The sequence below is a fragment of the Antechinus flavipes genome, chromosome X (assembly GCF_016432865.1).
Source record: "Antechinus flavipes isolate AdamAnt ecotype Samford, QLD, Australia chromosome X, AdamAnt_v2, whole genome shotgun sequence".
Lineage (NCBI taxonomy): Eukaryota > Metazoa > Chordata > Mammalia > Dasyuromorphia > Dasyuridae > Antechinus > Antechinus flavipes.
In genome coordinates this window covers 41,729,855-41,874,033 of record NC_067404.1, presented here as the reverse complement: position 1 = coordinate 41,874,033, position 144,179 = coordinate 41,729,855, and the positions used below count along the sequence as shown (strand labels likewise).

The window sequence follows — 144,179 nt, the reverse complement described above, 5'->3', positions numbered from 1 at the left end:
CTCAAAGATTCTAAGGCATTGAAAAGCTATTGACCTGGCCAAGAGTGGAATGGTCTGCCTTCTGTGGGCATATCCAGCACTTTACAGTAGAAAAAAATCACTTCGTTTCCCACAGAGCCTCCCAACAACTCTCTGGAGTGAGTGCCACTGGTGCTGTTAACCTCATTTTACAATTGAGGAAACTGAGGCACAGGTGACCCACAAGGTCATAAAGCTAGTGGTTTTCCTGCTGGGATTTGAACTCTCATTAGCACTCTTTTTACTCTACCTCACTGGTTCAAAGTAATAGCTTCTCCCTCCTTAGAACCCTTACAACCAAAAGGGAATGACTAATAGTTGGCATGTGGGAGGATTCCACTCACACAAACACAGGGCTTGGAGGGAGCAATTTCAATGAAGGAGTGATTGGTCAGCAGCCCAGATGGGTAGGGGCTGAGAAGTGAGTGAATGGTGAGGGAGATGAATGTAGGTATTTCCTCCCCACAGTTTGTAAGTGAAAGTGAGAAAGACATGTTTGTAACCTCAGGGCTTGGCAGAGTCTGGTGAAAGGTTTAAGGATGGGGGAACCCTAGAAGCTGTTCTTCAGGAAGGATCTAGGAGAGAGACAGAGACAGAGACAGAGAAGAGAAGGGGAGAGAAGAGCTAACTGATGCAAAGTTCAAAGCCCCAGAACACTTGGAACATCAAGGGGACAAACAGAGAGGTGTTAGCCTTGGCAAGAAGAGTCCCTTGGTTGCTCTTAAACAGCTCAAAGAAAGCACCCTTCTACCCCTCTGCTGTGGATATCCCTCTATTAACCTTTAGATTGACCTGTTTAAAATTTATACATCAGTGACCAACCATAGCTGGGGCTAGTCTGCTTTTAACCAGGGCTTGTTGTATCTCCCCAGTTGGCCAGCAGGGGGAAGTATTTCCATAGTTCTACCACTTCATTCCAGGATGCTTATTTACACCTTACTGACGATGCCGGCCTGGGGGAATGGTTGTACCAAAGGTCCCTTTACGTGTTTCAGATTTTTCCACACGTCTTTGTTGGGTACCACAGCGGTGTCCCAGCGAGGCAGAAAGAACTTTAGGAAAAATCTAGTTTGACATCCACTCCCACCCCAAGCCCAGCATAGTGTCCTTAATAAATAGAGGTTGAAATGATTTAAATTTTCCCGAGGAAGAAAATGAGACCCAGATGGCTAATAAACTAGTGAGATGGTTCTTTCATTTGTTAGCGAGTTCCATTTGTACACTCGGTAAAGCCTTGGTCAACAACTAAATTCAATAAGCACCTACTTGGTGCTACCACTGCCTTTAAAGAGCTTACGCTCATTTCAACATTGGTTAAACACCTACTGAATGCAAGTTTGTGCAATGAATAGCACAGACAGGCACGAAGGGCAACAAGAACCTGTGAAGGTGAGTTATAAACAACACACATTGTGTTGGCGGCACTTCGACCGAGCTCCACGCTGGCTGGGGTTAGGTTCTGGAGCCCCGTGTCACTTCAGCAGATACTATCAAGTTGGCAACAGACTGTCTGTCATATCAGGCCAGCCTAGCTAAGTTTGAAAAGAAGCACAGCATCAGAAAAAAATGGACCATGAGGTGATCGTTCTGAATTTTAATTTTTTAGCCATAGCAACTCATGAAAGCATGGAGCGTGGATGGGGTTGGGATCTGCATGGGCGGAGAGGTGCTGTATACACCGGGGACATCCCGGATACTTGAGATATTGAAATAATTCATCTTATAATTTTGTCCCCTGGAGGATAGGGAGGAGTTTGGTACTTAGGTTGAATTCATGACCCCTCCATGGCCTCTCATTCCGAGTCATCTTAGTCCATGTTTTTCTTTCTATGAAGGATCATCCAGTCAATCGATCAACACTCTATCCAATAGCTGGTAGCCTTCCTTTGGTTCTTATCATATTTCTTCCTTCCCATTACCAATACCAACTGACACCTGGGGTTTACACACGTGAAATTACAGCCTGAAAACTACGTGTGCTTTGTCCTGTATAACATGTACTGCTAGGAAGATTTCCTTCCGCCTTCCCAATGGAATGGCCTTCCCGTGTCACACCCTTCATCTCAGAAAGGCTTTGGCTTAGCTGGACAGTCTTGATTTCCCATCTGTTTCTTAACGGGAGTGGGGAGGAGGGAGATGTGTGAAGGTATCCCAAGCAATACCAGCAGATCTTTCTATCCAAAATGCTATCACTTCAGCAGCCAGATTCCCTGCTGGATGGGAGGACACAATGAAGAGGAACTATCAACAGTCTTCTGCCAATACTGTCCCAGCTAACAGGTAGGAATGGATGGGTTCTAAGAGCATAAGATCTTCATGTCCTCCTAGTTTGTGCTCCATTGTTCTTTACTGCCATCGTCCTAGGTGTGTCACTCAAGAGGGACCCTTCTTTTGGAATCAGGGTTGAGAGATACTTGCCTGCCTTAGTTTTACTTGCTGTCTTGTTTCATGAGGTTATGGTATACCGTGTCAGTGTGACAAGGAAGATGTAGCGGTATTCAGATATCCTTCTCTTCATGAGCATTATTATGACGTAGTCAATCCTCACATTTACTGATCGCTGAGGCAACACATTTCTAATCCTTGATTTAGTTCCCTCTGCTACCCAGCTTTCATTTGTTCAACAGCAAGTATTTAAAAAGTACCTACTATGTACCGGGGGCCGTTAGACATCGAGGATACAAAGACAAGAATGAAATAGGCCCTGTGCTCAAGAAGCTTACATTTGGGACAGTTGGGGGGATGCAGATATACAATGGGTATACAGATGAGTATTTATAGAGTAGTTTTGGAAGTAAAGCTATTAATAAAGATATTAAATAATAATAATAGCAGGAAATCCTCTTGAAAAATCAAAGGTGGCAGTTAAATGGGATTCTGAAGGGAGATTGGGATTCCAAGAAGCAGAGTGAATAGAAGGCTCCTTCTAGGTATAGCGGACAACCCATGCAAAGACGTGGAGGTAGGAGATGGGAAGTTCTTCACTGGCTATCTCCTTTTCTATAGGCAAAATGCTTTCTTCTCAGCAACTTAAAAGCAACCATTATCTATCCCCATTTTGCAGATGAGCCACTGATTTGTCCAAGGTCTGGCAAATAAGCAGGACTTGGGTGTCCTTACTTTAAGACCGGCGTTCATTCCATTATTGCATTGAAACAGCCACATTTCATTATTAAGTGAATACTTCAAAGATCTGTCATTTCAGAGAGCAGGAAGGGACCTTTAAGGCTCTGAGTCCAATCCCTCATTTTATAGATGAAGAAAAGGGAAAGAGAAGTGACTCTTCCGGGGTCACACAGTTACTAAGTAGATGAGGCAGGATCTGAATTCAGGTCTTCCTAAGTCAAGAATTATGATGCTATCCACTAGATCACCTGTTGGTGTATGTATTCCCTTCATTAAAGTAGATCATTTTGCTTTTACATCTTACATGGTATTGGAGACTTAGCACCGCCACAAAATGCATGGCCTTCTGGCCAATGTGGCAATGAGATTCTCTGAACTTAGATGGGCCGGTCCTTGAGTGGCAGAGATACTACAATAGGTCTCCAGGTCCTGACTCAAATCCTAACAGAGTTTAGGCAGCTAGGTGGGGCTGCAGTGGCGCGAATTCTGGGCCTGGAGTCAAGAAAACCCGAGTTCAAATTCAGCTTCAGACATTGACTAGCTGTGTGACTTTGGGTCACTTAACCTTTCTCTGCCTGAGTTTCCTCATCTGTAAAATGGGCATATTAATAGCACCTACCTCCCAGAGTGGTTGGGAGGATAAAATGAGGTAATATTTGTAAAAGCACTTTTAAAACATTTATAAACGTATACAATTTATTTTAAATATCTAGCTATTATTTATTGCTATAGCTTTTGTGAACCATAGTCACCTCCATACTATGATGGGGGACTGAGTAGAAGACAGCTAACTACAGAAAATAATGTAATGTCCGTCTCTCTTATTCTTGGTAAAAGGGAGGAAAATATGGCAGAAGGCTAAGGTAAGTTTCAAATTCTGGCTTTGCTAATTACCAGAGGGAAAATCTTGGACAAATTAGTTAATCTTGGCCTGCTTTCTTTTCTGTAAAATGGGAGGATGGCACTAAATTATCTCTTAGGTTCCTTCTAGCTTTAAATCTATGACTTATTGATATAAGAGAAATTTAAGCCTCCCCCCCAAAAGAAGAGAGGTTCCCCCAGCTTTAAATCTGACTCCTTGATATGGAAGAGAGAAATTTAAGTCTCCCCCCCAAAAGAAGAGATTCCTCCCAGCTTTAATTCTATAACTGATATAAAAGAGAAATCTCCCCCGTCAAAGAAGAGAGGTTCCTCCCACTTTTAAATCTGTAACTCCTTGATATAAAAGAGAGAAAATTAAGTCTTCCCCTCCAAGAAAAGAGGTTGCTCCCAGCTTGAAATCTATGACTTTGATATAAAAGAGAGAAGATTAAGTCTCCCCCATCCAAGAAGAGAAGTTGCTCCAGGCTTTAAATCTATGACTCCTTGATATCAAAGAGAGAAATTTAAGTCTCCCCCCCCAAAAGAAAGACAGATTCCTCCCAGCTTTAATTCCATGACTTTGATATAAAAGAGAGAAATTTAAATCTCCCCCCTCAAAAAAAGAGAGATTCTTCCCAGCTTTAAATTTATGACTTTGATACGAAAGAGAGAAATTTAAATCTCCCCCCTCAAAAGAAGAGAGGTTTTTCCCAGCTTTAAATTTATGACTTTGATATAAAAGAGAAATTTAAGCCTCTCCCCCTCCCCCGAAGAAGAGAGGTTTCTACCAGCTTTAAATCTATAACTCCTTGATATAAAAGAGAGAAATTTAAGTCTCCTCCCTAAAGAAGAGAGGTTCCTCTCAGCCTTAAAACTATGGACTCCTTGATATAAAAGAGAAGTTTAAGCCTCCTCCTCAAAGAAGAGAAGTTCTCCAGCTTTAAATCTATGATTTTGATATAAAAGAGAGAAATTTAAGCCTCCCCCAAAGAAGAAAAGTTCCCCCAGATTTAAATCTATGACTCCTTGACATATAAGAGAAAATTAAGTCTTCCTCCCAAAGAAGAGAGGTTCTTCCAGCTTTAAATCTATGTCTTTGATATAAAAGAGAGAAAATTAAGGCCCCCCACCCCGCCAAGGAAGAGAGGTTCTTCTCAATTTTAAATTTATGACTGATATAAGAGAGAAATTTAAGTCTCCCCCTAAAGAAGAGAGGTTCCTCCCAGCTTTAAAACTATGGACTCCTTGATATAAGAGAAATTTAAACCTCCCCCAAAGAAGAAAAGTTCCCCCAACATTAATTCTATGATTTTAATATAAAAGAGAGAAAATTATGTCTCCCCCCCCCCCCAAGGAAGAGAGGTTCTTCCCAGCTTTAAATCTATGACTTTGATATAAAAAAGAGAAAATTAAGTCTCCCCCTAAAGAAGAGAGGTTCCCCCAGATTTAAATCTATGACTTTGATATAAAAGAAAAAAATTAAGTCTCCCCCTAAAGAAAAGAGGTTCCTCCCAGCTTTAAATCTATGGACTCCTTGATATAAAATAGAAATTTAAACCTCTCTCAAAGAAGAAAAGTTCCCCCAGATTGAAATCTATGACTTTCACATAAAATAAAGAAAATTAAGTCTCTCCCCTCCCCCAAGGAAGAGAGGTTCTTCCCAACTTTAAATCTATGACTTTGATATAAAAGAAAAAAATTAAGTCTCCCCCTAAAGAAAAGAGGTTCCTCCCAGCTTTAAATCTATGGACTCCTTGATATAAAAGAGAAATTTAAGCTTCCCCCAAAGAAGAAAAGTTCCCCCAGATTTAAATCTATAACTTTGATATAAAAAAGAGAAAATTAAGTTTCCCCCCCCTCAAAAAAAGAGAGGTTCTTCCCAGCTTTAAATCTATGACTTTGATATAAAAGAGAGAAATTTAAATCTCCCCCACCAAAGAAGAGAGGTTCCCCCAGATTTAAATCTATGACTTTGATATAAAAGAAAAAAATTAAGTCTCCCCCTAAAGAAAAGAGGTTCCTCCCATCTTTAAATCTATGGACTCCTTGATATAAAAGAGAAATTTAAGCTTCCCCCAAAGAAGAAAAGTTCCCTCAGATTTAAATCTATAACTTTTTCTATAAAAGAGAGAAAATTAAGTTTCCCCCCCTCAAAAAAAGAGAGGTTCTTCCCAGCTTTAAATCTATGACTTTGATATAAAAGAGAGAAATTTAAATCTCTCCACCAAAGAAGAGAGGTTCCCCCAGATTTAAATCTATGACTTTGATATAAAAGAAAAAAATTAAATCTCCCCCTAAAGAAAAGAGGTTTCTCCCAGCTTTAAATCTATGGACTCCTTGATATAAAATAGAAATTTAAACTCCCCCAAAGAAGAAAAGTTCCCCCAACTTTAATTGTATGACTGTTATAAAAGAGAGAAATTTAAGTCTCTCCCCCCTAAAGAAGAAAAGTTCCTCTCAGCTTTAAATCTATGGACTCCTTGATATAAAATAGAAATTTAAACCTCTCTCAACGAAGAAAAGTTCCCCCAGATTGAAATCTATGACTTTCACATAAAATAAAGAAAGTTGTCTCTCCCCTCCCCCAAGGAAGAGAGGTTCTTCCCAACTTTAAATCTATGACTTTGATATAAAAGAGAGAAATTTAAATCTCCCCCACCAAAGAAGAGAGGTTCCCCCAGATTTAAATCTATGACTTTGATATAAAAGAAAAAAATTAAGTCTCCCCCTAAAGAAAAGAGGTTCCTCCCATCTTTAAATCTATGGACTCCTTGATATAAAAGAGAAATTTAAGCTTCCCCCAAAGAAGAAAAGTTCCCCCAGATTTAAATCTATAACTTTTTCTATAAAAGAGAGAAAATTAAGTTTCCCCCCCTCAAAAAAAGAGAGGTTCTTCCCAGCTTTAAATCTATGACTTTGATATAAAAGAGAGAAATTTAAATCTCTCCACCAAAGAAGAGAGGTTCCCCCAGATTTAAATCTATGACTTTGATATAAAAGAAAAAAATTAAATCTCCCCCTAAAGAAAAGAGGTTTCTCCCAGCTTTAAATCTATGGACTCCTTGATATAAAATAGAAATTTAAACTCCCCCAAAGAAGAAAAGTTCCCCCAACTTTAATTGTATGACTGTTATAAAAGAGAGAAATTTAAGTCTCTCCCCCCTAAAGAAGAAAAGTTCCTCTCAGCTTTAAATCTATGGACTCCTTGATATAAAATAGAAATTTAAACCTCTCTCAACGAAGAAAAGTTCCCCCAGATTGAAATCTATGACTTTCACATAAAATAAAGAAAGTTGTCTCTCCCCTCCCCCAAGGAAGAGAGGTTCTTCCCAACTTTAAATCTATGACTTTGATATAAAAGAGAGAAATTTAAATCTCCCCCACCAAAGAAGAGAGGTTCCCCCAGATTTAAATCTATGACTTTGATATTAAAGAAAAAAATTAAGTCTCCCCCTAAAGAAAAGAGGTTCCTCCCATCTTTAAATCTATGGACTCCTTGATATAAAAGAGAAATTTAAGCTTCCCCCAAAGAAGAAAAGTTCCCCCAGATTTAAATCTATAACTTTGATATAAAAGAGAGAAAATTAAGTTTCCCCCCCTCAAAAAAGAGAGGTTCTTCCCAGCTTTAAATCTATGACTTTGATATAAAAGAGAGAAATTTAAATCTCTCCACCAAAGAAGAGAGGTTCCCCCAGATTTAAATCTATGACTTTGATATAAAAGAAAAAAATTAAATCTCCCCCTAAAGAAAAGAGGTTTCTCCCAGCTTTAAATCTATGGACTCCTTGATATAAAATAGAAATTTAAACTCCCCCAAAGAAGAAAAGTTCCCCCAACTTTAATTGTATGACTGTTATAAAAGAGAGAAATTTAAGTCTCTCCCCCCTAAAGAAGAAAAGTTCCTCTCAGCTTTAAATCTATGGACTCCTTGATATAAAATAGAAATTTAAACCTCTCTCAACGAAGAAAAGTTCCCCCAGATTGAAATCTATGACTTTCACATAAAATAAAGAAAGTTGTCTCTCCCCTCCCCCAAGGAAGAGAGGTTCTTCCCAACTTTAAATCTATGACTTTGATATAAAAGAGAGAAATTTAAATCTCCCCCACCAAAGAAGAGAGGTTCCCCCAGATTTAAATCTATGACTTTGATATTAAAGAAAAAAATTAAGTCTCCCCCTAAAGAAAAGAGGTTCCTCCCATCTTTAAATCTATGGACTCCTTGATATAAAAGAGAAATTTAAGCTTCCCCCAAAGAAGAAAAGTTCCCCCAGATTTAAATCTATAACTTTGATATAAAAGAGAGAAAATTAAGTTTCCCCCCCTCAAAAAAGAGAGGTTCTTCCCAGCTTTAAATCTATGACTTTGATATAAAAGAGAGAAATTTAAATCTCTCCACCAAAGAAGAGAGATTCCCCCAGATTTAAATCTATGACTTTGATATAAAAGAAAAAAATTTAAGTCTCCCCCTAAAGAAAAGAGGTTCCTCCCAGCTTTAAATCTATGGACTCCTTGATATAAAAGAGAGAAATTTAAATCTCTCCCTAAAGAAGAGAGGTTCCTCCCAGCTTTAAATCTATGGACTCCTTGATATAAAAGAGGAATTTAAGCCTCCCCCAAAGAAGAGAGGTTTCTCCAAATTTAATTCTGCGACTTTGATATAAAAGAGAGAAAATTAAGTCTCCCCCCCCCCAGGGAAGAGAGGTTCTTCCCAGCTTTAAATCTATGACTTTGAATAAAAGAGAAAAATTTAAGTCTCCCCCCCCCCACTAAAGAAAAGAGGTTCCTCCCAGCTTTAAATCTATGGACTCCTTGATATAAAAGAGAAATTTAAACCTCCCCCAAAGAAGAAAAGTTCCCCCACTTTAATTCTATGATTTTGATATAAAAGAAAAAAATTTAAGCTTCCCCCAAAGAAGAAAAGTTCCCCCAGATTTAAATTTATAACTCTGATATAAAAGAGAGAAAATTAAGTTTCCCCCCCTCCCAAGGAAGAGAGGTTCTTCCCAACTTTAAATCTATGACTTTGATATAAAAGAGAGAAATTTAAATCTCCCCCACCAAAGAAGAGAGGTTCCCCCAGATTTAAATCTATGACCATGATATAAATGAGAGAAAATTAAGTCCCCCCCCCCAAGGAAGAGAGGTTCTTTCCAGCTTTAAATCTATGACTTTGATATAAAAGAGAAAAATTTAAGTCTTCTCCCTAAAGAAAAGGTTCCTCCCATCTTTAAATCTATAGACTCCTTGATATAAAAGAGAAATTTAAGCCTCCCCCAAAGAAGAAAAGTTCCCCCAGATTTAAATCTATAACTTTGATATAAAAGAGAGAAAATTAAGTTTCCCCCCCTCAAAAAAAGAGAGGTTCTTCCCAGCTTTAAATCTATAACTTTGATATAAAAGAGAGAAATTTAAATCTCCCCACCAAAGAAGAGAGGTTCCCCCCAGATTTAAATCTATGACTTTGATATAAAAGAAAAAAATTTAAGTCTCCTCCTAAAGAAAAGAAGTTCCTCCCAGCTTTAAATCTATGGACTCCTTGATATAAAAGAGAGAAAATTAAACCTCCTCCCACAGAAGAGAGATTCCCCTACCTTTTAAATCTATGATTTTGATATAAAAGAGAGAAATTTAAGTGTCTCCCCCCTAAAGAAGAAAGGTTCCTCCCAGCTTTAAATCTATGGACTCCTTATTATAAAATAGAAATTTAAGCCTCTCCCAAAGAAGAAAAGTTCCCCATGATTTAAATCTATGACTTTGACATAAAATAGAGAAAATTAATTCTCCCCCCACAAGGAAGAGAGGTTCTTCCCAACTTTAAATCCATGACTTTAATATAAAAGAGAGAAATTTAAGCCTCCCCCAAAGAAAAAAAGTTTCTCCAGATTTAAATCTATGACTTCAATATAAAAGAGAGAAAACTAAGTCTTCTCCCACCAAAGAAGAGAGGTTCCTCCCAGCTTTGAATCTGTGACTGATATGAGAGAAATTCAAATCCCCCCCAAAGAAGAGAGGTTCCCCCAAATTTAAATCTATGACTTTGATATAAAAGAGAGAAATTTCAATCTCCCCATCAAAGAAGAGAGGTTCCCTCAGCTTTAAATCTATGCCTTTGATATAAAAGAGAGAAATTTAAGCCTCCCCCAAAGAAGAAAAGTTCCTCCAGATTTAAATCTATGACTTAGACATAAAAGAGAGAAAATTAAATCTCCCCCCCCCAAGGAAGAAAGGTTCTTCCCAACTTTAAATCTATGACTTTGATATAAAAGAGAGAAATTTAAGCCTCCCCCAAAGAAGAAAAGTCCCCCCAACTTTAATTCTATGACTTTGATATAAAAGAGAGAAATTTAAATCTCCCCAAAAAGAGAAGTTCCTCTAGATTTAAATCTATGACTTTAACATAAAAGAGAGAAAATTAAATCTCCCCCCCCCAAGGAAGAGAGGTTCTTCCCAACTTTAAATGTATGCCTTTGATATAAAAGAGAGAAATTTAAGCCTCCCCCAAAGAAGAAAAGTTCCTCCAGATTTAAATCTATAAGTTTTATGTAAAAGAGAGAAAATTAAGCCCTCCCCAAAGGAGAGAGGTTCCCCCAGCTTTAAATCTATGACTCCTTGATATAAAAGAGAGAAAATTAAGTCCCCCCCCAAGGAAGAGAGGTTCTTCCCAGCTTTAAATCTATGACTTTGATATAAAAGAGAGAAATTTAAGGCTTCCCCAAAGAAGAAAAGTTTCCCCACATTTAAACCTACGATTTTGATATAAAAGAGAGAAAATTAGGTCTCCCTCCCAAAGAAGAGAGTTTCCTCCCAGCTTTAAATCTATGGACTTCTTATTATAAAATAGAAATTTAAGCCTCTCCCAAAGAAGAAAAGTTCCCCATGATTTAAATCTATGACTCCTTGATATCAAAGAGAGAAATTTAAGTTTCCCCCCCTCAAAGACGAGATAGATCTAAATAATTTTGGAAGAATTAGGAGTTAACTGAACTGGCATATCAATTCTGCTTTTAGGAACTTAATAAATGTTTGTTGTTCTACTTTAGGCAATTGGGAAAACCATTCAGATCTGTAGTCCCTGAATATAAGCAGTGCCATGTAAGCTAATATTTCAGCCTGACAGTCAAAGAAACGATTTGGTCTTCAACTGAATTCTGTTTATAACAAAAGTGTAGGGAAGCTGTACAATGGGCCTTGGCAGGCTACTGCAGGGTCCTTCTCTTCGTCCTTCACACTACTGCCATCTTGGGGAAAGGGGTGGGAAAAGAGGAGGCCTCCTTCAGGCCTCAGAAAGGCATTAACCCTCATCTGTTGGCCTCCGCAGGGCAGGCACAACAAAGGGATTGGAATGCTCCAGTCAAGAATGGGCCTCTTCCTTGACCTTTCTCAAATCCCCATTCCCAGAAACAATCCTGTTATTTCCCTCCAGCCCCAAAGGATAGACCTCCTTGGAAGAGGGGAAAAGGGGAGAAATGAAGGAAAGGAACATTTCTGGATGCTTTGGGATGCATATAAAGTTTTAATGGACACCTCACCCTAATTTGGGTACTCTCTGTTCAAACCGAATTCATATATTTTACCAAGTATTAAGTGCCTATTATGTTCCAGGCACTGGGGAGCCAAAGATAAAAAAGAAATGGTTCCTGCCCTCAAGGAATTTATATCCTTCTGGAAGGATGGGCGGCATTTATAAACATGAAGAAAAAATACACAGGAAGTGACTCTGTCCAGGGGAGGGCGCCAGTCACTGTGGGGGGTAGGGAGGAAGGCATTCAGGAAAGGTCCTTTTTTAGAAGGGGCCCCTACCATCTCTTACTGTGTGACTGGATAAATCATTTAACTTCTCAAGCCTCAGTTTCCTGATCTGTAAAAAGGGGATAATACTTTCACCACTTGCACTCTAATAGACTTGGAAACTCCTCGAGGGAAGAAAGTGTTTCATTTTTCCTTTGTATCCCCAGCATTTAACAGTGCTTTCCACACAGTAGGTGTTTAATCAGCATTCCCATGATTTGATATGAAATAAACTCCTTCCCATACAGGGTTTTAGCAATAGGAGTTATGATTGTGAACAATTCACAGGTTGTCCCCCAAATTTGCATCGTGCTCTAAAGGAGCCCCTGGGTGCTGGAAGGCCACGCCTACGGAGCATAACCGCTAGTGGGACAAGTGCGGATGAGCTGGGCGGCCTGAAAAAATAACCATTATCCAGGGATCCGCCTAGCCAAACCCCGGGCCAACTGGCAGCTTGGCCACAGGGGGGCGCATCTCTGAGCCGAGGCAATTCACTGAATTAGGCGAGGCTTGGGATTGGCAACAGTGCGGGAAGCCCTGACCCCTCCAGAAGGGCAGATTCTCCAAATGGCCAAGGCTTCCCTCATATAAGCCTTGTAAAAGATGAAGGAAGTGTGGCAAGCACTAAGAAATAGAGGCTCAGAGAGGGTACCTGCCCTAGGTGATATAGAGATATATAGATATGTTGAGGTAGCTGGGAGGCAAAGTGGATAGATGGAGTTGGGGAGAACTGAGTTCAGATCCAGCTTCAGACACTGATTGTGTGACCTTAAGTAAGTCACTTAGCCACCATCTGCCTCAGTTTACTCATCTGCAAAATGGGTTGTTGGGAAGAGAAATGCTATTATTATTATATGCATATAGACGCATACCCATATGGCACATTCTCACACATGAGTCTCCCTGTGTCCGGCCCAGCTCTATAAGAGTGAATCATCGATCCCCATTATTGATAGGAAGTAGACAAGAGATTGGAGTGAGAATCAGAAGACCTGAGTTTGAGTTCTTTATGCCTTCTCTTTTAGCTACTGGAAAATCACTAAATCTTTTCAAGTCTCAGGTCCCTTATCTGTAAGATGAGAATAATAGTACTTGAGTGTAGTGGAATATACATTGACTGGCTTTGGAGACAAGCAAACTTGGGCTCATATGTTGCTAATGTGACTACGGGAAAGTCACTTAGTTCTTCTGAGCTTTTCCATCTAGGAAATGGTGAGAGGGGCAGGACGGGGTAAGAGTACCTACTTTATAGTTTTATTCTGAGGATTAAATGAGCTAATATATAGAAATATTCTTATCCCTGGGCAGCTAGGTGATGCAGTGGATAGAGCATCAGGACTGAAATTAAAAAAATAAAAAAAAAGGACTTCAAATGTGGCTTCAGATATTTACTAGCTGGGTGATCCTGGGCAAGTCCCTTCACTCTGTTTGCCTCAGTTTCCTCAAATGTAAAATGAGCACGAGAAGGGAATGGCAAACCCATCCAGGATCTCTGCTTCTTGAGTTTAAATCAGACCTCAGACGCTTCCAGGGCCCGTGTGGCCCTGGACAAGTCACTTCACCTAATCTGCCTCAATTTCCTCATGTGTAAAATGAGCTAGAGAAGGAAATGGGAAACCACTCCAATAACTTTGCCAAGAAAACCCCAAATGGGGCCACAAGTCGGATTTGAACAATAATAACAACACCCTTCTTATTCCTGTTTTTTCAGGCAAGGAAACAGGAAGAGGTGAGATGATTTGCCTCTGGCTGCATAGCTATTAACTGTCAGAGGCCAGCTTTGAACCTTGGTTTCTCCCAACTAAAACTCCAATGTGTACTCCAAGGATCTGTGATTAATTTGGTCTTGGGAGACACTTTACTGATATGATCACAAGGCCTCTATGACAGAGTAAATGAAGGTGCTCTAATAAATGGGGCAGCAAGGTGATGCAGTGGATAGAGCGCCTGCCCTAGAACCAAGAAGACCTGAATTCAAATATCACCTGAGACACTTATTAGCTGTGTGACCCTGGGCAAATCCCATAATCCTGATTGCCCCCTTCCCCAAATAATTGTAATAACAATTTAAAAGAGCTAAAATTTAGTGTTCCTACTTAAAAAAAAAAAAAACACAGGCTGTTGAGTTCTGTGCTGACCTTTTGAATTTCATTTTACCTTGAGTATTTAGTTGAATGTCACCTATTTTATGAAGCTTTCTCCGATACTCTTTCGCTAATTATTCCCATGGTGGGCAAAGTAGTGGGTTCCCATCCACTTTTGCCCCCGTCCCCTTTTTATTTCTCACAGAACTGGAAGGGGAATGTTTTTTGGCCAGAGCGACTCTCAAAGGTGATCAATCTGTCAGTGCATGGCTTCCCATAATGGATCCCTCCATTATACCAAATGGCTCAATATACCAAAGAAATCTTAGATCCTGCAAGTATTCTAATTCTTTGGGCCTGTGCAACGTTCCCCTACTAGACTTTATAAGCTCCAGAATAGCATGGACTTTGTCTTAACTGTCTCCTCACCCCCCCCCCAGACCCCTGCATATACTAGGCACTTAATAAATGTCTGCTAAATTGAATCAATGTGTTTCTCATCATCCTCGTGGGCTGAGAGCTTATTATATCAGAAACATTTGAAAATGAAGAGGAATTTGAAATTAAATAGAAAGCTTTGGAAAGTCATATGTGTAAATCCTGCTCTTACTGTGACAACTTATCTGATTTGGTTCACTAGAGAATAACGATTTTTAATCCATTCCTTGTGGCAAGTGCCTTTTCTCCTCTCCCCCTCCTCACGTGTCAGTTTCATTTTTACGCCAACAAACCAGCCGGTTTTTGTATAAATTTGTACTTTAAGATGTCTCTCTCCTTGGCTTATGCCGTTTCCCACTTTTTTTCCTTTTCCATCTTTCCTAGGATACCAAGAAAATATTTTTCAGTATGTTTAGAAATCGAGACGTCAACTTTTCCTATATCTTACATTCCTGTAGATGTCGTCTCTCTTGTCCAGTAAACAATGTAGACTCATTAAATCAGAGAATTTGGAGGCAGGGATCTTTTAGTTGTGTCCATGGGGGGTGGGGGAGGATGACATGGTCAAACCTAGACCTTAGGAAAATCACTTTGGCCGTTGAGCAGAGGATGGGGTTAGAGCAGAGAGATAGACCCAGGTAGGGAGGCCAGTCAGGAAGCTAGTGTGATAGTCTCGGTGTGAGGGAAGTGTCACAAGTGAGAAGGGGACGTACCCAAGAGACTTTATAAAGGGAGAGAGTCAGCAGGATTTAGAAAAAGATTAGCTATGGGCTGTGAGTGAGTGAGGAGTGGAGAACACTGAGGTGATGAGGTTGCTTGGATAGTATCCTGGATAGTAGTAGAAAAGAGAAGAAGTCAGGAGGATTTGGGAGGAGAATGAATGAGTTCAGTTTTGGACGAGTTCATCATGGAGGGTCATATAAAATACACACATGTATATGCAAGCACACACGTAAATGTATAAATATGCATGTATACATACATAAAATAAAGGTGTAAAACATATATCTACACACACACACATATATTCTATAGACAATAGTGAGTCAATAAAGGTTGCTTGAGCAGGAGGGAGTCTTGGAACGGTGCAAACTTCAACCTTTCAAGGTTGTGTGATTTCACTGGTGTAGCCATGCAGATCACGAGCCTCATCTACCGTATGAGATATTCTTCGAAGGTTGCTCTGGCTGCAAAACTCATCATCTTACAGCCCACCTGGCCAATCTCTCTGAACCTGGCCAAAACACATATGCAGTCTGTCACCCAGCTTGAAACTGAAACTCTTCCAGTTGGGAAAACAGACACAATAATGTCTTGTTAGTAGAGCTAGAAATATGGGTCTAGCCATTCTAGAAATCAATCTGGGAGTAGGCCCAGAAAGTTACCCAACTGTGTGTATTTTTTGACCCAGTGAGCTATCCGGCAAAGTAAGAGGAAAAGGACCTATTTATCCCCCCAAAATATTTATGGCACCTTCTTGGTAGTGGCCCCAAATTGGGAACCAAGAGAGTGCCCTCCTATTGGGAGATTACTAAGCAAATTGTGGCCTATGAGTGTAATGGAATATTATAGTGCCATAAGAAACCATGAAATGGACAGAGAAAACTGAGAGGACCTCTATAAACTGATACCGAGCAAAGTGAACAGAACCAAGAGAACAATCTATACAAAGATAATGTGATAGAAAAAAAAGTTTGAAAGATTTGGGAATTTAGGGTGATGATATATCATGAATGAAGAGGAAATATATCACTTATCTTCTGAGAGAGAGCTGATGAATTTAAAATGCATAGAGAGATACAATTCTGGCCATGGCTAATATGGGAATTTGGTGTTTTGCAAGATTGTAACTGTATACAGTGGGCTTTATTTTCCATTTTTTAGAAATTGCTCAGTTTGGTAGGGGAAGAAGATGGAGAGTAGGACAGATTAATTTCAAAAACTGCTTCTTAGTTGAGAAAAAATGAAAATTACATTAAGAAATCCCTTTGCAGATCGGTAGAACTTAGCAAAGCATGTGCTTTTCTGTCATCGTCCCCAGAGCTCCAGGCTCACACCTTGGCGCTCTGGGAACCCACACCTGAGGAAGACTGTTTTGGCAGATCTTGTAAGAGTAGATTAGAGGGATGAGATCGGAAGCAGGAGATATAACTGGGCAGTTGTGACAACACTTTCAATTTAAAATAATGCAAAGCTGTAGTGTACAAGTCTGAGTGTCCTTTCCTTGCCCTGGCCCTCCTCTGAGTTGTTCTTGTGTTGGAATAGCCTTACCTGCTTCCAATAGCTCTCCCTCCCTAATAATTCTCCCAAGCGGACATCCTGGATCTGCACTCCCTGGAGGGGTCTCATTCATTGTCCTCCCCAGTCCTGCAACAACTCTCAGCTCCTTTCTGGGGTTTGGCAGTTTTCCAAACTTCCAGCAGATGGCGCTCGCCTCTTTTTCCTGAGGCCCAGATTTTTAATTTGGACTCAATTCAGAATATTCCCCCCAAACTATAACAAGGACAACAAATAAGCCAAATGCCAATTTTCATTTTTCTTAAGTCTTCCTCGGTATTGGTTAGTTGAATGGAAAGAATTTGGTAGTTTCTAGGAACTCGTCATGACTGTCAGTTGGCGAAAGCCAATCCTGTCCCCGTGGCGCCAAAGCTTACCTGAAAAATCTGGGAAGGAGAGAGGAAGGGAGGATGTAAAAACCCTTTCTTCTTACCTTCTGCAACAGGACCTTTGTCTTCCTCCCAATAAGCATTTATTCAATATCTACCATAAACAAGGAAGGGGCAGCTAGACAATGGAGAGATGGGATCTTCCTGGCCCTCAAGGGATTTCTGGGATATGAAGTTGGAAAATACAACATAGGGATAATAGATTTAGAACCTTAAGGATACTTGGAGGCCATCAAGTCAAACCCCTACATATATACATACACAACACATATACACATATATATTTATTTTTGTGTATACCTAGATAGATGTATATATATATTTTGAGAAGACAATTGGGGTTAAGTGACTTACCTAGGATCACACAACTAGGAAATGTTAACTGGATGAGGCTGGATTTGAACTCAGGACCTCCTGCCTTCAAGGCTGGTGCTTCTAGATGTGCCATCTAGATGCCCCCTCCCCTTATTTTATAAATGTGGCACAGAGACATTAAATGACTTTTTCAAGATTATATAGCTGTTAAGTATCTGAGGTGGTACATGAACCTTTCTTACCTCCAGGTCCATAGGTCTACCCAGCCACTCCTGGCTACATAGACTTGAAGGCAGAGAAGTATATGTATGATAATTGGAAGAGAGAGAGTTCTAACTACTTGGGTAATCTTTAAGAACCAGAGCTTTAAAAGTAGCTAGGGAATCAGAGGGAATGAGGCAAATATTCTAGGCCTGAGGGACATTTTGGGCAAAGGCCCAGAGGTGGGAGATGGCAGCCCAAATTTGAGGTTCAGCAAATACTTCAATTAGGCTAAACATAGGATATTTGAAGAGAATAAGTCAGGAAAGGTTGACAGGAACCCAATTATGGGAAAACCTTTAAATGGTGAGCAGAAAAGGATGGAGACAACAGGGACCCTCTGAAGGTTCCTGAACTGGGAGGTGAAGTTGTGGGAATTGTGCTTTAGGCAACTTATTTTGGTAGATTAGAGAAATGTAAAGAATATATAAGTCTACTGTGCTGATTGGTTGTTGATGCTGAAGAAAGCCTTTGATTCAGTCCAACAAAGTGATACCTCCTCTCTCACCTTCCCAACCTGGAGATACCTTCCCTGGGAGGCCCTACTCTGGTCGTGCCTCACTTTATCCTTTGGAAGATCCTCCTTCCTGGACCTCCAGGAGAAGCCTTCACCCTGAGGTTATGCTCTCCTGATTGGTTACCACCCAGATCTGTATCTACATCATAGGAGCCCCAAATTTGCTTCACTTTACTCTCTCCAAGTTCTCCTATTCTCTTGCTACCTTGCCCTGGAGAAACTTCCATGCTGAGTCCCCTCTCTCTTAATTGGTGCCTGCCTCTCTGCACTACTCTCTTAAGATGGGCCAAAGCCACATTTCACTTGACTCTAGACTTCTCCTTACCTGTCATCTTACTTCTGAAGTATAGGCTCCTTCCTTGACTTTTGAAGCTTCTTCTTTTGTGTGTGTGTGTGTGTGTGTGTCTTCCCTCTTTCAGATTTAAGCTCTGTCCTAAGTTAAGACTATACTGATTGCTTATATTTATATCTTTGGGTGATCAGCAGAGTATCCAGAACAGAGTAAGCATTTAATAGAAGTTTTATCTGCATCTCTACCACCTATATAACAGAGTCATTTAAGATTCTGTGGAACACATAATAGAAGTAAACTTGCTAAATGATCATTTTTTTTTAAATCTGGCAAATAAAAAACAGTAAAATGTATACTCACCATAGCTATTTGCCACTATGAGGAAGGTCCAGTATGGAATCCAAGATGAAGAGGTATTCCCTGTCTATAGTGAGATCCTCTAGCTATTCCTATTTGACAACCAATACAGGGAAGACCAAGTAGATCAAGGATTTCTATTGCCCTATTTTGACATGAATATGGGAGGATAACCTATTCAACTTGTCCATTATGTATATCTGGGATACATGGTAAAAACTGATGTATTGGGCCCAGAATTGAAACAAAGGAAGAGAAAGGGTTAAATTGACTTTAGAAAATTTCAGAGGTCCTTAAATGACTTCACTTTCCCCAGAAATAGTGGCCCAACTTTTTCTTATTAATATTCTACCAGTGTTGTTGTAAGGTTGCCCGATGGAGAATACAAGAGTCTCTGAGAAATTGAAAATAAATGTTTCAGAAGAAAAAGGAGACATCCATGGTGCATATAGGCAGGCTACCACATACACATAACACCAGTGAGGAACTTCAGAGAAGAAAAGGATCAAAATCTGTCAGAAAGGAAATGTATCATAGGAAAAAATTCAATTCAATTCAGTACAAATTTATTAACATTTGCCTACTGTGCCTACTATTATCTCTTTGCCTTCTCTGTGCCAGACTCTGTGCTTAATGCTGGGGGAGGGGGAGGCAAATAAGAAAAAGACAGTTCCTGCCCTCCAGGAGCTTATAGTTTAATGGGGGAAGCTGGGAGGAAGGGAGGGAGAGAAACCATGCTGAGTTGTAGATGGAGAGTCTAGTGAGTTGGAGGTCCAATTTCAGCCCTCAATAAAGGAAGGCTTTGGGAGGCATTTAGTACTCCATCCTCCAGTCCTCCAATGAGAGGGAAACTGAGGGAAGTGAGAAGGTATCTGAGTATCCAAGCCTGTGTTGGCAGTTTAGTGAAGAGATTAGATGTCATCAGCTTATCCTGGATGGGGCATCTTCTTGGAGTTGAAGCTAAGCAGAGCTCCAGGGGCAGAGAAGATGATATGCTCTTGTATCAAGACTGAAGGATGACAGGTTAAAGGAGAAAGCCTAAGTGCCCCTGAACCACACTGACTTCTGTGAACAAATCAAACATTTTATAGCAAATTATAGCACTACTACTATCATAGAAAGTAGGGTAGGTAATTGGTTTCCCATGCTTCATTTGGATTACCATATAAAATTGTCTTTCTTATCAGGATTACCAAGATGTTTACATGGTCTTTTAAATTAATTTTTATTTTTTAATGAACAAAAATGGATTTTTTCACTTCCTCCTTCTCTTCTTCACCATTGAAAAAAAGAAAAGCCTTTGTAAGAAAGAGGCAAAACAAATTCCTGCATTGACCATGTCAAAAAAGATGTGTATCGTTTTGAACCCTGAGTTCATCATCATCTCTGTCAGGGAGCGAGTAAATGCTTCATCATTGGTCCTCTGGAATAATGGTAATTTTTTCAATCATATTTCTTAAAGTTTTCAGAATTGTTTGCTTTTTTGCTGCTGTTGTTTTAGTATAAATAAATTGTTCTACTAATTTCACTCTCTATCTATTCAAGCAACTCTTCAAGGTTTCTTTGAAACTAACTCGGTGTATATTATTGAGTAATAGTATTCCATTATAATCGTGTAACATAATTTATACAGCCATTTGTCAATTGATAAGTATATCTTTTAGTTTCTAGCTCTTTGTCATCAAGAAAGAACTGCTATATTTTTGTACATGTAGGACCTTTTCCTTTTAATTTGATCTCTTTGCAGGGTATATGCCTCCTAGTAGTATTGCTGATTCAAAAGGCATGCATAGTTTAGTGATTTCTGGGGCATATATCTAAACTGCTTTCCAGAATGCCATTACTAATTCACAGCTCCATTAATGGTCCATTTGTGTATCCCTTTTCCCACAGATTCTCTGAAATTTGTCATTTTGGGGGGTAAACTTTGCCATTCTGATAAGTGAGAGTTGGAACTTTAGAGTAGCTTGAATGTGCATTTCTCTACTTATTAGCGATTTGTATCGTTTTAAAACATGTAAGTTAGTTTGTATTTCTTCCTTTGGGAACTTACTATTCATATTCTTAAACCCATGATCTTGGGAATAGCTTCTATTCTTATAAGTTTGAATAAGTTCCTTATATATCTTGGAAATGAGATGCGTCAGAGAAACTTGCTGCAAAGATTCCCCCCTCCCGTTTCCCTTTTAATCTTAGCTGCATTGGATCTGTTTGTGCAAAAGCTTGTTTATTTTATATAATCAAAACTGTCTATTTTACCTTCTGTCATTTTCTCTATACCTTGTTTGGTCATGAATTTTTCCCCTTTCCATAGGTCTCAGACAAATTTCTTCCTTGTTTCTCTCATTTGTTTATGATAGGATCCTTTTTGGAATATGGTATGAGGTACTGGTCTAATCCTAGCTTCTGCCAAATTTCTGTTTGATTTTCCCCACATTTTTAAAATCATAAAATGAGTCCTGACACCAAAATCTGGGACTTTTGGGGTTAAAGAGTATTATTATGCTACTGTGTTTGTTTGCTTCCATACGTTGTGTATCTAAAATGTTCCACTGATCGATATCTCAAGATTTAACCCCGTACCAAATTGTTTTGATGATTGCTTCTTCGTTAAATGCTTTTTTTTAATAGTCAAGAAACGATTGCAACCCTCCTGGTTAAAAAAAGGGCAAGGTAAGTCAAGCGGTTGTTTGATATGACAGATTTGTTTTGCTGCATTATTGAAATTGCTTACCTGTTCTGGTACTAATAAGATTCAGTCTGTAAGCACTTATTAAGTACTTAATATCTGCTAGGTATAGGCTATATGTTCTCACTAAAAGATATATAGTAACTCCCTTCATCTGTAAGATTTATATGGCGATCTTACTCTGTATTTCACCCATAACAGTAGGAAAAAAGCCAAATCTGCCACTGTGCCCCTACGTTTACCTGACACTCAAGCCACAGACACCCAACTGCTATTCATGAATATGCTCTGACCATGTCTATTCTTTCATATATGCTCATATTGTTCTCTCAGCATGAGATCCTTATCTCATCCCTCTTTCTATTTCTACTTGTCAAAATTTTAACTAAACCAAATGTTACCTTTTCCATGAAGCTTCTCTTGATCACTCTACTAGTATTCAAATTAAAGCCAACACATTTTTTTTCTCTTTTCTTTTTTTTTTGCTGAGACAATTGGGATCGAGTGGCTTGCCCAGGGTCACACAGCTAGGAAGTGTGAAGTGTCGGAGACCAGATTTGACCTCAGGTCCTCCAGACTTCAGAGATGGTGCTCTATCTACTGTGCCACCTAGCTGCCCCCAAATATTAAATCATTACAATAATTTTATTATATTATTATTAATATTAAAAATAAAATTTATGTAAAACCTACACACACTAGGTACTGAAGAGGGATACAAAAATGAATAAGGTAAAGCCATTATTCTCCCTCCTCTAAACCCCCCTAGTATTTTGTACCTTTCTTTTGGCACTTAAAACATTCTGCCGTGCTTGATAGTTGGCTGTTTCCATGTTTCTCCTCCAACATTTTATTGTAATATCCATGAGGAAAAAAATTTTAAAAGAAGAAAAAACCCAAATAAACAAAAAAGTATCCATAAAGATAGGAACTGTCTTATTTTTGTCTGTTCTCCAGATCACCACACATATTCCTAGAATGTTAAGAGATTAATATGTATAAGAGATTAAGGTAAAGAAAGAACAACAGATATGGATTTGGGTAATCCAGCTGCTTTAAATGCCAAATCTGCCACTTAGTAGCTGTTTGGCTCTCATTTGGAGTAAGTGATTTCTAAGGTTACTTTGTTTGATTTGTAAGCGTTTTTATGCCTTTTATTTCTTATATAACAGACATTTCCCAATATTCTCCTCTCTATCCCAAGTCCTCTCCTGTAAATAAAGAAAAAAATTTTTTTAAAAAAATCACAGCAAATATATCCGACATTATGTGCAATATTCCACTCCAATAGGCCCTCACTTGTCTTCTGAGTGGAGAGAGAGAGAGATTTTCATCATCTGCCCTCTGGAATCAATATTGGCAATGGCCTTTAATATGCGTTCCATTGCTTTTCATTGTCACTGTCATTCTTATTATTGTGGTAAATATGTATAGTTTCCTGCTTCTGCTTTCTTCACTCTGATCGGTTCATATACAGTCTATGCCTTTATTGACATAAGGAACGAGGAAATACTCTACTAAATCAAGTTGGTATCTTCTATGCAAAGACTTTGAGCAGTACCCCCTAGCACAGAGAGGTTAAGTGATTTGTGCAGTCACACAGGCAGCAAGATGGCTCAGTGGATAGAGCACTTGCCTAGAATCAGGAAAACCTATCTTCAAATATGGCCTCAGACATTCGCAAGCTGTGTGACACTCCACCTCTGTTTGCCTCAATTCACTAGAGAAGGAAATGGCAAACCACTCTAGTAACCTTATCCAGAAAATCCCAGAAGGGATCATGAAGAGTTGGTTGCAGCTGAATGACTAAAGAACAACAACCAGAGTCACATAGCCAATAAATGTCAAAAGTGGGACTTGAACGCAGGTCATCTTGTAGCAAAGGCCGACTATCTACTGTGTCATGCTGCCTCTTATCCTATGTTTGTCAGAATTCCTCATATGTGACACACGATGCTAGAAAATTCCATTACATTCAGCCATTCTCCAATTTGCTATTAAGGTTCCTTTTAGCTTTAAATCCTGTGCTCATCTATCTTGTCTATCATTCATTTTTTTAAAGAGTGGCCAAATTTATTTTTATTGAAGTTTTTTTATTTTCAAAACATATGCAAGGATAATTTTTTTAACACTGACCCTTGAAAAAACCTCGTGTGCCAATTTCTCCCCCTTTCTCCCCCCCCCCCACTCCTTCATAGAGGTATATAATCCAATATATGTTAAACATGGGGAAAAAAAATATATATATATATATGTTAAATCCAAAATAGGCATACATATTTATATCTTGCTGCACAAGAAAAATCAGATCAAAAAGTAAAAAAAAAAGTCACTCTCACTTTATACATGAGAAACTGACATTAAAAAATTAAAGTGACTAAAATAATACTTGAATAGAACAGAAATCAAGTTGTTATTTGTTGAATGAATGAAATAGGAAAAAATGATTATGCTTTTGAACTAGCATTTCAATTTGTGTTTTTCTATTTTGTTGGGTTTTTCCCATAAAGCCAACTCTTGATTTTATTAATTTAATAGTTGTCTTACTTTCAGTTTTATTAATCTCTCATTTCAGAATTTCTAGTTTGGTATTTAATTTTTTTTATCAGTTTGTTTTTCTGTTCTGAATTTAAGTAAACTGCCTGACCTGAGGTTTTTTAAATGAAAAAAAAATTTTTTTCAATTAGAAAGCATTTATTTTTTCCTCTCTTACACTTTTACCACCCATAAGGGGAAAAAAGGAGAAAAAAACCCTTATCACAAATATACCTAGTCAAGCAAAACCAATTTCCACATGGGCCATGTCCAAAACATATTTCATTCTGCATATTTAGTCTATGACCTTGCTGGAAGGAGGTAGATAGCTTGCTTTATCATAGCTCCTCTGGTATTATGGGTAGTTCCTTTTTCTCTGATATCTTTGAGGTAGGTATAGGCTTAGTAGTACCATGGGATCAAACAGTATGCACAGTTTTCTAACTTTTGGAGCATAATTCCAAGTTGTTTTTCCAGCCTTTCCTATAAATTCAACGAGTCAATAAGTAGATTCTTCATTTCTCTAAGCTCCAAAGCATCATTCTGGGAAAACAGAAGTCTCATCATTGATTCTAAATATTTGGGAATATGTAATGAGGCTTGATGCTTTGGGCTCTGTAATATATGGGGGAGAATAGAAAACAGAGAATGGGAATGAAACTTGGGGAAGAGACATTGATAAGCAGTGAAAAGCTGACCGAGTCACTGTATCCAACAGTGTTTCTGTCCCCAAAGTATTTCTGTCCAAGAACAAAAGTTTCTAAAACAATCAGGGGCTGCTCATGATGTTTGTGAGTAATGGGATACACATTAAGATCTCGGGGTTATGGTAGTTAGGAATCCTAGCTTTTGGAAATTTGGCATTAGTGACTATGATCCTTCTAAAAACTCACCCCTTCAATCTCTCTGTTTTTTGTCCTTCTCCAAATTGGAGAATGTATTTATTTATTGGTTGCTGAGACAATTGGGGTTAAGTGACTTGCCCAGGGTCACACAGCTAGGAAGTGTCGAGTGAGATCAGATTTGAACTCTGTTCCTCCTGATTTCAGAGCTGACTTTACTGCACCAGCTAGCCGTCCCTTTTGTCCTTTTCCTTAGGCAGTTTGCATTAATAAATTTTTTGTGTTGGACACACTACAGGTCCAACGTAAAATCTGCTCATCAGTAATTGGTTAAGAACAGATGAGTCAAAATAGGTGAACAGAAGGGTAGGGAATATGTGACAAAGTTGAGAGATCAGAGAAGGCATCCCGGGAGTGGGCAGAGGGATGGAAGTCTCTTGCAAAGTATACAGGTCAGGAAATGTGTTGAGAAAGTAAAGGGATAGCCAAAAGCATGTCGGTGGGGGCCCAGAATATAGTCGGAGGGCAGCAATCTGTCTCCAAGTAGACAGATAACAGAACGTGTTGATAAATCCAGGGATCTTTTCCAAAGTAGATAGGTCAGGGAATGTTTCCAGGAAATATGCAAAAGGCCAGAGGTCTGTGCCAAAGCAGATAGTTCAGAGAATATGTCCAGAAAGTTGACAAAGGGCCACTTATTGGTCAAAAAGTGAATGGACCAGGAAATCTGTCCATAGAGGAGATCAGGGGCATCAGACACTCGGCAACACTACTCAGCCAGGCTGAATCAGACTAAAACAGAGTGGGAAACAGTGAACAAAATAAATGAAAAATGATCAAAAATATTTAGTGTAACATTTTAAAAACAAAATCAATACGCAGCCCATAGCGGGGGATCCTTATATACAGTTTAATGGTCTCTCTTTCTGTTTGACACTATTGGAGGAACTAGGGGGCCAAGGAGAGGTCCCACAATAGATCAAGAAATGTGTCCGAAGAGTACTTAAGAGCACCAGGCATATATCCCCAAGGGGAGAGATCAAAGAATATGTCAAGGGCTCTGCCAATCAACCAGTCAAGATGCCTCTATTAAGTGCCTACTATGTGTCAGACACTGGGTTTATAAAGACAAAAGGAAACTATTTTCAGCTCTTAAAGAGCTTGCATTCTATTCAGGGAGACAACATATACATATGTAAGTATGTACAAGCCAGATACAAGGGAACTGGGGGGTTGTGTGAGGTGGGTGAGTGAGATGGGGGGAGTGATATCAGGGAAGGTCTCAGAGACTGGTCAGGATCTGTATTAAAACAGTAGTTAGCGTAGTGGGAAAGCTAACTATTGCCAGGTGTAAAAGTCAGGGGAGCAGAACTGGAGTCAGGGATCTGTCTAGAGTAGGACCAGTCAGGGAATGTGTCCAATAAGTAGATGGAAGGCTAGGAATCTGTCCGCAGCTAACAGATTAAAACTGTATTTAGAGTAAGAGAGCATCAGGATCTGATTGTGATGTGAACAGTTAAAGCTAGATGGAAGAGAACAGCCAGCAAAAGCCACCACCTAGTAAAATCCCTAATGACCAAATTGGGCTTTTAAAAGCTCTTAAAAACCCGGCCCCTTCCTATCTTTCCTGTCTGCTTACATCTGTACTTCCAGTCATATTTCCAAGGTTCCAAATGTAGTGGCGTTATTTGCTGTTTGTCTCACACACTGATTTCTGCACTGCTTTCCATCCCTACCTCTAAATCTTAGAATCTCTGGCTCCCTTTAAGTCTCAGCTCAAAAGCCACTTCTAGGACGCTTTTCGAGTCTACTCCAGTTGCTAGTGCCATCTCTTCTAAGGTTAGCTCCCTTTTTCCTCCATATTTATCTTGTATGTATTTGTATATGTGTATGTATGGATGTGTATGTGTGTATAGATATACATACAATATACACAACATGCATATATCTATTTACATATACATTTATAAATATATATATATATATATTTTATACACACATACATACATATATACCTCAGCTCTTTACCATTTGATGACAATTTATGCTCAGCAAATAGAAAACAGAAGTGTTTTGGAAATTTAGCTTACCAGGTTTGGGTTACCTGATAAGAATTAATTAGCATTCCTTTCCTCAGGTGCTTCAGAACAGTAATATTAGGTAGAGTATGTTGCCATTTTGTTTTTATCAATCATGAGGTAGACTGTGGATAATATTCATGAAATTAGATAAAGCTTAAGGGGTGAAATTAGCTAGCAATTTTTTTGGCCATGATCTTTCCCCTCAAAAAACAAAGAGGTTAAAAAGTAAATAATTTTAGCCCTGCCTTAAAAGAATTCTTTTTAATATTGTTTAGCAAAAATCATAAAGCCCAAATTTTTTAGCTACTAAAAAATCGCATATGAGCTCTGAGATAGGGAGAAGTCAAAGAGAGCATTAATGGGCTAAAATCAAGAGGATAAAAGGTAGAAGAAATGATTTTCTATTTAAGGGGGAAATATTTCATCCACTCATTACTAAGTCAGAATTGGAATTGGTCATATAGATTCCTTGGATGAGGAAATTAGAGGGTGGGGTTGGGTAATAATTGATTGGGTCTGAAGAGGGGAGATGGACAAAGAACAGGCTTTCAATTTGCTCCTTTGCCTTAAGAATGGTGAGAGTAAAGACAGAATATTGGAAAGTAGAACAGAAAAGGATGGGCAGGAAAATCAGGCACGGGCATCCAAAAAATAATGATCTGGCAACTCCATGAAGCACTCTCCCAGATGCAGAATAGCATCAGATAGAGATTTTGCAATGAACCATACTCAGGGAAAAGAGAGATTGGATCCTTTGGAAAGCCACTTTTTCAAGATAAAATTGTCCATCTGGGAAGCATCTCCCCCTTAGGGGGAAGGAAATGGTTGAGACTCTCGGCATAGTTTAGTTGAATAAGGGGTCACAAGTTCAAAGGAATAATGAGATGACAACAAAATGGATGTAATGAGCTCAAAGACAAATGACAGAATTGTGCCCTCGTGTCCTCAGGGTTACAGAGCACTGCAATCCATTGCTTCCACTGAGAATTAACATTCCTTGAAATGCATTCTAGAGAATCTTAGCTGGGATAATTAGAAAACCAAGTTGGAAAGAGAAATTACAAATTAATACCACGAACTAGAAGAATGAATGGGATGGCAGTGAGGATTACTTATGGAACTTTTTATTTGAACTAAGACAGGAAGGATAAAACAAAAGAGAAAATATCAATGAAAGTCAGCTCAAGGAAATTGGAATTGGGAATGGAAAGGTTTGGACATTTTTGAGGGAAGCAATAGCTTCAGTTTATTGTAGGCAAAATAAATTGCAGAGATTAAGTGCTGATACACCAAAAATGGGATAGATTTATGTTAGTTTTTATGGCATATATTTGTGTGTAGATATGGGAATATATGTATTTAACAGAAGACAATCCATACTGTCGATGATGAATAGATCTAATTCCCTATCAAAAAGTAAAATATTAGAGGAAAAGATAAGAAAAGAAAACCAAAAAGTTGGGTGCATCAATATGAAACACATTTATAACATAGAGACATATATAGAGTACAAATGAGAAGATAAAACAAATAATGTTATGCTCTAGGTCTAAAAAGTAGGAGTTACAATCAAGGTTTGAGGTAAAGCAACAGTGAAAACTGATACAGTCAAGCATGACAAACTAGAAAATTACATTATGCTTGAAGGCACCATAGATAATGGAAAATGTATGGCATTAAACACATATGCACCAAATGGTAACGGAGCTAATTTTTTTTTTTTTTGCGAGGAGAGGATGTATGTGTATGAGGCAATTGGGGCTAAGTGACTTGCTCAAGGTCATACAGCTAGTATTAAGTATTTTAAGCTGGATTTAAACTCAAATCTTCCTGACTCCAGGGCCAGTGATCTACCCACTATGCCATCCAGCTGTCCCTGAACTAAATTCTTTTTTTTCTTTTTCTTTTTTTAATAATAGCTTTTTCTTTTTAAAATACATGCAAAGATAGTTTTCAACATGTACCCTTGCAAAACCTTGTGTTCCCTATTTTTCTCCCTCCTTTTCTCCCACTCCTCTCCCCAGACAAGTAACCCTATAGATGTTAAACATGTTCAATTCTTCTAAACATATTTCCACATTTATAATACTGTACAAGATAAGTTATATAAAAAGGGGGAAAATGAGAAAGAAAAAACAAGCAAACAGTAACAAAAAAGTAAAAATACTATGCTGTGATCCATAGTTCTCACAGTTCTCTCCCTGGGTGCAGATGGCTCTCTCCGTCACAAATCTATTGGAATTGGCCTGAATCACCTCATTGTTGAAAAGAGCTACGTACATCAGAGTTAATCGTCACGTAATTTTGTTATTGCCATGTACAATGATTTCTTGGTTCTACTCACTTCACTCAGCATCAGTTCATTTAAGTCTCTCCAGGCCTCTTTGAAATTCTCCTGCTGATCGTTTCTTACAGAACAATAATATTCCATAACCTTCATATACCACAATTAATTCAGCCATCCCCCACCTGATGGGCATCTACTCAGTTTCCAGTTCCTCGCCACTCCAAAAAGGGCTGCCACAAACATTTTTGCATACATGGGTCCCTTGTCCTCCTTTATGAGCTCTTTGGGATACAGACCCAGTAGTGAAACTGCTGGATCAAAGGCTGTGCACAGTTTGTAGTCCTTTGGACATAGCCCAAATTTGAGCCAAAGTTTTAAAGGAAAAATAGATACATTGCAAAAAGACATCAACAGTAACACAATGTTGTCGTTCAGTTGCTTTTCAGTCCCGTCTGATACTTTGTGACCCCATTTGGGGTTTTCTTGGCAAAGCTACTGAAGTGATTTGCTATATCTTTCTCAAGCTCATTTTACAGATGAGGAACTGAGGCAAGCAGAGTGAAGTGACTTGTCTAGATTAAGCCCATAAGTTTCTGGGGCTGGATTTAAACTCAAGAATATGAGTCTTTCTGACTTTATGCCAGGTACTTTATCCATTGTGTCACCTACCTGCCCAATTAACACAGCAGGAGGGTTCAACATCCCTACTTCAAAATCATATAAATCCAACAGAAATTCAAACAAGAAGGAAAACAGAGCTGAATTGTTGGACAAACTAGTAATTGACCTATTATGACTTCTAAATGTAAATATTCAAGAATACACATATTTGTGAGCACCTCATGTCATCTTAACAAAACTGATCATGTACTGAGGTATATAATAATCATAAGCAAGGTAGACATGATACATTTATCCTTTCCAGACAAAGGGATAGTGACTAGAACTATGATTTCATGAGTATGGAAAATCTCAGTTGTGGAAACTCCTTCTACCAATGTAGGTTGGCATCTTGTCTGTCACTTATGATCTTAGTTGCTTAGAAAGATTAAGTGACTTTTCCAGGATTCTGGGCCACCCTATAGGTGCAGGAGTGACACCCAAGTTGCCTATGGTAGAATGTGACATAATAAAACCTCAATGAAGAAAGGAAATATAAATAAAATATACAGATCTATATGGGGACAAAGTATCATCATCCCGAATGATGAATGGGTTAAAGAATACAGAATAGAGACAATAAATAATTATGTTAAAGATAATGATACTAATAAAAGAGCATACCACAACTAATGGGATGCAGTACTCCGTGGAAAATAGACAGCCCTGAAAATTTATATAAACAAGATAGAAAAAGACAACCATTGAACTAAGAATGTAATTAAAAAGGCTAGAGAATAAGCAAGTAAGTAAACCTAAGATAAGTATAAGGGAAGCAATCTTGAAAATTAGAGAAACAGAAAATTTGAAGATAAAAAGCCTATAAAACTAAGAACTCTTTTTTTAAAACAACGAGTCTCCCAACGATTTTGGAAAGCCTTAAGAGATGCTGAACTGTGCGTATCCTTTGTCCTAGCACCACCGTGTCTAGGCCCTTACCACAGAAAGATGGAATAAGGCAGAAAAAATCCATGTGTACACAAATACTCATTGTACTTCTTTTTGTGGTGATGAGATTGAGGATAGCAATTAGTACCAAATGATGGAGTTCAGTCATGTAACAAATCCACAATGGCTTTTCTCTTTGGCAAAAGGTAGGTTTATTTTTGAGAAGAGGTTATAATCAAAATGAAGAAGTAAAATAGACACTAGGAGTGATAAACTTGAAATAGATTTGGGAGAGCAGATAGTTAGCAAGGAAAGGGGTTTTAAAAAATTAATAATGAAAAAGACAAGTTCCCTAGTGGACCTCACAATTAACCAGGAGAAAAAGAATACTCCATGAGGTGGGAGTACACTATTGAGTGGAAGGCTAAATTCTAAAAGGGATTTGGCAGGCTAAAAAAAGTTAGCTAGCTATTATAAGGAGAAAAATACATTAGACATGTGGGAGAGATGAGAAAAAAGACAACATGAGGCAGAATGTTGTGGCAGCTAACCTAAAAGGCATTCAGCAAAGATGGTGTGGGCCATACATGGCTTTATAGGGGAAATTTAAAATTTTTTGACATTATTTGAGGATTTGACATAATTTGGCTTTCTTATTAGATCCAGTAATGTGGAATTATCCAAGATCTCCACAGGGGGTGGGCCTACAGGGTTGATCCCTATCAGTGCCCTTCCCTTCTTGCCTCAGGGAGTAATTTTATCAGTACTTCAGTCTTTCTCTGACAGCCCCAATCTAGTTACCCAGGACTTCATCATGTCCCCACTCTTTTAATTTGTTAAAGAAATCTTTCAAAAAGTGGGTTGAGGGTCCCTAAACATGATGGAGTCTAGCAGACCAATGCTGAAATTTTAGAGACCAAATCCAGAGACACTTGTTAAGTAGTGTCCAGAAGGTGGGAGTTAAATGCGATAGCTTGTGGGAAGGTAGTGTTACAGAGGCCAAAGTTTGGTGACAACATAGGGGTACAAAATTTGTTATCAGAGCACAACAGCAAAGATTACCACAGGGTCAGTTTGTACCTTACTAGGACCCCCTCAACTACTGAGTAGTATTTTGTTGGGGTTCATTCACCCAAGCAATCAGTTCCCTACCTCCAAACAAATAAGGCCCAAAGTCCTTTGGAATATGGGGTACTGTCTCATCTTCAGAAACTACTTTCTATTGGGAGTTGATGTAGACCCGTGTCATCCTACAGGGTCCCAATTTGAAGGGGTGCTGAGCTTGAGGGGTGGGCCAGAAGCTGATCGAAGCAGCATCCAGTGAGTTCTGTGTCAGATCCCTGAAGCCGGACAATACAGCTATCTACTGCTAATCATTTGAAGGTGAATTGACTGAAGTCCAGAACAAGCAAGAGGTTAGAGACAGTATCATTGGAAAGTATTAGCACGGGTTCCTTTTGATAGGGCCTTCAGAAATATTTAGAGAAGGCTCATCTTACAGCCTACGGTTTGGCCAAAAAGTTATTTTCTACTTGTAGGAGCCCATGAAGTTGGGGGGAGAGAGAGGGAGAGAGGGAGCAGAGTGAGAGGGTGTAATAGCAGAAGAACCAATACTATGATTTGAAAATCTTGTTTTAGGTTTTTAAGGAAGCTGCAGATCATGTTAATATACACTAATTAAATGTTAAATAATCACAAAATGATTAGCTGAAGACAGATGGAAACCATGATCAAAGTAATAGGTTTTGAAATAACCATTTTCAAAGAACTTGTAGTTAATAAAAAATAAAAAAAATCTAACAAACTTCTCTTAGAAGTTTCTTGAATTAATAAACAGTAGAACTCTTGATACAGCATATTATCTAAGTAGATGTTATACATAAATGATTTTGTTCCAATATAAACAACCAGACTGGAGATATGAGGTTATCTCTTTAAATAATGGAAGCAACTTAAAAGTGAAGAAATTTCACTTAACCACAGTGGGCCTAGAGAAGACTCAGGACCAATGAATGTGGTTCTTTCTACCTCTCTCAACCAAGCAGAAGGGGAAAAGGTTCAGGCTAGGGCCCCCTACACCCAGTGAGGGAGGAAGAGTAGATTATGCCCTTATAGTCCAAGGCCAACTGATCTAAAATAAAACCGTGAAATTACGCAAATGACTAGTATACAGTTTTCAATTCCCATTTTCAGATAACTTCTAAAAATCCTAATCAAGAATTTTCAGAAGTCATAACCAAATTGTAAACCTCAGAAGAGTTTGGTTTTTCTCTCCTGACCTTTTAAGTAAATTTCTTTGTTTAAAGGAGAAAACAAAACAATCTTAAAACTCAGAACATAAGTGATGGCTAAATAATTTTGCATTCCTTGAGATGAAAAATTGTTGATGAGACTTTTGTAGTACTTCAGGGCTTACAGGAACTATTGGATTCCTGGCATATGAACTAATGGACAATGGATTCCTTTTGGACTATTTCTAGGACTTATGGACATGTGTAAATTTTCAGGATGATTCATGTTATTTGTTACATTACTACTAGCCTGTGTTATATTGCTATGTGTTTATGTAAATTATGTATAATGCCTCCCATATTGATGGATTTATGTATAGCATGTATATCTGTTTCGAAGTTCTGCCCCATATTGATGGATTTATGTGTACCTGTTTCAAGTGAGCCCTGTCAGAAACCCGCTAATCTGATTTGACTTCCTATTTCTTTTGGTGTTTTCATCTCTCTTCCTGAGGTGTCAGGGAAGGCGTGATCACCTTTTTTTGGGGTTCTCACCTCCTTGAGAAATCAGGGAGGTCATGACCACCCTATGTTCTAAAACAAAAGAAAGGGGGAGATGTTGGAATCTTTACAAACTGCTAACTAATTAGAGTTGATCTAATCTTACAAGAAGATGTTTTGGGCCAGAACCTGAAACAAGGTACTAAGTAGAACTAATTAGTACAATGCTTGTATTTACACCTTTACTCATTGGAGTTCACAAGTTTGCCAGATGTTGGGGAAGGAAAAATACTCTTAAAAAACCAAAATTCTACTCTCAAGTGATTTTACCCACATACTCAGCATCCTATAGAGAAGTGGGAATATCCAATCTTTCTCCAAAAAGAGTGTGACCTATTTGGGGGCATCACCCTACTTTAGGTTCTTCATTCACCATCCAGTGAGCAAAGCGATGAGTGTACCCTGAGATATTTCTGGGTGTCCTACTTGAAGAGTAGGACAAAAATATCAGGGTGTGCATTTCTTACCTTTTGTCAAGACCACTAGAGGATTTTGGGCACCAAATTATGAAATTGAGGACAGCAATTAGCACCAAATGATGGGTTTTGGTCATGTGATGAGTTCGCAGAGGCCTTTCTCTTTTTCTCTTTTTGTTACATAATAGGTTTTTATTTTCAGAGTATATTCAAAGATAGTTTTCAACATTCACCCTTGCAAAATCTTGTGTTCCAAATCACTAGACAGCAAGTAAGCCAATGTATGTTAAATATGTACAATTATTCTATACATATTTCCACAAATATTATATTGTATTATATTATAATACAAATATTATCATGCTGCACAAACAAAACCAATTAGATTAAAAAATGAAAAAAGCAAACAACAACAAAAAAGGTGAATATTATGTTGTGATCCAAACTAAGTGTCCCATAATCATCTTTCTGGTTGCAGAGGGCTCTCTCCATCACAAGTCAATTGAAATTGGAATGACCTTTCTCTTTGGTAAAAGGTAGATTTCTTTAAGAGAAGAAGTTACATACAAAATGAAGAGGTAAAATGAAGAGTGGTAAATGTGAAACAGATTTGGCAGAGCATATAGTTAGCAAGGAAAGGGTTTGGTTTGGTTTGGTTTTTAACAATGGAAATTCAAGTACCCAGTGGAACTCACAATTTACCAGGAGAAAGGGAATATACCATGAGGTGCTAGTATAAGATTGACTGGAAGACTAAATCCTAAAAGGGATTTAGCACCCTAAAATAGCTATAAAAGAAAAAGACATCATGAGGCATGGGGGAGGGAGTGGGAGAAAAGAAACCATGAGGCATGGACAAGGGATGAGGAAAAAAATATCATGAGGCTTGGAGGAGGGAATTGGAGGAAAGATACTATGAGGCAGAATCTCTACCATTCAGCAAAGATGGTGTAGGCCATAGGTAGATTTATAGGGAAAATATAACTTCAAGGGTTTGACCTAACTTGGCTTTCTTATTGGATATTGTAAGGGGGGTGGGGGGAAGGGGGGTGTCACCCAAGATCTCCACAGGAGGTGGGCCTGATTCCCATCAGTGTCCTTCCTTGCCTCAGGGACTAATCAGAAACTTTGGGCTTTCTCTGAGAACCCTAATTATCCAGGACCTCATCAGCAGTGCATAGAATTGGAAACTGAGCTGGTGTTCATCAGTTGAGGAATGACTGAACAAATGATGGCGTATGAATGTAACAGAAATCTGTTAAGCTCTGAGAAAATATGAAGGGGGAAGTTTTAGTGAAACCTGAGAATCTTGTACAAGCTGATATAGAATGGAGTAAGCAAAATAGGAGAGTAATTTATAAAATAACAACATTGTAAAAGCAAACACCTTTGAATAACTTAAGAACTCTGATCATTGCGATGACCCATAACAACTCCAGGGGAACTATATCTATAGATTATATGCATGTTCCCCAACTCATGACAAGAGGTCATGGATTCAGGGCATAGAATGAGGCTTATATGTTTTGGACATGGCCAGTGCAGGAATCTGTTTTGCTTGATTATACAGATTTTTTTCTTTTTTTCTTTTATTAGTTAATTAATTATTTTTTCTTTTCCCCCCCCCAATATGGAAATGGGGGACGGGGAAGAGGGAGAATGTCTCATGACTCTTAATGCTACTTTTCATCTTCCAGATGACTTCCAGTGCCTCTGGAATTTCAGACTGCTAGGTAGCACAGTGGAAAAAAAAAAAAAAGCTCTGGACTTGGAGTCTGAAAGACCTGAGTTCAAAAGCAGTCTCAGACACTTACTAGTTGCATGATCCTGGATAAATCACAATCTCGGAATCAATTTTCTCATCCATCACATAGGAATGATACCTACCTTCTAGGGTTGTTGTGGGGATAAAGCAAGATAGTGTTTGTAGAGCATTTTTACAAATGTTAAAGTGCAATATAAATGTTAGCTATTATTACTTTCCCAGGCCATCACCCTTGCACTGGCTGTATGTGTTCTTCTCACTTGTCAACTTTGATGTCTTGGTGAGCCCATTCAGTTCAATACTATCCTCTAACCTTAAATCTCTTGCCCCTTCATCCTATTGCCAAATCTCAACCTTGGAATATTCTCACTATTTGCCTCATTCATTCTCACTCACATGTTGCTCAATGGAGACAAAATAACAAAAGTATTCTGACTGGTTTTGCTATACATTTACGATAACCTGGGTTCTCATTATTGTAAAACAATCCCATTTCCCCTGAGTTAATTCTTTAAAAAAATTTGTTTTGTTTATTTTAATAAATGTAATAATTAATAGGTAAATTTAATTTGAATAATTTAAATATTAAAATGTTAATATTATTTTTATTTATTTTATTTTCAATATTATTTTGTCTTTCCAAATATATATAAAGATACTTTTCAACATTTCTTTTTGTAAGACTTTGTGTTCCAAACTTTTCTCCCTCCCTCACCTCCCCCCTCCCTAAAACAGCAAGCAGTCTGATATTAGTTAAATACATGTAATTTCTCTAATTGATTCTTTAGCTCCTTCACAACTATTGTTTCAGATCCCTTCTTCCTGCAAGCCTCTTAAAGCACATCCTTTTTTCCTACCTGTTTGGATAAGGATATTGAGGAAACTGAGGTCATTCTCCAAAGGTGAAGAGCACACTTTTCAGCTGACATTCCTTTTACCATCATCCCCTTCTATCTTCTCCTTTGTTCCAGTCTCTTGATTACGAGGTGGCATTTTCTGCAGTCAAGACCAATCCTCTACATCCACCCTTCCCCTATTCCCTTCCATCTTCTCCAGTAGATTGGCCCCTTTTATCATTTCTCCCTCTAATCTTCCTTCTCTGCTTCGGGTGAATATACCCATCTTAAAAACAAACAAACAAAAAAACCCCCAAAAACCTGGTACTAGATCTTATTATCCTTGCTAGCCATGCTCTATATCTCTTCTCCCCTTTGAAGCTATACCTTTTGAGAAACTATCTACCTAGGTGTGGTGACATAGGCCTGTAACCCATTACAAAGGGAGTCTGGGGTAGGTACATCACTTGAGTTTGGGAGTTCTAAGCTGCAGTATGCCTAAAGCTGATCAAGTTTCTGCACTAAATCCTGTGCCAATAAGGTGAGATACTGGATAGGTGGGTTAAAAACACAGCAGGTGAAAGCTTCTTTGCCATTAGTGGTGGGAATGGATCTGTGAATAGCTCCTGTACTTCTAGTCTGGACAAAATAGGAAGACCCACTCTAAGATAAAAAGAAAAGCTATCTGCATTGGGCACTGACTTCCTTTCCTGACACTCTCTTCTAAACCCTCTGCAAAGTGGCTTCCAACTCCATCAAAAGTTATCAAAAATCAGTGACCAATGATGTCTTGATTATCAAATGTAATACCTTTTCTCAGTCCTCCTTTCTTAACCTTTCTGTAGCACTTGCCCTTGTTGTTTCCTCTCTGAATGTTTGTGACACTGTTCTCCCTTGGCTTCCTTTTGACCAGCCCGAAGGCTCCTTGATCTTTTTTTGCTGGGTCTTTTGTTTTGGGGGTTATTTTTTGTCTTGAATACACTTAAAGAGAACAAAATGGAGTCCGAATTAAAAAGTTTATGGAATGGAATGAAATAAAAATACCAAAATCTTTTTGAAATACAATTAATATTTTATTTCTTGCTTCCCATTACAATTGACAGATTTAGCAGTGACAATTTTCTGTGGTCATTTGATAGAACAATGACAGCAATGTACAGTTACTTGGCTAATCTTTGACACTCTTAAGTTAGTAGTTAAATTCAGCAGAATTTTTGAAAAGCTGTCCCCCCTTAATGGGGACATGGATATGCATCCATGATAGTGCATATCAATACATATTAATGCAGAATAACCTGGAGCACTGCCATTGGTTCGGTTTACAAAATGAAAAGAAAATGCAAGTTCTGAATGGGTTTTGTCAACAAAAAAAAAAGCATTTTAAAACATAAGGCCATAATATGTATTTCAATGTTATATTGCATAGAGAAACTCAAAAGAATAGCCAGAGGGTACCGTATATAATAATATGCTAGCAAAGCTGATAATTCAAAGGAAATCGATACCCAAGCGAACAAAACAGTAGAATTCTTAAACAAAGGAATAATGGGGGGAGGGACAAGCAATTAAAAAAAATTTTGGTCTGATGGATTCACAAATAAGTTCTCTCAAACATTTAGGGAACAATTAATATCCATTGTACAATAACTATATCAGTAAAACAGTTTAACAACTTCTCTCTCCCTTCCTCCTCCCCCATTCCCAGCTAGCAGGTACCATTTTGGAACATCTTTGAACTCAGGAGCTAAAATAATTTCTTTGGTAACAGATAAATGCTATTTATGTATTTTTCTCTAGCACGCCCCCCCCAACTCCTGCCCTCCCTCTTCCCTTTTCTTCCTCCCACCCCGTGGCGCCCCCCCACTTTTCCCCAACTTTCATCGGTAAACAAGAAGAGTTAAAAACCCAAAGTTCAAGCCAGATCTTATCTATCCCATCTTGTCCTTTTTGCTGGATCTGGATCCATGCTATATGCACAAAAGCTCTATTTTGGGCCACCTCTTTTTTTTTAAAAAAAAATTAATAGATTGTATAAACAGTTTTCAAAAACATTGAATCAGGCCTCCTTTGCTAAGCAAAAGGACCTAAAAGGTGTTATTCTTGGTTTTTTTTGTGGGTTTTCTTTTAATTAACTGGCAACATTTGGGGTTCGCTTCATCAAACTTTTCAAGTTTTTCCCTATTCTTCACCATGAAGTGCCCAGTTTTAAATTTGTGATCTAAAGCCAGAAAGTTAAAATAATATTTGTGATGGATTGTACTGTTACTCATTGATAAGTGAAAACTCAATATTACCACTTTGATATCAGTCATATAGTAAGAAAAAAAATCTCTATGCTCACATTAATAAACTCTATTCCTCCCTCCCATTTGCTGTTGTAAATGATATTAAGACTTTGATAGACTCAATATTCAGACAAGAATTGGAAAACTGCAGCATAAAAATACCTTAAATCTAATATCAGTGATACAGAATTACCCAGTATAATTGTAACACTCAATTGCAGATAATTAAATAATTGAATGGATAAATAACTACAAGTACTCCATGAAGGACAAAAAGAAATTCTCTATAAAGAATATACTTTATATCTTTATAAAAAACAAAAGGAAATTTTTTTCACTAACAGATTAAGCTGACAAATTGCATTGATGTGGTAAAAAGCAGAAATCAACCTAGATGGATGGTTTATCAAATTGTAAGCATATCTAGATATAATTACATATCTATATCTCTCTATGTATAGTACGTATCAATGTAAAATTTTTACTTTATACTAGATTTAGTAAGAAACTTTTTAAATGAAGTTTTTCTATAGAAGAAACTTTAAACAGTTAAAATTAAACTTTCTTTGAAAAATTAAAATTAAAAAATTTTTGAAAACATTTAACTTTGAAAAAAGAACTAAAGTATATAAATGAAAAATGAAAACAGCATTTCAACCTGAACAAAAATAGCATTCACTAAGCATAATTAACTCTTAAAAGAATGAATAATGAGAAAGAAACAAAACCGAATTGTGATTCTAAAGCAAGATTTTGAAATTCTCTATTGTCATGCTTTAAAAGTGACGAGGAGAATAAGGGCGAGATCTAGAACGGGATTGGTACCTCCCACGGCTGTAATAGGGTGATGGTGTTCGCCGTCTGTAAACTACCTCCCTATCTTGAACGCTTCTCCAGTTTCCCCCGCTTCCCGTTGTTATTCCTCCACTAACTCCTCTATAGGATCTATTATAATACTCCCTCTCATTATATCCGCGATCATATGCCCTTTCGTGGTAGTCACGACGTCTGTTGTAAGTAGGTCTTCCCATGTAGATTCCAGGTGTCGGTGTGTGGGGTCTTTTTGTAATAGAAAAATCCACTCTGATCCTTCTTCCGTCAAGCTCTATTCCATCAACGCTCTCTTTAGCTTTCTTAGCGTCTTCCACGTTTTCAAAATACACAAAAGCAAACCCCCGTGAGCGCCTAGATTGTTGGTCATAAACAATGGAGACGTGAGAAATCGGTCCATATTTGGTGAATATGTCTCTTAGATCCCTTTCGGTAGTGTACAGGCTCAAACCGAATACCCCGAGACAACAATTGGGATCGGGATTGGACCGATTCCCCAGATGACGCCTGCGAGTAGCCAGAGGAGAATGGCTAGGGCGCCGTCTTCGGTATTCACGATAATCTCGACTGTAAGACCTGCTCCGGAATTGTCTGCGATTGCGATCGCGGGGGGAACGGGAACGGAAACGGGAACGGGTGTCAGAGCGCGAACGGGTGCCAGAGTGGGAACGGGTACCAGAGCGAGAACGGGTGCCAGAACAGGAACGAGTATCAGAGCGGGAACGGGTGCCGGAGCAGGAACGGGTGCCGGAGCAGGAACGGGTGCCGGAGCAGGAACGGGTGCCGGAGCAGGAACGGGTGTCGGAGCAGGAACGGGTGTCAGAGCGGGATCGGGTGTCGGAACGGGAACGGGTGCCGGAGCGAGAACAGGTGCCAGAGTGGGAGCAGGAACGAGAACCCGAGCAGGAAGCAGAGCAGGAACCCGAGCAGGAGCCAGACCGTGAAATAGTGCGGGAGACGGACCGGGAGACAGTGCAGGAGCCAGACCGCGAAATAGTGCGGGAGACGGACCGGGAAACAGTGCAGGAGCCAGAACGCGAAATAGTGCGGGAGACGGACCGGGAAACAGTGCAGGAGCCGGACCTGGAAATAGTGCGGGAGACGGACCGGGAGCCAGAGCCAGTACCAGAGTAAGAGCGAGAACCTGAGCCAGACTGGGAATAGGAGCGGCTTTTTACAACAGTCTCTGGAGAGCTCATTTGGGATCTGGATTTCGATTCAGATCTGGACGGTGATTCAGAGCCAGATTGTCTAGAATTGTCTTTGTAAAGAGATCTTTCATGTCTAGAAGTGTCAGATTTGCCAGATCTCCGGCAACATCTACTTCTGGAGGCAGAGAGGGGTTCCCGCCGCCCACGGTAGATTACCTGTCGGCTCTCACTCATGGCAACTCCAACCTAGGCTTTTCCGCCACCAAATACTTAAGATCAGCTGCCCTCTCGACTGCCCCTCTCCTCCTCTCTGCTAGGCCGCCAGACAGTACTCTGACTGGGGGAGTTCTGACCTTGGTCGCCGTAGGCCCCAAACCGCTGTTGCTAATCCCAACGTTCTGTTAGGAAAAACAAACGCTGTAGCTGTGGCAACCGCTAGAATGGTTGCCAGGGGGGAGGGGGCCCACCAGAGTGGGGTGGACACAGACACTGGGTATTGATGTGGGGTCCACAGGATCGGCTTAGAGGCCAAACCTGAAGGGGTACTGAAGTAGTCGCCTAGGCACCCACCTCCACCTTCAAAGGAAGTGATGGAAGTGATAAGATGTCTTTTCTGAGCTCCGGTTGGCTAGTCTGGATTCCGAAGGGAACTCCCTTCTTCACTGTTCTCTGTCACTAAAGGTTCTCACACTTTTAGATCCCTGGAACTCATTACACGCTTACGTATTATTGGGGACCCTTCCAAAGAGTTTTATTTTGTTTATTTGGAGAGATTTATTTTTTAATATTAGAAATTGAACTATCTTAGAATACTAGTTTGTCCCGTTATGAAAATATGTTTGACCTGGCAGAATTCCCATGCGTAGCCGTAGCCAGACCACATTTGGAGAACCACAACACCTTCTCCAATTGGATGGTCTCATCACTTAAGATCAATTCAATTAAAATCTCTTTGCTGACGATTCTCATATTTATTTACCAACTCTAATCTCTGTTGACTTCCAGACTCACATCTCCAGTTGCCTTTTAAATTTCTTAAAATGGATTGAACATCTTAAACTCAATGTCTCCAAAATTGAAGTCATTGGCCTCTCCCCCAACTCTTCTAAATTTCCCCGGTTACTCTTGAAAGCATCATTATCCTCCCAGTAAACCTAAGCTTGCACCTCAGCAATCAGGCTCTATTCACAGTCTTTAACCCCCCCACCCCCCACCCCACCCCCTCCATGTTCAATCTGTTATCAAGATCAATGCAACTGGCTTTTGTAACATCTCTCCTATAACATCACCATTTTGGTAAGGGCCTTCATCATCTTTCACTTGAACTTCTTCTAAAGCTTTCTAATGCCCCTGACTCAAGTATTTCCACAGTCCAAACTATCCCCTACTTAGTTGCCAGCAATCTTAAAGTACAGATCTGGTCATGTCACCCAATTATTCAGTAAGCTTCAGTGGCTCTCGTTACCTCAAGAATCAGCTATAAAATGTTTATTTTAAAAAGCATTTAAAGCTATTTACAAGCTGAGCTCTTCTTACTTTTCCAGTTTTCTTATACTTTATTCTCCTTTAGGCACTTTACAATCCTCAAGACACTCCATCTCAGCTCCCTGTGTACTGGTTGAATGTCTGAAATATTCTGGGTTTGTTTTTTTTTAACTCTCTTGTCCTGTTTTCCTTCAAGACTCAGCTAGAATCCCACTTTCTATAGGAGATTTTTCCTAGTTTTCCTAACAGCTACTGTCTTCCTTTCTTCTGTCTATTCTGTATGGGTTTTCTGTGCACTTCTTTAATAGATGTCTAATCCATTAGAACCAGAGACTAGCTTTGTTTTCTCTTTGTATCCTAATGCTTAGCATAGTGCCTAGGACATAGTAAATGCTGAATAAATGTTTTTATTGCCTGAAAAAATTACCCAAAGTGATGTCACTGGCTGATCTGAGCAAGAAAAGGAAATTAGAAAATCAAATTAGCAAAATTTTTTAAAAGAACAAGGTTATTTCACAATGAAGTGAAGTCAAAAGAATGATAAGAAACTACTATATACAGCTGAATGCTAGGAAGTTTAAGTACTGAAAGGACATACATTTATAAACAAACTAACAAAACAAAGATCTTACTCTAATCTCAGAAAAAGAAATTGAGTAAACCAAAGAATATGAATATGGGGAGTGGAGACCTGGATCCCATGGATTTATAAGTGAATTCTAACAGATAGTAAAAGACCATTTTAAAATGTATTGTATATATAACTATAGTACAAAAATTTCTCTTAAAACAGAACATAAGGCATTCTATTAACTTTAACAAAATAGGACAAAAGAATAATCCACCAAACTCACTAATGAATACCGATATAAAATTTTCAAATAAAATTCTTATATAGAGACTATTACAGTCTATCTAGAAAATAACGTATCATGACCAAGTTGGTATACCAGGGATAGTGCAACATTAGGGAAAAAAATTGCCGGGATTTTTCATATAAACAACAAAGATAATTACATGATTATTTCAATAAATAAATGAAAGTTTCTTGGGGGTTGTGACTATTTTGCTTTAGTTTTTTTTAATTTTCAAAAATTATTATTATTATAGCTTTTTATTTACAAAACATATGCATGGGTAATTTTTCAACATTGACCCTTATAAAACCTTCTGTTCCAAATTTTCTTCTCCTTCCCCTCACCCCTACCCCTAGATGGCAGGTAGTCCCATACATGTTAAATATGTTAAAATATATGTTAAATCCAGTATACATATACATATTTATATAGTTATCTTGCTGCACAAGAAAAATCGGATCTAGAAAGAAAGAAAAAAAAAACCCTGAGAAGGAAAACAAAAAATGAAGAAAGTGCAAATGCTATGTTGTGGTCTACACTCCTTTCCCATAGGTTCTCTCTCTGGATGTAGCTAGTTCTCTTCATTACTGAACAATTGGCACTCGTTTGAATCATCTCATTGTTGAAGAGTTGCTTTAGTTTTTTAATCCCCAGTGCATAATATAGTACTTGAAACATAGTAGGTGCTTAAGAAAAGCAATTGGAAGAATCCCTACCTTCCTTCAAAGCTCAAGTGCTGCCTCCAGCAGGAGGCCATTATAGCCACTGATGCCCCAATCCCAAATATACATATATTTGGAGTTAGGGCATTTTACATATATGTGCATATATATGTATATGTATATTTGTATTTAGTTGGATGTGTATATGTTATTACCTCTGATAGAAGGTAATAACCTTGAGAGCACAGAATGCTTTGTATGCCCAGTGCCTATCTTAATGCCTGGCACTTATTTTATACTTTAAGAATGCTTACAGACTGAATAGCAAGGATGCCTCCTCACTGCATTAGTATTTGACATAATTCTCAAATTGCTAGTTATAGCAGTACAACAATTAAATAAAATTAGTGTTGTGACTATTGGCAAAATAGAGAGAAGATTTCCTCTTTTTGTTGTTGTTTGCTTGCATTTTGTTTTCTTTCTCATTTTTTTTCTTTTTAATCTGATTTTTCTTGTGCAAGATAATTGTATCAATGTGTATACATATATTGAATTTAACATATATTTTAACATGTTTAATATATATTGGATTACTTGCCATCTAGGGAAGGGGTGAGGGGAAGGAGGGGAAAATTTGAAACACAAGGTTTTGCAAGAGTCAATGTTGAAAAATTATCCATGCATCTGTTTTGAAAATTTAAAAAAAAACTTTAATTAAAAAAAGAAATGACGAGAATTTCTGAACATCGAAGATGCAATTCCAATTGAAAGAATTCCCAGGTGATCTCCAGGGAAAAAAAAGAATAAAATAAAACCAATGATGTAAATTTCAAGACACACTGATTAAATTCTTTTTATTTTTTTAATTTTAATTTAATCAATTTTTACTTTTTCACACTGATTAAATTTAACAATTCAACTTAGAAATGATAAATTCTCCAAGTAATCAGGAAAAAATACCTTCAATATAAAAGAAAAGAAATAGGAATAAAACAGAACTATTCTGCATCCACTAGAAAACAGGAAGAAATAAAATCATGTATTCTAAAGAGCAATAGTGTTTAAAATGTAGCTCAGGATGATTACAGTATAAAGCTGAGTTCACTCACAAATTAAAAGAAAAAGAAATATATACATTAAGAAAGAAGATTTCGAAATAGTTTAGGAAGAAGATGAAACTGAATAGATTGAATAAACTAACAAAGAAACAACTTGAATTATGAAGTAGGAGAGGACATCTTCAGTCTATCCCTTGGAGGTGGGAAGTTCATCTGCGTTACATACTGCATATGTTTTCAGACTTTTTCAATGTATTGATCAGTTATCCTTGGGAGTTTTTTCCCTCTCAAAAATACTATTTGTTGTATAAATTGGCTCTCTGGGGGGAAGAATACATGGGATGATTCTGATAATGTATGAAACAGAAGATAACCATAAAATTTATTTGAAAATAAATAGATTATGAAAAAAATAGAGGGAATGAGTATTTACTAAAGTACCTACTATCTGCCAGGTATGAGCTAATCTTTTAAAAAATATATAATTTGATACACATAAGAACACTGCAAGGTAAGTGCTATTATGAACACTATTTTACAGTTGAGGAGGCTGAGACAAACAGAGGTCAAGTGACTTTCCTAAGATCACATACCTATTAAGTGTCAATGGCTAGAATATCCCAATTTGCAGGTCATATGATACTGTACTTAGAAAATTCTAGAGAAGCAGTGAAGAAACTAATTGAGAAGACTAATAGCTTCAGTAAGATAACAGGGTAAAAAATAATCACAAAAATCATCAATATATTTCTACATGGTACTAATAAAAACCAAGTAGAAATGAAAATAAGGAATATTACATTTGTAATAACTATACAATGTATTAACTAACAGGTAACTTACTAAAACATATGAATGATTTCTGTAAATATAACTAGAAAACATAAATTACAGAAATAAAGAATTAAAGAAACATTCACTACTCATTGTGGGGCCATGCCTATATAATGATGATACTCCTTAAATTGATGTACACATTTAATGATATATCACATTATTTTGTAGAACTAAAAAAAGATACATTTCATTTAGAATAACAAAACATAGAACTGCAAATAAAATAATGCAAAAAGTACAAAAATACAAATAATGGAAAAAGTATAAAATAATGGAAAAAAGGCATAGCAGTGTCATAGCGCCAATTCTATTATAAAGTAATGATCATCAAAAAAAAATTTTTTTAAAAACAGAAGAGGAGATCAATGGAATAGACTAGCTAAGCAAGAAACCAGCAATCAATAACAGTATTTATTGTTTCATAAAGCTAAGAACACAGATTACTGATGCAAGGATTTTCTTTTGGACAAAAACTGTAAAGCACTTTGATAGATATTAGGTTTAGACCAGCTTCTTAATATTCAAATATTATGAATTAATATCTCAACAAATTCAGCAAATTTTTAAGATAGAAAATAAATCCTTATTAATCAGAATTCCTACATATTATAAACAAAACCCAGGAGGAAAAGCTAGAAAGAAAAATTCCATTCAAATAAGTATAGAATGTGAAAAATATCTGGGAATCTATCTAGATACACTTAGGAAGACCTAAATAATTGGAGAAGTATTAACGGATCATAGGTGAGCTAAGTCAATATAATAAATATAAATAAATAAAATAAAATACTTAGCTGGCTAAATTCCCTTGAAACTCTTCAACAAATAAATCACATATAAAACAAATATAATGCTGTTGAATTAGCAGATGATGGTGCTCATTCTCAGAATGAAAAATTAATCAGGTATAATTACATAGAAGGGTCCAAAATGCTGGGTACATACCTATGCCTATATTTGTCTCAACTGAACTAAGCTATACACGGTATTCCTCCATTTGGAGAGTGACATTTAACTGGAAAGTTGGTCAATCTAACTAGTCATTCTACTCAGATGTGGATTTAAAAAAGGAGGCCTTTTATTTTTCTCTTTTCCTTCCATAAAAACGAGCACCTATAAAAGCTTTGAACATCTGCTTTCACTATACACATTCCTCTATTTTGTAAAAAGGGAACCACTTAGAGACACAAGGCTGTCCTAAATATTTAATTCCCAAGGTCTGATGAAGAGCTCTGAATTTACCTACCTTTGTCTCAGTTGGACTATTTCCCAAGTTGCTATAGGATAGCTTTTTCCCCCCAAATGAATATTCCATAAAAAGCAGAAATTCTTAACCTTTTCTGTGTCATTTTGAGGTATCTGGTACAGCAGAGTAATGTTTTATTTCCTAGAGTCATTGAATAAAATGCTTAAATTTAGCTAGAGGTTATAAACAATTAAGATTTTTCCCAATATAAGTTCATAGGTCCTCTGAAATCTGTTCATGAACATGAAGTTAAGAAGCCACAAACTAAAAAAATAAAGTCCTCTAAAATATTATTTAATTGGTGGACGATCTTCAATAATAGGACTTGATGTTTTGAACAGCAGGTTATTTTCTTCAGTGATAGTGGTGCAGTGCATAGAGTGCTGGCCTTGAAATCAGGAAGGCTCATGTGATTTCATTAGTTCAAATCTAGCCTCAGATACTTACTAGTGTATGATCTTAGGCTTCACCCTGTTTGCCTCAGTTGCTCCTCTATAAGATAAGCTGGAGAAGGAAATAGAAACTCATTCCAATACTTTTGCTAAGAAAACCCTCAAAATGGGGTCACAGAGTTGGACATGATTGAACAACAACATTCCCTATCTGTGTCTTCCTTTTATTTAAGCTGATATACCTATTGTATGTGTTTTATAAAGGCAAAATTGAAGATCATGGAAGAAATTAAGGCAGTCATCTTGGCTTTTGTTAACATCTAATACTCTTGTTGCAATGCAGCTGTGTCATTAATTTGCTCCAAAATTTTGGCAATTAGATCTTCCTATCTTGAGGTAACAAACTCCCGGAATTAACCAGAATAATCCCTTTAGTGTTTTTTTCATGTCCCATGCTGCTAAATAAAAAATTTTAAATAAAAACTTACACACATGAAAAATTCCGAGAAAAAAGTAATATTTGTATAAATTGATAACAATGTTGAAAAAAGCAAAACTTAGAGAATGATATACATCTTCCAGTTGTATTTGTATTCTAAATTGTTTCCCGCGGCTGGCTGCCGTATATCTGCTTTGCAAAGAAAACAAATGTATCTTGACTGAGACATGATTTAGGCTTTTTTGGTCTTCTTGTGGCAATTAATAGACAGCTCTTAAACTTCCTTAGGAAATGATAATAATCTATGTTAATATCTGTTATTTTATCCATTTACCATCTTTACATGGCAATAAATTGTTGATAGGTTTGTTTCAGTAGGTCAAGTCAGAATTATTTCAATTATTTACCAAATAATTGGTAAACTTCTTATTTTTATTCATTTTTTTCTAGTTTGATTTTTTTTTTGGTCTGTAATTTAATAAGTTGTTGATCTGAGTGCGACTCATTCAGGAATGACTTCCACACCAAAACTATTCTTTTCTTATTTGTTAGAATGTTATCAATTTCCTTGGTATTCTGTTTGGTACTTTCCATGTCCAAACTTTCCTTGTTTGGTACTTTTTGAGTACCTTCACAAAGAAAATATTTGCAATATATGTGTAGGGATTCTGTATAGTTTACAATGCATTGGCTTTTCTTGTTTCTAACTCTTAAACTCTATTTTCCAACATATTTTTGCTACATTTCACATATACAAATATGTAAATTTAAAATATGTAGCAAGTAAAAGTAACAATTTCAGGCAGAGAGTGTTCTAGCAATTTACTAGAAGAGAGAGGTGAATGCTCTGAGGAAGAGGAAGCTGCTTGGACTTCCAAGAATGGAACAGTAGAACCACAGGAGCTATATGAGAGAGTGATCCTAGAGAGGTCCCTGGCGGGGCGTAGGGAAAGAAAAAAAGAATAGGAATAGTCAGTGACACCTTGATCAGGGGTATTGAGGCAGCTTTTTGTCATGTGACTCAATAACAACAAGAGGCTTCTGTTGTCTTCCTGGGCATGTGTCTAAAACATAAGAGAACTCAAGAAAAATAAAAATTAATGAATGACCTATTTCTGATGTTTCATATGAACACAAAAATTAATTAAAGTATTTTGAAGTTTGGGGTATAAAACTGTATATCAAGGGTATACATATTACCTTACTCATTGAAGAAAAGGGCTACAGAAGCAAAAAGTAATAATAATAATTTAGCAAGTGAAGAGCTGGCTAATAAAATTGTATCAGAGTAGGATTTGGATTTCTGGATCACAATTTACAATGTAGGATTGACAGATCAGAGATCTGTCTAATAAAGGCTAATAAAAATGTATTTGCCAGAAAAAAAAAGAGTACAATAAATCTTTTGGGGCAGCTAGATGGTGTAGTAGATAGAGCACCAGCCCTGAAGTCAGGAGGACCTGAGTTCAAATGTGACCTCAGACATTTAACACTTCCTAGCTGAGTGACCCACTTAATGCCAATTGCCTTGGCAAAAAAAAAAAAGAATGTATTTGCCAGGCATGCTGCAAATCTAATCTAAAGGGTTTTGAATTAATAATAATGAGCTGGAAAAGATTAGACACAAAGAAGGAATAATAGCATCTGGGATATCCAAAAAATTCACAGGAGACACAATTCAACAAAGTAAAACCTACAACCTCAAATGTATATACAACATACCCCCCCAAAAAAATAGACATATAGACTAATAAATAAAAAAAGGATAGTGTCTTTGGTAAATAGGCTATTTGAAATCTAAGAGCCCAGTGTTTCCAATCTGTAATAAGATAGCAGGAAGGATAATTAGGGAATATAAGTTTAAATGGAGATCAGTGAAAGGATTTACTTAAATGCCAGTTATAGAATTGATCAGCAAAAGCAGCAAAATAGATATTAAGGGAATTGATAAGAAAAAAGAAAAACAGCACAGTCAGAAATGGTGATACAGTTTTAAGAGAGCTTTTAAAGTTGAGGATCCTAGCCTTTTTCTGTGTCTTGGACCACCTAGTGAGTCTGGTGAAATCTATGGACCCCTTCTTAGAATCATGTATATAAATGTATAAATTAACATGCATCAGATTGCAAATGGCAATAATTATATTGAAACAGTATTATTTAAATGCCATGAATTATTAATATTATTAAAATATATATTTAAAAATTAGCTCATGGACCCTAAGTTAAGAATTTCTATTTTGGACCTGGTTGCAGTTGAAAAATGGAGGGAAACAAACCCTAGAGATCATCGGAGGTATAAAGCTATGAATTTTGCCCAGTGAAATACCAATTAAAAACGTGGAGCTCCTTGGTCACAAAAGGAGAGGCAAATGCAGTCAATGTTAAGGGCCCACACTTAGGTCAGAATGACCTCATCTCGAATTTGTGAGTCAAAAAGACGTTGGAAAGAATATAGGGGGAAATGGAAGAGAGAAGTCATTAAACCAGTGAAATATGGTATAGGACATTTTGTACTTGATAGAAAATTCCAGGGCCTGCTCATGTTCAGATGGAAAAATAAGTGTGTGCTAGAAACAGGAAATTATATATAAAATGTACTAAACAGAGAAGGAAAATGTCTCCAAAGAGACATCTTTCCTTAGAGAACTGAAGAGATTCACAGTGATTTTCATGTTTAATTTTACAGATTCTGGAATATTGATGTCAACTTGGAAAAAGCGGCTGGAATCAACTTATTGGAACACCAGGTACTGAGAACTTTGTTGAATGGACTTACTATTCTCCCTCTGGAAAATTCTTATCATGGCAGCTTTTATGGTATGGTGTTAAATCTGTGTTTATATATGTATGTCCAAATGCATAGGTGTATGAATGTACTATTTTTAAAAATATGTTTACACCGATATAATAAGGGGTCATTTGGTTTGGGGGAATTGTTTATTTCTCTAATAGTTTGCAAAGTACAGTAGGACTTGGCAAGTTAGAAATTATCTCAAACTTTTAACTGTATATATGAGGGAGTAAGAAATTGGGGACAGTTTCAATGAAAAAAAAGGCTCCATCAAGTTTCACTGGTCTAGAGTGAGGGAAAAAAAAGGAAGAAAAAAGAATGAGTCACAGTATTCAAAACAAGGTTAAAATTCCACTGACCTCTGCCATAATCAAACCACAGTTAGGGGATTATGTTCATTTTTGGGTGCCATGATTTAGGAAGAATATCGACTAGTCAGAGAATGACCAGATAAGGACTAGCAGGATAATGAAGGACCTCAAATTCAAATGATATGAGCATTGGTTATTGGAACTTGGGCTATTTAGTCTGGAGAAGAGAGAAATTAGGAGAATATTCTAGCTGTATTTGAAGGGCCATTACATAGAAGATATTTAGACTTGTTCTGTTTGGCCCTACAAGGCAGAGTCAGGAATAAAATGCAAATTTAGTCTTGGCTGAAGGTAAAACTTCTGAACAATTTGAGCTGTCAACGGGGAGGTGGGGGGGGGGGAGAGGGAGGGTGAGTTGACTTGGAAGATAGTGGGTCACCCTCACTGAAAGCCTTCAAGGTCTGAATGAACTCTTGTTAGCTATGTTATAAAGAGAATTACTGCTCAGGTACGAGTTGCGATAGATGGTCTTTGAGGTCTCTTCCTTCTCTGAGATTCTGTGATTCTGATTTTGTAAACATTTGAATAGAAAATCATTGGTGGCTCTTTGAATATAGCAATTAGAGAACTGAGTTGAGTTGGGTGAAGATTTGCTCTCACACAGGGCAACAAGGGACATTTGAACTCTACCTTCAAATGTGAGAATAATAATTATATTGCAGTTGATGAAGAGCTCATTTGATCCTAAATTCCTTGTTGGATAATAATTTGTTGGAAAGAGTAGCATGCATTATATGCTGTCATCCTTGAGGACACCAGTATTAACAGAAAACACTGAGAATCTCTTTTAACTTCTTCTTCTTCTTTTTTTTTTTTTAGCAAGGCAATTGGGGTTAAGTGACTTGCCCAGGGTCACAAAGCTAGTAAGTGTTAAGTGTCTGAGGCTGGATTTGAATTCAGGTTCTCCTGACTTCAGGGCTGGTGCTCTATCGATTGTAGTGCCATCTAGTTACCCCAAGTACCTCTTAAAAATAATGCAGATCACAAGAACTGGTGATATCTGAAACTGAATGGAAATGTAAAATTGGAATAGTTATGGGTACGAGAAAATGTTGGCACTAAAAAAATAGCACTAACCAAAGAAAGTGTTAGCCATCTTTCTTTATCCAGAATGGTTATAAATGTCATGATTTGTCAGGATGAATAATACATGAACTTTGAGGAAACTTATATAAGATGAATTCATGTGTTTAAGTGCTTGCATTCCACTTATAAGATTGAATAGTTTAGGTTATTTGGGTTTCTTTCTGTCTACTCTATATTGGCATAGTATTGTTTTAATTTTCCCTGTTATTAATTTTCCTATATTTATAGATTTGAATTATATTATTATGATAAGGATATACTGCATGTAAACAATAGCCAGAAGTTCTTAAGAGATTATGAGACTATGTTTTTAAGAGAATATACCCAAAGAATGGATCAACTACCGATTCTCACATATTAGCTTTAAGCTAATTGAGTACTTGTTAGTAATGATGTAGAAAAGAAAAATGTTCACCAACTATGCAACAATTAAGGTGTATAGTTTGATTTACTTAGCTTGAATTAAAATGGCTACAAATGGTAGAATATGCATGTAGGGTGGGACCAGAGATTGGGAACAGAGTCAGCGATCTGTCCACAGGAGGACAAGTTGGAACATGGAGGCAGTAGGCAGAAGACTAGAGATCCATATCAAAATGGGTAGGAAAGAGAGAATGTCTAGGATGGAAGGTACCATGATCTGTCCTAAAGGGAACAGGGAATAATAACATGTGTCTTGATAGTCAAAAGAGAGTCAATAATCTGTCCCCAGGAGGACAGGTAAGGAAATGTGTTTAGGTAGTGACTGAGGTCTTGAGTATCTTTTCACAGTTGAAATGGTTGGAGATTATGCTCAAAAAATAGAGAGAAATCCCAGGAACCGATAGGCCAGGAAATGGGTCCAAAGAGTAGCGAGACCTCTGGGCATTTGTACTGAAGTAGACCCGGAAGGAAATGTGTCTAGTGTTGAAACAGAGGTTGAAAGGTCTGGGAATCTATCCCAAATGGGAGGGGTTAGGGGATCTTTCCAATGAGTACAAAGAGGGCCAGGAAGATGGCCAAGATAGGTCTCGGGAACAGACAAGTATCTAGGGAACAGTTTAAAAATGAAAAGGTCCGGCATTCAGTTCAGTGTAGAGAGAGAGTCAGAAACTGAATAGGGCAGAGAATGAGTACAGAAAGTAGCTACAGGTTCAGGCTTATATCCCAAAGTGGCCAAGTCAGTTTTATTGTCCCAAAAGTTTGCCAGAGGGGGTCCACCAATGATGCTGCAAGCCTTCCTCATCTTATCCCAATTTCAAAATGATCCGGATGGGGCCTTTGGCTGTCTCCCTGTCTGAAAGTGTCAAGGAATGAATCTAGGGAATAGACATGGGGCCAAGCATTTATTCCAAAGCAGATAGGTCAATGGATGTGTCCAGGGAGTAAGCAGGTTAAAGGCCAGCAACCTATGCCAAAGGCTCACATCATTAAATGGATCCAAAGAGCAGATGGAAGATTTGGGACTTTCCCCTAGTTGAACAGGTCCATGGCTGCATTCAGATAATGTACAGGTAATGAAAAGAGAGGAAAAGGATAAAAGAGAGGAAGGGCAAGAGGACGGTAGGGACAGAGAGAGGAAGGGGAAGGAAGGACAGAGAGAGACAGACAGACAGACAGAGAAGAGAGAGACAGAGAGTCAGTCAGTCAGTCAGTCAGTCAGGGACCTATGTAGATGGGCCAGAGAATAGATCCGAAGAGTAGAGAGAAGTCCAAGCATGTTTCAAAATGGACTTATCAGGAAATGTGTCCAGAGAATAGACAGAAAGCCAATAATTTGGTCAATATAATTATAGGATTATAGATCTAGAAAAGGAAGAAACCTCAGAGGTAGTATAGTTTAGTCCCCTCACTTGACAGAGGAGGAAACGGAGGCTCACGGGGGCAAAATGATTTGCTCATGATCACAGAGGTACCAAGTGTCAGAGTCAGAATGTGAATTTAGGTCTTTGAAATACTTATCTTTCTTTCCACTACACTGCACTGCTTCTCAATGATGTTTAGAGGGTAAGTAAATCAACCACATCTCACCACTTTCTAACCAGTATGGAGACTCTGAACCAGTCAGCCTCCAGCCCCTGCCTCAGTGATGAGCCAGGACCAGGGACTTGCCATGTCCCCTGCCACCATCCCTGCCCTGTGACAACAGGCCATTGGACCAGGATGGATGACTCTCCAGATTTCTTGCCTGGCTACTCAGGTAGAGATAATGAAATCAACCCGGGAGCTGATCTTGAGATTGATGTTTGACAGGTGAGTAAATCAACTATGCTCCCCCTTCTGTAAGCATATCCATCCAGCCTACAAACCCTGACTATAACTTCTATACTACCCAGCCACCAGGCTAAGACCACGGGCTTTCCATCTGCACTATTCTCTCTTGGTGACTATCCCTTCACATCAGTTCATATTAGACTTTCCATGTTTCCCTACATCCTTCCAAGCATTCTTCCTGATATCGCAGGAATCGAGAACTTCCTATTAATTACACTACGTTAAGCCATTCTCCATTTGATGTGTCTCTCCCCTTCTTCTGGATACCAAATTCCTAGGCCCAAACTAGACATCTTCCAGAATTCACATCCCCCTAAGTCACATCGTGGAGATCATGAAATCCCTGTTGTCACTGGCCATGAGACAGGGCTGCCTTGTATTGGGCCGGGAAGGAATTTACAAGGAAGCCTTTAACTCTTTAGAACTAGTCAAACTCAGAGAGCCAGCCAATTTCTAGCACCCACGTGTGTCCAAGAGCCCAGGACCGGGGACTTATATTTTCTACTGCTAACCTTGTTTCGGTATATCACAGAATGAAACGATAAATTCCAAAATGGCCCTTCAAAAAATCTCCCCCACGTAAACTTTTAGCTAGCAATTTAGGCAGTATCCCCTATCCAAAGTCCCGGTTCTTGATACGATATCCAAGAGAAGTGGGTGCGTGTTCTGAATCATCCTCCAGGACCAAGATGCTTGGGATCATCATAACTGCAATGCATGCATTCCACTTTGGGGGTATGTTTCCTTGATATTTTTAGAGCCATGGTATACAATGCTTTCTTCTTTTGCTGATTATCCCCTCTGCATCTATTTATATCAGACCTTCATGCCTCTCTCCATCCTTCCAAGCATCCTTTCTTATATTGCAGGAATCATGGGCTTCATTCACCTACCACAGTATGTTGAGTCATTCCCTAGTCGACGTGCCTCTCCCTTGCTTCTGGACACCAGACCCTTGGAATAAAACCGGACTCACTCCAGAGTCCATGTCCCATGAGTACCCACATGGAAATCATTTATTCCCCATGGAAATGACCATAAGGCAGTGCTATCCGGACTGAAGCTGGGAAGGGGATCTCATCAAGGAAGCTTCTACTCTCTAGAACTATCTAAACTCTGACCCATGTGGTTTCCAGTACACTTATTTTGTGAACAGTATATGACTAAGAACTTGTCATTTTTCCTTATGCTAATTCTGCTTCTTTAACCAGAATGTCAAGGATATTTATATTATCTTTCATTTGATGTAACTTTCATTTCCAAAGATATCCATCCCTACCCTATAACAAGAGAATCAGCCCTTGTATTAAAGAAATAGGCAACCACCCATAAACCGGGTCTGACAGTGGGGGGGAGGGGGATTCAAACTCCCAAGTTCTGCTGCTCTATGACCAAAAGAACAGGCATTATCTCAAATCTCTTCCAGGATCAATATCCTTAGTCATCATAATTGCAGTGCATGTACTTTCAGTTTTTGGTATTTTCCTTTCCAGGTTGCCCTCCTAACTTTCCAGATTCTCTCTATCATGCCATAGCAACCTTATCACCCTAGAAGTTCACTCCACTCCAGAGCGCTTCACTTTGGAAGTAGATCTCACTGCTGGGCCCTTCCTCTGATTGGTTGCTTCCTGCAGGAATTTCTGTTCTAAGGAAAATGCCCAGATCAGCCATGTCTTCTTTCCTCCCTGAGCTCCACTCCTGACTCTCAAGACTTTCTCCATCCTGCCAGAGCAACCTCCTCACCCTGAAAGTTCAGTCTGCCTGACGGAGAACGATCCCACTGCTGGGCTCTTCCTCCGATTGGTCGCTTCCCGCCAGAACCACCATTTTAAGGAAAGTGCCCAGATCAGCCATGTCTTCATTTCTCCTTGGGCTCCACTCCTGTCTCTCAAGACTTTCTCCATCATGCCACAGCAGCCTCGTCATCCTGGGAGATCAGTCTGCCTGACTTTGTACTAGAAGTAGATCCCACTGCTGGGCTCTTCCTCTGATTGGTTGCTTTCTGCCAGAACCACCATTTTAAGGAAAATGCCCAGACTAGCCATGTCTTCATTCCTTCCCGAGATCCACTCCTGACTCTCTAGATGTTCTCCATCATGCTAGCGGAGCTTCTTCAGTCTGGAAATTTAGTCTGCACTGGCCTCCCACCGGACCTACCCTCTGCCCTATGGACCCTTCCTCTGATTGGTCAGTTCCTACAAGAAACTTCATTTTAAGGAAAGGAGGTCAAGATCAGCCATGTCTTCATTCTCTCTGCACCTCACTCCTGACTCTGCAGACTTCTTCTATCATGTCACAGCAGCCTTCTCACCCTGGGATTTTACTCTGTCCAGCAGTCTCATCGCCCTGGAACTTCGCTCCTCACCTGACCTCACACTTCTTTTGATTGGTCCATTCCTCTTAGAACCACTCCTCTCTTAGGTTCCACTCCCGACTCTGCAAAATTTCTTTCCCATACCCCAGTAGCTTTCTAACCCTGGAGGTTCGCTTTGCCACTTACTTCCCCCCCTAAAAATATACTCTCTTGGAGGCCTTTTCTCTGATGGGTCTGTTCCTGTCTGAACCTCTATTTTAGGTAAATGCTAGCCATAACTTCATTCTTCTTTGATTTCTAATCCTGAGTCTCTAGACTTGTTCTGCCATGTTATAGCAGCCTTCTTGCCTCGGAAGTGCATTCTGCCCCTGTAGATTCCTCACCCTAGAAATTCACTCCATCCCTAGATCTAGCCCAATGCTCATCCATCAGATTTCTAGCATCCTCACTTGGCCAGCTACATAGGATCAGCAACTTGCCATTTTCTATAGCACTGACCCTGCTTTATAAGAGAATATCAAAAGTATTCCAGTCTTTTCCTTTAATACCACTTTTACTTCCAAATATGTCCCTCCATATCTTCTAAACAAGTAGTCTTTACATCACTGAATGAAACAAAAGCAGAAAAGGTACTTCAGCAAAAGTGATCCATCCGTGAGCTTCTTCTGATTGTTTAGGGGATATTCCACACCAAAACTTTTAGTACTCCTATACTCGAAACATAACAGATATTTTCTCTTAACTCTTCCGGGACCAAGATGACTGGTCATCATAATTAGAATGTGTGCATTTTCTCTTTTTGGTGCTTTATCTTGGTAGTTTTCAAGTCATAGTATATGTATTGTTATCCTTTCTTAAGGACCATCTCTCTTTATCAGTTCATATCAGTATTCTCATGCCTCCCTTTGTTCTTCCTGATCTGTTTTTATACATTATATGAATCATGAGCTTTATTCCCAAAAACAGTATGTTGAAATGCTCCCTAATCAATATGCCTCTCTGCTGCTTCTTCACATTACTCTTCGGGACTAAAACTAGACCCCCTCCAAATATCATGTGACCCCATTTTTAATGAAAAAAGAATAAATTTCCCCATTGGAAATAGACCAAAGGCAGGGCGGCCATGACTGAAAATGGGAAGGGAAATTGACAGGGAAGCTTCAGATCTCGAATTAGACAACTTCTGACCTGGTTGGTTTCAAGCAGTCCCATTAGGTCAAGAGCACAAGACAGAAGCCGTGGCATTCTCCCTACTGTGGCCCTGCTAATTGACATCATAACATAAAAAAACCCTTTTCTAATATCTTTTGTTTTGATGTTACCTTTATTTTCATCCTATCTAAAGATAGCCACAACATATATCAAAAAAAAGCTGGAGGAGCACATAAATTTAATTCACCCTATACATGTGAGTTTCTAAATTTTGGCTATATTCTATTCCCCAAATCTTGGCCCTCTATAACTAAACAAAGCAAGCATAATCAAACTCTAACCCACCCAGGCTCTAGTACCCAAAGTTGACCAACAGCTTAAAGCTGAGTATCTGTCATTTTCCGTAATGATGACCATGCTTCTTTATACGATAATGTCATCATGCTGTTTTGCTATCATTTTCACTACTAAATATATCTTACAAGATCTAGCTCTCTGGCTAGTGAAGGGATCAGGGATCAGAGAAGGGAAAGGTACATAAAAAGCACTTCAAAAATCATTTACAGAAAAGCTATGATTGATAGTTTAGACCAGAGGTGTCAGACATGTAATCTATATATTGTTTGTGGCCCACAATACTTCCTAGGGCAGCCCAAGCCAAATTGAAATATAATTGGGAAACAGCTGACAAAATAAATGAAAATACAAAAAAACCCACAGATAATATTACGTTTTAAAACTAGTTCAACATTTAGCCCTCTTGGAGTCCTTATATATGGTTTAGTGGTCCCCATTTCTATCTGTTTTCAATACCAATAATTAGGCAATTCCTATGTTCCAATAGTTGCGCTCCTAATGAATAATTAGACAATGTTCGACACTCAATGTCCTGGAGCTCTATACACAACCAAAACAGGCACATTTTAACACACTGATTATTACACTTTATTTTGCCAAAATTTCAAAAACATGTCTAATATCCTTTGTTTTGATATCACTCTCAATTCCATACATATCCTTTCTAAACTCATATGCACAAAACCACCCATTACATTAAAGAATGAAACAAAAAAGCAGAAAAATCACTTCAGCAAAACTTGACCACACATGAACTCTGCTTGAGTCATTAGGAAATATTCTATAGCAAGTCATCACTGCTCTATACCAAACCCAAATGAGATCATTTTATCTACTCTCACCCTGAAACAAGAAATTTAGCTATTATAATTCTATTGCATTTGATTTTATCTTTAAGTCATTTCCCTTGATATTTTTGAAGTCAGTGGACACTTGGTTTTCCTTTCATATTGAGCATTCCTCTGCTTTAATTCATTTAGCTCTTTCCATGACTATACATTTTTTTCCAATTACCTTTTCTTATATTGCAGGAATTATGTATTTCATCATGTATTATAGTACACTGAGCTACTCCAATTGATATGCCTCCACTTTGCTTGAGAGCAGCCCCAAAGTTTATGTAATTACAGCTTCCAAATGAAGATAATGAATTCCCCATGGGAATGGCCTTGAGTCAAAGCTGTTATATCTGGAAGTGGAAAGAGAAGTACATGAAAGTAGTCTTACTTCTCAAGAAATAGCCAAACTATTGCCCAATCATTTCCCAGCACTCACAATTGACCAAGAGTATAGAGATTTGGCATTTTCCCCGTAGAACACTTTTATTCTTCATATCATCATGTTCAAACACTTCTATTATCTTTGGATTTGATGTCGCCTTCATTTCCAAATATATCACTACCTAGAGAACCAAACATTGTATCAAAGAATGAAAAAAGAAATATATTAAAGGTACTTTCAAAAATCACCTGGCAGGAGGTAGAAAGAATGCATGTACATAGGCTCCCTTCTCTAGAAATGACTCCATTCTGCTCAAATTGTTTTCAAACATTATCACTTGACCAACAAGTAAGGACAAGGAACATGTCATTATGTCTACAAATGTCTTTTTTTCTTGGCATCATAATATCTGAACATTTCTCACAAAAATGATTTTAATTCTTCCATTTCTAAAATGTCTTTACTGGTGAGAGAACCAGGCTGTGCATCAAAGAAAAAAAATAAATGCAGTAACAAAAAAAATCATAATACACGCTGTGGCTGACAGTTTCAGAAATACTCCATATTCAAATGTCCCAGAACTTTAGAGACAACCAAAGCACAGGCATTGTATCCACTGATACCATATTACAATGTCAAAAATATTCAAATATCCATTGATATAGTCAATGACTATATCACTTTCATTTCTAAATATTTTCTTCATCATCCCATACTCAAGGGGAATAACAGTCATATGAAAGAATGAAACAGAAATGTAACAAAAGCTCTTCAACCAAATATCCACTCATCTAAACTTTGTTTTGAGAATTTAAATCATATTTTACAGCAATACTTCAAGCTGCTCTATAACCAAGCAAGTTGATTCCATTTCTCCACTTAACTCTTCACAATAAGAAACTTGGTCATTATAATTTTACTGCAGTTAATTTAAACTATTAGTGCTTTCCTATAATATATTAAAACCATACAATGTTTTATACAATGTTATCCTCAACTTTATACAATGATATCCTCTATTGTTGAACGTCTTAGTTTATTTCAGTTTGCCCATTTTTTTCCCACCTTTCCAAGCATACTGTTATATGTTATAGAAGTAATGGGTTTCACTCCTGTACCAGGAGGAGGAGAAACAATTAAATCTAAGTGTTTCCATCCATCTTTTTCCAAACAGGTTCATGCAAAAACTTCAGATAAATCATAAAAGACTGTTAATTGTAGGCCATATAAGGAGATATGTAAAATTCCCTACTGCAAATGGTTCAGAGGCAGAACTTCTGAGGCTAAAAGTTGGAAAAGGAGTTCTTGAAAGTAGCCTGATTTCCCTATGTCCGTTTCTCCATGACATGCCAAGTCCATGTTTCCTAGCACACACATTTGGTGAGCAGTGATTTAATAGATACATGGCTATTTTGCCTACAGATGATGCTTTTGGTGACATCATAATGTTTAAACATTTGTAAAACACATTAATTCCAAATATATTCTTTGATGGCTTATAATTTGAGACCAAACTTTTGTATTCAAGTGAAATTAAATTGTTAAAAAAAAAAAAAAGAAAAGAAAAGAAAGAAAGCCTTCCTTCTACCTTACCCTATCGGTGGATTTGCCCAAGGATTTACACATTATTGAACAACCAGTGACCCATCACTATATAATCTAACAAAACATGTATATTCCTTTTCACTACTTTTTATGAAGACAACATCCTTATACAGCTTAATTTTAGCACCATTAATTTCAGCTCTTCTTTCATTTTTATCACTTTAAAATTAATTTTATAAAATATTATCCTCTTTGGATGAACATCCTTTTGTATAATTTTATTTCAGTCTTCAAATTCCTTTCTTATGTTACAGAAGTTATGAATTGCAGTGACATACCACCATTTGGGAGTCACAGTCAAATCCAAGTCATATTTTCACCATTCTTTTTCTAACACAGATTTAAGAAATCAATAACTTAATTTCAATTTTCCAATCCCTCTCCCCATTCCTAGAAGCAATCTTTCTTATGTGGGAAAAGTAATGCATTAAATACCTTACCACAGGCTGATGAGGCACCATCAATTTCAAGAGTTTCATATTTTCTTTTTTTAACCATTATATTTTTTAACTTTTAAAAACTCATTATAGTTTTATTATTTTGCTATTTATTTTATTTTTTATAATATATCATAATATTATAAATAATTATTAAAATAATATTATTTATTATATTTTTAACTCATTCTATTACACAAACTAACAATTCTCAGTGACTAGAAGGCACACATATGGTGACATAGGATCCCCCAGTACATATAGTCAAAAGGCCAGGAAGTGCTGGCAAGAGGTAAGAGAGAGGAATTTGGCAAAGATCTTCAATTCTCAAGCATTGTACTCTATTCTAACACACAGAGTTGGCCAACAATTCAATACCAAGGACATGGCATTTTGCTTAGGGATGACCCTTTCTTGGCATCATATTTGCCTTTTGAACATATTTCATGTAAAATTTGCCTTTATTCGCAAATATTTCCATTTAGCTTTGCCCATCTAGAGAGCCAGGGTCTCCAAGAATGAAAAAAGGAATGTTACAAAGCACTGTTTCAGAAAAATCAGGCACATATAACCTGGGGCTGTAATTTTCATTCTTACTAAATAAACAAAGTCTCAGAGCTGAAGAAACAATAAAAAGAAGGGTATTTTATCCAACGAGCATCTTTCATTTTTAGAGAATATCAACAAAACTATCAAAATCCAGTAATTTGGAAACATTCAATTTAGAAATAGACCCTTTGACAGCTTATAATCTAAGACCAAAATTTTGGATCAAAATGTCCATTCCTCCAAAATCATTCAGACAATCTTACCCTCAGCATAATTCTAGATGAGCTTTTTGCAATTATTCAACAATTAGCACCCAGAAGTCTATAAATTAGCAAAGCAGGAAGATTCATTCTAATTGCTCAATTCTTAGATAGCATTCTTGTGCAGAATGAGTTTAAGGCAATAAATTCTACCTATTTTTTATTTCAAAATTATGTATTAATTTTATAAAAACTTCACATTGCTTTATTTCAACCTGTTAATTCCTTTCCATCATTTTCTTAAACTATTAGACAATTCAGTTATTACTGGTTGCATTTCCATATCATACTACCAGGAGTGACCCTCAAATCCAAATGTTTCCAAACTCTTTTTCCAAAAAGTGTTCAGGAAATATATAAGGTGATTTTAGCATTTCCAGGCCCCTCTCCATTTTTCAAAGCATATTATGATGGAGAAGTATAATGACATACCATAAAACAGGGATTCACTCTCAACTCCAAGAGCTTCTTTACTCTACTACTACTCTTGGTTCATACAAAATCTTAGGCATAACCTTATGTGTCTGCAAATTTAGGGGATATATGGAGATAAAAGTTTCTTTATGACACAGAGTTGTAAGGCCAGGAATTTTTGGCTGGAAGTAGGATGAAGAATTCAAGAAATAAGCCTAAGTTAACCAAAACTACTCTAATTACACATAAAAGCAATTTTAACATTTCATTTCTTTTCAAAATTTGAGCTCCAAAATTTCCCTTTTGATCCCTTCTCTCAGCACCTTATTGAGAAGGTAAACAACCTGATATAAGTTATTCACAGTTACACAAAACATGCATCCATATAATTCATATTATGAAAGAAAACAGGAAAAAAACTAGAAAAACAAAGAAAATTAAAGAAAAAATTTGCGTTGATCAGTTTTCAGAACTTCAGGAGTTTTTTCCCTGTGGGTAGATAGCATTTTTCATCACAAGCACTTCAGAATTGTAATGGATCATAGCATTATAATGCTTAGAACAGCTAAATTACTTACTGCTGATCCCCACATAATGAGGCTGTTGCTATATACAATGTTCTACTGTTACTGCATAGAATATTCTGCTCATTTCAGTATGCAAGAGTTGATATAAGTATTTCTAGGTTTTTCTAAGAGCATCCTTCTTGTCATTTCTTATGGCTCAATACCTCAGCCAATGCTGAAATGATGTAAGGACACACTGTTAGTTTCATTCATATTCCATAAATAATGTCATAGAACTGAATAGCAAACAAGAAGTATAGCCTTCTCTCGATTCATATCCTCCTTCCTGAAAACTGAAATATGAGTCAGATATTAAATATCCATTAATTTCTAATAAAATTCAGTTTCAAACTTAACTCTTGTGAACTTAGCATCATCTAATCTAAGAATGAAAGGTATGGTCAAAATGAACCTTCCTAGGCATGAGAAAAAGGAAGAAAGGGAAGAAAGGAAGGAAAGAAAGAAGGAAGGAAGGAAGGAAGGAAGGAAGGAAGGAAGGAAGGAGGGAAGGAAGGAAGGAAGGAAGGAAGGAAGGAAGGAAGGAAGGAAGGAAGGAAGGAAGAAAGGAACGAAAGAAGGAAGGAAGGAAGGAAGGAGGGAAAGAAGGAAGGAAGGAAGGAAGGAAGGAGGGAAAGAAGGAAGGAAGGAAGGAGGGAAGGAAGGAAGGAAGGAAGGAAGGAAGGAAGGAGGGAAGGAAGGAAGGAAGGAAAGAAGGAAGGAAGGAGGGAAGGAAGGAAGGAAGGAAAGAAGGAAGGAAGGAGGGAAGGAAGGAAGGAAGGAAAGAAGGAAGGAAGGAGGGAAGGAAGGAAGGAAAGAAGGAAGGAAGGAGGGAAGGAAGGAAGGAAGGAAAGAAGGAAGGAAGGAGGGAAGGAAGGAAGGAAGGAAAGAAGGAAGGAAGGAGGGAAGGAAGGAAGGAAGGAGGGAAAGAAGGAAGGAAGGAAGGAAGGAAAGAAGGAAGGAGGGAAGGAACGAAAGAAGGAAGGAAGGAAGGAAGGAGGGAAAGAAGGAAGGAAGGAAGGAAGGAAGGAAGGAAGGAAGGAAGGAAGGAAGGAAGGAAGGAAAGAAGGAAGGAAGGAAGGAAGGAGGGAAAGAAGGAAGGAAAGAAGGAAGGAGGGAAGGAAGGAAGGAAGGAAAGAAGGAAGGAAGGAGGGAAGGAAGGAAGGAAGGAAAGAAGGAAGGAAGGAGGGAAGGAAGGAAGGAAGGAAAGAAGGAAGGAAGGAGGGAAGGAAGGAAGGAAGGAAAGAAGGAAGGAAGGAAGGAGGGAAGGAAGGAAGGAAAGAAGGAAGGAAAGAAGGAAGGAGGGAAGGAAGGAAAGAAGGAAGGAAGGAAGGAAAGAAGGAAGGAAAGAGGGAAGGAAGGAAAGAAGGAAGGAGGGAAGGAAGGAAGGAGGGAAGGAGGAAGGAAGGAAGGAAAGAAGGAAGAAGAAGGAAGGAAGGAGGGAAGGAAGGAAGGAGGGAAGGAAGGAGGGAGGGAGGGAGGGAAGGAAGGAAGGAGGGAAGGAAGGAGGGAAGGAAGGAGGGAAGGAAGGAGGGAAGGAAGGAAGGAAGGAGGGAAGAAGGAAGGAAGGAAAGAAGGAAGGAGGGAAGGAAGGAAAGAAGGAGGGAAGGAAGGAAGGAGGGAAGGAAGGAAAGGAAAGGAAGGAAGGAAAGAAGGAAGGAAAGAAGGAAGGAAGGAAGGAAGGAAGGAAGGAAGGAAGGAAAGAAGGAAGGAAAGAAGGAAGGAAGGAAAAGAAAGGAAGACATCAGTCTTTTTGGCCTTCAGCACAATGTGAGTTGGTGGTTTCTTCATGATCCCATAACCAAAGAAATAACTGTTTAAAATAAATGAAAACATATATATTCCTTCCCCAAACTCTTGCAAAAGAAATTTTATGATGTCAAAGTCACCTTATTCTACCTAATCACATTTTCTCCTTTCAATATATACAAAATTTTGCTTAATATCTGATCATTCATTTGCTTGATTTTTTTCAGGCTTCTAATTTCCCTCTTCTCCTCATCCTCAGTCTGCTTTCTGATACCTGCTTAGTGAATGTTTGCCTTGACATCGCAGCATATCCACAATCACCCTCAGATCCAGATCCCTGCTCCACTCCCTTTTCCAACATGGGACAAGGAATCCCTAAGTTGACCCCAGTCTGTCATAGCTCCCCTCCATCCTCCAAAGCATACTCTTTTGTATAAAATGAATACGTTTGATGCTGTACCACAGGATGCTAAGCCACTCTCTAATCCAAGGGCTTCCACCCTGGATTGCTCTCCTGAATTCAGGAAAAATCACAGGCATCACATCACCTCTCATGACCACAGCCATTATAGGCAGGTAAATGATTTCCCAGTGCAGAGGGTTGGAAGCCAGGAAGCCCTGGCCAGAATAGGGAAAGGGGAAATCAGAGAAAGATTCACATCTCTCCACATCAACCTTCATCTACAACAAAGTCTAGCAATATCTAATAGCCAGCAGCTCCACCCTGGCCACGTTTCATTTAACCTAAAGTTGATCCAGTTGTGAGTTCCTATTTCCTCCATATTTCTCACTTACTGCATTGTAATTTAGCCCCCCTTGACAATTATTTTCATTTACATTTGCATATTTTCATATGCAAAGACCTAGATTTGAAATCCAAAAAGGAAAAGGAATTTCCAGGAAAATAGTTCCAGAACAATCAAGTCCATATCATCTGGGACTGCCATGTTCCTTCTCCCTACAGAAGCTCTGTCCCCCAGCTGAAAAGACAAAGAAACCTGGGGCATGGTGTCCACTGAATATCCTCCTTCCTTTAGAATCAATGTCACCAAACTACCAATATCCAAACACTGGAAAAGAAATTCGATTCCAAACCTAGCCTTGGTTATCCTGTACTCTGAACCCCTAATTTGGAACTCCCTAGAATGCAAATGCCTCCTTCCCTGTGCACCCAAAACAGACAATACCCCTCTGCTCATAGTTTTAGCTGAACTTCGTGCAATTTTTAAATGACTGAGGCTTTGGAACTCTGAATCTCAGTCCAAACAAGTGAATTTTAACCACCTTCCCACTTCTTGGATAACATGTTGGGGCACCTTTAGTTAATACCATTGAATTGCACCTATTCAATTCTTGTTTTTATCAATGCAGTTTTAATTTCAAAAATATTGTCCTCTTTCTTTTCAAAAACTTTGCTTGATAGGAATAGATTTGTGTCCCTCCCCTTCTCTCCTTCATTCCCACTCTCTGTGTCTTGTGATATTTCATTTGTTATTGGTTGACAGTCCATAATCCACACTGAGGCATCGTCCACAAAACTTAGGGTTTCCCAAAATCCCTTTTCCAAAATAGCTTTAGGCAATCTATGCTTAAATTTCAGTCTTTCAAGGCCCCTCTACATCCTTGAAAGCATCCTCTCTTCATGGGACAGAAGTGATGTGCTACTTAATAACATACCTTCAGATGATAAGGAGCCCTGGACTCTTAAGAGTGCCTGCCTCCTTTCTTACCCTGGGCTCAGGCCAAATCTTAGCACACTACCACATGCCAGTATCCACAAGCCCTCTATGGGGGTGAAATATTCCCCATTACCCAGTGGTCATGGCGAGGCTGCTCAGATAATACCAACTCTCTTGCAAAAGAAAATAAAAAGAAAGAGAGGGAAGGAGGAAGGAGGGAAGGAGGGAAGGAAGGAAGGAGGGAAGGAAAGAAGGAAGGAAGGAAGGAAGGAAGGAAGGAAGGAAGGAAGGAAGGAAGGAAGGAAGGAAGGAAGGAAGGAAGGAGGGAAGGAAGAAGGAAGGAAGGAAGGAAGGAAGGAAGAAGGAAGGAAGGAAGGATAAAATGAAGGGCTGATGAAAGGGAAAAAAAAGAAAGAAAAAGAATCAGGAATGAAAGAAGGAAAGAAAAGGAAGCAGGAAGAAAAGACAGAAGAAAGGTAAAAAGAAGGAAGGAGGGAAAGAAGAAAGAAGGAAGGAGGTGAGGAAAGAAGGAAGGAAAGGAAAAAAGAAAGAAGGAAGATAGAAAGGACTACTAAAGAAAGGAAAAGAATCAGGAAGGAAGGAAAGGGGAGAAGGAAGGAGGGAGGGAAGAAAAAAGGAAAGGCTGAAGGAAGTAAGGAAAAAATGAAAAGAAAGGAAGCAGGAAGGAAAGAAAAAAGGAAGGAAGGTAGAACAGAAGGAAGGAAGAAAGGAAAGGAAGCAGAAAGAAAGGAAGAAGTCAGCCTTTCTGGCTTTTGGCACAATGTAAATTGATGGTTTCTTCATTATCACACAATCAAAGAAATAATAGTTTAAAATAAAGGAAAGTATTTACATTCCTCCCCAAACTATTGCAAAGGAAAAGAAACTTACCCACCCTAATTTTCTAATATCAGTCACCTTTTCCTCTCCATTACATTTTCTTTGAATATATACAAAATTTTGCTTAATTTTTGATCATGCATTTGCTTGATTTTTTTCAGTCTTCTAATTTCCCTTCTCCTCATCCTCAGTCTGCTTTCTGATACCTGCTTAGTGAATGTTTGCCTTGACATAGCAGCATATCCACAATCACCCTCAGATCCAGATCCCTGCACCACCTCCTTTTCCAACATGGGACAAGGAATCCCTAAGTTGACCCCAGTCTGTCATAGCTCCCCTCCATCCTCCAAAGCATACTCTTTTGTGTAAAATGAATACGTTTGATGCTGTACCACAGGATGCTAAGCCACTCTCTAATCCAAGGGCTTCCACCCTGGATTGCTCTCCTGAATTCAGGAAAAATCACAGGCATCGCACCACCTCCTCATGTCCACAGCCCTTATAAGCAGGTAAATGATTTCCCAGTGCAGAGAGTTGGAAGCCAGGAAGCCCTGGCTGGAAGGGGCAAAGGGGAAATCAGAGAAAGATTCATATCTCTCCACATCAACCTTCATGCAGAACAACATCTAGCAACAGCTAATGGCCAGCCATTCCACCCTGGCCACATTTCATTTAACCTAAAGTTGACCCAGTTGTGAGTTCCTCTTTCCTCCATATTTCTCACTTACTGCATTGTAAGTTAGCCCCACTTGACAATTATTTTCATTTACTTTTACATATGCAAAGAGCCAGATTTGAACTCCAAAAAGGAAAAATAGTTCCAGAACAATCAGATCCACTGGGACTGACATGTTCCTTCTCCCTGCAGAAGCTTTGTCCCCCAGCTGAAAAGACAAGGAAACATGAGGCATTGTGTCCACTAAATATCCCCCTTCCTTTAGAGACAATGCCACTAAAATACCAATATCCCTCCATTATGATAGACATTCGATTCCAAACATAGCCTTGGTTATCCTGTACTCTGGACCCCTAATTTGGATTACCATGAAATGCAAATACCCTCTTCCCCTTGCCCCCAAAGGACTGAGGCAAGCCCTCTCTGCTCACTCTTTTAGCTGAAGTTGATGTAATTTTTGACTGGCTGGGGCACTGGAACACTGAAGCTCAGTCCAAACAAGTGAATTTTAACCACCTTCCCACTTCTTGGATAACATGTTGGGGCACTTTCAGTTTATACCATTAAATTGCACCTATTCATTTCTTGTTTTTATCAATGCAGTTTTAATTTCAAAAATATTGTCCTCTTTCTTTTCAAAACTTTGCTTGATAGGAATAGATTTGTGTCCCTCCCCTTCTCTCCTTCATTCCCACTCTCTGTGTCTTGTGATATTTCATTCGTTATTCGTTGACATTCCATAATCCACACTGAGGCATCGTCCACAAAACCTAGTGTGTTTCCCAAAATCCCTTTTCCAAAACAGCTTTAGGCAATCTATGCTTAAATTTCAGTCTTTCAAGGCCCCTCTCCATCCTTGAAAGCATCCTGTCTTCATGGGACAGAAGTGATGTGCTACTTAATAACACACCTTCAGATGATAAGGAGCCCTGGACTCTTAAGAGCTGCCCTGCCTCCTTTCTTAGCCTAGCTTAGGCCAAATCCACAAGCCTCTATGGGGGTGAAACAATCCCCATTACCCAGGGGTCACGGCCAGGCTGCCCAGATGGGTCCAAGGAAGTCCAATGGAGGCAACAACTCTCTGTTCTCCCTTACTCCCAGTATTGGACACAAATTCTTTGGAGCCAACCCACCTGGCCAAGAACTCCCCAGTGGGAGCCATTCCATTTTGCCCACAGATAGCCCCTCCTTGATTTCCTTTGTTCCTCCACACAGCTCATTCATTTTCTTTTCATTTTGACTTCATTGTTGCCTACTCAGAGAGCCAGACACGATATCCAAAAGTAAAGAATCATTTCATTAAATGCATTTCAGGAAGCTCAGTCACATGGGAGGGACACTGCCAGGTTCCTTCATATCCCATACACCATTTCCAAGAGTCACTGAAGAGCAAGAAAAAGGTCCCACATTTTGTCCACTAATGAAACCATTTCCTAATACCAGAATACAAACCCAAAGTATCACTATCTATCAATTTGAAAGCAAATTTAATTCCAAAACTTAGCCTTTGCCACTTTGTAATCTGAGAACAAAATGTGAAATCAAAAGGAAAACTCATAGGTAAAAAATGAACAAGCCAAAAAACAAAGACTAAAAAGTAACAGCATAAAAAATAAGTACATAGAAACAGCCACCAGGCTATCCTGGGATCCTCAGAGTTTGAACTGATGGTTTGCTCATGATCCCATAACCAAAGAAACCCCAAAGAAACATCAAAGCACGTAGGTAACGTCTCCTTAAAGATAACTACCCTACTCCGTCTAATTTAATGACTTTAAAAGTCCCTTTCTCATTTCAAAATACACTTTACTCTTCCATTGACACAGCCTGTCCCCATATTTCTGCGCATTTTCTTATATCACTTTATTTCAGTCTTCTCTTCTTTTCTCTTCTGAAACATCATTCCTTAATAGTTGCCTTGACGTACCACACTTTGGGGAATCGCCCTCCAATTGACCATGCTCTACCACATATTTCCCAACAAATAGGGATTCAAGCAGTCCATAGGGGGCTTGCCATGTTCCCAGGCCTCTCTCTAAAGTATCCTTGAAAGTCTCCCCTCTCATCCCAGAGAAGTGATGGGTTTAATAACCTACCATAAGATAATCAGCCCTTCTCCAATCAAAGAGTTTCCTGCCTTTATGGCTTGGCTGGGCCCAGGACAAATCTTAGACACACTAACACATACCAATGTCCACGAGCCCTAAAAAAAAGCAAAAAGGTTCTCCACTGGAGAGAGCTGGGATGCCAAGGAGCCCCGGCCAGAACTGGAAAGAGAAATTCTGGGAACCAGTCTCACATCTATACTACTCCCATCTCTAGGAACGCTCTTTTGAGCAAACACAGCTGGCCGAGAGCTGACAATAAGGGCCATTTCCTTTTCCCTATTGGTGACCCTTTCTGGTTTTCTTTTTCCTCCACAGTTCTCACTTATTTTATCTTAATTTCGCCTGGATTTTCAAATATCACCTTCATTTGTACTCCTCCAGAGAGCCAGATGGGATACTAAAACAAAAAGCATTTCCTTCACAGCTTTTCAGGAAAATCAGTTACATATATAGTGACACTCCCAGTTTCATTCATATCGTCTCCAGTGGTTCTCAAACTTTTGTTCTCAGTATCTTCATGTTGTTAAAAAAAACTATCAAGGATCTGTTCAAAGAGTTTTTGTTCACATGGGTTATATTTATAGCTATTTACTATATTAGAAATAAAAAATGATTTTGAATTTATAGACCCTCTGAAAGGGAATCAGAGACCCCAACAATTCTTTGGACTATACTTTGAGGACAACTGCAGGCAGTGTCGAAGACCTGAATACCCAATGAGAAGTGTGACCTTTTCTCAACTCATGACCCCCTTCCTGAAAACTAAAATGTGAACCACATTTTAAATATTCATTAATTTAAAACCAAATTAATTTGTAAGCTTAGTCCTTGCCACCTTCTAATCTGAAAATGAAAGGAATAATCTGAATGAACCTTGTTGGGCATGAAAGGATGAAAGTAAGGAAAGAAGGAAAAGAAAGAGGAAAGAAGCAAATAAGGAAATATTGAAGGAATGAAGGAAAAAGGGAGGAAATGAAAGGAAGATGGGAGGAAGGAAGGAAGAAAAAGGAAAGAAGGAAGGAAGGAAGGAAGAGAAAGGAAAGGAAAGGAAGAGAAAGAGAAAGAGAAAGGGAAAGGGAAAGGGAAAGGGAAAGGGAAAGGGAAAGGGAAAGGGAAAGGGAAAGGGAAAGGAAAGGAAAGGAAAGGAAAGGAAAGGAAAGGAAAGGAAAGGAAAGGAAAGGGAAGGGAAGGGAAGGAAAGAAAAGGGAAGGGAAGGGAAGGAAGGAAGGAAAGGGAAGGGAAGGGAAGGAAAGGGAAGGGAAGGGAAGGAAAGAAGGAAGGAAAGGAAAGGAAAGGAAAGGAAAGGAAAGGAAAGGAAGGAAGGAAGGAAGGAAGGAAGAAAAAGGAAAGAAGGAAGGAAAGAAGGAAGGAAAGGAAAAGAAAGGAAGGAAAGAAGGAAGGAAGGAAGGAAGGAGGAAAGGAAAGGAAAGGAAAGAAGGAAGGAAAGGAAAGAAAAGGAAAGGAAAAGGAAAGGAAAAGGAAAGGAAAGGAAAGGAAAGGAAAGGAAAGGAAAGGAAAGGAAAGGAAAGGAAAAGGAAAGGAAAGGAAAGGAAAAGAAAAGGAAAGGAAAGGAAAGGAAAGGAAAGGAAAGGAAGGGAAGGAAAGAAAGAAGGAAGGAAAGGAAAAGAAAGGAAGGAAGGAAGGAAGGAAGCAAGGAAGGGAGAAGGAAGGAAAGGAAAGGAAAGGAAGGAAGGAAGGAAAGGAAAGGAAAAGAAAGGAAGGAAGGAAGGAAAGAAGGAAGGAAGGAAGCAAGGAAGGAAGGAAGCAAGGAAGGAAAAAAAGCAGAAAGAAGAAAGATATTAGTCTTTTTTGGCCTTCAGCACAATGTGACTTGGTGGTTTCTTCATGATCCCACAATTTAAAATGAATGAAAACATGTACATTCTTTTCCCAAACTCTCCCAAAGTAAGAGAATATTACCCAGAATAATTTTATGATGTCAAAGTCACCTTCCCCCCATTTCATTTTTGCATTGAATATGTATAATCGTTTGCCTACTCACCAATTATTCATTTATTTTAATTTTTCAGTCTTCTAATTTTCCTCTTCTCCTCATCCTCAGTCTGCTTTCTGATACCTGCTTAGTGAATGTTTGCCTTGACATAGCAGCATATCCACAATCACCCTCAGATCCAGATCCCTGCACCACCTCCTTTTCCAACATGGGACAAGGAATCCCTAAGTTGACCCCAGTCTGTCATAGCTCCCCTCCATCCTCCAAAGCATACTCTTTTGTATAAAATGAATACGTTTGATGCTGTACCACAGGATGCTAAGCCACTCTCTAATCCAAGGGCTTCCACCCTGGATTGCTCTCCTGAATTCAGGAAAAATCACAGGCATCACATCACCTCCTCATGACCACAGCCATTATAGGCAGGTAAATGATTTCCCAGTGTAGAGGGTTGGAAGCCAGGAAGCCCTGGCTGGAAGGGGCAAAGGGGAAATCAGAGAAAGATTCACATCTCTCCACATCAACCTTCATCCACAACAAAGTCTAGCAAAACCTAACAGCCAGTAGCTCTACCCTGGCCACATTTCATTTGACCTAGAGATGACCCAGTTGTGATTTCCTCTTTCCTCCATATTCCTCACTTATTGCATTGTAAGTTAGCCACCCCTGACAATTACCTTCATTTACTTTTACATATGCAAAGAGCCAGATGTGAAACCCAAGAATGAAAAAGAATTTCCAGGAAAATAGTTCCAGAACAATCAGGTCCACTGGGACTGACATGTTCCTTCTCCTTGCAGAAGCTCTGTCCCCCAGCTGAAAAGACAAAGAAACCTGGGACATGGTGTCCACTGAATATCCCCCTTCCTTTAGAGACAATGTCACCAAACTACCAATATCCAAACACTGGAAAAGAAATTCGATTCCAAACCTAGCCTTGGTTATCCTGTACTCTGAACCCCTAATTTGGAACTCCCTAGAATGCAAATGCCTCCTTCCCTGTGCACCCAAAACAGAGACAATACCCCTCTGCTCATAGTTTTAGCTGAACTTCGTGCAATTTTTGACTGGCTGGGGCACTGGAACTCTGAAGCTCAGTCCAAACAAGTGAATTTTAACCACCTTCCCACTTCTTGGATAACATGTTGGGGCACCTTTAGTTCATACCATTGAATTGCACCAATTCATTTCTTGTTTTTATCAATGCAGTTTTAATTTCAAAAATATTGTCCTCTTTCTTTTCAAAAACTTTGCTTGATAGGAATAGATTTGTGTCCCTCCCCTTCTCTCCTTCATTCCCACTCTCTGTGTCTTGTGATATTTCATTTGTTATTGGTTGACATTCCATAATCCACACTGAGGCATCGTCCACAAAACCTAGTGTTTCCCAAAATCCCTTTTCCAAAATAGCTTTAGGAAATCTATGCTTAAATTTCAGTCTTTCACGGCTCCTCTCCATCCTTGAAAGCATCCTCTCTTCATGGGACAGAAGTGACATACTATTTAATAACACACCTTCAGATGATAAGGAGCCCTGGACTCTTAAGAGCTACCTGCCTCCTTTCTTACCCTGGGCTCAGGCCAAATCTTAGCACACTACCACATGCCAGTATCCACAAGCCCTCTATGGGGGTGAAACGGTCCCTGTTACCCAGGGGTCACGGCCAGGCTGCCCAGATGGGTCCAAGAAAGTCCAATGGAGGCAACAACTCTCTGTTCTCCCTTACTCCCAGTATTGGACACAAATTCTTTGGAGCCAACCCACCTGGCCAAGAACTCCCCAGTGGGGGCCATTCCATTTTTTCCACAGATGACCCGTCCTTGATTTCCTTTGTTCCTCCACACAACTCACTCATTTTCTTTTCATTTTGACATGATTTTTGCCTACACAGAGAGCCTGACATGATATCCAAAAGTAAAGAAGCATTTCATTAAATGTTTTTTCAGGAAGATCAGTCACATGGGAGGGGACACTGCCAGGTTCCTTTATATCCCCTACACCATTTCCAAGAGTCATTGGAAAGCAAGCAAAAGATTTTGCATTTTGTTTACTACTGACGTCATTTCCTAATAAGACAAGGCTAACCCAGACCATCATTATCTATTGATTTAAAACTAAATTTAATTTCAAATGTAGCCTTTGCCATCTTGTAATCTGATAACAAACTGTGAAATCAAAAGGAAAATTCATAGGCTTAAAATAAACAAGGTAAAAGACAAAGAATCAAAAATAAGTACATAGAAAAATCCATCAGACTCTCTTGCTGTCCTTACAGTTTGAGCTGAGTGTTTTCTCATGATCCCATAACAAAAAAAATTCCAGTGTATAAGCATGAAAGCATGTAGGTAATATCACAAACCTATCCTCAAGGATAACTACATTACTCAGCTTAATTTTAGTTGTTTAAAAGTCCCTTCCTCATTTCAAAACTTTCATTTCAAAAATTTACTTTTCCTTTGACACAGCCTTTCCCCATATTTCTGCACATTTTCTTATATCATTTTATTTCAGTCTTCTTTTCTTTTCTCTTCTTAAACATCAATCCTTAATAGTTGCCTTGACATACCACACTCTGGGGAATCACCCTCCAATCCACCATTTTCTAGTGCATATTTTCCTAACAAACAGGGGTTTAAGCAATTCACAAATTGATTGCCATCTTCTCAGGCCTCTCTCTATCCTTGAAAGTATCCCCTCTCATCCCAGAGAAGTGATGGGTTTAGTAACTTACTATAGGATAATCAGACCCTCCTCCTGCCTTTATGGCTTGGCTGGGCCCAGGACAATCTTAGACACACTAACACATACCAATGTCCACGAGCCCTAAAAAAAAGCAAAAAGGTTCTCCATTGGAGAGAGCTGGGATGCCAGGGAGCCCCGGCCAGAACTGGAAAGAGAAATTCTGGCAACCAGTCTCACATCTGTATTACTCTCATCTTTAGGATCATTATTTTGAGCAAACACATCTGGCCAAGAGATGCCCATAAGGGACATTTCATTTTAGCTACTAGTGACTTTTTCTGGCTTTCTTTTTTCCTCCACAGTTCTCACTTATTTCATCTTAATGTCACCTACATTTTCAAATATCTTCTTCATTTGTACTCCTCCAGAGAGCCAGATGGAATACCTAAAACAAAAAGCATTTCATTCATGGCTTTTTAGAAAAATCAATTACATGTATGGTACACAGCTAGTTTCATTCACATCCTCTAGGCAATGTCCAAGACCTGAACAGCCAACAAGAAGTGCTCACGACCCCATTCCTGAAACTTAAGATGTGAACTCTATTTTAAATGTGTTAATTTAAAATCAAATTAATTTCCAAATTTAGATCTTGCCACCTTCTAATCTGAGAATGAAAGCAACAATCCAAATGAAACTTCTTAGGCAGGAGAGGAAGGAAGGGAGGAAGGGAGGAAGGAAGGAAGGAAGGAAGGAATGAAAAGAAGGAGAAAAGGAAGGAAGGAAAGAAGGAAGGAAGGAAGGAAGGAAGGAAGGAAGGAAGGAAAGAAGGAAGGAAGGAAGGAAAGGAAAGGAAGGAAGGAAGGAAAGGAAAGGAAAGAAGGAAAGGTAGGTAGGAAGGAAGGAAAGGAAAGGAAAGAAGGAAAGGTAGGTAGGAAGGAAGGAAGGAAGGAAGGAAGGAAGGAAGGAAGGAAAGAAGGAGAAAAGGAAGGAAGGAAAGAAGAAAGGAAAGGAAAGGAAAAGAAGGGAAAGGAAAGGAAAAGTAAGGAAAGGAAAGGAAAGGAAAGGAAAGGAAAGGAAAGGAAAGGAAAGGAAAGGAAAGGAAAGGAAAGGAAAGGAAAGGAAAGGAAAGGAAAGGAAAGGAAAGGAAAGGAAGGAAGGAAGGAAGGAAAGGAGGGAAGGAGGGAAGGAAGAAGGAAGGAAGGAAGGAAGGAAGGAAGGAAGAAGGAAGGAAGGAAAGAAGGAAGGAAGAAGGAAGGAAGGAAGGAAGAAGGAAGGAAGGAAGGAAGGAAGAAGGAAGGAAGAAAGGAGGAAAGGAGGAAAGGAGAAAAGAGGAAAGGAGGAAAGGAGGAAAGGAAAGGAAAGGAAAGGAAAGGAAGGAAAGGAAAGGAAAGGAAAGGAAAGGAAAGGAAAGAAGGAAAGGAAAGGAAAGGAAAGGAAAGGAAAGGAAAGAAGGAAAGTAAGGAAGGAAAGGAAAGGAAAGGAAAGGAGGAAGGAAAGGAAAGGAAAGAAGGAAGGAAAGGAAAGAAGGAAGGAAGGAAGGAAGGAAGGAAGGAAGGAAGGAAGGAGGAAGGAAGGAGGAAGGAAGGAAGGAAGGAAGGAAGGAGGAAGGAAGGAAGGAAGGAAGGAAGGAAGGAAGGAAGGAGGGAAGGAAGGAAGGAAGGAAGGAAGGAGGGAGGGAAGGAAGGAAGGAAGGAAGGAAGAAGGAAGGAAGGAGGAAAGGAGGAAAGGAGGAAAGGAGGAAAGGAGGAAAGGAGGAAAGGAGGAAAGGAGGAAAGGAGGAAAGGAGGAAAGGAGGAAAGGAGGAAAGGAGGAAAGGAGGAAAGGAGAGGAGAGGAGAGGAGAGGAAAGGAAAGGAAAGGAAAGGAAAGGAAAGGAAAGGAAAGGAAAGGAAGGAAGGAAGGAAAGGAAAGGAAAGGAAAGGAAAGGAAAGGAAAGGAAAGGAAAGGAAAGGAAAGGAAAGGAAGAAAAGAAGGAAGGAAGGAAAGAAGGAAGGAAGGAAAGAAGGAAGGAAGGAAAGAAGGAAGGAAGGAAGGAAGGAAGGAAGGAAGGAAGGAAGGAAGGAAGGAAGGAAGGAAGGAAACGGAAAGGAAGGAAGGCATCAGTCTTTTTGGCATTCATCTCAATGTGAGTTAATGGTTTCTTCAGCTCCCACAACCAAAGAAATAGGAGTTTAAAATTAATAAAAACATGTACATTTCCCCCCCAAATCTCCCAAAGTTAAAGAAACTTACCCATCATTATTTTGATGTCAAAATCACCTTTCCCTCCCCACAACATTTTTCTTTGAATATATACAAACTTGCTTAATTTCTGATTGTTCGTATATTTCATTTTTTTCAGTCTTCTAATTTTCCTCTTCTCCTCATCCTCAGTCTGCTTTCTGATACCTGCTTAGTGAATGTTTGCCTTGACATAGCAGCATATCCACAATCACCCTCAGATCCAGATCCCTGCACCACTCCCTTTTCCAACATGGGACAAGGAATCCCTAAGTTGACCCCAGTCTGTCATAGCTCCCCTCCATCCTCCAAACCATACTCTTTTGTATAAAATGAATACGTTTGATGCTGTACCACAGAATGCTAAGCCACTCTCTAATCCAAGGGCTTCCACCCTGGATTGCTCTCCTGAATTCAGGAAAAATCACAGGCATCGCACCACCTCCTCATGACCACAGCCATTATAGGCAGGTAAATGATTTCCCAGTGCAGAGGGTTGGAAGCCAGGAAGCCCTGGCCAGAATAGGGAAAGGGGAAATCAGAGAAAGATTCACATCTCTCCACATCAACCTTCATCTACAACAAAGTCTAGCAACACCTAATGGCCAGCCATTCCACCCTGGCCACATTTCGTTTGACCTAGAGATGACCCAGTTGTGATTTCCTCTTTCCTCCATATTTCTCACTTATTGCATTGTAATTTAGCTCCCAGTCTCCCATTGATAATTATCTTCATTCACTGTTACCTACACAATGAGCCAGATTTGAAATCCAGAAATGAAAAAGAATGTGCAGAAAAACAGTTCCAGAACAATCAGATCCATATCACCTGGGACTGACATGTTCCTTCTCCCTACAGAAGTTCTGTCCTCCAGTTGAAAAGACAAGGAAACCTGAGGCATTGTGTCCACTAAAGAACTCCCTTCCTTTAGGGACTATGGCACCAAACTACCAATATCCAGCCATTGGAAAAGGCATTTGATTGCTTGGCTTTCCTGTACTCTGAACCCCTAATTTGGTTTCCTTGAAATGGAAATGCGCTCTTTCCCATGCACCCAAAGCATTGAGACAAGTACTCTCTGCTCATCCTTTTACCTGAACTTGGCGCAATTTTTTAATGACTGGGACCCTGGAATTCTGAAGCCCAGTCCAAACAGGTGAATTTCACCCACCTTCCCACTTCATGGATAACTTTAATTGCATCTATTCATTTCTTGTTTCTTTCTTTATTATCAATTTCTTTTTAAAAACACTTGGTGGTAGCAATTAATTTGTATCCCTCCCCTTCTCTCCTTCATTCCCACTCTCTATGTCTTGTGATATTTCATTTGTTATTGATTGACACTCCATAATCCACATTTAGGAGTCACCCACAAAAGCAAGTATTTCCCAAAATCACTTTTCTAAAAGAGTTTCAAGCAATTTATACATAAATTTCAGTCTTTCAAAGCCCCTCTCCATCCTTGAAAGCATCCTCTCTTCATGGGACAGAAGTGATATATTATTTAATAACACACCTTTGGATGATAAGGAGCCCTGGACTCTAAGAGCTGCCTGCCTCCTTTCTTAGCCTAGGCTTAGGCCAAATCTTAGCACACTACCACATGACAGCATCCACAAGCCCTCTATGGGGGGTGAAATGTTCCCCATTACCCAGGGGTCACGGCGAGGCTGCTCAGATGGGCCCAAGGAAGTCCAATGGGATACAACAACTCTCCATTCTCTTGTACTCCCAGCATTGGGAACAAATTCTTTTGAGCCAACACACCTGACCAAGAGCTGCCCAGTGGGGGCCATTCCATTTTGCCCACAGATGACCCCTCCTTGATTTCCTTTGTTCCACCACACAGCTCACTCATTTTCTTTTCATTTTGACTTGATTGTTGCCTATGCAGAGAGCCAGACATGATATTCAAAAGTAAAGAAGCATTTCATTAAATGCTTTTCAGGAAGATCAGTCACATGGACAGGACACTGCCAAGTTCCTTCTATCCCATACACCATTTCCCAGACTCACTGAAGAGCAAGCAAAAGGTCCCACATTTTGTCCACTAATGATGCCACTTTCTAATAACCCAAGGCTAACCCAAACTATCACTATCTATTGACTTAAAAGCAAATTTAATTCCAGATGTAGCCTTTGCCACCTTGTAATCTGAGAACAAAATGTGAAATCAAAAGGAAAACTCATAGGCAAAAAATGAACAAGCTAAAAATCAGATGAAGAAATACCAACCTAAAAAAATAAGGACATAGAAAAAGCCATCAGACTATCCTGCTGTCCTCAAAGTTTGAGCTGATGGTTTGCTCATGATCCCATAACCAAACAAATTCCAATGTATAAGCGTGAAAGCACATAGGTAACTTCACAAGGGCATTTTCTTATATTAACTTTGTTCTAGTCTTCTGGTTTTTCTCTTCCTTCTCCTGTATGCTCCAGAAATGTCATTCCTTAATTGTTACCTTGACTTACCACACTTTGGGAGCTCACCCTCCAATCCACTATTGTCCAGGACACATTTTCCCAAGAAGCAGGAGTTCAAACAGTCCATAAATTGATTGCCATCTTCTCAGGCTTCTCCCTATCCTTGAGAGCATTTCTTCTCATCCCAGAGAAGTGATGAGTTTAATAATCTACCGTAAGATAATCAGCCCTTCTCCAATCAAAAAGTTTCCTGCCTTTGTGGCTTGGCTGTACCCAAGCCAAACCAACACATACCAATACGAACACATACCAATGTCCCCAATACCTAAAAGGAGCAAAAAGGTTCTCCATTGGAGAGAGCTGCCAGTTTCATTCATATCCTCTAGGCAATTTCTCAGACCTGAACACACAACAGTAAGTGCCAACATCTCTCAAGTCATGAACCCCTTCCTGAAAGTAAAATATGAACCACAAGGTAAATATCCATTCATTTGAAATCAAATTCTATTTCAAACTTAGCCCTTGCCACCTTCTAATATGAGAATGAAAGGTATAATCAGAATGAACATTGCTAGGAAAGGAAGGAAGGAAGGGAGGGAAGAAGAAAGGAAGGGAGCAAGGAAAGAAGGAAGGAAGGAAGAGAGAGAAGGAGGAAGGAAGAGAGGGAAGGAGGGAGGGAGGGAGACAGGAAGGAAGGGAGCAAGGAAAGAAGGAAGGAAGGAAGGAAGCAAGGAAGGAAGGAAGGAAGGAACGAAGAAAGGAAGAAAGGGAGGGAGGGAGGAAAGGAATCAGAAAGGAAGGTAGGAAAAAAGGAAAGAAGAAAGGAAGGAAGGAAGAAAAATGAAGGAGTGAAGGAAGGAAGGAAGAAAGGAAGAAAGGGAGGGAAGGAGGAAAGGAATCAAAAAGGAAGGTAGGAAAAAAGGAAAGAAGAAAGGAAGGAAGGGAAGAAAAATGAAGGAGTGAAGGAAGAAAAAAGGAAGAAAAGACAAAGAAGCAAGCAAGAAAGAAAGAATGAAAGAAAGAGGGAATGAAGAAAGAAAAAAGAAGAAAGGATGAAATGAAGGAAAGAAAAGGAAGAAATGAAAGGAAGGAAAGGAAGCTGGAAGCAAGGAAAAAGGAATGGAAGCTAAAAGGGAAGGAAGGAGGGAAGAAAGGAAAGAAGGACTAAAGGAAGGAAAGAAAGAAGGAAGGAAGAAGAAAAGGAGGGACAGAGAAAGGAGAGGAGAAAGAAAGTGAGTAGAGGAAGGAAAGATGGAAGGGAGGAAAAATGGAAGGAAGAATATGTGGGAGGGAGAACAGGGAAAAGGAAGGAATGAAAAAGAAGAAAGGAAGGAAAAAATAAAAGGAAAGGAAGACAGAAGGAAGGAAGGGAAGAAAAAAGGAAGGAAGGACTGAAATAAGTAAAAAAGGAAGGAAGGAAAGGAGAAAGGAAGGAAGATAGGAAGGAAGGAAAGAAGGGAAGAAAAATGAAGGACTAAAGGAAGGAAAAAAGAAAAGAAAGGAAGCAGGAAGGAAGGAGGAAGGAAGGAAGAAAGGAAGAAAGGGAGGGAGGGAGGAAAGGAATCAGAAAGGAAGGTAGGAAAAAAGGAAAGAAGAAAGGAAGGAAGGAAAAAAGAAAAGAAAGGAAGCAGGAAGAAATGAAGGAAGGAAAGAACAAGAAGGGAGGGAATGAAGAAAGAAAAGGAAAAGGATGAAAGAAAGGAAAGGAAGATTGAAAAAAGGAATGGAAGAAAAAAGGAAGGACTGAAGGAAAAAAGGAAGGAAGGAAAAAAGAAGGAAGGAAAAGAGGGGAAAAAAGAATGATTGAAGGAAGGAAGGAAAGAAAAGGAAAGGAAAGGAAGCAGGAAGGAAGGAGGGAAGGAAGGAAGACAGATATCAGGCTTTTTTATGATCCCACAACCAAAGAAATAACAGTTTAAAATGAATAAAAAAATAAAAAGAATTTCCGTTCCCTCCCCAAATTCTCCCAAAGGAAAAGAAACTTACCTAAATAATTTTATGATGTCAAAGTCACCTTCTTCATCCTTCCCCCAATTATATTTTTCCTTTGAGTATAAACAATTTTTTGCTTAATTTCTGATTATTCATTTATTTCATTTTTTCAGTCTTCTAATTTCTCTCTTCTCCTCATGCTCAGTTTGCTTTCTGATACATGCATAATGAATGTTTGCCTTGACATAGTACCATATCCACAGTCACCCTCAGATCCAGATCCCTGCACCACTCCCTTTTCCAACATGAAGCCAAGCACTCTGTCATAGCCCTTCTCCATCCTGAAAACCATACTCTTTTGTATAAAATGAATACGTTTGATGCTGTACCACAGAATGCTAAGCCACTCTCTAATCCAAGGGCTTCCACCCTGGATTGCTCTCCTGCATTCAGGAAAAATCACAGGCATCGCACCACCTCCTCATGACCACAGTCATTACAGGCAGATAAATGATTCCCCAATACAGAGGATTGGGAAGCCAGGAAGCCCTGGCTGGAAAGGACAAAGGGGAAATCAGAGAAAGATTCACATCTCTCCACATCAACCTTCATCCACAACAAAGTCTAGCAAAACCTAACAGCCAATAGTTCCACCCTGGCCACATTTCATTTAACCTACAGATGACCCAGTTTGTGATTTCCTCTTTCCTCCATATTTCTCACTTATTGCATTGTAATTTAGTCCTCATTAACAATTACCATCCTTCACTTTTATCTAGGCAAAGACCCAGATTAGAAATCTAAGAATAAAAAGAATGTGCAGAAAAACAGTTCCATAACAATCAGGTCCATATCACCTGGAACTGACTTGTTCCTTCTCCCTACAGAAGCTCTGTCCCCCAGCTGAAAAGACAAGGAAACCTGGGGCATTGTGTCCACTAAAAAACCCCCTTCCTTTAGAGGCAATGTCTCCAAACTACCAATATCCACCCACTGTAATACACATTCGATCCAAACTTAAGCCTTGGCTATCTTGTACTTTGAATCCTTACTTTGAGCTCCATGAAAAGCAAATGCCCTCGTCCCCTTACCCACAAGGGACTGAGACAAGCCCTCTCTGCTCAACCCTTTAGCTGAACTTGGCGCAATTTTTGACTAGCTGGGGCCCTGGAACTCTGAAGCTCAGGGCAAACAGGTGAATTTCATCCACTTTCCCACTTCTTGGATAACATGTTGGTGCAGCTTTGGTTTATCTCATTAATTGTACTTATTCATTATTCATTTTATCGATGCTTTTTAATTTCAAAAAATATTGTTCTTGATAGGAATAGATTTGTGTCCCTCCCCTTCTCTCCTTCATTCCCACTCTCTGTGTCTTGTGATATTTCATTTGTTATTGGTTGATATTTCATAATCCACACTGAGGCATCGTCCACAAACCTAGTGTTTCCCAAAATCCCTTTCCAAAACACCTTTAGGCAATCTATGCTTAAATTTCAGTCTTTCAAGGCCCCTCTCCATCCTTGAAAGCATCCTCTCTTCATGGGACAGAAGTGATGTGCTACTTAATAACACACCTTCAGATGATAAGGAGCCCTGGACTCTTAAGAGCTGCCTGCCTCCTTTCTTAGCCTAGGCTTAGGCCAAATCTTAGCACACTACCACATGCCAGTATCCACAAGCCCTCTATGGGGGTGAAACGGTCCCTGTTACCCAGGGGTCACGGCCAGGCTGCCCAGATGGGTCCAAGGAAGTCCAATGGATGTAAAACTCTCTGTTCTTCTTTACTCCCAGTATTGGACACAAATTCTTTGGAGCCAACCCACCTGGCCAAGAACTCCCCAGTGGGGGCCATTCCATTTTGCCCACAGATAGCCCCTCCTTGATTTCCTTTGTTCCTCCACACAGCTCACTCATTTTCTTTTCATTTTGACTTGATTGTTGCTTATTCAGAGAGCTAGACATGATATTCAAAAGTGAAGAATCATTTCATTAAATGCATTTCAGGAAGATCAGTCACATGGGAGGGATACTGCCAGGTTCCTTTATACCCCATATACCATTTCCAAGAGCTGAAGAGCAAGCAAAAGGTCCCACATTTTGCCCACTAATGATGTCATTTCATAATAAGCGAAGGCTAGCCCAAACTATCACTATCTATCAATTTGAAAGCAAATTTAATTCCAAATGTAGCCTTTGCCATCTTGTAATCTGAGAACAAAATGTGAAATCAAAAGAAAACCTCATAGGTAAAAAATGAACAAGCCAAAAAACAAAGACTAAAAAGTAACAGAGTTAAAAAAAAAGTACATAGAAAAAGCCATCAGGCTATCCTGCTGTCCTCAGAGTTTGAACTGATGGTTTGCTCATGATTCCATAACCAAAGAAACCCCAAAGAAACATCAAAGCACGTAGGTAACGTCTCCTTAAAGATAACTACCCTACTCAGTCTAATTTAATGACTTTAAAAGTCCCTTTCTCATTTCAAAATACACTTTATTCTTCCATTGACACAGCCTGTCCCCATATTTCTGCGCATTTTCTTATATTACTTTATTTCAGTCTTCTCTTCTTTTCTCTTCTGAAACATCATTCCTTAATAGTTGCCTTGACGTACCACACTTTGGGGAATCGCCCTCCAATTGACCATGCTCTACCACATATTTCCCAACAAATAGGGATTCAAGCAGTCCATAGGGGGCTTGCCATGTTCCCAGGCCTCTCTCTAAAGTATCCTTGAAAGTCTCCCCTCTCATCCCAGAGAAGTGATGGGTTTAATAACCTACCATAAGATAATCAGCCCTTCTCCAATCAAAGAGTTTCCTGCCTTTATGGCTTGGCTGGGCCCAGGACAAATCTTAGACACACTAACACATACCAATGTCCACGAGCCCTAAAAAAAAGCAAAAAGGTTCTCCACTGGAGAGAGCTGGGATGCCAAGGAGCCCCGGCCAGAACTGGAAAGAGAAATTCTGGGAACCAGTCTCACATCTGTACTACTCCCATCTCTAGGAACGCTCTTCTGAGCAAACACAGCTGGCCGAGAGCTGACAATAAGGGCCATTTCCTTTTCCCTATTGGTGACCCTTTCTGGTTTTCTTTTTTCCTCCACAGTCCTCACTTATTTCATCTTAATGTCACCTGTATTTTCAAATATCTCCTTTATTTGTACTCCCCCAGAGAGCCAGACGAGATACTTAAAACAAAAAGCATTTCATTCATGGCTTTTCAGAAAAATCAGTTCCATGTATGGTGGCACTGCCAGTTTCATTCATATGCACTAGGCAATTTCCAAGACCTGAATACCCAATGAGAAGTGCGACCTTCTCTCAACTCATGACCCTCTTCCTGAAAACTAAAATGTGAATCACAGTTTAAATATCCATTAATTTAAAACCAAATTAATTTCTAAGCTTAACCCTTGCCACCTTCTAATCTGAAAATGAAAGGAATAATTTGAATGAACCTTGTTGGGCATGAAAGGATGAAAGGAAGGAAGGAAGGAAGAGAAAGAGGAAAGAACCAAGTAAGGAAATATTGAAGGAATGAAGGAAAAAGGGAGGAAATGAAAGGAAGATGGGAGGAAGGAAGGAAGAGAAAGAAAAGGAAGGAAGGAAGGAAAGAAGGAAAAGAAGAAAGAAAAGGAAGGAAGGAAGGAAGGAAGGAAGGAAGGAAGGAAGGAAGGAAGGAAGGAAGGAAGGAAGGAAGGAAGAAGGAAGGAAGGGAGGGAGGGAGGGAAGGAAGGAAGGAAGGAAGAGAAAGAAAAGGAAGGAAGGAAGGAAGAAAAAGAAGGAAGGAAGGAAGGAAAAGAAAGAGGAAAGAAGCAAGTAAGGAAATATTGAAGGAATGAAGGAAAAAGGGAGGAAATGAAAGGAAGATGGGAGGAAGGAAGGAAGAAAAAAGGAGGGACTAAAGGAAGGGAGGAAGAAAGGAAAGAAGGAAGGAAGGAAGGAAGGAAGGAAGGAAGGAAGGAAGGAAGGAAGGAAGGAAGGAAGGAAGGAAGAGAAAGAAAAGGAAGGAAGGAAGGAAAGAAATGGAAGGAAGGAAGGAAAAGAAAGAGGAAAGAAGCAAGTAAGGAAATATTGAAGGAATGAAGGAAAAAGGGAGGAAATGAAAGGAAGATGGGAGGAAGGAAGGAAGAAAAAAGGAGGGACTAAAGGAAGGGAGGAAGAAAGGAAAGAAGGAAGGAAGGAAGGAAGGAAGGGAGGGAGGGAAGGAAGAAAGGAAGGAAGAGAAAGAAAAGGAAGGAAGGAAGGAAGGAAGAAAAAGAAGGAAGGAAGGAAAGAAAAGGAAGGAAGGAAAAGAAAGAGGAAAGAAGGAAATATTGAAGGAATGAAGGAAAAACAGAGGAGATAAAAGGAAGACGGGAGGAAGGAAGGAAGAAAAAAGGAGGGACTAAAGGAAGGGAGGGAGGAAGAAGAAGGAAGGAAGGAAGGAAGGAGGGAGGGAAAGGAGAAAGGAAGGAAGGAAGGAAGATAGAAGGAAGGGAAGAAAAAAGAAGGACTGAGGGAAAGAAGGAAAGGGAAGGAAGCACAAAAGAAGGAAGGAAGGAAGGAAGAAAGGAAAAACAAAGGACTGATGGAAGGTAAAAAAGAAGAAAGGAAAGGATAGGAATCAAGGATGAAGGAAGGAAAGAAGGAAAAGAAGAAAGAAAAGGAAGGTAGGAAGGAAGGGAAAAGGAAAGGAGAAAGGAAGGGAAGAACAATGGAAAGACTGAAGGAAACAAATAAGGAAGAAAAGGAAAGGAAGCAGGAAAGAAGGATGGAAGGAAGGAAAGAAAACTAAAGGAAGGAAGGAAGGCAGAAAGGAAGGAATGAAAGAAATGAAAGGAAAATGGAAGAAAGCAAGGGAAGCAAAAAGGAAGGACTTAAGAAAAAAGGAAAGCATACAGGAAGAAAGTAAAAAAGAAAGGAAGAAAGAAAGGTAAGAAAAAAGCTAAGACTAAAGGAAGGATAGAAAAAAAGGAAAGGAAGGGAAGCAGGAAGAAAGGAAGAAGTCACCTTTTCTGGTCTTTGTACATTGATGGTTTCTTCATGATCCCACAACCAAAGAAATAACAGTTTAAAATGAAGGAAAACAAGTACATTCCTCCCCAAACTATCCCAAAGATAAAGAAACTTACCGAGCATTATTTTGATGTCAAAATCACCTTTCCCTCCCCACAACATTTTTCTCTGAATATATACAAATTTGCTTAATTTCTGATTATTCATTTATTCCATTTTTTCAGTCTTCTAATTTCTCTCTTCTTCTCATGTTCAGTTTGCTTTCTGATACATGCATAGTGAATGTTTGCCTTGACATAGTAGCATATCCACAATCACCCTCAGATCCAGATCCCTGCACCACTCCCTTTTCCAACATGGGGCCAAGGAATCCCTAAGTTGACCCCAGTCTGTCATAGCTCCCCTCCATCCTCCAAAGCATACTCTTTTGTGTAAAATGAATACGTTTGATGCTGTACCACAGGATGCTAAGCCACTCTCTAATCCAAGGGCTTCCACCCTGGATTGCTCTCCTGAATTCAGGAAAAATCACAGGCATCACATCACCTCCTCATGACCACAGCCATTATAGGCAGGTAAATGATTTCCCAGTGCAGAGGGTTGGAAGCCAGGAAACCCTGGCCAGAATAGGGAAAGGGGAAATCAGAGAAAGATTCACATCTCTCCACATCAACCTTCATCCACAACAAAGTCTAGCAAAACCTAACAGCCAATAGCTCCACCCTGGCCACATTTCATTTAACCTACAGATGAGTTAGTTGTGATTTCCTCTTTCCTCCATATTTCTCACTTATTGCACTGTAAGTTAGTCCTCATTGACAATTACCATCATTCACTCTTATCTATGCAAAGAGCCAGATGTGAAATCCAGTAATGAAAAAAAATGTGCAGAAAAACCATTCCAGAACAATCAAGTCCACATCCCCTAAGACTGACATGTTCCTACTCCCTACAGAAGCTCTGTCCCGAAGCTGAAAAGACAAGGAAACCTGGGGCATTGTGTCCACTAAATATCCCTCTTCCTTTAGAGACAATGTCTCCAAACTACCAATATCCACCCACTGTAATACACATTCGATCCAAACTTAAGCCTTGGCTATCTTGTACTTTGAATCCTTACTTTGAGCTCCATGAAAAGCAAATGCCCTCGTCCCCTTACCCACAAGGGACTGAGACAAGCCCTCTCTGCTCAACCCTTTAGCTGAACTTGGCGCAATTTTTGACTAGCTGGGGCCCTGGAACTCTGAAGCTCAGGGCAAACAGGTGAATTTCATCCACTTTCCCACTTCTTGGATAACATGTTGGTGCAGCTTTGGTTTATCCCATTAATTGTACTTATTCATTATTCATTTTATCGATGCTTTTTAATTTCAAAAAATATTGTTCTTGATAGGAATAGATTTGTGTCCCTCCCCTTCTCTCCTTCATTCCCACTCTCTGTGTCTTGTGATATTTCATTTGTTATTGGTTGACATTCCATAATCCACACTGAGGCATTACCCACAAAACCTAGTGTTTCCCAAAATCCTTTTCCAAAACACCTTTAGGCAATCTATGCTTAAATTTCAGTCTTTCAAGGCCCCTCTCCATCCTTGAAAGCATCCTCTCTTCATGGGACAGAAGTGATGTGCTACTTAATAACAACACCTTCGGATGATAAGGAGCCCTGGACTCTTAAGAGCTACCTGCCTCCTTTCTTACCCCTGGGCTCAGGCCAAATCTTAGCACACTGCCACATGCCAGTATCCACAAGCCCTCTATGGGGGTGAAACGTTCCCCATTACCCAGGGGTCACGGCCAGGCTGCTCAGATGGGTCCAAGAACGTCCAATGGATGCAACAAATTTCTGTTCTTCTTTATTCTCAGTATTGGACACAAATTCTTTGGAGCCAACCCACCTGGCCAAGAACTCCCCAGTGGGGGCCATTCCATTTTGCCCACAGATAGCCCCTCCTTGATTTCCTTTGTTCCTCCACACAGCTCACTCATTTTCTTTTCATTTTGATTTAATTATCATTTATCCACAGAGCCTGATACTATATTCAAAAGTGAAGAAGCATTTCATTAAATGAATTTCAGCAAGATCAGTCACATAGGAGGGGAGGGGGACACTGCTAGGCTCCTTCATATCCCATAGGCAATGTCCCAGACTTTAACAGCCAACAAGAAGTCTGGCTTTCTCTCAACTCATGACCCCATTCCTGAAAATTAAAATGGGAATAGTTTTAAATATCCATTAATTTGAAATCAAATTCATTTCCCATCATAGCAGTTGCCACCTTTTAATGGGAGACTGAATGGTCTCAGGCATGAAAGGAAGGAAGGAAGGAAGGAAGGAAAGGTGGGAAAGGAGGGAGGGAGGAGGAAGGCAGTAAGGTAGGGAGGGAGGAGGAAGGGAGGGGCATAAAAAGGAAGAAAAGAAGGAAAGTAAAAAGAAAGGAAGGAAGGGATGAAGGAAGGACAGAAGGAAGGGAGAAAGGAAGGAAGGAAGGAAGGCAGAAAGGAAGGAAGGAAAGAAGGAAGGGAGGTAGGGAGGGAGAAAGGGAGGGAAAGGAGGGAGGGGGGCAGGGAAGAAAAGAAGGAAGGAAGGAAAGAAAGGAAAGAAGGAAGGAAGGAAGGGAGAAAGAAAGAAAGAAAGAAAGAAAGAAAGAAAGAAAAGAAAGAAAGAAAGAAGAAAGAAAGAAAGAAAGAAAGAAGAAAGAAAGAAAGAAAGAAAGAAAGAAAGAAAGAAAAGAAAGAAAGAAAGAAAGAAAAGAAAGAAAGAAAGAAAGAAGAAAGAAAGAAAAAAGAAAGAAAGAAAAGAAAGAAAGAAAGAAGAAAGAAGGGAAGGAGGGAGGGAGGAGGAAGGGAGGGAGGGAGGGAAGGAAAAGAAGAAGGAAGGCAGGAAGAAAGGAAGAAAGGAAAGGATGAAGGGAAGGAGGAAGGAAAAAGAAGCAGAAAGGAAGGCCAAAAAGACTGATGTCTTCCTTCAGCACAATGTAACTTGTTGGTTTCTTCATGGTCCCACAACCAAAACAGTAATAATTTAAAATGAATGAAAGCATGTGTATTCCTTCCCCACACTCTCCCACAGGAAAAGAAATTTACCCAGCCGAAGTTTATGATATCAAAGTCATCTTTTCCTCCCCATTACATTTTTCTTTGAATACATACAATCTTTTGCTTAATTTCTGATTGTTCATTTATTTCATTTTTTTTAGTCTTCTAATTTCTCTCTTCTCCTCATCCTCAGTCTGCTTTCTGATACATGTATAGTAAATGTTTGCCTTGACATAGTAGCGTGTCCACAGTCACCCTAAGATCCAGATCCCTGCACCACCTCCTTTTCCAACATGGGACAAGGAATCCCTAAGTTGACCCCAGTCTGTCATAGCTCCCCTCCACCCTCCAAACCATACTCTTTTGTGTAAAATGAATACGTTTGATGCTGTACCACAGGATGCTAAGCCACTCTCTAATCCAAGGGCTTCCACCCTGGATTGCTCTCCTGAATTCAGGAAAAATCACAGGCATCGCACCACCTCCTCATGACCACAGCCATTATAGGCAGGTAAATGATTTCCCAGTGCAGAGGGTTGGAAGCCAGGAAGCCCTGGCTGGAAAGGACAAAGGGGAAATCAGAGAAAGATTCATAGCTCTCCACATCAACCTTCATGCAGAACAACATCTAGCAACACCTAATGGCCAGCAGCTCCACTCTGGCCATATTTCATCTGACCTACAGATGGCCCAGTTGTGATTTCCTCTATTCTCCATATTTCTCACTTATTGCATTGTAATTTAGTCCTCATTAACAATTACCATCGTTCACTTTTACCTATGCAAAGAACCAGATTAGAAATCCAAGAATGAAAAAGTATGTGCAGAAAAACAGTTCCAGAACAATCAAGTCCATATCACCTGGGACTAACAGCTGTCCCCCAGCTGAAAAGACAAGGAAACCTGGGGCATGGTGTCCACTGAATATCACTCTTCCTTTAGAGACAATGTCTCCAAACTACCAATATCCAAACACTGCAATACACATTCGATCCCAAACTTAGCTTTGGCTATCCTGTACTCTGAATCCTTAATTTGATCTCCATGAAAAGCAAATGCCCTCGTCCCCTTGCCCACAAGGGACTGAGACAAGCCCTCTCTGCTCAACCCTTTAGCTGAACTTGGCGCAATTTTTGACTAGCTGGGGCCCTGGAACTCTGAAGCTCAGGGCAAACAGGTGAATTTCATCCACTTTCCCACTTCTTGGATAACATGTTGGTGCAGCTTTGATTTAACCCATTAATTGTACTTATTAATTATTCATTTTATCGATGCTTTTTAATTTCAAAAAATATTGTTCTTGACAGGAATAGATTTGTGTCCCTCCCCTTCTCTCCTTCATTCCCACTCTCTGTGTCTTGTGATATTTCATTTGTTATTCATTGACATTCCATAATCCACACTGAGGCATTACCCACAAAACCTAGGGTTTCCCAAAATCCCTTTTCCAAAACAGTTTTAAGCAATCTATACTTAAATTTCAGTCTTTCAAGGCCCCTCTCCATCCTTGAAAGCATCCTCTCTTCATGGGACAGAAGTGACATACTATTTAATAACACACCTTCGGATGATAAGGAGCCCTGGACTCTAAGAGCAGCCTGCCTCCTTTCTTACCCTGGGCTCAGGCCAAATCTTAGCACACTGCCACATGCCAGTATCCACAAGCCCTCTATGGGGGTGAAACAGTCCCCATTACCCAGGGGTCACGGCCAGGCTGCCCAGATGGGTCCAAGGAAGTCCAATGGATGCAACAAATCTCTGTTCTTCTTTACTCCCAGTATTGGACACAAATTCTTTGGAGCCAACCCACCTGGCCAAGAACTCCCCAGTGGGGGCCATTCCATTTTGCCCACAGATAGCCCCTCCTTGATTTCCTTTGTTCCACCACACAGGTCACTCATTTTCTTTTCATTTTGTTGCCTATTCAGAGAGCCAGACATGATATCCAAAAGTGAAGAAGCATTTCATTAAATGCATTTCAGGAAGATCAGTCACATGGGAGGGACACTGCCAGGTTCCTTCATATCCCATACACCATTTCCAAGAGTCACTGAAGAGCAAGCAAAAGGTCCCACATTTTGTCCACTAATGAAACCATTTCCTAATACCAGAATGCAAACCCAAAGTATCACTATCTATCAATTTGAAAGCAAATTTAATTCCAAAACTTAGCCTTTGCCACTTTGTAATCTGAGAACAAAATGTGAAATCAAAAGGAAAACTCATAGGCAAAAGATGAACAAGCCAAAAAAGAAAGACTAAAAAGTAACAGCGTAAAAAATAAGTACATAGAAACAGCCACCAGGCTATCCTGGGATCCTCAGAGTTTGAGCTGATGGTTTACTCATGATCCCATAACCAAAGAAACCCCAAAGAAACATCAAAGCACGAAGGTAACTTCACAACACTCTCCTTAAAGATAGCAACCCTAATCACTTTAATTTTAGGACTTTAAAAGTCCCTTCCTCATTTCAAAATATAATTTATCCTTCTTTTGACACAGTCTTTCCCCATATTTCTGAACATTTTCTTATATCACTTTATTTCAGTCTTCTTCTCTTTTGTCTTCTGAAACATCATTACTTAATGGTTGCCTTGATGTACCACACTTTGGGGATCACATTTCCATCCAAAATCTTATAGCACACATTTTCCTAAAAAACAGTGGTTCAAGCAGTTCATAAATTGATTGCCATCTTCTCAGGCCTATCTCTATCCTTGAAAGTATCCCCTCTCATCCCAGAGAAGTGATGGGTTTAATAACCTACCATAAGATAATCAACCCTTCTCCAATCAAAGAGTTTCCTGCCTTTGTGGCTTGGCTGGGCCCAGGACAAATCTTAGACACACTAACACATACCAATGTCCACAAGCCCTAAAAAAAAGCAAAAAGGTTCTCCACTGGAGAGAGCTGGGATGCCAAGGAGCCCCGGCCAGAACTGGAAAGAGAAATTCTGGGAACCAGTTTCACATCTGTACTACTCCCATCTCTAGGAACGCTCTTTTGAGCAAACACAGCTGGCCAAGAGCTGACAATAAGGGCCATTTCCTTTTCCCTATTGGTGACCCTTTCTGGTTTTCTTTTTTCCTCCACAGTCCTCACTTATTTCATCTTAATGTCACCTGTATTTTCAAATATCTCCTTTATTTGTACTCCCCCAGAGAACCAGATGGGATACTAAAACAAAAAGCATTTCCCTCACAGCTTTTCAGGAAAATCAGTTACATATATAGTACACTGTTAGTTTTATTCATATCCTTTAGGCAATGTCCAAGACCTGAATACCCAACAAGAAGTGTGGCCTTTTCTCAACTCATGACCGCCTGCCTAAAAACTGAAATGTTAAATATCCATTAATTCAAAATGAAATTCAACTTTAAACTTAGCCCTTGCCATCTTCTAATCTGAGAATGAAAGGTACAATCTGAATGAACTTTCTAAGGCATGAGAGGAAGGAAGGAAGGAAGGAAGGAAGGAAGGAAGGAAGGAAGGAAGGAAGGAAGGAAGGAAGGAAGGAAGGAAGGGAGGAAGGGAGGGAGGGAGGGAGAAAGGAAGGAGGGGGGAAGGAAGGAAGGAAAGAAGATAGGAACAGAAGAAGGAAGAAAGGAAGGAGAAAGGAAAGATAAAATGAAGGACTGATGAAAGGAAGAAAAAAGAAAGAAAAAGAATCAAGAAGGAAAGAAGGAAGGAAAGGAAGCAGGAAGAAAAGACAGAAGGAAGGAAGGAAGGAGGGAAAGAAGAAGAAAGAAGGAAGGAGGTGAGGAAAGAAGGAAGGAAGGAAGAAAGAAAGAAGAAGGAAGAGAAAAAAGGGCAACAGAAGGAAAGAAAGGAATCAGGAAGGAAGGAAGGAAGGAAGGGAGGGAGAAAGGGAGGGAGGGGGGAGGGAGAAGGAAGGAAGGAAGGAAGGAAGGAAGGAAGGAAGGAAGGAAGGAAGGAAGGAAGAAAGGAAGGAAGGAAAGAAGATAGGAACAGAAGAAGGAAGGAAAAAGGAAGGAAGAAAGGAAGAAGGAAGGAGGGAGGGAGGGAGGGGGGAGAGAGAAGGAAGGAAGGAAGGAAGGAAAGAAGATAGGAACAGAAGAAGGAAGAAAGGAAGGAGAAAGGAAAGATAAAATGAAGGACTGATGAAAGGAAGAAAAAAGAAAGAAAAAGAATCAAGAAGGAAGGAAAGGAAGCAGGAAGAAAAGACAGAAGGAAGGTAAAAAGAAGGAAGGAGGGAAAGAAGAAAGAAGGAAGGAGGTGAGGAAAGAAGGAAGGAAAGGAAGAAAGAAAGAAGGAAGAGAAAAAAGGGCAACAGAAGGAAAGAAAGGAATCAGGAAGGAAGGAAGGGAGGGAAGGAAGGAAGAAAGGGAGGGAAGGAAGGAGGGAGGGAAGAAAAAAGAAGGTCTGAAGGAAGCATGGAAAAATAAGGAAAGGAAAAGAAAGGAAGCAGGAAGGAAAGAAAGAAGGAAGAAAGGAAGGAAGGTAGAACAGAAGGAAGGAAGAAAGGAAAGGAAGCAGAAAGGAAGGAAGAAGTCAGCCTTTCTGGCCTTTGGCACAATGTAAAGTAATGGTTTCTTCATGATCACACAACCAAAGAAGAAATAGTTTAAAATAAAGGAAAGTATTTACATTCCTCCCCAAACTATCGCAAAGGAAAACAAACTTACCCATCATAATTTTCTAATATCAGTAACCTTTTCCTCTCCATTACATTTTCTTTGAATATATATAAAATTTTGCTTAATTTCTGATCATTCATTCGCCTAATTTTTTTTCAGTCTTCTAATTTCCCTCTTCTCCTCATCCTCAGTCTGCTTTCTGATACCTGCTTAGTGAATGTTTGCCTTGACATAGCATCATATCCACAATCACCCTCAGAGCCAGATCCCTGCACCACCTCCTTTTCCAACATGGGACAAGGAATCCCTATGTTGACCCCAGTCTGTCATAGCTCCCCTCCATCCTCCAAACCATACTCTTTTGTGTAAAATGAATACGTTTGATGCTGTACCACAGGATGCTAAGCCACTTTCTAATCCAAGGGCTTCCACCCTGGATTGCTCTCCTGAATTCAGGAAAAATCATAGGCATCACATCACCTCCTCATGACCACAGCCATTATAGATAGGTAAATGATTCCCCTAGTACAGAGTGTTGGGAGCCAGGAAGCCCTGGCTGGAAAGGACAAAGGGGAAATCAGAGAAAGATTCATATCTCTCCACATCAACCTTCATGCAGAACAACATCTAGCAAAACCTAATGGCCAGCAGCTCCACCCTGGCCACATTTCATTTGACCTAAAGCTGACCCAGTTGTGAGTTCCTCTTTCCTCCATATTTCTCACTTACTGCATTGTAATTTAGCCCCCACTGACAATTACTTTCATTTACTTTTACATATGCAAAGAGCCAGATTTGAACTCCAAAAAGGAAAAATAGTTCCAGAACAATCAGGTCCACTGGGACTGACATGTTCCTTCTCCCTGCAGAAGCTTTGTCCCCCAGCTGAAAAGACAAGGAAACATGAGGCATTGTGTCCACTAAATATCCCCCTTCCTTTAGAGACAATGCCACTAAAATACCAATATCCCTCCATTATGATAGACATTCGATTCCAAACATAGCCTTGGTTATCCTGTACTCTGGACCCCTAATTTGGATTACCATGAAATGCAAATACCCTCTTCCCCTTGCCCCCAAAGGACTGAGGCAAGCCCTCTCTGCTCACCCTTTTAGCTGAAGTTGATGTAATTTTTGACTGGCTGGGGCACTGGAACACTGAAGCTCAGTCCAAACAAGTGAATTTTAACCACCTTCCCACTTCTTGGATAACATGTTGGGGCACTTTCAGTTTATACCATTAAATTGCACCTATTCATTTCTTGTTTTTATCAATGCAGTTTTAATTTCAAAAATATTGTCCTCTTTCTTTTCAAAACTTTGCTTGATAGGAATAGATTTGTGTCCCTCCCCTTCTCTCCTTCATTCCCACTCTCTGTGTCTTGTGATATTTCATTCGTTATTCGTTGACATTCCATAATCCACACTGAGGCATCGTCCACAAAACCTAGTGTGTTTCCCAAAATCCCTTTTCCAAAACAGCTTTAGGCAATCTATGCTTAAATTTCAGTCTTTCAAGGCCCCTCTCCATCCTTGAAAGTATCCTCTCTTCATGGGACAGAAGTGATGTGCTATTTAATAACACACCTTCTGATAAGGAGCCCTGGACTCTAAGAGCTGCCTGCCTCCTTTCTTACCCCTGGGCTCAGGCCAAATCTTAGCACACTGCCACATGCCAGTATCCACAAGCCTTTATGGGGGTGAAACATTCCCCATTACCCAGGGGTCATGGCCAGGCTGCTCAGATGGGTCCGAGTAAGTCCAATGGATGCAACAACTCTCTCTTCTCCCTTACTCCCAGCATTGGGGACAAATTCTTTGGAGCCAACCCACCTGGCCAAGAATTCCCCAGTGGGGGCCATTCCATTTTGTCCACAGATGACCCCTCCTTGATTTCCTTTGTTCCTCCACACAGCTCACTCATTTTCTTTTCATTTTGACTTGATTGTTGCTTATTCAGAGAGCCAGACACGATATCCAAAATTGAAGAAGCATTTCATTAAATGAATTCCAGGGAGAACAGTCACATGGGAATGGATACTGTCAGGTTCCTTTATATCCCATAGGCAATGTCCCAGACTTTAACAGTCAACAAGAAATTTGGCCTTCTCTCAACTCATGACCCCATTCCTGAAAATTAAAATGGGAATAGTTTTAAATATCCATTGATTTTAAATAAAATTCATTTTCTATCCTAGCAGTTGCCACATTTTAATCTGAGACTGAATGGTACAATTAGAATGAAAATTCTCAAGTATGAGAGGAAGGAAGGAAGGAAAGAAGGAAGGAAGGAAGGAAGAAAGGAAGGAAGGGAGGGAGGGAAGGAAGGAAGGAAAGAAGGGAGGGAGAGAGGGAGAGAGGAAAGGAGAGGGAGGGAGAGGGAGGGAGGAAAAAAGGAAGGAAGGAAGGAAGGAAGGAAAGAAGGAAGGAAGGAAGGAAGGAAGGAAGGAAGGAAGGAAGGAAGGAAAGAAAAAAGGAAGGAGGGAAGGAAGGAAGGAGGAAAGAAGGAAGGGAGAGAGGGAGGAAAAAAGGAAGGAAAGAAGGAAAGGAAGAAAGAAGTCAGAAAGGAAGAAAGGAAGTAAGGGAGGGAAGAAGGGAGGAAGGAAAAAGAGGCATAAAGGAAGGCCAAAAAGATTGATGTCTTCTTTCAGCACAATATGATCCCACAATCAAAGAAATAACACTTTAAAATGAATGACAGCATGTGTATTCCTTCCCCACACTCTCCCAAAGGAAAAGAAACTTACCCAGCCGAAGTTTATGATATCAAAGTCATCTTTTCCTCCCCATTACATTTTTCTTTGAATACATACAATCTTTTGCTTAATTTCTGATTGTTCATATATTTCATTTTTTTTAGTCTTCTAATTTCTCTCTTCTCCTCATCCTCAGTCTGCTTTCTGATACCTGCTTAGTGAATGTTTGCCTTGACATAGCAGCATATCCACAATCACCCTCAGATCCAGATCCCTGCACCACCTCCTTTTCCAACATGGGACAAGGAATCCCTATGTTGACCCCAGTCTGTCATAGCTCCCCTCCACCCTCCAAACCATACTCTTTTGTGTAAAATGAATACGTTTGATGCTGTACCACAGGATGCTAAGCCACTCTCTAATCCAAGGGCTTCCACCCTGGATTGCTCTCCTGAATTCAGGAAAAATCACAGGCATCACATCACCTCCTCATGACCATTATAGATAGGTAAATGATTCCCCTAGTACAGAGTGTTGGGAGCCAGGAAGCCCTGGCTGGAAGGGGCAAAGGGGAAATCAGAGAAAGATTCACATCTCTCCACATCAACCTTCATCCACAACAAAGTCTAGCAAAACCTAACAGCCAGTAGCTCTACCCTGGCCACATTTCATTTGACCTAGAGATGACCCAGTTGTGATTTCCTCTTTCCTCCATATTCCTCACTTATTATATTGTAATTTAGTCCTCATTAACAATTACCATCATTCACTTTTACCTATGCAAAGAGCCAGATGTGAAACCCAAGAATGACAAAGAATTTCCAGGAAAATAGTTCCAGAATAATCAGGTCCACATCACATGGGGCTGTCATTTTACTTCTCTCTACAGAAGCTTTGTCCTCCAGCTGAAAAGACAAGGAAACCAGGGCATTGTGTCCACTAAATATGCTCCTTCCTTTAGAGACAATGTCACCAAACTACCAATATCCATCCATTATAATAGACAATCCATTCCAAACAGAGCCTTGGTTATTCTGTACTCTGAATTTGTAATTTGAATTACAATGAAATGCAAATTCCCCCTTCCCTGTGCCCACAAATCATGGAGACAAGCCCTCTCTGCTCATCCTTTTAGCTGAACTTGGCGCAATTTTTGACTGGCTGGGGCCCTAGAACCCTGAACCCCAGTCCAAATAGGTGAATTTCATCCACTTTCCCACTTCTTGGATAACATGTTGGTGTAGCTTTGGTTTATCCCATTAATTGTACTTATTCATTATTCATTTTATCGATGCTTTTTAATTTAAAAAATATTGTTCTTGATAGGAATAGATTTGTGACCCTCCCCTTCTCTCCTTTATTCCCACTCTCTGTGTCTTGTGATATTTCATTTGTTATTGGTTGATATTTCATAATCCACACTGAGGCATCGTCCACAAAACCTAGTGTTTCCCAAAATCCCTTTTCCAAAACAGCTTTAGGCAATCTAGGCTTAAATTTCAGTCTTTCAAGGACCCTCTCCATCCTTGAAAGCATCCTCTCTTCATGGGACAGAAGTGATGTGCTACTTAATAACACACCTTCAGATGATAAGGAGCCCTGGACTCTTAAGAGCTACCTGCCTCCTTTCTTACCCTGGGCTCAGGCCAAATCTTAGCACACTACCACATGCCAGTATCCACAAGCCCTCTATGGGGGTGAAACGGTCCCTGTTACCCAGGGGTCACGGCCAGGCTGCCCAGATGGGTCCAAGGAAGTCCAATGGAGGCAACAACTCTCTGTTCTCCCTTACTCCCAGTATTGGACACAAATTCTTTGGAGCCAACCCACCTGGCCAAGAACTCCCCAGTGGGGGCCATTCCATTTTGCCCACAGATAGCCCCTCCTTGATTTCCTTTGTTCCACCACACAGCTCACTCATTTTCTTTTCATTTTGACTTGATTGTTGCCTATTCAGAGAGCTAGACATGATATCCAAAAGTGAAGAAGCATTTCATTAAATGCTTTTCAAGAAAATCAGTCACATGGGAGGGACACTCATATCCAAAAGGTTTGACATTTTGTCCTAATGATGCCACTTCCTAATACCATAAGGCAAACCCTATATCACTATCTATTAACTTGAAAGCAAATTTAATTCCAGATGTAGCCTTTGCCACCTTGTAATCTGAGAACAAAATGTGAAATCAAAAGGAAAACTCATAGGCAAAAAATGAACAAGCCAAAAAAAGAAAGACTAAAAAGTAATAGCAAAAATCACAAATGTACTCAATAATGTACTTTAAAAGTGCTTCCCTTTGCCTCCTAAAGATGGTTGTTAACTTTTTTTTAAACTGTTATATCCCTCTCTTCCTCCTACTTTTTTTACTCTCTGCATTTGGAAGACAAGAACATATCTGTATAATTCCTTTTCTACATGCTAACCAAGTTTGGACTGGACAAAAAAAATAAGTACACAGAAAAAGCCATCAGGCTATCCTGCTGTCCTCAGAGTTTGAGCTGATGGTTTGCTCATGATCCCATAACCAAAGAAAGCCCAAAGAAACATGAAAGCATGTAGGTAACTTCACAACACTCTCCTTAAAGATAACTACACTACTCAATCTAATTTTAGGACTTTTAAAGTCCCTCCTCATTTTAAAATATAATTTTCTCTTCTTTTGATATAGCCTTTCCCCATATTTCTGTGCATTTTCTCATATCACTTTATTTCAGTCTTCTGTTCTTTTTTCCTGTTCTGAAACATCATTCTTTAATGGCTGACCTTGACATACCACACTTTGCAGAATCACCCTGCAATCTACTATCTTCTAGCACCCATTTTCCCAACAAAAAGGGGTTCAATGGCTGCAAAATACATTTTCTTAGCTTCTAAATCTGTCTTGTCTGACATCAGCCATGCCTTTAGCAAATATTCATAAAAGCTATCTCCTAGTCCTTCAACTGATACATGATCTGAAAAGATATGGAAATAAAGAATTATACTGTGATACAAACTTCAATTTAGGAAATGTATCACAATTTGTCAGTAACAAGAATAACAAATCCTAAAAAAGAGTATTCTAAAATGAATAATTAATATGACACATTATTATCAGAACAATAATTCATTATCATGATGCTTTTCTAAATGTAAACTTGGAGCTAGACATGGCTTAATTCTAAATATATAAAAATAATCTTTTTCTTAAAAAAAAAAAAGGGTTCAAGCAGTCCATAGGGGGCTTGCCATGTTCCCAGGCCTTTCTCTAAAGTATCCTTGAAAGTATCCCCTCTCATCCCAGAGAAGTGATGAGTTTAATAACCTACCATAAGATAATCAGCCCTTTTCCAATCAAAGAGCTCCCTGTCCTTGTGGCTTGGCTGGGCCCAGGACAAATCTTAGACACACTAACACATACGAATATCCACAAGCCCTAAAAAAAAGCAAAAAGGTTCTCCATTGGAGAGAGCTGGGATGCCAGGGAGCCCCGGCCAGAACTGGAAAGAGAAATTCTGGGAACCATCTGTACTACTCCCATCTCTAGGAACGCTCTTCTGAGCAAACACAGCTGGCCAAGAGCTGACAATAAAGGCCATTTCATTTTCACTACTAGTGACCCTTTCTGGTTTTCTTTTTTCCTCTAGAGTTCTCACTTATTTCATCTTAATGTCACCTGAATTTTCAAATATCTCCTTCATTTGTACCCCTCCAGAGAGCCAGATGGGATATTTAAAACAAAAAGCATTTCATTCACAGTTTTTCAGAAAAATCAGTTACATATATGGTGACACAGCCAGTTTCATTCATATCCTCTAGGCAATGTCCAAGACCTGAATAGCAGATCAGAAGTGCCAGCTTCTCTTGAATCATGACCCATTCCTGAAAATTAAAATGTAAACAATATTTTCAATATCCATTAGTTTGACAAGAAATTCATTTACAAATTTAGCTTTTGCCATCTTCCAATCTGAGAATAAAAGATACAATCTGAAAGAACCATTTTAGATATGAAAAAAGGAAGGAAGGAAGGAAGGAAGGAAGGAAGGAAGGAAGGAAGGAAGGAAGGAAGGAAGGAAGGAAGGAAGGAAAGAAGGGACGGAGGGAGGAAGTAAGGAAGGAAGGAGGAAAGGGAGAGAGGGAAGGAGGAAAGGAAGCAGAAAGGATAGAAGAAATCGGCCTTTTTAGCCTTCAGCACAATGGATATTGATGGTTCCTTCATGACCCCTCAACCAAAGAAATAACAGTGTAAAATGAATGCAAGCATATATGTATATTACTTCCCCAAACTCTCCCAAAGGAAAAGAAACTTACCCAGCCTAATTTTATGATATCAAAGTCATCTTTTCCTCCCCATTACATTTTTCTTTGAATACATACAATCTTTTGCTTAATTTCTGATTGTTCATATATTTCATTTTTTTCAGTCTTCTAATTTCCCTCTTCTCCTCATCCTCAGTCTGCTTTCTGATACATGCATAATGAATGTTTGCCTTGACATAGTAGTGTATCCATAGTCACCCTCAGATCCAGATCCCTGCATCACCCCCTTTTCCAACATGGGGCCAAGGAATCCCTAAGTTGACCCCAGTCTGTCATAGCTCCCCTCCATCCTCCAAAGCATACTCTTTTGTGTAAAATGAATACGTTTGATGCTGTACCACAGGATGTTAAGCCACTCTCTAATCCAAGGGCTTCTACCCTGGATTGGTCCCCTGCCTTCATGCAAAATCATCGACATCCCACCACCTCCTCATGACCACAGCCATGATAGGTAGGTAAATGATTCCCAATACAGAGGGTTGGGAGGCCAGGAAACCCTGGCTGGAATAGGGAAAGGGGAAATCAGAGAAAGATTCACATCTCTCCACATCAACCTTCATCCACAACAAAGTCTGGCAAAACCTTTGATTTCCTCTTTCTTCCATATTTCTCACTTATTGTATTGTAATTTAGTCCTCATTGACAATTACCATCATTCACCTTTACCTTTGCTAAGAGCCAGATGTGAAACCCAAGAATGAATAAAAATTTCCAGGAAAATAGTTCCAGAACAATCAGGTCCATATCACCTAGGACTGACATTTTACTTCTCCTTTTGTGATTGGTTGACATTCCATAATCCATATTTAGGAGTCACCCACAAAAGCAAGTATTTCCCAAAATCACTTTTCTAAAAGAGTTTTAAGCAATTTATACATAAATTTCAGTCTTTCAAGGCCCCTCTCCATCCTTGAAAGTATCCTCTCTTCATGGGACAGAAGTGACATACTATTTAATAATACACCTTCGGATGATAAGGAGCCCTGGACTCTAAGAGCAGCCTGCCTCCTTTCTTACCCTGGGCTCAGGCCAAATCTTAGCACACTGCCACATGCCAGTATCCACAAGCCCTCTATGGGGGTGAAACAGTCCCCATTACCCAGGGGTCACGGCCAGGCTGCCCAGATGGGTCCAAGGAAGTCCAATGGAGGCAACAAATCTCTGTTCTTCTTTACTCCCAGTATTGGACACAAATTCTTTGGAGCCAACCCACCTGGCCAAGAACTCCCCAGTGGGGGCCATTCCATTTTGCCCACAGATAGCCCCTCCTTGATTTCCTTTGTTCCTCCACACAGCTCACTCATTTTCTTTTCATTTTGACTTGATTGTTGCTTATTCAGAGAGCCAGACATGATATCCAAAAGTAAAGAAGCATTTCATTAAATGCATTTCAGGAAGATCAGTCACATGGGAGGGACACTGCCAGGTTCCTTCATATCCCATACACCATTTCCAAGAGTCACTGAAGAGCAAGCAAAAGGTCCCATGTTTTGTCCACTAATGACGCCAATTCCTAATAACCCAAGGCTAACCCAAACTGTCACCATCTATCGATTTGAAAGCAAATTTAATTCCAAATGTAGCCTTTGCCATCTTGTAATCTGAGAACAAAATGTGAAATCAAAAGGAAAACTCATAGGCAAAAAATGAACAAGCCAAAAAACAAAGACTAAAAAGTAACAGCGTAAAACATAAGTACATAGAAAAAGCCATCGGGATATCCTGCTGTCCTCAGAGTTTGAGCTGATGGTTTACTCATGATCCCATAACCAAAGAAAGCCCAAAAATCATGAAAGCACATAGGTAACTTCACAATACTCTGCTTAAGAATAACCACCCTACTCACTCTAATTTTTGGACTTTAAAAGTCCCTTCTTCATTTTAAAATATAATTCTTTCTCTCTTTGATATAGCTTGTCTCCATATTTCTTTGCATTTTCTTGTATCACTTTATTTCATTTTTCTCTTCTTTCTGTCCTGGTTTTCTGAAACATGATTCTTTAATTGTTGCCTTGCCATACCACACTTTGGGGAATCACTGTCCAATCCACTACATTCTAGCACACATTTTCACAACAAACAGGTGTTCAAGCCATCCATAATTTGATTGCCATCTTCCCAGGACTCTCTCCATTCTTGAAAACATCCCCTCTTTTTCACAGCCCCTCTTCATCCTCCAAAATATACTCTTTAATACTGAATAGATGTGTTTGATGCTGTACCACAGAATGCTAAGCCACTCTCAAATCCAAGGGCTTCCACCCTGGACTGCTCCCTTCCTTCATGCAAAATCACAGCCATCCCACCACCTTCTCTTGACCCTTATTGGCAGTTAAATGAAAGGGGGGGGAATGAAGTCAGAGAATGATTCACAGCTCTCCACATTAATCTTCATGTGAAACAAAATCACAGCTCCACCCTGACCATATTTATTTGACCTAAACATGACAATTTTGATTTCCTATTTCCTCCATATTTCTCACCTATTGCATTTTTATTTGGTTCTCATTGACAGACATCTTTCATTTTGCTATGTGGTAGTACATTTGGAATTTTAAAATTAAAAAAATTTCCTGGAACCCCCATCATAAATTTAATATATCTCACCTGAGTTTCACATTTTCAGTTTCTCTGTGGAACTTCTTTCCCCAAAAAGAACAGACAATGAAAACTTAAGCATTCATTCTGCTGCTTAACCTCATTATTTGTAAATGTTTGACAATTTCCAATATCTAATAAATTGACAATGTATTAATTCCAAATATTTTCTTTGATATTTTGTAACATGAGTGCCAAATTTCAGTTTTAAAAAATTGAAAACACCTTCCAAATCCTTCAATCATTTTTTGTTCTTCCATTGTTTTTTCTAATATTTTCACAGTTTTTGAATGGCTCACACTCTAAAGCTCTAAAAAGTAGTTAATAAAGTTAATTTCATCTGCTTTATCACTCATTTAAACAAAGTACTCAGAAAGTATAAGTTATTTGTCTACAAATTACACCAGTAATTTTTACAATCTTTTCATTTTATTAAATATTTTTCTTTTTTTTTGAACATTGCCTCATATAAATTCCTTTTTCCTTTATTTTTCTCTCAACATTTCATCTGACATTTTTAATTACTTCAAATTGTGCCTTACATTCAGTAATCACCCTTATTTCTTAATGATCCTAATACTCTTTCCCCCCCAAAAAAATGGGTTTGCTGTTTATTAACTGATTATAATTTTCCAGAACTTCTTTCCCTCTTTCAAGTCATCCTCTCCTTTCTACTAAAGTAGAAAAATTAAGCATGATATGTGGCTCTCATATACAAGGTCTTTCTTCCTCTTTATTACCCTGGTCCTTTGCAAATTTTATTCCCACTGTCGTATACTAATGTTTACAAGTCCTATGTGTAGTTAAAAGTTTCTTCATTATGTAGACTTTAATGGTAAGTAGCCTTAATAAGATTTGGAAAGAGGAAATGATGTGATTAATTCCCGTTCCCCTTTACTCCCATCACTGGGAACATATTCTTTCTTTTTTTTTTTTTTAAATTTTTATTTAATAATTACTTTATATTGACACTCGTTTCTGTTCCGATTTTTTTTCCCTCCCTCCCTCCACCCCCTCCCCTAGATGCCAAGCAGTCCTTTATATGTTGGATATGTTGCAGTATATCCTAGATACAATATATGTTTGCAGAACCGAACAGTTCTCTTGTTGCGTAGGGAGAATTGGATTCAGAAGGTATAAATAACCCGGGAAGAAAAACAAAAATGCAGATAGTTCACATTCGTTTCCCAGTGTTCGTTCTTTGGGTGTAGCTGCTTTTGTCCGTCATTTATCAATTGAAACTCAGGTCTCTTTGTCAAAGAAATCCACTTCCATCAAAATATGTCCTCATACAATATCGTTGTCGAAGTGTATAATGATCTCCTGGTTCTGCTCGTTTCACTTAGCATCAGTTCATGTAAGTCTCGCCAGTCCTCTCTGGAACATATTCTTTCAAGCAACTCCCATTGCCCATGAATATCCCACTGGGGCCATTTCTTTTGTATACAGATGATTCCTTCTTGATTTCCTTTTCCCTCCACATTTCTAAGATATTTTATTTTAATTTGGTCTTCTATTTCAAATCTTTTCCTCATTTTTGCCTATCTAGATACCCATACATGTTATCTAAACATGAAAAAAGTATTTCACTACATTCTGTTAAGTAAAATAATTTTATGTAAGTTAACACTACCAGTTTTATTCATATTTCATACACAAAGTGAAACATCCAAATATCAAACAAAAAAAAAAACTTTCTGTATTTTGTCCATTCATAATGCCCATTTCTTAATACTCAGATGTAAATCTGACTGTGAATATTCATTTCAAAACAAATTCATTTCCAAATATAACATTTGCAGTCTCATTCATAGTCAACAAATTAATTAAACGATCCATCAGTTTATCTTGCCTTCTTCAGACTTTTAGCTGATTATTTGGTCTTGAACAAATAACCTAAGAAATATCACTTTATATCTTACAAAACATGTACATTCCTTCACAAAATTCTTCTCAAGAATAACAAAGCATAATTTTATATTAAACTTCACTTTTCCATTTTACATATTGTTTTCATTTAATTTTATACAACCTATTTTTCAATTTCTATTTTTTATCCATTTATTTCTGGCTTTTACTTGGGCATTATTCAAGAGCCAAAGTTCCACCATTGTAAAATATATGAAAGAAGGTGTATTCCTTCTCACAACTCTCCTTTAGGATAGCATTTATGCTTTGCATAATTCGATTTCACCTCTTCATTCTTTTTTAAATTTTTTTAAGGCAATCAGGATTACACAGTTAGTAAGTGTTCGAGGCTGGATTTGAACTGCGGTCCTCCTGACTCCTGGGCTGGTACTTTATCCACTCTGACACCTAGTTCCTTCTCCCCCCACCCCTTTTTTTTTTTAACATTTTAAGAATTATTTTATACATTATTTACTTCTTTCTTATCACTAGTTTTCCTGATACTTTAGAAATTATGAGTCATATTGACATGAGACATAATGATATAGTTGGCCTGAAATCAATTCAGCCTCAGACACAGTTTTTTGAGCCTGCTTATTTTTTTTATTTACTTTGTTTTCCTCAACTGCAAAATGGGGATAATAATACTACCTACATTCTAGACTTGTGAAAGTCCAAAGAGGTAATATTTGTAAAGCTCTTAGCAAAGTAGCATTTACGCAGTAAATGCTACTTAATGTCACCATTATTTTTTTCTTAGCATCCCTTGCATAAGTTTCTCATTTTTCCCATGCATCTCACTATCCTCTGAAGCATATTTCATGTGTAATGGGTTTCATTTAAATACCAAGGGCTACTCCTGCTTTTTTCCCCAACACTGTCTTATGCCCAAAATTTCTGCGAACTTCAAAGTCCATATGACAGTAGCCAATATGTGCACATACAGAATTCACTTTTGCAAATGGTCTTACTATCAGCTAGAAGTCAGGAAAGGAGTTTATTAAAGTCGGTTCCATTCTCTTGAACAATTTAAAGTATGACCAACTAATTTTCAAGCAACTCAATTTCTAGTATCTAGCTATTGACTAAAACTGTGCAAGACATCTCATTTTTCTATAGATGACCCCATTTTCTAATATTGTAATCAGCATTTGTAACCTTTTTAATTTTAATTTCATTTTCACTTCCAAATTATCTCAGCTACCTATTTCACTAATCAGAAAGTCACAATTTGTATCAAAAAATGAAAAAAACCCACTTTCAAGGCAATTTCAAAAAAGCACCTATATATAAAAGTTATAGAAAAATATATTTTTAAAAGTCCCAGAGCTGTATAGATAACAAAAACATTGGCATTTTCCACATTTGATAAATTTGCTTTTTTGGACTCTATTGTCAAAAATACTTCTAAAATTCTTTGATATCACTTTTGTTTTGAAATATTTTCTTGCCAAGAGTCCTGTGGTGACTCTTTCTGGCTAGAGCTAAAAAAGGAGTTCATGAGAGTAACCTCCCTTCTTAGAACCAACTAAACTCTGACCAGGTTATTTTCACTAGCACATGACAAAGACTTGAGAACTATGAACATGTCATATTACATAAAAATGAGCATTATTCTTGATATAATATTGGCAACAGAAGTCTAAGATATTTAGTTTAAAAAATTTAGTTTAGTAGCTACATTTTCAGAAATAACAATCTTTCTTTAACTAGATAGAGAAGCAAATCATATCATAGAATGAAAAAAGAAATGCATTGAATTCACTTCAACAAATTCAACATGAGCTGTGATTGACAATTTCAGAAAGATTACACACCCAGTGTTCCAGAGCTCTATAGATAACCAGCTAGGGCATCTTGCCCACTTATAACCTCGTTTCCTTATAACAGGAAGCCAACATTATTTTTCATATCCATCCTTTTGATACCACCTTCATTTATATACTTATCTTTCACTATTTTGTCCCCAGGAGCCTACATTCCCATGAAAGAGTAAATCAACAACTGAACAAAAGACACTTCAGTGAAATGCAACTACACTGAAGCTTTGGCTTAAGTTTTAAGCAGTATTTCACAATGAATGTTCCACAGGGTACAACCCGCACAAGTAATTGCATTTCTTTTCTCAATTCTCTTTCAGGAAAGCACCTTGCTCAGTATAATTGGATTGCATTTTGTTTTTACTACTTTCCATTAATAGGTTTGAAGTTACTGTATACAATGCTTTTTTCTCTTGCTGAGCATTCCTCTGCATCAACTATTTCCGGTGTACTCATTCTTCTCTTCATCCTGCCACACCATCTTTCTTATATTGCAAAAGTCATGGGATCCCTTCCCATACCAACAGATCATGAGAATTTTTCAAATTCAAGTGTTTCCAAACTTCTTTTTCCAATACAGGCCAAGAATGAACCTTTGACATAGCTTCAAGCCTGTGAGGCTCTCATAAGTGAGAATTAAGTACTTTCAACTCTCTTTCTTTAAAGTAGACCCAACAAAGACAAAACTTTAGCATTCCCTCAAGTCCCTTTGACCAGATCCCATAAGGAAATGAATTTCCCTTCCAAATGGCCCAGCTGGGGGTACTGCCCTGACTGGGACTGGGAAAAAAAATTCATAAAAGTAAGCAATTTCAAAAAGCAGATAAATGCTGACCAAATTGTTTTCTAGCACTTACATATAGCAAAGAGCTAAGAATTAAAGACATGGGTTTTTTTTTTCATACAATAGACCTCCTTCTTGATTTTGTAATGTCAACCTAATTCCACCATCTGTTGTTTGAATACCACCTATATTTTCAAAAGTAACTCTCTTCTTCCTTTCACTAGCCAGAGAGTAGACCTTATATAGCAGGATGGAAGAAAAAAATCAGTGAATGTTTTTCAACAAATTCAGTTAACATTAGCTGTAACTGACACCTTCAGAAAGACACTCAATGCCCCAGAGTTCTATAGCCAAATCACAGCCATTTTTCAAAACATGATCTACTTTCTTTATTCTGGAATACCAACAATTTTACTAACATCCTTTGTTTCAGTGTCATCTTCTGATACAAACCATCTCCATCCTTCACTAACCATGGGACCAGAACTTGTAGCAAAGAAACAAAGAAAGGTAGTAAACTCACTTCTAAAAAATCATCTACATAGCAATGTATTGGACAGTTTCAGAAAGATTCCACACCCAGTGTCCCAGAGCTCTATAGATAACCAGCTAGGGCATCTAGCCCACCTATGACCTCATTTCCTTATAACAGGAAACCAACACTATTTCTCATATCCATCCTTTTGACATCTTCTCCATTTCCACACATATCCTTCACCATCTTATCCTCAGGGAGCCTACATTCCTATCAGAGTATGAATCAACAAGTGAACACAAGATGTTTGAGTGAAATGAAACCACATCAAAGCTTTGTCTCAAACTAAGCAATATTTCACAGTGGTACAACCAAGACAAATAATTGCCTCTCTTTTCTTAGTTCTCTTCCAGGAAAGCATCTTGCTCATTATAATTGGATTGCGTTTTGTTTCACCTTTTACCATTTTCCATTCATAGATTTGCAATCACTGTATATAATGCTTTTTTGCTCTCATTGAGCATTCCTCTGCATCAACTTGTTTTGATCTATTCATTCCTTTTTCCATCCTGCCATTCTTTCTTATATTGCAGAAGTCATGGGATCCCTTCCCATACCATCAGATGATTTAAAGAATCCAACTGTTTCCAATGCTCTTTTTCCAAGACAGGCCCAAGAATGAACCTTGGGCATAACCTCAAGCCTCTGTGATCACAGCCCATATTTGGAGATCATGAATTCCCATCAAAAATGACCATGTAGAATTTCTCTGACTGGAGCTGAGAAGAATTAATTAAACCTCACTTTTTTATAGCCAGTTTACTCTAACCAATCTGTTTCCTAACATTTACATTTGTCAAAGAGCTGATGACCATGAACATTTCATTTTCCATCCCGATGAACCTCGTCCTTGATATTATAATGCCAATACATTTCTGACATATATTCTTTAGATATCCTCTACACTTTCAAAATCTCACTTCTCTTCTTTCATCAGCCTAGAACCAAACTTCATATCACAGAATGAAAAAAATGTATTGAATACCCTTAAATATATATCAATAAACATGAATTGTGATTGAGAATTTCAGAAAAATTCAACAATCAATATCTTAGAAGTTTAGACAAACAAATCCAGGCCTTCTCACCCTTCACTAACCAGAGAGACAGAACTTGACTCAAAGAAACTATAACAAAAAGTCCTTAACAAACTTTTCAACTACAAATAAGGTGTGACTGATAGTTTCTGAAATATTTCAAAACCAGTGTTCCTGACTTCTACATGTAACCAACATGGGATTATTTTACCCATTGATGCTTGGTTTCGTGATACCAAAATGTCAACAATACTTAACCTTATACATTCTTTTGACATCACCTTCATTCACAAATATGATCTTCTTCTCATTCTCTGGAAGGCAAGTTTCCTCTCAAATATGAAATTTCAAACTCGAGAGACATTTCAGCCCTATACACCTTCACCTAACCTTTGTTGGAGCAATTAGGCAATATTTCACAACCAACACCCCACAACTCTATAACCATCCAAAGAGGTTGCATTTCTTCTCTCATTTCTACTCTTGTACATTGTAACTGAATAGTATTTGTTTTACCTATTCGCATATTTCCTTAATATTTTTAAAGTCCCTTTACACAGGCTTTTTCAGCCTTGATGACCATCCCTCTGCATCACTGTTTCAGTTTTCCCATGTCTCATTTCATCTCTCCAAGTATTCTTTCTTATATTGTAGAAGTTATGGTATTCATTCACAGACTATTAAATGATTAGATGCTTTCAAATCCCAGTGTAAGTCTAAGGACTAAATTTAGGAACACTAAAATTTGCAAGTCCATAGCCCTTATTTGGAGATATTGAATCCCCCATTAGAAATGTTCCTGAGGCCAGACTGCCCCCTCTGAAACTGGAAAGAGGAGTTCATGAAAGAAGCCTCACTTCTCCAAAATAAGCTCATTTCTAACTCAAATCAGTTTCTAGGATACACAACTGGCCAACCAGCTGAGGACTTGGGACATGTTATTTTCCCTACTGAGGAATCTGTTCTTTGATAATGTCAGCATGTTTCTAATATATTTTATTTGGCTATTATCTTCATTTCCAAATATATCCTTACTCATCCTTTTACTACTCAGAGAGGCAGACATTTTATCAAAAAGTAAAAAATTAAATATATTAAATGCATTTCCCAAAAAAACTATATATGAGTGTGATTAACATTTCCAGAAATGTTCCATACCCAGTGTCCTAGATAACCAAAGCAGAGCTATTTCCCCAGTAATTATTTCTATCAGAATGCCAAAAATAATTCTAACATCTTTTGTTTTGACATTTTGACAATGTTGACAAATTTCTAGACATTCCTAACATATCATATGGCTATCTCCATTTCCAAATGTATCACTAGACATTCTTTCATTAGCTAGGGAAGTCGAATTTGCATCAAAAAATGAAAAAAGGCCTCAGATTCTTGACATTTATTAAGTTGTGTGACCCTGGGCAAGTTACTTAACTTCACTTGCCTCACAACAGCAACAAAAAAGGAAAAGATGAAAAAGGAAATGTATTAAATGCACTTCAAAAATTAATTGAGCATAGGACATGACAGTTTCAAAAAATATTCCACATCCACTGGCCCAAAGCTACATAGACAACCAAATCACTAGCAATTTACTCATTAATGTCCTTTATTCCATTTCTTCATACCAGAATGTAAAAAAAATGTAATAGCCTATATTTACACATACATAGATATAGATATTTATCTCATCTTCCTTCACTAACTTGAGCAGCAGACCTCAAAAAAAAACCCAAAAAAAATTCATTAAATTCTCATTTAAAATACCTAGAATATTTAAAACGATCTTTGCATGTGTTTTGAAAATAAAAAGCTATTATTCAAAAAAAATTTTTTTAAAAGATAATGCCTTTGGGAGAAAAAATGAAGTTGAATTCTGTGTTATAAAAATACTTAGTTTGCAACATGTCTTGAAAAGTTTTCTCAATGGAACATGAGAAGAACTTTGTCAAATAGGTAATGAAGGAATTATCTCCATTTTATATATGAGTAAAGTGAGTTTCAGAGAAGCAGCAGTAAGCCTTGCTAGGCCAGATGTTAAATCAACTCACTCTGTTTCATGTGAAAAGATCTAGCTGCTTTGAAAAGTAAAATTCCCTAGGATTGGCAAGACAATAGGAATAAAGGAAAGCATTAATTCCGAGGGATTTTCCCCCAAAATCCACCAGAGCCCAAATTTATTTCCTCTACATCTCTATCAGAGCTCCTGATTCTTCAACAAAAGTTTTGATATATTAACTGTGTAGATCAAACATTAGTTATTTAATATTGTAATCTCTACACCCCATTGTCTGTTAGCAGGAAGAATGTACAGAGGATATTTAATGACCTAAATTGAACCTTTTCATGAATTTTTATTTTCAGGGCAACTTATATAATGAATAGGAATTATCTGCTTCTGGAAAAAGGCTGCTTGGGTGCAAGCCAATGGTAGATGTTTTAATTATGTATTTCTTATTGGTTTAATTTTTCTATCTGGTCTGGACCTGTGTTTTTGTAGGTGCAAGTATCTCCTGGTGAGTAACCCACTTCCTTCCATGAAAATCAACATGTGTTTCATAATTTTTAATCTTAAAGATTTGACAGTTACTATGTGTCAGAAGTGGGACTTGATACTAGGTTTCCCTGAATCCCAGACTGCTTTTCTATCAACTAACCCATACTATCTTTCACTGACATCAATTCTATGTCAAAAGTATATACAATATGCCAAAAAAAATACCTACACATAACTATGGCTGACAATCTCAGAAGTTTTCCCACATCTAGTGTACCAGAGCTCTATAGACACCCAAAGCAGAAACATTTTGCCCATTGATTACCCTGATCTGTTGTAGCAAAAGGTCAGCACTATTTAATATATATCCGTTCTTTTGACATTGCCTTCATTTATAAACATATCCTTTACCACCACATTCCCAGAGAGCTAACTTGTTTTATCAGAGAATGAAACTACAAGTGCAAGAAGGATACTTCAATCCCATATACTTCTACCAAAGCTTGATTTTAGCATTTAGGCAATATTCCACAACCAATGTCCCACAAGTCCATACCTAATCAAAGCAATGACATTTTTCTCTCAGTTTTCCTCTTGGAAAAGATCATTGCTCATGATAGTGGTTATAACATTTCATTTCATTTTCAATGCTTCCCCTCATTATATTTCAAGTCATTTTATATAATGTTTTCCTTTCTAAGTAGTATCCCTCTATATTAGTTGATTTCAATTTTTTATTTACTCCAAAGCATTTTTAAAAATTTTGCAGAAGTCATGTATTTCATTCAGGTACCATAGAACAGAGCAGAAGACATGGGATTCATTCACATATCAGCAAATTATGAGACACCTTCAAATTCAAGTGTTTCTAACCCTCTTTCTTCAGTGCAGGACTGAGGACAAATCCTTTGACCAGAGTTCATGTATGGATATAATGAATCCCCCATTTCAAAAGGCCCTGAGGCAGGGCTGCCCTGGATATATCAGGAAAGAATAAAAGTAGTCTCCTTTCTCCACAGCAAGTTAAACTCTGACCAGCTTGTCTTCTAGCACTCACAGTTTGTCAACAGTTGAGGTCTAGGTTCATGTCATTTTCCCTATAGATAAACCTGTTACTTTATAGCATAGCGTCCAGATATTTCTAACACGTTTGAATATCATTTTCATTTCCCTCTCTATGTATATATAATTCATCTCTCCCAATTTTTCCAATAGCCAGAGACTCAGATAAGAAAAGAAATATATTATATGCAGTTTAAAAAACTCATTGAAACATTAGTTGTGATTGGCGATTTCAGAATTATTTTACACCAATGTCCTGGAACTCTGCAGACCACCCAGAAAATTGTATTTTCCCCACCACTTACCTTATTTCTTTATACTAAAATTTCATAAATACTTTTAATATTCTTTGTTTTGACATCACCTTCATTTACCGCTGTGACCTTTGCTATACCATAACTAGGAAACCAGCTTTTATATGGAAGAATGAAACTAGAAATGCAAAAACCCCACTTTCACCAGGTGCACCCTTACCTAAGCTTTGTCTGAGCATTTAGGCATTCAACCAATGTCTTTCCATTTTATCACCAAAGGAGATGGATTCCTTCTCTCAACTCTCCTTCAGGATAAGATCCTTATTTATTACAATTACACTGCATCTCCCTATTAGTTTTTTTTTCTCTTAATATTTTTGAATTCACTTTAGACAATCTTTTCTTCTCTTGCTGAGCATCTCTCTGAATTAGTTTCTTTCAGTCTTCCTATGCTATATTCCATTTCCCCAATTATTCTTTCTGATACTGCTGGATTCTTTGCTTTTATTCTTTACAGTAATTTGTTGAACTAATCTTCAATTGATGTACCTCAGTCTTGCTTCTCTAGAGAAGCTCCATGAATGAAAATTAAATATTATCCAAAGTTCCTGTGACCACAGTACCCATATGGATATAATTTATTCGCTACTGAAAATGGCCCATGAGAAGGTCTACTCTGGTTTGAGTTCATTAAGGTAGCCTTGCTTCTCTAGAACTACCCAATTTTTAACCTAGCTTAGTTCAAGGATCCACAGTTAGCCAATAGCATAAAACCAGAGATTTATTGTTTACCCTATCTTACTTCTTTATTAGCTAATTTCCCGATATTTCTAAAACCTTTTGTTTTGCTATTAAATTTATTTCCAAATAGATTCCTACTCTTCCTTTCCCTAGCCAGGAAGCCAGACATTGTATCAAAGACTAAAAGACATTTTGTGTCCAATCATCTTCATAGAAACTATCTGAGTGTTTTGGCTTTGGCCCCCAACTAAAGTCTTGCTGCTCTACTTAGGTAAGGCCTTTCTCCCATCTCTCTGCCATGACCTTGATTCTTGTTCTTTATCTTTTTTACCTGCAGTTTTACTTATCAATTTTCCCCTTGATAGTTTTTGGAATCATTGTATATATGCTCTTTTCCTCTCTCAATGAGTATCCCAATCACTTCATTTCAGTCTCCTCATGCCTTTTGACATCCTTTCTCATATTGCAGTAATCATGGCTATCATACACTTCCCAGAGTTTGTCGAGACATTCCCCAGTCCATATCCCTCTCCCTATACCTTGACATCTTGTTACAGGATCAAAAAGAAAGACCCTCCAAAGTTAATGATTTCCTCCCCCCACAATGTGTAGAGAATTCATAACCATTTGGAGCTGGCTCTGAGGCAGAGCTGCCATGGCTGATGTTTGGAGGGTGAGTAAATCAAGTAAGCCTCACCCTTCCTAATACAGCCAGGATCCAGACTCTGACCCATCCAGTCTCCAGGATCTACTTCCAAACACCAGGACAGATCCCTGGATTTTCCCTTTTCCCTCTCTGTTTCATGATACCAAGCCAATCATGGACCCCCTGGAGTCCGTGTCTTCTGCCTACGTGTAATAGAATCAAAACCATTTGGAGCTGGCTCTGGGGCAGAGCTGCCCTGGCTGATGTTTGGAGGGTGAGTAAATCAAGCAAGCCTCATCCCTCTGTAACACAGCAGGCAACAGACTCAAACCATCCAGTCTCTCAACTCTCCTTCTGACATACGGGCAAGGAATAGGCCATTATTGTCCACCTACATAACAGACCTGCTTCTTGAATCCAAGACACAGGACCAGGACCCAAGACCCTCTACTTTCCCCACCTCCTCCAAAAATCCCAAAACAAGATGGGCTATTCTACACTGGAATTGGCTCTGGGGAAGAGCTGCTCTGGCTGATGTTTGGAGTGTGAGTGAATCAAACAAACCTCACCCTTCCAGAACCAGCCAGGACCCAGACTCCGACCCATCCAAGCTCCCATCACTCTCATTCTCCACTTGACTAGAACCTGTAATTTGCCCTTTTTTATGCTGTCCATCCACCCCCGTTTCTTTCCATTGCTTTATCTTTACAATTTTCATCACAGCTTTTGTTTTTATATCACCTTCATTTCTGAACGTCCTCATCACCATCATCTCCATCGTAAGTCATTCCTTAGTATGAATTCTGAAAAGAAATTAATGAAAAGAAGTTCTATAAACCCCACCAAGAACAACAAATTCTCCCCACATTTATATGGAAGGAACAGAGGTAATTTTTCTCAACTCCTTTCCTGGAGAATCTCCAATAACAATGTACTCACTTTTTTTTTACTTTGGGAAGTATCTCCCTTGATGTGGTAGTGATTCGTTTTATTTTCCTAGCTGTCTTCCTTCCTTCTGCATTAGCTCCACAGTGTCTTCCCATTCTTTCTCCCTAATAGAATCCATTGCCAATTATTCAATTAATCTTGATAATATTAAATCTGTTTAAGCCTTCTTTCGATTGATATCCTACCCTCAGCCATTTCTTGACTATTAGCCACTGTATCCAAAGTATATCTCCTCCCGAGTCCTTGCCCCACTTCAGTTGTAGGTAATTGAGCAAGGGAACTAATCCTGGGGCAGAGGTGCCCACATTAAAATTTAGATGATGAATAAATCTATAATAAACTTCACCCTTCCCAATCCAACCAGGCCCCATACTAAGAACCTTTCAGTCCCTAGATTTTACTTCTGACCATTAAGATAGAAGCCGATTCTTTCCATTTACCTTGATGCTTTTTGACAGCAGTGTAGTCAACTTGAGAGACAGTGAGTCCCTCCAGAGCCCTAGCTTTCCCTCCCTTGCCGAACAAATTTAGCCCAAATTGATTTGGCCCCCGGGGCAAAGGTGTCCTTCCTGAAGATTACATGGTGGTTTATTCAACAACACCTCATTTCTCTACAATCTGAGCTCTATTTCTGACCACCATTAATACCTACCTTTTCTCATGAGCTCACTGGCCCAGAAGTAGAGGCCTTCCAGAGTCCAGAACAATCCTGCTCAGCTCCCTCTTCCACCTTGCCTCAGCTTCCCTCATCCCTCTGATGTGTGGATTGTTATCTCACTATTAGAGCAGAGCCAAGGGAAGAACTACCCTGGCTGGCATTGATTTGGTGAGATAATCAAAAAAACCTCATCTGTAGAAGTAACCTAGCCCAGATACACCCAGCCAGTCTTTACCTTATCCTTTTGCCTAAGACCTTCAGAGCAGGATATGTGTCATTTTCCCAATGCTCGTCCTGTGTCTTTATGTGACAATATTTTTTGTTGTAGAGGTGGAAATCCTTTGTTCCTGTATCACAATCACTGTCACGTATGTCCTTCCTCATCATTCCTTGCTCATAGAAATGCCCCTTATAAGAGAGAATGTGCAAAGCTTTGCAAATGTGAAAGCACTATGTAACTGCTAGCTCTTTTAGGAAAAGAAATGCAGAAATGACACTTCCAAAAAACCGGCACTTGCCATCAACCACATTACACTATATTCCACCTCCACAGGTAAAAATACAACTATTCCTCAGGACCTAGATCCTTAGTCTTCAGCATTACAATCTTTTCACTTTCTTTTTCATTGCTTTCCACTGACCTTTCTGGAGTCGCCATATACACCCTTGTCCTTTTCTTCTGTGCGTTGCTTTGCATCGGTTTGTTTCAGTTCTCCCGTGTCATCCTTCATTGCTCTAAGCATCCTTTCTCATATGGTAAAAGTCATGCGCTTCATTTGCGTGCCATAATATATTGAAATACTCCCCAATCAAGTCCTCTCCCAGGTACTCCTTGACAGCTGGCCACCGGATTAAAAGTAGAGTCCCTCCAGAGTCCGTGGTCTCATCCCTTTTGGAGATCATTGAATCCCCACTGGAACTGGCTCTGAGGCAGAGCTGCCCTGGCTGATGTTTGGAGGGTGAGTATATAAAAAAGCCTCACCCCTCCCGATGCAGCCAAGACCCAGTCTCTGACCCATCCAGTCCTTGGGACCTACTTCTGATCATCAGACTAGAATCTAGGATTCTTCTGCTATCCTGATACTTCAACTCCTGCTTCTTGATCCCAGGCCACTGGACCAAAAGTAGACACCCTCCAGAGTTCATGACATCTTTCTATGTGTAAAGAATTCATAATCATTTGGAGTTGGCCCTGAGGCAGAGCTGCCCTGGCAGGTGTTTGGAGGGTGAGTAGATCAAGCAAGTCTCACCCCTCCCAATACATCCAGGTTCCAGACTCTGACCCGGCCAGTCTCCAGGACCTACTTCTGAACCTGAAGATAGAATCTGGGATTCTCCCTTTGCTTCTTCTCCTCACCCAACCCTTCACTTCTTGACATCAGGTCACTGGACCAAAAGCAGGGACCCTCAAGAGTCGGTGGTCCCCTCCTATGTGTAGCAAATTCCTAGCTTTTTGGAGCTGGCCTTGGGGCAGAGCTGACCTGGCTGATGTTTGGAGGGTGAGTAAAATAAGTAAGCCTCACCCCTCTATAGCACAGCAGGCAACAGACTCAAACCCATCCAGCTTCTTAACTCTCCCTCTGAACCACAAGTAAGGACCAGGCCTCTGCTTTCCACCCTGCTGAGAGACCTGCCACCCGTATCCAGGATCCCACACCAGGGCCAGAGAGACCCCTTCTCCAATCCCAGAATGAAATAGGCTATTCCTCGCCAGAACTGGCTCTGGGGAAGAGCTGCTCTGGCTGATGTTTGGAGGGTGAGTAAATCAAACAAACCTCACCCTTCCAGAACCAGCCAGGACCCAGCCTCTGACCCATCCAGGCTTTCCTCACCACTGACAAGGTCCTAGAACTTGCCTTTTTTTTTTTTTTGACATTGTCCATCCCAGCTTCTTTTGATTACTTTATCTTTACAATTTTCACCATAGCTTTTATTTTTCCATCACCTTCATTTCCAAAGTAAGCCATCCATTAGCACAAAGAATTAGAAAAGAGTTGACAAAACAAAAAGCTAAATACGCAACTAACTCATTAAGTTAACCTGCATATATAACATTGCATACTTAGAGTACCTCAACATCTACATGTTGATAGGAGTTACTTTTCTCAACTTGTCTGGAGGAACAGGATCCTTTGTTATCACAATGACAATGTGCTCGCTTTCACTTTGAAGGGATTTTCATTGACATTGTGGTAGTCACTGGATACATGTTTTAGTGGTTCTCCTTCCTTCCCTCTGCAAAAGTTCCTAAGAAGCTTCCCATTCCTCCTCCCTAAATCCTTGGAATCCCTCTCAGAATCTACTGCCATAATCATGTAATTAATTCCACCAATGTCCCATCCACAGCAGTTTCTAGATGACCTGCCACTGGTACAAAGGAGAGCTTTTCTAGATCAACAACAAAACTCAGCCCTCCAAATCCAGCCAGGTCCCAGACTCTCATCCATTCAGTCCCTGGACCCTACTTCTGATAATTAGGATATGACCAAGGTCTTTCCTCCCCATCTTCTTAACATTAGGGCACTGGACTTAAAAGAAGGAGTGCAAATCTCTTCAGAGTCCATGTCCCATTTCCCTTGTGGAGATAATGATGTCCTAAATTAACTTGACTCTGGGTCAAAGCTGCCTTGCCCGACACTGCAGAGTAACTCATTTAGTAACATGTCACCCTTCTACAACTAGACAGAGCCCAGCCCTACATCTGATCATCAAGCTAGAACCTAGGACTTTCCATTTATTTCATGTCACGAGCCCTTTAGACCGTAAGGAGAGGCTTTATAGAATCCATAGCAACCTCTTTTCCCCTTCTCTCACCCCTCTGAGTTTTGTATTGACTCACTTTTGGAGATGGGCTAGGGGAAGAGCTAACCTGGCTGATGTTTGGAGGGTGGAAACTTCTCATGTCTAGACCTAGCCCAGCTTAGACATACTCAGCCAGTCTTTACCTTTGCCTAACAGCTCTTGGAACTTGCCATTTTTTTCTGAGGGTCATCCTTGATTCTTTACCAGAGTTTTTTTTCCCTCAAGTATGTTTCTAAATTACCATCACTGAAACATACACCTTTCTTAGTCATTCCCTGCTCAGAGAACCAAATTCAGAAAGGTACTCTTTCAAAACTAAATGCCACATAATTTGAATTTGAATTTAAATCTGTATGCAATATTCCACACTTATAGTCTCACTCATTGCAAAGTGAGGAAGCAAATATGCTTTCTTAATTCTTCTTTAGGATCTAATTCCACATTTATTATCATTATAAACCCTTCACTTTTTCTTTTTGCTACTTTTCATTCACTATTTTGGAGGAACTTGGTAACGTTTTTCTTTGTTGCTGCCCATCTCTCTTCATAACTTCCTATCAGTTTTCCCCTACTTCCCTCCATCCTTCCTGGGCAAATGACTTTATGTAACAGTAATCATGGTCTCCATTCTTGTTTCACAATATGTTGAACCACTTCCCAATTTATGTCCCTATTCACCACTCCTTAACACCTGGTCATCGGACCAAAACTGGACACTCTCAAGGGTCCATGGTCTCATCCCCTTTGGAGATCATTGATTCCTCATTGGAGCTGGCTCTGAGGCAGAGCTGCCATGGCTGATGTTTGGAGGGTGAGTAAATCAAGCAAGCCTCACCCCTCCCAATACAGCTAGGACTCAGACTCTGACTCATCCAGTCTCCAGGACCTACTTCTGAACACGAAGACAGAACCTGGGATACTCCTTTTACCTCTCTTCCTCACCCAACCTCCCATTTCTTGACATCAGACCCCTGGACCAAAAGTAGAGACCCTCTAGAGCCCATGGTCCCCTCCCGTGTGTAGTTAAGTCCATAACCATTTGGAGCTGGCTCTGGGGCAGAGCTGCCCTGGCTGGTGTTTAGAGGGTGAGTAATATAAGCAAACCTCACCCCTCTATAACTCAGCAGGCAACAGACTCAAACCCATCCAGTCTCTCAACTCCCTCTGACACACAGGCTAGGGCCTAGCCATTGTTATCCACCCTGCCAACAGACCTGCCATTTGAATCCAGGATGACGGACCAGGACCCTCCACTTTCCCAGCCTTCTCTCCCATCCCAGAGTGATGAGATGATAGGCTACTCCTTGCCGGAACTGGCTCTGGGGAAGAGCTGCCCTGGCTGAGGTTTGGAGGGTGAGTAAATCAAACAAACCTCACCCTTCCAGAACCAGCCAGGACCCAGTCTCTGACCTATCCAGGCTCTCATCACTCTCTCGCCACCTGGTTAGAATTTGCCCTTTTCTACAATGCTTACTCATGCTTCTTTTCCATGGCTTTATCTCATAGCTTGCTTTTTGTTTTCACATCACCCTCATTTTCAAATATACCCATCCCCATCACTTCCAAAGTAAGCTATCCTTTAGTACAAAAAATTAGAAAATAAATGAAGGAAGGCACTTCAGTAAAAACCAACCAATACATTCACCAAATCAGGCTTCATGTGTAATATTTCACATTCAGACCATCTACATCTACACTCAGGCTGTAGCTTCTCTACCTTAGTTCAATATATTAGGATTAAAGACTTGTCATTTTCCTGAAGGTCTCATCTGTATATTTATATCACGAACCTTATTCACAACTTTGGAAATATTTCAATTGTATATCACCATCATTGCCACATGTAGTTTACTTCATTATCCCCTACCCAGAGGGCCACCCCTTAGAACAGAAATGCAGAGAAGTATTGGAAGGCAAACAACATATATCAACTAAATTTGATTATATTTGCCATATTCCACATCCACAGTCCCTCACCTTTGCAGAGCATGGAAAGTACATTTTTTTCCCACTTTTCTTTAGAACAAAATTCTTGGTGATTATCAATAAAATGCTTTCACTTTTCCTTTTCAGCACTTTCCACTCACATTTTTGGAGTAATCATTAATATTTTTTCTGACTTTCCTCAGCATTTGTTCATATTAGTCTTCCCCTTCCTCCTTTGTCCTTTTTTGGCATTCTTTTTTACATTACATGAATCATCCTTCATTCATGTATCACAACATATTGAGCCCCAGCAATCAACGTGCCTTTCGCCTGCTTCTTGACACTAAATCACTAGACAAAAATTAGATATGTTTTATTTCCATGTCCCCTCAGGTTCTCCATGAACACAAGAAATTCCCTATCATAAAATGCCCTGAAGCCGGGCTGCCCTCACTAAAACTGGGAAGGGAAGTTCATCAAGGAAGTTTCATTTCTCTAGAATTAGCCAAACTCTGACCCAGCCAATTTCTAGCATCTATGTTTGAGCAACAGCATAAGATTAAATACCGATCATTTTACCTACATCTCACACATTTGCCCTACTGTTCTTTATATCAGTGTTTAAAACTGCAATATCTTTTGTTTTGACATCACCTTCATTTCCAAGTTCGTGACTCCTCATCCCCTTCCTGGATAGTAACCCTTTATATGATAGAATGAAACAAAGAATGCAAAAAAAAAGTATATTATTTCAACATAACTAACCCACACATAAGCTGTTTCTGACCTTTTAGGCAATACTTCACACCCAAAGTCCAGGTGTTCTATTCCCAAAAGAAACAGGTATATTTTCTCAATTCTGCTCTAGGACAAAGATCCTTGGTCATCTTAATTTTAATACGTGCACTTTCGGTTTTTGTTGTTTTCTGTTGATGTTTTTGAAATCATTTTATATACTATTTTCCTCTCTTCATGACCATCTCTATCAGTCTTCCCATGCTTCTTTCTCCATCCTTCCTGAGCTTCCTTTCTTACATCACAGGAATCATAGACTTCATTTTGGTGTACCACAGTATGTTGAGGCACCCTCCATTCTATGTTCCCTTCTCATACTCCTTGATATCTGGATCAAAAATAGAGCTGCTATAGAGTTCCTAACCAACTTACTTTGGAGGTTATTGATTCCCCATTTGGAGCTGGCTCTGAGGCAGAGCTGCCATGGCTGATGTTAGGAGGGTGAGTAAATCAAATAAGCCTCACCCCTCCCAGTACAGCCAGGATCTAGACTCTGACCCATCCAGTCTCTGGAACCTATTTCTGACCATCAGCTAAAACCCGGGATTCTCCCTTTACTCTGATTCCTCACTTCATGTTTCTTGACAACAAATCACTGGACCGAAAGTGGAGACCCTTCAGAGTCCATACCCTCTCCCATGTGTTGAGAATTCGTAACCATATGGAGCTGGCTCTGGGGCAGAGCTGCCTTGGCTGTTGTTTGGAGGGTGAGTAAAATAAGCAAACCTCATCCCTCTGTAACACAGCAAGCAACAGACTCAAACCCATCCAGTCTCTCAACCTTCCCTCTGACACACAGGCAAGGACCAGGCCTCTGTTATCCACTCTGCCAACAAACCTGCCACTTGAATCCAGGACAACGGACCAGGACCAGAGACCCTCCACATTCTCTGCCCCCCCTCTCCCAACCCAGCATGAGATAGGCTACTCCTCGCTGGAACTGGCTCTGGGGAAGAGCTGCCCTGGCTGATGTTTGGAGGGTGAGTAAATCAAGCAAGCCTCACCCTTCCAGAACCAGCCAGGTCCCAGACTCTGACCCATCCAAGCTCATCGCTCTCACTCACCAACTTGCCTTTTTCTATACTGTCACACTTGCTTCTTTCTATTACTTTATCTGTACAATTTTCATCATGGTTTTTGTTTTGACATTATTCTGATTTCCAAATATATCCTTTCCCATCCTCTCCATAGCAGGCCGTCCCTTAGTACAAAGAATGAGTAAAGAAATGGAGGAAGGCAGTCCAGCAAAACCAATCAACACATCCACCACGTCAGTTTGCATGTGCAATATTTCATACTCACTAACCCTCACATCTACATAAAAGGGATAGAGTTGACTTTTCAACAAATTTCCAGGAACAAAGTACTTTGTGATTACAATGACAGTGCCCTCACTTTTATGTTGAGGGGATTTCCCTGGAGATTGTGGTAGCCATCGAGTATGCTATTTTCCTGGTTCTCCCTACTTCCCTCTGCATCAGCTCCTAAGAGTCTTGCCACGCTTCTTCTCTGAATCTTTCTTCCTAGATGGATCCAATTGATTATGGCAGCACACTTTGTCAGTCATGCCCTAAATAGATGTCCTGTCCACCCCTTCTTTTTTAAAATAAATTTGACTTTCACAAAGATTGACCTTCTGTCTTTCTCCCACCGAGAAAGCAAAAAACCTAAAAGCTCCGTTACAAACATGTACAATCAAGCCAAATTCCTGCCCTGGCCATGTCCCAAAAATATGTCTCAGTCTGCACTCTGAGTCCATCTCCTCTCTATCAGGAAGTGAGTAGCACATTTCATCATGAGTCCTCTGGATTTGTGGTTGATCATTGTGTTGATCAGTTAGCAAATCTTTCAGAGCTGTCTATATAATATTTTGTTATTGCAGAAATTGTACTCCTAGTTCAGCTCACTTTACTTTGCATCAGTTCATACAAATCTTCCCAGGTTTCTCTAAAAACCATCTCTATCATTTCTTACAGCACAGTAGTATTCTATCATACTCATATACCATAACTTGTTCAGCCACTGCCCATTTGAGTACCCCTTGGTTTCCAATTCTTCGTCACCATAAAAAGAGCTGCTATAAATATTTTTGTACACATGGGTTCTTTTCCACTTTATCTCTTTGAAGCATAGACCTTGTAATGATATCATGGCTGCTTTTTTTCTTGATGCTTGGCCACTGGACCCAAAATAAAGTCCCTTCAGTGTCCTTGGCCCCCTTCTCCCAGATGAAGGTAACCAATTAGCCATAGGGTCCACATTGAAGTTCAGAGGGTGAGTAAATCTGATAAAGCTCACTTTTCCCAATCCAGTCAGGCCCCAGAATCTGACCTAGTCACTCCCTTGATCATTACAATAGGACCAAGGTCACTCCGTTATCCTGATGCCTTCCCAGCCTCTTGACATCACACCCCTGAACTTAATAGAGAGTCCCTCCAGAGCCCATGTTCCCCTCCCTTGTGGAGATAACTAAATCTCAAAATGACTGGTTTCTTGCTTTAGCTGTGCTTCCTGAGGATCGCAGAGTAATTTATACAATGATACCTCTGTTCCCTACAACTAGACAGAGTCCAAACACTGATTCATGTGTAGCTGGCCCCCATTTCTAATCATTACACTATAACCTAGAACTGACTACTTTCTCTAAGGACTACTTACTTCTTGTTACCAACCCATTGGAGCAGAAATAGAGACCCATCAGAGTCCATCATAACCTCATTGGTCCTACCCCTTCCCTCACCCTTCTGAGTTATGGATTAATAACATCCCATTGGAGCTGGCCCAGGGGGAAGAGCTGACCTGATTGATGTAGCTAGGGTGAGATAATCACAGAGGTCTCTCCTTTCTCAACTTACATTCGTGTACCACATGTGTTTAGCCCCTCCTAGATTGAAGTATCAATGATCTCTTTCGAGTATAAACCTAATATTAGAATCTTTTGGTCAAAAGGTAGACATTTTAATGACTTTATTTTCATGATTACAAATTGCATTTTAAAGTAGTTGTACTGACTCACAACTCTGCCACCAATATGTGTGTGCCTATCTTCCTGTAACACTTCCAACATTGATTGTTCCCATCTTTTGTCATCTTTGCTAATTTTCAGGGTGCGAGTTGGAACCTCAAGCTTATTTTGGTTTGCATTTCTATTATTAGTGATTTGGATCATTCTTTCATATGATTGTAAATAGTTTGTAATTCTTTTGAGAATTTTTTGCACCCTTTGTTGTATTTATTTATTGGGGAATGATCTTTGGCTTTATATATGCATAAATATCTTGTAAATATGTGTGTATATTACATATATACATAGATGTTAGTTATTTATATATCTTGACTAACAAATGCTTATCTGGGAATCAAAAGGTTTTTTATTTAACCATTTCCTTTCTTATGCTAGGTGCAATGATTTTCTTTGCACAGGAAATTTTTTGTTTCATATAATCAAAGTGATAGATTTTATTTTTGCCATTGCCTCTATTCCTTGTTTGGTTTAAAAAAAAAAAAACTCCTACCCTTAGTTGTGAATGCTATATCTGATTTTCTTCCAATTTTTTGTGGTATGATCTTTAATATTAGAGCCACCTATCCATTTAGAATTTATTTTGTAATATACTATGGACAGTATTGATCTAAAAATAATTTCTGCCACACTGATTTTTACTTTTCCTAGCACATTTTTTCCCAAATAAAGGGATTTATTTCCTAAGTAATTCATGTTTTCTAATTTATCAAACTCTGGGTTTTTTAGTTTCATTGTTTCTAATTATCCCTTGTTTATTCTGTCCCATTGATCTACCTCTCTATTTTTTAACCAATTATCAAATAGTTTTGATGACTGCTGTTTTATAACATATTTTGAAATTGGGATGTGTAATTCCCCTTTCATTTCTAATTTTTATCATTTCCCTTGATATTCTACTTTTTTTTAATTTCCAAATGAATATTATTATTTTATCTAGTTCTGATAATTTGATTGGTATAGCATTAAACTATAAATTAACTTTGGTAGTATAGTCATTTTTACAATGGATATACCCAGTCATGAGCACTGAATATTCCTCCAACTATTTAAGCTATTTTTTATTTCTTTCAGTAACACTTTATAAGTGAATCTATTCATGTAATTTTGTGGTTTGTTATATTGATCCCAACTCTCTATGCATTTTGTAGTTATTTGGAATGGTATTTCCCTTTCTATATTGTCTTTTGGATTTTGTTGTTATTACCTAGAAATGCTGTTGATTTTATGGATTTATTTTGTAGCCTGAAATTTTGATAAAGCTTTGTCTCAATTAGTATTTTGCTGATTCCTTAAGATTTTTTTAAGTAAACCATCATGTCATCATTAAATGTGCATAGTCCTATCTCCATTTTACATTTGTAATTTCTTTCTCTTGTATTTATGCTGAGGCTAGCATTTCCAGAAACATATCAAACAATAGAAGGGAAAGCAGCCGTCCTTGCTGCACTGCTATATTTACCAGAAAAAGTTCTAGTGTATCTCCATTGCATATGATGTTTCCTTTTGTTTTCAATTACTTTTCATGATGTTAAAAAAAAGTCCTTCTATGCCTCTATTTTTTAGGATTTTAGCATAAGTAAGTTTTCCATTTTATTTAAGGCTTTTCCCAGATCTATTAAGATGATCGTGTGGTTTGATGTGGTTTTATTGTGTGATTAATTATATTTATTAATTCATAATGTTAAACTATTCATATATCTAGTATATGAATCTAACTTGATCATAATGAATGTTTTCTTGGATGTACTTAGATGTGCTATGATAGGATTTTGGTAAAGTTTTTGAGATTGTAATACTTAGTGATCTATAGTTTTTAATGTACTTTGTCCTCTGGTTTACATGCTCCTTGAACTGATTATTGTCTGAGTTCTATATTGCAATCTATAAATAATGTTTAATATTTCTGTGTTTTTACATTTATTTGCAATATCTTTTGGTCTCATACATGGCCAATTTTTGTAAAAGATCCATGTGCTTTTGAGAGATGTGTATATTCTTTAGCACTTCTATTTAGAAGATGACTTGAGACTTTCAGTTCTAGTTTCTCCTGCAATTTGTTTCATTCTACATTTCCTCCTTTTTGATTTTTCTGTTAGATTTGTCTGAAATTGAAAGAGGAACATTAAAATCGCCTGCAATGACTGTATTACTGTATGTTTTCTTGCAATTAAGTGTTTTTCTTTTATGAATTGAGATGCTAAGGTATTTGGAGCATATAAATTTAATATGAACATTGATTTGTTGTTTATGGTTTCTTTCATCACAATTTAATTCTCTTGTTTACCTCTTTTTATGTTGTGAATTTTTTAGTTTTGCTTGTTTAATAGCATGATTGCAAATTCTGGAAAGCAGGTACATTTTCTCAGTTCTTCTCCAGGACCATGCTCTTTGGTCATTATCATTACATGCATTCAGTTTTTCTTTTCAGTTCTTTCCATTCATATTTTTGGAGAAATCATGTATAACATTTTTCTAACTTCCCTCTGCATCAGTTCATGTCAGTTTCCCCATGACTCCATCTATCTTACCTGGGCATTCTTTCTTACATCACAGAAATCATAAGCTTCATTGATGTACTACAGAACCACTCCCCAATGTGCCTCTCCCCTGTTTTTTATCACCTGGACCAATACTAGACACCCTCCAAAGTCCACATTCCCCCAACCTCCATATAAAAATGATTAATTCCCCCATTGTAAATGACCCTGTAGCAAGTCTGCCCCAATAGAAGCTGGAAAAAAGATTTCATCAAGGAAGCCTCACTTATCTAGAACTAGCCAAATACATTCCCTGCTGCTTTCTAGCATCCATATTTAGTCAACAGCACAGGACTCGTTATTTTCCCTACTGGTAACTTTGCTCTTTTATATAATTTAAATTATTTCAAATATCTCTTGTTTTGAGATCATCTTTATTGCCAAAAATTACTCTCAATTCCCTAAATGGAGAATGACAGTTTATATCATTAATTGAAATAAGAAATGCAAAAAAGCCACTTCAGCAAAACGCATTCATGACCATTTGTGTAAGATTCACACACATAATCTAGGCAGTCTCTACCCCAAAGAAGGAGGTTCGTTTTCTCAACTCCTTTCCAAGACCAAAATTCTTGGTCATCATAATTACAATGCATGCACTTTCACTTTTGGGAATTTTCTATGGGCATTTTGGAATCACTGTATGTACTATTTTTTTTTCTTGTTGACTACCCCTCCATATCAGATATTGGACTTCTATGTTTCTTTCTACCCTTCCTAAACATACTACATCATATTGAAAAAGTAATGGTACCATTGTATGTTAAATATCTCCCTAGTTTATATTGTTGCCCTGTACTTCTTAACACCTGACCATGGGACCAAAATTAGATACCCTCTGGAGTGTATCCCCTTTGGAGATCATTGATTCTCCATTGGAGCTGGCTCTGAGGCAGAGCTGCCATGGCTGATGTTTGGAGGGTGAGTAAATCAAGCAAGCCTCACCCCTCCCAATACAGCTAGGACTCAGACTCTGACTCATCCAGTCTCCAGGACCTACTTCTGAACACGAAGACAGAACCTGGGATACTCCTTTTACCTCTCTTCCTCACCCAACCTCCCATTTCTTGACATCAGACCCCTGGACCAAAAGTAGAGACCCTCTAGAGCCCATGGTCCCCTCCCGTGTGTAGTTAAGTCCATAACCATTTGGAGCTGGCTCTGGGGCAGAGCTGTCCTGGCTGGTGTTTAGAGGGTGAGTAATATAAGCAAACCTCACCCCTCTATAACTCAGCAGGCAACAGACTCAAACCCATCCAGTCTCTCAACTCCCTCTGACACACAGGCTAGGGCCTAGCCATTGTTATCCACCTTGCCAACAGACCTGCCATTTGAATCCAGGACGACGGACCAGGACCCTCCACTTTCCCAGCCTTCTCTCCCATCCCAGAGTGATGAGATGATAGGCTACTCCTCGCCGGAACTGGCTCTGGGGAAGAGCTGCCCTGGTTGATGTTTGGAGGGTGAGTAAATCAAACAAACCTCACCCTTCCAGAACCAGCCAGGACCCAGTCTCTGACCTATCCAGGTTCTCATCACTCTCTCGCCACCTGGTTAGAATTTGCCCTTTTGTACAATACCCACCCATGCTTCTTTCCATGGCTTTATCTCATAGCTTGCTTTTTTGTTTTCACATCACCCTCATTTTCAAATATACCCATCCCCATCACTTCCAAAGTAAGCTATCCTTTAGTACAAAGAATTAGAAAATAAATGAAGGAAGGCACTTCAGTAAAAACCAACCAATACATCCACCAAATCAGCCTGAATGTGTAACATTTCACATTCAGACCATCTACATCTACATTCCCATCTACATGGAAAGAACAGACGTGACTTTTCTCAATTCTTCAAGATCTTTGGTCATTACAAAGACAATGCAGTCACTTTCACTTTGGGGACTTTCCATTGACATGGTGGTTGTCATTGGTTCTTCTTCCTTCCTTCTGTATCAGTTCCCAAGAATTTTCCCATGTCTCTTCCCTGAATCTTACCTATTCTTCCTGAACTCCACTGTTGCCATCATGTAGTCAATTCTGCACCATAAGTTGCTTAAACTCAGTAGATATTCGGCCCTCCTGCTTCTTGACACCTGGCCACCAGAGCGAAAGTAGAGCATCTGCAGACTCTTTGGACCCCCTCCTGCTTCTCCTGTCTGAAGTTAATTATCAGTCATTGCCCCGGACAGAATTGACGGGGCTAGGATTTATAGGGTGAGTAACCTTGGAAGCCTCACCTCTGTAGAATTACCTTGACCCATCTAGTCTCTCACTTCATAATGGTTATCTGGGACTTATCCTTATTTCTCTTACCTCCCTTTCATTTTTTAAAATCTCCTCCATTTCCAGATATAACCTTCCCGATCCCATCTCCACCAATCCCTCCTGAAAAGATAGAATTGGATCAGCAGTACTAAGATTTCCTATTCCCCTTCATCTGCCTGCGTGGGTAGAGACACTCATTATAAAGAAGAAATTGTAAGAGAAATTTTCATACTTTTTCTTTTCAGTTATATTCTCACTTCTAGGACCACCCTGAGTTTCAGAGGCACTATAATATAACCCTTATAAAATAATATAGTTAAGATTTATATGAGATTGGATATAAGTGACTTGATAAATCCCTTACTTTTTGAGATCCTTTTGAATTATCATTCAGTTAACAAACATTTATTAAGCAGAAAAGCATGCCATAATACCCTGGAACTCCTATAGACATCCCCTACCAAAAAGGTCTTTAATTGACAGATGAGACCATTAATTATGTTCAAATACTAATGAAATATATTAAGTCTGTTCACCATCAGGTATCAGAATTTCTTCCCCGATCACCTGGCACCTTTTCCTTGTCACAACTTCCAACTGGTAGACTGGGCACATCAGTGAGAAAAGTACCCTTCAATCATACTGGAAGAGTTCTTCCCAGATCCTGTTGCCCATCAACATTGCCATCCGCCATCAGACCATCAGACATGGAGCTCTAAATCACACTTCAAAAGAAAATCATCATCCCCTGGAACCAAACACCTCTCTTCTTGTCCTGTGCTGCTGCTCCCATTTGTGACCAAGGAGAAAGAACCTCAGATTGGCTGCATCAGCGTGCCTCCACACCACCCAGAAATTCCGCTCCCCGATTGTTTGGCCAGCCAAAGACTCAAGCTGGAATGTGTTTCTCAGATTTCCGGATTGGACGAACTCGCCCTGGCTCCCCACCCCTTCCCCTGCATACCCTCACCCAAATGTTGCATACCCATGGCCACTGCCCTTTAGCTTTCCTCCCTCCCCCAGGTCCTTCAGTGTCCAACTCAAGCTATCCGTCATCCTGAGGCTGATGACACCATCCAATTGCTCCCCTTAATTCCTGTTCTAAGACCCCAAGACCCATTTGTGAGCCCAGTGTTAATTTTGAGATACAAAAAAACGTGAAAAGTGGCCCCAAAAACCCTGTTGTCCCCTAGAAATCTCTTTGCTCTTTGAGCCACTTTGATGCCCCCTTCATGTAGCTATGCCCAAAATAAAACATTTTACTGATGTACCCTAAATCATAAGCAGTGAGTTTTCTTTCCACAATACTACCAGGAGATTACTTTATAGAACTGGATTAGAGAAAAATTCGTTTTTTTTCTTGACAAAGCTTTTGGGGTTAAGTGATTTACCCAGGTAGAGAGTGTTAAGTGTCTGAGACCAGATTTCAACTCAGGTCCTCCTGACTCCTGAGCTGGTGCTCTATCTAGCTGCCCTGATAATTCATTTTGAGGAACAAAAAAGGCTTAAATCTCAAATGAAATAATGAAAAAGTAAGAATGAAAAGTACTTGGTATTACTAGACTTGAAACTATTATAAAATTATGATCATCAAAACTATTTGGTGTCAGTTAAAAATAGAAAAGCAGATCCATGGAACAGACTAAATAAGCAAGAAAGAAGATCCAAATGTAGTGTCTGGTTAACATAGGAAAGCATGGTAATTGGGGGAAGATTTCTGATTGGAGAAGAACTAATAGGAAAGCTCGAAAGCAGACTAGTAGAAACAAAGCACAGCTTAAAAATATAATGGAATATTACTGTATCATAAGAAGCAATGAAAAGCAGAAAAACACAAGAGCATTTGAGGGTCTTTTGACTCAGAGACCCTGAAGCAACAAGGCCCCCCTAGGGGACAAGCAAGATTTGGCATGTACTAGGCAAGTCAAATCTCCTAGGGTGAGGAAATAAGTATTTAGTAAGTGAAAATGTAAAAAATAACTGAGATGGACCAAAAAGCTAAACTAGGAAAGTTATATGCACAACTACAACAAAATAAGTGAATGAAAATAAACTAAAATGGTGGAACTCAGGTTAATTACAGACACCAACTTTGCTTCTAGAAATCCAAAGGTGAAATCCTTCCCTTCTTGCAGTAGATGAGTGGCAGTCCACAGGAACAAAAGGCTGGCATACCTTAAACATATCTAAGAATTTATGAGACTACAATGCAACTAGGTGTCACAGTGGATAAAACACTGGGCTTGGAATCAGGAAAAGCTGAGTTCAAATCTGGCCTCAGACACTTACTATCTGTGTGACCCTCAACAAGTCACTTACTCCCATATTCCTCAGTTCTTCATCTGTAAAATGGGCTGGAAAAGAAAATGGCAAACTACTCCAGTACCCTTGCTAAGTAAGAGTCAGACGCCACTGCAATGACTCAAAAAACAAGAAGCTAGATAAGAAAATTTCTTAAGAGTAGAGAAAGGATCAAAGAACTATTTTAGATTAGACAGGTCAAGGAATGTGTCCAGAGAGTACACAGACCAGCAATTTGTCCGTGAGGGGTAAGTAATGGAATATACTCAAAGGATACGTGTAGGAACCAATCATGAATCTGACAGATTATGTCAAGTGTCTCAGGAGTAAGTGAACCTAAATAGACCAACATGGAGTGTGTCCAAAATGTAGACAGATGGTTGATAATCTATCCACAGTAAAGTTCAAGGAATCTGTTTAGTAGGTAGACAAGCACACAGGAAACTCTTCCAGACTAGAAAAAGGTCTCAGAGAACATATTTCATGAGGAACAGGGGTCTATCTCAAATCAGACAGGTCAGGGAATGTGTCTGTAGACAGAAACTCAAGAATATTTGTGAAATCAAACAGGTGAGAAAATGGGTACAAAGAGTAGAAAGAAAGTAACAGATTAGTCCCAAACATGACAAGACAGAGAACATATACGGAGCACAGTGGGCGGGCAGGCCAGAAAGTGGCTCCTGTGAATGTATAGCATCGGAAGTGATCTCTCCTAAATTGTACATGTCTAAGAGCAGTTCGTTAAGTGAAGAGAGGGCCATGGAACTATCGCCAAGAAGATGTCAATCAACATCTTCCCTAAGTACTTACTATGTGCCGGGCACTGTGCTAAGTGCCGAAATGGGAAAAGCTAAAACCTAAAACAGCCCATCCTCAAGAAATTTATATATTAAGAAGGAAAATAACATGTAAATAGGTTTATATAAGACATATACAGAATAGAAAAATTGTAAAGCAAAAAGGCTCACATGGCTTGGGGACAAGTAAGCCCTCATGCTCAAAGGAATCCAGGGATGCCAAGAGGCTTAGGTGAAGAGGGAATATATTCCAATTATGGTGGGCAAGAGGTAAAGACAATTAGTATGAGGGCATAGAAATGGAAAATGGAGTGATTTGCGCAAGGAACAGCAGGAGGGACAGGACTGGGGAAGTATAGAATGCATGGAGGGAAAAGCAGCATGGGAAGACTGGAAAGGAAGAATGGCGACAGGTTTTAAAGAGCCTACAGTACCATACAGAGGATTTTATATGTGATCCTGGGGATATTTTTGAGATAGTATAAAGTTTACTGAGTTGGGGAGAGGAGGGCTGAACTGTTCAAACGTGAGTTTTAGGAAAACAACTTTGACAGCTATATGGAAGATGGATTAGATTGGGGGAAGACTTGAAATCAAGGAGACCACCTGACAGGAGCCCAATAAGAAAGTTATTGCGCAGGGCACCAAGGTCTGAAATAGGGTGATAGCTGTGGGAGTAGAGAGAAGGAAACACATAGGAGGGATATTGTAAGGGTTCAAATGGCAAGACTTGATAAACAAATTTAGAAATGTGGGGTGAGTGAGAGTGAAGAGTCAAGAATGGTACTGAAGTTGTGGCTTTGGATGACTAAAAGGAATGGAGTAAAGAGAACGGGAATGAAGGGAGAATCAACCTGCTGGAAAAGAGGAGACAGAAACGGATAAAGCTTACACATAGCAAAGAGAAGGGCCGCCTCTTTGAGGAAGATGGTAAAGGAGGACAGAGTGATGGCTGATGTTAGAGGGAGGTGAGATGAGGGGAAAGAGAGAAGAGAGAACTCTCAGCTGATGATCTCAGTTTTTTCAGTGAAGTTTGTAGTGAAATCCTGAGCTGAGATGGTCAGGAAGGGTACCAAGGGCAGATTAAGAAGAGACAAAAACGAGTGGAACAGCTACTATATAGTATGTGGACTAGAGAATTAATTAGCAAGGAATAAAAAGATTTCCTTTCTGCAGGATGCAGTTGAAATTATGTGATATAAATTTGTAATGGACCCAATCAGCATGATTTCATGCTTTTTTCCACCTCCACTCAGACGCATATAAATATGAGAGAAGGAAGAAGATGATAAAAATATTTCAGAGTTGGAGATTTACAAGGTGAGGAATAGCATTGAAACCTGGAGGTCCTGATGAGGAACTAAAACAGGATGAGGAATAGAAATAAATAGACTGTAGAATTGTGAAGTTAGAGTGCTTAAGAGTATTTAACTATGTTGAAGTCCCCTACTAAGAGGGAGGGAGTTGAAGTAGAAAGAAAATGATCTGGGAGAGAGGAGGGGAAATGATCTGAGGGTTGGTACATAACATCCACCAGAATCTGGATTGGATGATAAATATGGATAATTGAACTTCAGTGGAGGAGAGATGGCTGAATAATAGTGATAATGGGAGAGTGTGGAAATATTAAAGAAGAGCAAGTTTTATTTCAACTTCCCCCCCCCCCCGCCCTGCCCCCAATTAATCAGTGTGGAGGCTGAGAAGAGTGAATGGAGGAAAAAAAGAACAATTTATAGCCAGTGCTGGAAAGGGTAGCAGGAAAGCATCAACAGGAAGGAGCCATATCTCAGAAAGCGCCAGAAGATGGCAGGAGTGAGTAAGGAAAAGATTTTGAGGGGGAAAAAAAATATGAAGAAATAATATGAAGACAATGTCCTGAGCTACTACCTGGACTTACTTGACCTAATTAGTCTCAGACAGAGGTTTAATATATCCTCTGGAGGAATCTTGAATGCCCTGAAACTAGAATTATTACAGGTAGTCTCATTTGTATAGAATAAACCAAAGGTAAAAATGTTGTATATAATCCTTTTAAGAGAGATATGACTATAAAGTCACACCTCTGACCAAACTGAAAGGGGATTCCTTAGAGGAGTTAAAACTAAAATAGTAGATTTGAGGAAGATACTCTGAAGGTACATGAAAATAATTTTGTTCTGTTTAAGTGAACAAAGATGTTAAATTTTTTTTTAAAAGCCACCTGTAATAGGAATTAGGGGAGCAAGATTCAGGTGGATGGGAATAAATGAAGGGACAACTGGGGTTGAAGAAAAGTATTTATTGTTCTAGAACTTGGTTTCAGTATCAGTCACTTAATAAAAATTTATTAAACACTATTCCAAGTAGAGGAGACAAAAAGCAAATCAGAAATACCGTGTCTTCCCTTAAGAAACTCATATTCCAATGAGAGAGACAACATATAAATAACTACATACAAGATTTGTACAATGTAAATGAAAAATACTCTTAAAGGGAAGGCACTATTAATGGGAAAGAGGGGGAGGAGGTGGCAAGAAAAGGTCTCCTACAGAAGATAGGATTTTAACGAAGTCTTCAGAAAAGTCAGGAGGTACAAGTGAGAATAGAGAATTTCTACATAGCAATAACAATAACAAAATCAAAAAGGAAATATTAGAAAGGAAAATTCCATCAAAATAACCATAAGAGGCAGCAACTATATGAATAAGTTTAGCAAGATACAAACAATATTCCACCACAAAACTATTTAAAGAAATAAAGTTAACCATTTTATTAGAAGTATACTCATTGTTTGTGACTGGGCTGTGCCAATATAATAAAAATGATGATGCCATCTAAATTAATTTATAGTCAGTGAAGTATACTCTGTGAAGTAAACTACCCATGGATTACTTTCTAAATCCATATAAAGTAATACAATTTACTGGGAAGAAAAATGGTCTGGAAATCCCAAAGAAAGTTTTAAAAGTAAAAATGAAGAGAGTATAGCAAATCTGGATCTCATATTGTAAATTTTTATAAATTAAGTTATCATAAATGAACACTTTTTAAGGTAGCAGAAAGATGGAAAGAAAATGGGTGTCCACCAATTGGTAAATGAATATACAAATTGTAATATATAAATGAATCGAATATCACTGCGTTGTAAGAAGTGATAAGTACAAAGAATTCAAAGGAACATGAAAAGAGTCTGATATTGAGAAGTACACAGAAACAAAAAAAAAATTATACACAATGCCTACAAGAATAAAAGGAAAAATAAAATCTGAACATCATGTAATTATAACAAAGGTTGGTCCCAGAGAAGAGTCATCTCTTTACTGCAGAGATGAGGAACTATGGAAGTAAAAAAAGTCAGATATAGTTTGTATCACTTGGTTTTGCCATTTTTTTCTTTTAAAATTGTTGTTATCAATGGAAAATTCAATGGTAGGAAAGAGATATATTCAGAAATAAATATGATGAAAATAAAATAAAAAATAAAAGACAATTTTTAAATTAAAAAAAATTCATGGCCTTCAAGGTAACTTCATGACACCAGCACCTCTTGGGATAGATGGGCCAGCACACAACGTTTGCACTTATCAAAGAGTGCTCCTTCTCAATTCCCCCTCACAACTGGCCAACTTTGAATGCCCATGATTGGTATTTGATCACCATTAGGCCATCTCTTGCTTCTGTGACTAGGTTCTGTACTGGCACATATAAATTGAAATTGTATTAAAACCTCTAGCAAGTTTTCCCATCTCATGGCAGCTCAGAAGTGATATTGGGGGAAAAAACAAAACAGTATTCTAAAAGGTAAAAGACTTTAACCAACAATCACAAAATATTTTATAGGGTGGGGGGAATGGCGCGGTCATGGAATAGAGGCATTCAGAAATTTCTGATGAAAAGAACAGAGCTAAATAGAAACTTTGAAATACATAATCAAGAATTCAGGGAATCCTGGAAAGGTAAATTTATTTGATGAATTAGAAAGAGTAGTATTATGATGTAGTACTAGCATCTCAATAGAGCAAGAAGAAACAAGTATCTTGTCACAACTTTAATGTAAAGGGTACTGAGAGAGTTAAATAAGAAAAACAGTTGTCTTGGTAGTGGATTACTTTTCTTCTGAGGATCAGCAGAATGAAAAGAGAAGAAAGGGTAAAAAGAACACACTAATATATAGTAGAGGAAGAGGAAAGTAAAACTTGATATTTCTCATAATTGGGGTAAGAAAAAGAATGTACAAACATGGAGAACAAGTACTAAACATCCGGTCAACTTCAGTTGTAGCTTAAATGGACAAAAGAGGATTAAATACACACTAAACTTTGTTTAGGTATAGAAATACACCAAATTAACAGAGCTAGAATCTAAGAATGTGTCTTCAATTTCCCCCTCAAATAGTTGAGAATGGCTGAACAAATTGGGGTACAGGAAAGCAATAGAATACCATTTTGCTATGAGAAATGACAAGAGATAAATATTAATAGAGAATCCTGAGTAGTATGAATTGACTCAGAGTTGTTAGTAGATTCAGAACAAATTCATGCAAAGATAGCAACACCATAAAAAAAATTAATTTTGAAACACTTAACACTCTTGATCAAAGCAATGACCAACCATGACTCTAGAGCCCAGCTTCTTAAATTGTGGGTTGCAACCCCATATGGGGTCTCATAACTGAATGGAAGTGTGAGGGGAATTACAAAATTATAATTTATTATCAGTAACTGTTTTATTTGTATACAATTTTATATATTTATATACCTGGAGTCATGCAAAAATTTCTCAAGCCATAAAGAGTTGTAAGTGGGAAAAGTTTAAGAAGTTCTGCTCTAGAGGATCTATGACAAAGCATGCTAGTCATCTTTTGAAAAAGAAGTGATGGACATAAGCTCTAGGGGATATGGCTATTTCATGGATACTGTTTTGGCTTGACTATGCTTATTTGTTACACAAATTCTTATTAACAACACTGGAGGAGGGGACGAGGGCAAAACAGGTTAGTAAGAGAGAATTATTAATAAAACAGGGTCCTTGAACTATTATAAAACACACAGAAGGGAAAATGAGGAAGTTTAGAAGGAAATATAGACAATCAGGACAATTTTGAAAGGAACACATAGTGTGAAATTTATCAAAATAAAGTTTTTTGTTTAAAAAAGCAAGTGGTATGAAATGGAAATGTGCATTTTCATATTGAACCTTCAGTGTTCTGCTATGTATATGGAAATGCTCTATTTTGGTATTTAAATTCAAAATGTAAAGAAAAAACCCTTGCCACGGAATTGATCAATAAAATTAGAATCTGTTATGAAAAAAAAATTATGAAATAAACACCTTGTCTGATTCCCAAGAAAGGAAAAACCAAAGTATTCATATTAAAATTGAAAAAGGAGAATTCACAGCCACTGAAGAAGTAATAAAGGAAAAATGTCAGAAATTATTTTGTCCAATTATATGCCCAAATAAAATGGTTGAATAATTGTCAAAATATAAAATGCTCAGGTTAAAAAAAAAGAAATAAAAATAATTTTAAAATAACAATATCATAGAAATTAAACTATAAATCAGGACTTTTTAACCTTTTTCTACTCACAACCCCTTTTTGCTCAAGAAATTTTTACACAACCCCGGGTATATCAGTATATAAAGTACATACAAATGAAGCATTTGTTGATAATAAATCATCATTTCACAACTCCCACACTCAGTTATGCAAGTCCATATGGGTCATGACCCACAGTTTAAGCAGCTTTGCTATAAATGAACTCCCAAAGGAACAAATTTGGACCAGAATGACAAGAAGGGACTGTTCCAAACTGTTTCTATGATATAAATATGGTATTGAGATTTAAAACAGGGAGAGTCAAAATCAGGCACAAGACTGCCCATTATTACCATTACTAATTAACACAGTGCTAAGAATGAAGCTATAGCAATAAGAAAATATAAAGAAATTGAGGGAATAAACATGGGCAAAGAAAAAAAAACATAACTATCACTTTTTGTAGATGATAGGATGGTTTTAGTGAACCTTAAATAATTCACTATAATCAGGAGACTGGCCCTCGCTGGAATGGCATTCTGCTATTGACTCATCAGACTTGAACTTGTTAAATATAGCTATCTTCTCAAAATGGAGATGTTTCCAGCCTTGTGGCCCATTTCTCCCATTGCTGAGCTCCTGAACAGAAGGTCCAATCGACAAAGCACCCAAAACAAACATGTTCCTTTCTCTTTAGCTCAGTTCTGTCCAAGGCTCTACTTTTAAACCTCCTGGATTTTCTAACTCTACCCCTAGTGAATTCTCACACCAAGGAGGCATCCAACCTTTTTTGTTTCATTTTATATCACAGAATTCCTGGCTGGAAAAATAAATAAGAAGCCATCCCAAACACACTCACTTCACTACATCTCAATCCATTCCCAGCTCTCCCCCTGATTTTCTTATTTCCCCTGCAACTTGGAGATCCAGCCACACTTATAACTCCCTCCTCCCAGTGGTGAACTTCTAGAAAGTCCAACTGAAGAATTTAGATCAAAAATGTTACCTTTTCTCAGCTCATTTCTCTCAAGGTTCTGCTGCTGTGTTCCGGTTTATCCAATTCTACACCAGCCACCTTCACATCCTGGACTTGCCTCAGTTCCTGCAGGCATCTCTTCTCATTGATGGGGTCCTGCTACAATTTCTACGGAATAAAAGCTCAGTTTAATCAATCCTGCTCCTTTCCATCTCCACTCCTGACTGAACTTCTTTTCCTCCATCCTATATATGCCTTCTAAAACTGAAAATGAGTTGTTGTCTCTGATTGCTGAGCTCCAGACTGGAAAGATCAATTGGAAAAGCACCCAAGAAAAACATGCTCTTTTTTCTCCAGCACACTTTCCTCCAGGTGGTGCTCCTAAATCTGATCTATCCAACTCTATCCCCAGCTGCCTTTTCATCTTGAAAATGAGAAAACTATTAAAATTGCTTTGAGACTAGCCCCCCACAGCCATCATTAAGGAGAGGACATTGTGCAAGCTGTGGCTTACTTACTGCTGACCAACTGCTACCAACAGAAAGATAGACTCAGAAGGCCTGGGATTGGCAGCCCTGCCCACTACTGCTGCTTCCAGCTCAACCCTCCTGTGGAGATAACTCCTGTGGAGAAACAACCAGCCATCTCCAACAACCGCCCAATTGACTACCACACACTGGCCAGTCAAGGCCCCCTGAGGTAGAGACATCAGGTAGCATGTGCCAGACAAGTCAAACCACCATCACTACCACCTTGACTGCCATCTTCCCTAAGACACTGATAGAGACATCCCAGAGCCTGGAACCCAAGAGCTCTGGGAACAGTAACATTCAATAAGAACTTTAAAGAAGAATAACATCTGCCTTGCCACTATACCTTCAGCACCAAGGAACTTTATTTACTAATTTGAACTGAAACCTTCCCTCAGTATTGTCTCCCTGAGGGTGCGAATCCCTCGAGGAGAGGGATTGTTTTACTTTTCTATTCGTATGACCAGTGTTCAGCACAGAACTTTACACATATTATGTGCTCAAATGCTTCATTCCTTCATTCCTTCACTGGTGAGCTTTTGCTCAGAATTTCCATTTTCAGATGTGTTCAAGCCAACCGTAATCACTTCTCTACTAGCTGTACTCCTGACTCTCCAGCCATTCCCACCCTCAGCTGCATTCTTACCCCGGAGAGGCTTCTTCAGTCACAAACTCCTGCCTGGAAAGTCTAATTGAGGAAACAAACAGGCTACGTTCTTTCCAGTTTATACCATTCCCACTTTACCATTTGATACCTCCGATATTTCCACCTCCATCTCGGCTACCTTCTCACCATGAGGATGCCTCTAGTGTTATTTCTCCCTACTCTCAAGGCTGAAATATTACCTGGAAGTTTAATAGATAAAGCTTCTAGGGTTCACATATTCCCTTTTGTTCAGTTCATGTCACTCTCTGTTCTACTCCTGAATCTCTGGATATTTCCACGTTCCTCCCAGCCGGTGTTGTTGCTGTTTGTTCTTCATTTTCAACACAGGTGAATTTGACTTACATGTGAAATGCATTTAAGTGAAACAGAGTTACACAAAGCCATTAGCCTCACCTTCTCTGCCTAAGTTACCAGAGTCCCGGTGGCAAGACAAAAGTCACGATGGCTGGTGATGGCTAAGGACACAGTGGATGACCTTGGTATCTTTGCTGCCTAATGATCAAGTTTTGAACACTTTTATTGCATCTACTTCAGCTGTCTTCATGACCACTGAAACAAACTGTTGTCATCTGCTCATTCTGCTGGGGGACGTCTTCATATGCTTGGGATAGACACCCCCTAACTCACTAATAGGTTTGAGGCCTGTCGGTTACCTTTAACCTGGGTTATCCCTTCTTCCGAGATGGTTTTACCAGGCTGGGATTGCTGAGCATGCTACAGCTTCTTGGAGCCACAGGTAAGAGTTGGGTGGCAGGAGGACATCAAAAGGTAGATAAAAGAAAAAAAAAAAGGACTTATGTATACAAAAAATCTATGGCGGCTCTTATTGAGATGACAAAGAATTGGAAGTGGAGGGGATACTCCTCAGTTAGGGAATGGCTGAACAAGTTGTGATATCTAATTGTGATGGAATACTATTGTGCTATAAGAAATGACAAGTAGGATGGTTTCAGAAAATCCTGGGAAGACTTATATGAACTGATGCAAACTGAAATGATCAAAACCAGGAGAACATTTTATGTAGTATCAGCAATAATGATCAGCTATGAAAGATATAGCTACTCTGATCAAGACAGTTATCCAAGATAATTCCAAAAAGATCCATGATAAAAAAAATGCTATCCATCTCAAGAGAGAGAACTGATGAACTCCAAGTACAGAATAAAGTATAATTTTTTTTTACTTTCTTTATTTTTCTTGCTTTTTTGCAATATGGCTAATATGGAAATAAGTTTTGCATTATTTCATATGTAGAATTGATATCATATTGCTTGCTTTCGTAATGGGTGGGGGAGGGATCAGAGGGAAGAAGAGAATTCAGAACTCAAAAAAAATTTTTAAATGAATGTTTTAAATAAGTAAATAATGAATTTTTAAAATTAAAAAGCAACTTTCAAAAAAAGAGAAGTTTCCACTCTTATCCCTCAAATATACACTATAATTCCCTCTCTCTAGACCTACCAATGAGGGGCCCTCTCAAAAACACAGAACTCAAGCCCCATAAAATTTTCTTCCACCTCAACAGAAACAGCTACTGCTTCCTGATGGGAAATAGAATACACGTACTGGCCTAAAGGAGTTCTGTCTTTGTTGTTTTTTGTCTTGTTTTGTGTCTTCCTTTCCCCTACATATGAGGGCAGAATCAGGCCTGAGCAGCAGCAGAATGCACAACGCTCCTGCCAACCACAGCTGGGAAGCACCAGGAGAAGCCTCTAGCAACCTTCCACGTAGGAGAACAGAGTCAGGGTTGACATCACAGGGTGGAATTGGACCCTAGCAAGTCAGTATAATAATGCTCAGGCCTGCAGAAATACTCTGTAGCAGTATAGGGCAGAAGATCTAAGGCCCTAGGAGTATCAGTATTCTTGACCTGGCCCCAGGGATATCATTTGGCCTTGGTAGAATGGTGGAGTAGAGGCACAGCCCCTAGCAGTACCAGCCAGGAACGGAAGCTGGAACAAACAGAAGCAAAGGCCCTAGCAGTAGTAGGCCATTGATGGGTAGAGATGTGGGCCTGGTGGTAGTAGAGAGCAAATTGGTTTCGTGCCCAGTAGAGAGGTTTGGGCACTGCCTTATGAGGCAAGAAAAAGTGGACCCATTGTTGCCCATTGCTTATCATAATGTAAAAATGATTGACATCCACATTGCTGTTTATATAATTCCCACTGATCATTGTATGATTCTTCTCCAGGGAGGGCTTAGAGGACCAGAGGGTGACTTTTGGGGAGACAATTGGCTCTATGGCAACAAGGGAGAAAGCCTCTGCAAAAAAGGGGGGCACTGCCAGAGGCCTTTCATGGGGCAAAATGTTGTATTTCCATCCTCGGTCTCCCAGGGAAGGGGAGGTTCTCACTGATAGGTCAGGGAACACTGAATGTTCATACAGGAAAACTCATGCTGACCTGTGATAAGAATCAGTGACTATGGAAGATTATGGAGGAAGTATGATCACCTTTGCTCTAATCCTGATGTCTACAGTTTGTGGTAACTTTTTTACATTGAAGTATATACATTATAAACAGCAAAGACATCATCATCCACCACATGAACCTGATCATTTAGACCGAACACTTGTTTTTGGTTTGTTTTTTTCTGGAACTCTCCTAGATTCAATCAGTGCTTCAGGGAACTGTTATATTGTTAGTCTGGGTTTGTTTTTCTAGTTTTTCTCTTTCTCATTTAAGTGATATGGGATCACTTAACAACAAGAGCAACTTTAAGGACCTTACTAGTAAGGAGTAGAGTGTGGTAGGATGAAAATCTTGACCCTTCCTCCTTGCAGATTAGGCTCATTTTTCTTTAAAAGGTATTGTGATATTACTCTAAACATGGTTGGTCCAGGAAACTAAGGACTTTGATTGTTGATGTTATTTCCTCTTTATCTTAATACAAGCAGTCGTAAGGAACTGGAATGGGTTCTCAGATACTTGGCTGCTGATTTGTGATAATTCAGTCTTCTCCATTTTAAATATCTTTCTCCTGCTCTGATGAACTAAATTTCTTTCTGTTGGATGATCTATAATTGGAATCTATAGATCGGAATGATCTATGAGTATCTCATTTTGTTCCAGTATCAAAAGTAAACTACTAGGGGCATTCTTGGCAAATCCAAAACAGGGATACAGGTGGGGAGGCATCTGCACAATGATAAGACAGATAAGGGGATAGAGTCAGGAGTAGAACCACAGAAGTGAGCTTGATCTGTCTTGGGATTTCCATGAATGAAAGATCGAGACAGGAATTCAACGATGAGAGGAGGGAACCACAGAGAAAGAGACATGTATAGAGTAAGAAAACATTTGGGATAAAGTTGGAAAAATCAGGAAAATCAGGATTCGAATGAGAGAAGTGAACATGATTGGTCAGAGAACTTCCCTAACTGGAAGTTGTTGGTCAAAAGTGACCACTGGGAGGAAGAGTCTGCAGGGAAGATGCATTTCCAGTGTAAGAAAGCAACTGGGGCAGAAGAGTTAAAGGCTGTAGATTCAGAAAAGTAGCCAGGAGAGAAGCAAATG

The 144,179-nt window shown here is 39.0% G+C and overlaps 1 protein-coding gene and 6 long non-coding RNA genes across 16 annotated transcripts; 3 read left to right on the top strand and 4 right to left on the bottom strand.

Moving 5' to 3' along the window:
* Positions 1 to 5,425: 5,425 nt before the first annotated feature.
* Positions 5,426 to 10,957, top strand: LOC127542590 (uncharacterized). Of its 7 annotated transcripts, XR_007948742.1 has the most exons (4): positions 5,426 to 5,851; positions 6,146 to 8,194; positions 8,785 to 9,366; positions 10,660 to 10,957. It is a non-coding gene; the product is annotated as an uncharacterized LOC127542590 (long non-coding RNA). The 7 variants fall into 7 exon arrangements; XR_007948741.1 differs by lacking the exon at positions 10,660 to 10,957 and having other exon boundaries at positions 6,146 to 8,316; positions 9,343 to 9,426; XR_007948744.1 differs by lacking the exons at positions 8,785 to 9,366; positions 10,660 to 10,957 and adding an exon at positions 8,560 to 8,777.
* Positions 10,958 to 39,531: 28,574 nt separating this feature from the next.
* Positions 39,532 to 41,183, bottom strand: LOC127542613 (transformer-2 protein homolog beta-like). The gene has a single exon (XM_051968346.1). The coding sequence runs from the start codon at positions 41,013 to 41,015 to the stop codon at positions 39,576 to 39,578; it is 1,440 nt and encodes a 479-aa protein (XP_051824306.1). The 5' UTR covers positions 41,016 to 41,183; the 3' UTR covers positions 39,532 to 39,575.
* Positions 41,184 to 65,107: 23,924 nt separating this feature from the next.
* LOC127542283 (uncharacterized) lies at positions 65,108 to 83,814 on the bottom strand. Of its 2 annotated transcripts, none has more exons than XR_007948617.1 (3): positions 82,839 to 83,814; positions 72,534 to 73,513; positions 65,108 to 67,878 (listed from the first exon to the last, which is right to left on the bottom strand). It is a non-coding gene; the product is annotated as an uncharacterized LOC127542283 (long non-coding RNA). The 2 variants fall into 2 exon arrangements; XR_007948616.1 differs by having other exon boundaries at positions 72,534 to 73,546; positions 82,871 to 83,814.
* Positions 69,214 to 85,020, top strand: LOC127542285 (uncharacterized). Its single transcript, XR_007948622.1, has 2 exons — positions 69,214 to 69,799; positions 83,814 to 85,020. It is a non-coding gene; the product is annotated as an uncharacterized LOC127542285 (long non-coding RNA).
* On the top strand, positions 75,847 to 80,988 carry LOC127542284 (uncharacterized). Of its 3 annotated transcripts, none has more exons than XR_007948620.1 (3): positions 75,847 to 75,861; positions 76,733 to 80,266; positions 80,377 to 80,988. It is a non-coding gene; the product is annotated as an uncharacterized LOC127542284 (long non-coding RNA). The 3 variants fall into 3 exon arrangements; XR_007948619.1 differs by having other exon boundaries at positions 76,728 to 80,266; XR_007948618.1 differs by having other exon boundaries at positions 76,723 to 80,266.
* Positions 85,021 to 86,273: 1,253 nt separating the features above from the next.
* On the bottom strand, positions 86,274 to 98,937 carry LOC127542282 (uncharacterized). Its single transcript, XR_007948615.1, has 2 exons — positions 98,181 to 98,937; positions 86,274 to 87,913 (listed from the first exon to the last, which is right to left on the bottom strand). It is a non-coding gene; the product is annotated as an uncharacterized LOC127542282 (long non-coding RNA).
* A 6,146-nt stretch (positions 98,938 to 105,083) lies between these two features.
* LOC127542286 (uncharacterized) lies at positions 105,084 to 131,152 on the bottom strand. Its single transcript, XR_007948623.1, has 2 exons — positions 128,936 to 131,152; positions 105,084 to 120,542 (listed from the first exon to the last, which is right to left on the bottom strand). It is a non-coding gene; the product is annotated as an uncharacterized LOC127542286 (long non-coding RNA).
* Positions 131,153 to 144,179: the final 13,027 nt, after the last annotated feature.

Bases quoted from the DNA above. Each gene is read 5' to 3' on its own strand.
- LOC127542613 (XM_051968346.1), bottom strand. From the start codon at position 41,015: ATGAGTGAGAGCCGACAGGTAATCTACCGTGGGCGGCGGGAACCCCTC.